The 127500-nt window shown below is 41.1% G+C and overlaps 4 protein-coding genes across 8 annotated transcripts in view; 3 read left to right on the forward strand and 1 right to left on the reverse strand.

Annotated features, from left to right (window-relative positions):
* Positions 1 to 3079: 3079 nt before the first annotated feature.
* Positions 3080 to 19740, reverse strand: crlf1a (cytokine receptor-like factor 1a). Of its 2 annotated transcripts, none has more exons than XM_078278090.1 (9): positions 19319 to 19740; positions 14439 to 14717; positions 13045 to 13174; positions 12049 to 12218; positions 6319 to 6476; positions 5079 to 5153; positions 4860 to 4953; positions 3596 to 3780; positions 3080 to 3467 (listed from the first exon to the last, which is right to left on the reverse strand). In XM_078278090.1, the coding sequence occupies exons 1-9, from the start codon at positions 19389 to 19391 to the stop codon at positions 3444 to 3446; spliced, it is 1188 nt and encodes a 395-aa protein (XP_078134216.1). In that variant the 5' UTR covers positions 19392 to 19740; the 3' UTR covers positions 3080 to 3443. The 2 variants fall into 2 exon arrangements, with proteins under 2 accessions (XP_078134216.1, XP_078134217.1); XM_078278091.1 differs by having other exon boundaries at positions 3592 to 3780.
* An 11508-nt stretch (positions 19741 to 31248) lies between these two features.
* keap1a (kelch-like ECH-associated protein 1a) lies at positions 31249 to 53995 on the forward strand. 3 transcript variants are annotated; one of them, XM_078277223.1, is made up of 12 exons: positions 31249 to 31776; positions 37894 to 38765; positions 39138 to 39337; positions 39526 to 39682; positions 43652 to 43744; positions 44245 to 44391; positions 44522 to 44628; positions 45471 to 45600; positions 46256 to 46452; positions 48508 to 48713; positions 51199 to 51375; positions 52961 to 53995. In XM_078277223.1, exons 2-12 carry the CDS (start codon positions 38553 to 38555, stop codon positions 53134 to 53136), a joined length of 1803 nt encoding a protein of 600 aa, XP_078133349.1. In that variant the 5' UTR covers positions 31249 to 31776; positions 37894 to 38552; the 3' UTR covers positions 53137 to 53995. The 3 variants fall into 3 exon arrangements, with proteins under 3 accessions (XP_078133349.1, XP_078133350.1, XP_078133348.1); XM_078277222.1 differs by having other exon boundaries at positions 31250 to 31776; positions 52958 to 53995; XM_078277224.1 differs by lacking the exon at positions 51199 to 51375 and having other exon boundaries at positions 52958 to 53995.
* Positions 53996 to 74853: 20858 nt separating this feature from the next.
* On the forward strand, positions 74854 to 115151 carry LOC144535197 (single-stranded DNA-binding protein 3). 2 transcript variants are annotated; one of them, XM_078277517.1, is made up of 18 exons: positions 74854 to 75101; positions 84363 to 84435; positions 85100 to 85161; positions 87604 to 87688; positions 105076 to 105165; positions 107559 to 107642; positions 108841 to 108900; positions 109026 to 109092; positions 110187 to 110251; positions 110735 to 110796; positions 110972 to 111017; positions 111934 to 111969; positions 112090 to 112144; positions 112368 to 112438; positions 112840 to 112918; positions 113044 to 113072; positions 113212 to 113313; positions 115075 to 115151. In XM_078277517.1, exons 1-18 carry the CDS (start codon positions 75046 to 75048, stop codon positions 115102 to 115104), a joined length of 1152 nt encoding a protein of 383 aa, XP_078133643.1. In that variant the 5' UTR covers positions 74854 to 75045; the 3' UTR covers positions 115105 to 115151. The 2 variants fall into 2 exon arrangements, with proteins under 2 accessions (XP_078133643.1, XP_078133644.1); XM_078277518.1 differs by having other exon boundaries at positions 112090 to 112141.
* An 11239-nt stretch (positions 115152 to 126390) lies between these two features.
* LOC144535339 (RNA polymerase II elongation factor ELL-like) overlaps positions 126391 to 127500 on the forward strand; it is an 11179-nt gene continuing 10069 nt past the window's right edge. Inside the window, exon 1 of the mRNA XM_078277752.1 lies at positions 126391 to 126672. Coding sequence (XP_078133878.1) covers positions 126538 to 126672 — 135 coding nt within the window. The 5' untranslated portion in view covers positions 126391 to 126537. The remainder of the gene's footprint in view (positions 126673 to 127500) is intronic.

A 127500-nucleotide genomic window follows, 5' to 3' on the forward strand; every position in this document is an offset into this window, starting at 1 on the left:
AGGACAAAAGGTTTTTACCACCAGGGCCAAAACGTTGACTCTCTCAAGGCTAAAAAGAGGAGAAACAGTGATTGTCTAAGACACAGCTTTCAAAGTAAAGAACATATAAATTCAGAGTTAAGGTGCTTTATTTAGTCTTAAAGCACTGCAACAGTAACATATCAGCAACATGTAATGTAGTTAATTTGTCATCCTATTTCGAGGCATTAGGTTACTTAAACTGACCTTCAATGTGTGGGGTGAATCCTCTCAACTGCACTGTGTTTGCTGTAACTAATAGCATCTCAGTGCACATGATATTAAAATTGAAAGGGCCTGCACTAATCTTCTGTTGCAGGTGGTTATTTGACAAGCTCAACATTGCTGTAATGAAAACCACGGACCGGTGAGTATTAAGTTCTGGACAGCATTTTGTTACTCAGTAAATATATTTTAGATCAGTTATGATTGGTTGCCTGCCAACTGGTAAATTTAGTAAGGTGATGTAACAGCGTGCCAAATGACTTCTTCCAGGAAGGAATATAAACAGAAAACACGGTTTTAAATATTGAAAAATCTCCAGGGATGTTTGTGCCTTTTCTCTTTTATTGGCTGGTAAATCAGTCACAGTTTAAAGCCAAAATGGATCTGCACTCAGTAGTGGGAAGGAACTACTATAAGTACTGTCGTTAAGTACAATTTCCAGGCACTTCATGTACTTTCTCTTTAATGCTTTACACTTCTAATCCACTACATTCAGGGGTAAAATCCAGAGGCAGTCACTCAAGACACATATAGAGCTGTCCACTTGTGATTGGATCACTCAGGACGGATGTTAAAACATGACAAAAACACCCTCAAAGAGAGATTTACTCAGATGTTTTCATTTAAACAATTGTTCTAATCATGTAAGGGACTGTAAAAAAATTACTGGGGTGGGGATACGGGGTGAATTTTATATTTAATTCTATAAAAAAGCAAGATCCTCCCCGCCATTACCAATATGTTCTTTGAACCCTCACTTTTTCTTCTATTTAATACAGGAAAAGCTTCATGCATGTCCTTGAAAACTCACATCTTCAAACTACAAAACTTCAATTCAGAAACCTTAATTTCTGGGATTGTGAGGATTTGGGGATCTACAAATGGATTTGCAGCCACAAAAGAAAAAAGGTTGAGGAATCATCAACATATTCCATACTAGGCTACTTTCTGCCATCATAGCGCCCAGACAGGCAGCATCTGAAAAGTGTCAACTGTGTCAGAAAAAAAGCCCTGAGGAGAATTAACTTTTGGCAAATACAGAGATGTTTGCTTTCCAGCGTGAGAAACCTAGGTAGACATTTGCCCTCTTGCTCTCCCATTCCACTAATTCTATCCCTGTAGAGAGATGTAACTAAGGACTTAAGAGCAGAGCCATGACCAAGTTAAAACCCACACTGGTTAAATATTAAGCACCAATGACTCGGAGTGGCCACAGGCTCAGTAATAAGACTCTGCTGTGTCACCAGCAGGAGAGGAAACACAACCACTGTCTTAGGTTTCCCTGATAAACACTGAGACAATGTTGCAAGCATGGTTGTTGTGGGACTGGGTTGGAGATGCAGCCTGCATTCATTAGGGGAGGTATTTGTGAAAGATCAGTTTTGTATGGCCCTCTCCAAAGTTTTCATTCCTGCTTGCCTGTTGTTCCTGTAGTTAGCAGGGAGGCAATCACAGAGGTGAATGAAGATTGTTGGGAAGTTGGTTATGCACCAAGGAAGAACTAATTAGATTTAGAAAAGCAGATAGCCCCACCAAGTGGTCAGCGTTTATACATCTGTGCTCCTAAATGCTAAATTATGAACACCCATTTCTACCACTGAGAATGTTTTGCAAGACACTTTTTTTGCCACTGGAAGAAATTTCAATAACAAACCCTTTTCTATTTTTCTGTGGTTGCTAAAATATCGTAAGCTTGGCTTGGCCATGATTCTTAAACACATTTGGTAACAGTAACCACATTTAGCATGTGCAAGATGAGTGCACTTTGATCAAAATGTTATTAATCTGACTTTTTTCACTTGAAAAGCACAATATATATATTTTGGAATATTAAACCACAAATTTAAGGGTGCCCCTGAGACTTGAGATGCTGACCATGAGAAACGGCGTCCACGGATGTAGAATCTCATATTAACTAGATAAAGAGTTAATAAAACACAGGGAAAGCAAAAAATTACATTCCATCTTTTCTTCTTTTGAGGAGCAGCTGATAGTATCGCTCAGAGTCACACAATTTATTGCATGCATTCTGCTTATTTTGGTGGCAATATGATAAGAAAACCTAATTCTGTATTCATATTATGACGTGTTATTTTTGTCCACAAAAATCACTTATTGGAAATATTTCAGTTCAGACAATCTGACCGAAATCCCTGCAGTAGGAAATGTGTCGACATACTCTATGGAGCAGTGGGAACATATGGATATTAAAGTTATCTATAACACGGCGAGCAGAGGTGTGTTCATCATTGTGTCTGTATTACTGTGCACACAACTCATTCCCAAACCCTGTGTTTCTGACAACATTTTTATAGAACAGCATTAGAGATTGATAACAACTTCAGTCATTGATATTTCTTTACTAACTAAACATAACTTAAGACATAAAACATAACTTTATACAGTTTTAAATATGCTGGTACAATTCAGTACAAAAATAAAGGCAGTGAAACGTCTCCATACACAAACACCATCAGTCACATACTGTCGCTCAGAAACACATGGATGCTGGGTGAACCAGTTTGGCACTTATATAACAAAGCATGACAATTTGTTGCTTTTTCTTTTTACATCAGGATCACAGTGAAAGCTTTGATGTGGAGTATCCATGGACGCTGAACAGCCACAAGATGGTGCTTTGGATCCACAGGAAAAAAACTCAAAAAAAGGTCACAGAATACTTTTAAATGCTCTGGCAAAATTTCTAGTTTGTTTGAATTGGTTTTGATCACCTTTGTGCACATTTAGAGCAGGTACACGGCAAACTTCTTTACTGATGCCCGAGTTATTCATGCTACAACGTCCTTTGAGAAAGCAGAGTAGTCCACATCTTCTCTTGGTCTCTTGCTAATGATGACTCCAGGATGTCCGTGGAAAGTCCACCTTTATCAGTTGCAACTTTTCAGACGAAAAAAGTGCTCATGCCGGCTGGAAAAGATGCAATAAAGAAGAAAATCCCACCGTTTTTCGTTGGATGTCCTCTCACGGCCACGGCTGGTATTCGCAGAAAATGTCCGGAGCACAATGTCTTATAATTCCCATATACGAACACAATGTCTCTTTCCCATACACACACACACACACACACACACACACACACACACACACACACACACACACACACACACACACACATAGACAAAAACACACTCACTCAGTTCTTTTCTTGACTTGTTTTTTGCTTGTAAACGCAGCGTGTGCTAGGATTTATCCCCTTGGAGAACCTAAATTAGAAGACAAAATCTGTTAGCTTTTATAAAAGAAAACTTACTCTGAGTGCATGTCTGCATGCGTGTCTGTGATCAGATTTGAATACAACTGTGTGTCCCCTGCATTAGTGATGCTTACCTACCTGGTTGCGAGTTTTGTGGGATTTCTGCATCAGCACTCTCCACTGGTCATATAGCTTCATGGACATGCTGCTGCAGCCGTAGGCGTGTTTCCGCACCCACCCGAAAAACTGCTTCAGCTCCCTGCGCAGGGTGGAGTTGGAGTCCCCGCTTGACTTTGAGTCACAGGAGCCCGACATCAAGCGCTCTGCATCAAGGGAAGAAAAGGAAGGGAAGAGAGGAAGAATGAGATGGGAGTTAGACTGGCTTTGGCATTCTGTAATGAAACCTCTCACAGAGCAGCAGTGGTGGTATTTCGGTCAGTTATTGCAGGGTTAAAAGTACTTAGTTACCTTCCACCACTGCAGAGCAGAGTTATAGGAAAGGTAAAAAAGACAGATAGGAGCGTCTGGGCAGTATTAAAGGGAAGAAAGCCAAGAACAAGAAGTGAGATATTGCTCAAGATGTGTAGTGTACTGCCTGTGCGTGCCAATGTAACACACACTAAGAGCCATGAAAAGTTCAGGCAATGAATGCAAACAGTAACTGAGAGGAACGTTCTTTCAGTCAGTGGTACTTTTGCCAAAATTCATAGGAAGTTCTGAAAAGCCCTTAAAGGAAAATTTAAGTTTTTAACAACCCATGTTTGGTTTTCATAGTCATGGCCATTGTTCCGCCATCAGTTATGATTATATGTTCATTGTTAAATCTGTGGAGGCAACAACAGTGGCTACCTTCTGACAGTGTTATAGTATCCAGTGGGGAAAACAGAGTTAAATTGTGTTGAGTGTTCCTTTATTTATCTTTTCATCATTTCTTTGAAAAGGCCTTTGTGTTGCAACTAAAACGTTACATAATCAAAGTATGGTTTGGCTTTGTAATATCTGGTTTGGAAATAATATGATTTGGTTTGACTATGATTTGATATGATTTGACCAATGCATCTGTAATAAATATAACTGCCAATACAATACAAAACAGGCTGAAAGGAGTGTAAAACAGCACCATCGTCTTCTTCTATAAGGCTGCCAGTTTCCAGTAGTGGGAGAGAGCTGTTGGACATGCGGTGCACAGTGATATAAAGTAAATTTTCCATATAACTCCATATTCCATATTACTCCATATAAAGTAAATTTTAGTGGCACAAATTGCCTCAACATATTGGCCAAAAGGCCCTTAAAAACAGATCAAGAGCAGTCCTGTGAAAGTGTGTGTGTGTGTGTGTGTGTGTGTGTGTGTGTGTGTGTGTGTGTGTGTGTGTGTGTGTGTGTGTGTGTGTGTGCTCACCACTGTGGGGTGTGGATGCAGCAGTTGGATGGCTCCACTCGCTCCAAATCCCAGCTTTGCGAGAGCCGTAGATGCCCACAGGGTTACAGCGAACCTGGAGAAGATACAACATTATGAACACGGACCAAATCACGTACACAAACATACACTCCAACACATGTACACGCACGCAAACGCACACACACACACACACACACACACACCCAGACCATACTGTACCTGGACGAAATACACTGTTCCAGGCCTCAGTCCAGCCAATCTACAAGATGTCTGATTCCCAACGTCATCCATCACCTATATGAAAAAAAAGACCCAAACACAGAAGAGTTGGAGGTCTGACCGCAGTATTAAATGCCAATGTGCATAAACTAAAACACAGGGCAGAGTCACCATGTAGAAAACACAACCACAAACCATGTACAGACCTAAGCATGCATGCACACCACATTGTTTAGTGACTCCTAATCAGCATGTTTATGAAAATGTTTTAATGTCATCTTGCCTGCTGGGTAAAAATCTGCTCTCTGTTATGTATTACAGAGCTGGATATGCTGAGAAACACACACAGGAGCCAGCACAGGTCCTCAACATATACAGCACAAGATATAGCAAAAATAATGACATGAACATAGATACAGTAGAGAGAAAGAAACTCCTAAATACTGCAGTTATTAATCGTGTCTAATAGTCCCCACTTTCTCTCTGGCATTCAGTCTGTAAACACTTGCTAAGAACGACTACAACAGAAAGCAGAACATGGAAATTGCAGGCATCAGAGGGCTAATGATGTGACGTGGGGAAGCCAAATCGGCAGACGTTAACCGCTGAGCATCTTTACAGCCATATTGAAGGCATTAACAGCTGAGATGTATCCCTCCATTCCTTAGCATGACCTCATGATTAGGGCCGGTTCACTCGGAAAACTGTGTTTTGTTTTCACCACCAAACCCTTAAAGCCACTTGGATTTAAATCTCCTCTCTCCTCCTTCGAACCGGTCTCATCCCTCCGCCGCGTCTCTCCACACCCCTTCTTCTTTTCTTTTTCCACTTTGCGAGCAAAGACTTGCTTATATTACATCGGTGTAATTCCCCCTTAATTACTGGAGAATCTTCCCTCGTACCCAGAGGACTCATAGGAATCCTGGGAAGCACCATCTGCACAGCTGAAGGTTTTACACCATATTTTTAATTCATTAAAAGTTTGAACAGAGGTATAGACAGTGGCTCTGGCCTGTGTTTTTCTCCTGATCAAAACCTGCCTTCTAGATTTATGGCTGATAAATGATGAAAGTTTCTGAACTGTTAACCCATCTGGCAGAGGAGGCCTCAATCAGACTAGATTAGGGGTGATTACAGCACTAGGATGAGAAACAGCTGGGACGGTGCTGCAGAGATATTGTGTGTAAGAGACAAAGAGAACAGATTTATGTCTTTATAACTGTGTGTCTTTGTCCTATACCTTCCAGTCTTGGCTGTCCTCCAGTCTGTAGCGGATCTGGTATTTGGCCTGAAACAGGAAGTCTTTGAGAGCGGGCGGGGCCTCCCAGCGAACACTCAGCTGGTCCTCTAACTGCCCGACACGACTGACAGTCACACCTGATGGAGGGTCCGTGGTCACTGGAGGAAGAGGAGACGGACAAGGTTATTAAGTAAGAAGATCTCATCAAGAGCTGAAATGATGAAAAAAAAAAAAAATTGTATAATATAATATTTATAATAATATTTCAGACCAATTGGGACATACAGAGTGTCACTTCCTGTGGCTATCTTTGTATTCCTTTTAAGGAATACATTGAAACCTTGTGAAACCGTTAACAATCTACTTCATTCCAAAATGGCATATTTTTGCATGCAGAAAGGAAAGAGTGATCTTTAAAGAAGTATAACTTGCTTTTCGGCCACTTGGGGGCAGCAGAACAAGTTGAAAACACAGAAACAATATCATTCATCAGGAGTCGTGTCTCTGGCCAACAGGGTTGTAGTCAAGACCACCTAAACCGAGACCGAGTCATCACCAAGACCAGAGTGTATCGAGACCGAGACAAGACCAAGACCAGACCAGTGCCAGACAGCCAGAGCTTCCTCTCCTGTCCACTTGGGAGTGCGTGTTGAAGGGTCGGGGAGAGGGGGTTAACAGTAACAAATTTTAAATTAGAAGTGAGTGAAGTTATTGGTTGCATTTGAAGCAGGAAGTCGTTTAGTGCTGAGCAGGAGTGTACAGATTTTCAATAGAGATTTTTCACTAAAACAGCTGCACGCTGCTGGAAATTTAGTTGATGAGAGCAGTGAGAGTGGACCAAAACAGTTAAGTTGTTGGCTGAAGAAAGGACAAATGAGCTGAAAAACTAAGACAATGAGCTGAACGACGCTAACGCTCGGTAGAGCTGAGAGGAACTGTTGAGTTGGGTTATAATTCTCTGTTGGTTCTACAAGTGACTCCGTTCACATTACATTTAGTCATTTGATCCATGGTAAATATAGAAATATTGATAAGAGCAGCTTTAAGGATTTAAGAAACGTCTTTAAAAAAGAGTGTGGTGTATATGTTGCCAAACAACCTGTTGGATTTTTGGTTATTTTTTAGAAAAACTGTGACTGTAATGTCATGATCAGTGCAAAATCTCACATGAAGAAACAATGATTTCATGAGAGGCACACAAACTGGGATACTTTTTAATTTATTACATCCATTAACAAGTATATGTCTATCCTAACAACTTAATAATTAACTTCTGGTGAACAGATGGCCCAGATTATCATTTTTAGCCAAAAAACCATAGCTTAGGGGCTTCTTTCTACGTTTTGGGGTTATGTTTGCAGGGTCAAGAAATCCACTTAATTATAAGTGGTAGGAGTGATGTCTTTATGTGTAACAGCTCATTGAAGGATTGTTCAGTGTTGGCAGAGGTTTGTGGTCTCTGAGTGCCTTATAGTTTCTGAAGAGTTGACTTGTGTGAGCTGGAAGAGACTTTTTCATCTGACAACGATTATCTTCTCGACAAACAAACGTGCTGTCAGACCATTATTTTAACTTTCCTCGCGTTTTGTTTTGGGCTTTTGAGATCGTTGCAATATCAACTTTTGTTCCTTTTCATAATGTCATCCCTTACCAATAAACAAACAACATGAACCCAGGGGAAAGAAGAAGATGGAACATATTCAGTGGAGGCGAAAAAGTGGGAGTTGACACGGTAGTATCAGAGGATGTTGTTTCCCCCCAATTTTGTACTCATGGGTGATTTCAAAAGTTGGATGGGTGGGTGGAAGTGTTCCTAAACATATCGTAATTTGTATTTGTGCAACTACAGTAAAAGTGATTTAATTTTTTGAACTTACCAGAATGTTCAAGCTTTTCTATTATTTGCCTTTACCCACTAGTTATTATATACACATTAATGATCTCATTGTGTAAATATTTTTTGTAAGCACCAATTGTCAACCCTACAATATCGCCACAATATCTATATTGAGATATTTGGTCAAAAATATTGTGATATTAGATTTTTTCCATATCGCCCAGCTCTAACCACAATTAATTTAAATAATGGATGTAATGTTAATACAGGGCTGAATATGGTTTTATATTAATTAAACTAGTGAACTAAATTATTTAAAGTAGGATTAGGATTAAGTATAATGTTCTTGTTATCTCGGGATGACAGAGTTGTTTTGTCATAATAACTGGTTAATTATAACCAAGGGCATAATTTCCACTCTTCAGATTTTTGTCCCTCCTACTTTTTCACTTTAGTTTTATTTACTCACTAACTTTAAACTGTCTTTTTTGTTTCTTTCTACAGCCCGACCCTCTGATTGGTGGATGCTTGGATGAAGCCTAAGAGCCGGACTGCCGGCAAAACTCAGGTTTGAAAAAATAAAAAACTTCATACTAGTGCACTTTTTTTCCCGCGTAAAAAAGAAATCACTGAATTAGCGGTGTTCAAAGTTGAGACAGTAAATGACTATGCTAATAAAGATCTAATATACATTATTTCACATAAAGTATGAGATCTCATAGCAAACACAGCATTTCTAATCTTTCTATTTGACTACCATTTAAATGGAAAGACTGATAGCAGGTTTCATAATAATGTTTTGTTTGCTCGATTGATGTAAATATGAATGACATTTGGATATTTCTTTTGAGATGACAAAATAGTCCATACTGCATTCTTGTTTTTTTTTTGACAGGACAGCGAGGTGAGGACATGCAGGAAATTGTCATAGGTCAGATTCGAACCCTGGACCTCTGTGTTGAGGAATATGTGTGCCTGCCTGCATTCTTGTTTTTTTAAGAAAAATTCTGTTATCCCAAGAAAAGCCACAATATCTGAAGATAACAACATACATTATTTAACTTGTGTAAAAATGATTGCAACCTTGGCCATTCTTGTTATTTGTCCACGGATAAGAGGAAATGCGTTGTTCCTATATGTTATGTGCATTTGGCAATAGAGGTCAATGAGACAAGGCAAATTACAGATGAATCATTGTTAGCATATGCTGTGTCATCCCTCAATATATCCTAATTTTAGAGTCAGACACCGATACAAGTTGCCTCTAGTCTCTGAGTTCAGAGGGCATCCCGTGACTTAGGAATGCAGAGAAAACTGTAGGTGTTTCTGCCTCGCCTTCATAACTGATTGGACATGACCGTAGATGTGAGTGACTCACTGCAGTTCCACGCAGGTGTGGTTGCTGTGTTTTATGACTTGCTACTGTTGTGGAAACTGCTTACATGAAAAGAATGGCCAGGGCAACCTGAGCGAAACCAAACCCCCCCCCCACACACACACACATACACACAAATCCAGAAACCGCCTACACTCTGCCTCTCTCTGTTTCTATACCGTTACCAGGCCCTGCCCTGCCCTCAGGGTGTGTAAACAGGTGTGCGTGCGTGCATACATTAGGGAACGGAATAGGGATTACAATATGATGAACGCTTGTTTCCTCACCGGTGATGTGTTCACCTCTGAAACTCTATATGGTTTTCCTCTCGGTACGTTTTCCCCAACACCGTTAGGAGCGTGTTGAACCAGGTGAAGAGCTCCGAGCTAATCAGGTTGTATTATTTCAGGTCCAAGTCTTAAAGTCTCAAAGCTCAAACTCCTCAGGCCTCGGGGGTCTGCAGCCGGCTCGGAGACGGGATTAGGTTTGAGGATCAGTCTGGAACATTCCAACACTACATAAAAGAGGGTTAACGAGTGTTTTCTGTGCGTGTTTCTGTACTTGTGTCCAGTGAGCATGAGTAAAGAGAAAATGAGCTCATCAAAAGAGAGGGTGTTTCCACCACACACCTACGCCTGTCCAGGTGTGTGTGTGTGTGTGTGTGTGTGTGTGTGTGTGTGTGTGTGTGTGTGTGTGTGTGTGTGTGTGTGTGTGTGTGTGTGTGTGAGAATTGGGGATAATGAGAGAAGATAATAATTTTCATCTTATGGTCCATTTGCTTAAACTGCACTAAGCTAAGCAACAGACCACATAACAAAGCTGTAAAAGGAAATACCACTCAGTTCCTATCAGTGTAAAGCTGGATGAGTACTTGTGAACAACTTTCTCCAAAAGCCAGAAAGCCACAGAACCCAAGCCAATGCCCTGTCTGAAATAAAAGAGATGAATTTATAAAGTGATACTCAACATTTCAAGGGCGCCAATTCGAGGCTAAAGCGTAAGTGGTTCCCAACGGTCCGTCACGAGAATTCTGAGGGTTCACGATATGATAAATAGGGAATAAACAACTTAACTTATAGTTGTCCAACTTACTAAGTAGTATTAAGGTTATTAAATCATTTTATTCTATGCATCCTTCGACCACTCTCAGTTACAACTGAGAAGGGTCTGCTGTCAACCAGGCTAGCTAGCTTTGGGATCCCTACTAGAATTAACTGAAAGAAAGCTCTGTAGGTGTTGCTGTGCAGACTTGAAGTCACATAAAAGAAAATGTCTGGCACATAACCCCCTGTACAACCACAAATTATTGTTACTACATCAAAATGAGTCGAGTAATTAAACAAGCAAGATACAACGTGTTGATTAATAAGCTTTAGAGGTGCTGGAAGGTATATTTTATATTATTTTTGTCTAGATCTTTACCCCTGCTTACAGTCTCAATGCTAAGGTAAGCTAATCTCCCCCCTACTCTACATGACCCTACATCCTAGCTAATGCTAGGCTGACACACACTCTCAGGCGGTCCGGCGAAGACACAAGTACTTCCATTCATTTTCAATCAGGGTCGTGCGGTTGCCTGCAGCAAGACGGATTTAACTTTTGGAGAAACGCAACCTGACTTTACCCTGCAATGGCCAATCATGTAGGCCGATCAGACTTGTCAGTCCGTTTTGAGGCGGTGTCAGAGTCCCATACAGGAAACAGTAAACCTCACTGCCTCTATCGCTGCCACAAGAATGTTTTTTTTTTTTAAACTACGAGGGTAAAAAAGACAACACAAGCACTTAACTTCCCAGGCGGCGATTCGCCAGATCGCTTGATCTGGTCTGAATGTACCCTAACACAGAAACATGGCAGTGGTATCAATCCACTCATCTAACTCTGGGCAAAAAAATAAACTATTCTTTTAAATCAACTAATACTATGATGAACAAAGCAGTCCTTCAACTGAGTTTAAAGAGTCAAGTTAAGTTAACATGATCATTTAAGCTGACTACCGCAGACTTCTTTTTTTGTTAAAGATTATTTTTTTGGGGCATTTTAGGCCTTTAATTTGACAGCTGAAGATAGGAAAGGGCAGAGAGACAAGGTATGACAAGCATCAAAGGGCCGCAGGTCAGAATCACCCCCCAATACAGACTTTTAAATCAATGTTTCAATCACTATAAGTTTTACTGTTTTTCTTTCAATTGCAAAATCACCTCAGTTATTTGCTTCGTATTTCCTTTTCCTGTCCAGATTTTGTTTACTTTAATTACTTTTATTATATTACCACTATGAGGGCGGGGAGAGGGGGAAATCACAATTGAACTGCTAAAAAGTCGTGCACATGTGTAACCTGTGATGAGTGGTTGCAGGTAGAAATAGCTCTGTCTTTTTTCATCATTCAACATCACAAGCCTGAAAGCCTAGTATCCACTCTCCTTTATTATAGCCTGAAGGCTCATTGACACTGGGATCTAAGCTCTAAAACCCAGTTAAAGAAAGAGGGTCAAAGTTCACGTTATCTCACACTCACCCACGTCTAGGATGTCGAGGGTGATGACATCGGAGGTAGCCCGGCCCAGCTGGTTGGAGGCCTCCACCCAGATCTCATAGGGCGTGAAGAGGTGCAGGTCCCGAGTGATGCTGCAGGAGTAAGGCTGCGTATGAGTGTAATCCTCACACTCCTTCTCTTTACCATACCACCTGGGAGGAAAACAAAACAAAACTCAAATAACTCTGGACTGCTTCAATATCCATTACTAATGCATTTGATGAATAATTTATTGTATAATGAGTTACCAGTTCAGAGTTTATCTGTCACAAGTGGTGTTATTAAGTCCTTATTTACACTAACGCAACTTCAGAAAGAGATATGCAGTTGCCCCGCCTGCGGGCACTGCATGTCAAGTCATTTCCCTTTTGGTGCTTTTAAATAGTTGATTTAACTTTTAAAAAATGTGAATAGAGCTTAGAACTCATCTGAAACTCATTTTCGTTCCCAGATGAAAACCTGTTTTCCTAATTCTCATGATTCTCATGAGTTTTTTACAGGCAAAGGGCGTATTTTTCTCAAAATAAGTTCTGCCAAAGAGATATGGTATTTTGTCCTGTTTCCAGCTCCACTTTAGCTTGTTTCTGGGGCTACAACATCTTCTGAAATATCATTTGGACTGGGACCATTTGCAATAGGCTCACCAAGTTGGATGTTTAACTCATTTGAACCCAACACTGGTTTTGCATGGTTCTCACCCCCTTCATTTACAGCCATATAGCGTAATCACTTATTAGAAAGAGTATGTTGTCCTATTTAATGCAGGTATGAGTTTTTGATGTCTGTGTGCTCTGATTTGATTGAGTTATGACTCTGAGAAGAAGGGGTGTAATTTATTGGCATCAATGGCTTTCAAAAAGATTTTGAGAATATAGTAAAACAGTGTGTGTGTGTGTGTGTGTGTGTGTGTGTGTGTGTGTGTGTGTGTGTGTGTGTGTGTGTGTGTGTGTGTGTGTGTGTGTGTGTGTGTTTATATACCTGAGTTTGTATTTGAGCATGTACTGTGTGCTAATGTTTGTCTCTCCTTTTCCTCCTGGAGCCCAGCTGCAAGTCAGGTCTTTGGTGTTCCTGGACCAGCAGGTCAGATTGACCGGCTTCTCTGGAGGCACTGGGACAAAAAGGGCGACAGATGGAAAGATGGGGAGAAAGGGGGAAGAAAATAGAGAAGACAAAGGAGAGTAGAGCAGAGAGAAAGAAAGTGGAGATGTAGGGTCATTGAGGGTACAAAGTTACTTCCAGCCATTACTCCAGCCCCATCCTCCTGAGTGTAATTGACTCACTAGTGATGTTCTCTAGAAATTGGTGGTTTTTTTTCTTAATTGGTGTGTGTGTGTGTGTGTGTGTGTGTGTGTGTGTGTGTGTGTGTGTGTGTGTGTGTGTGCGTGCGAGCGTGCGTGCGTTTGTGTGAGATGTTGTCAGACTCTGGATCCCTGCCAACATTCCTCGTCTCTCAGAACACAGGGTGCTCAACACCAGTGTCGCACAGAGATTAGGATCCCGACTACATCTCCTTGTGTGTGTGTGTGTGCGCGTGTGCGCGCACTTGTTACTTCATGAATACGTTTGTGTCATTTTTCATCTCATCACCTTTCATAGTCTTAGATACCATGTACTTTTCTGTGTATGGGAACTGCAAGGAAATGAGTGTGTGTTGTGTGTGTGCTCATGTACTTCTATCTTTGAGAGCACCATTTTTTAGAGTGAGGATACTTCTTACTTCTTCAAAGGGCTGTTTGAGAGTTAAAGGATGTGTCCAGTTTATTACAACTTGCGCAGCTTCAGCCATTGATAATAACAAGTAACTCTCAGCAAGAAAGTGAATAAGCAATAAAATACGGTTGTTTTAAGATTATTAACAGGAACCACATTAACAATATCACACAATAAAGTTCACTGTAAAAAAAATAAAAATAAAACATTTAGGGGCTAGGTAATGCATTATGTAAATGCTGGTCCACATACGTATAGAAATACAAACATGTAAAATGGCCTATGCCCTGTGAGTGATTGTGTAAGTAATGGACCACACAGGTGGTCAAAGCGTCACAGTGACACACTCATAGACGCCTCTCACTGGCCTGAAGGCAGGAAACTTAACATGAAATATAGCCACAGAGACACTAAAAATCTGCCCACTACTTCCTTCTACATTCCCATTTCCTTTTCATTCCTCTCACTCCTTTTCTACCCTTTATTTACCCCTTTTCCTTAACGTTAAACAGTGACGCAGAGACACATGCAGACACAAATTCTTCGGAGAAATGTTGGCCAAATGAGTATACTAATAAAATGACAAAATAAAAAACTATGGACCTCTGCATAAATAAAACCAAGTTGAAAAATGTTATAACCACTAACACACTTCAACTTACTCCCAACGTAGAGGCAGGAGCCAGCCAAGATGTGTCCCTTGTGGTTGTGACAGACCAGGTTGTCACCGGACGTCTGTCTGGAGGCGTTGAGTCCGGCCAGCGTCACGCTGAGGTTGGTCGGGCTCAGCACTCTGTACAGGGAGCTGGGCAGCTGTTGACCGTTGAGCGTCCAAAACAGGGAGCTGGCGTGGACGCCAAGGTCGGGGTGCACCCAGCAGCTGGCGGTCAGGGTGGACCCCATGCGAAGGACGGGGTCCTGGGGGTAGACCACTGCTACATCTGGAAGAGGGCAGGAAGAGATGGATGGTTAGAGGAACCCTGATGATGTCATAAAGCTTAGATCGCGCCCAAAAAAATCAAGCCCGACCCTACACATTAACTGTAATTATGAGCCCGAGCCCGATTTAAACCCAACATTTTTTTAATACGTGGGCCGTTATAACTGACGTTCTCAACTACAATTCCGAGTTGTTTGAACTACAGAAATCTGTTTAGAAGGGGTATGCTTGGAGAAGTAACAAAAGAGGACATTGAAGGATGACTATCATCTTTTCTGCCATGGCGAGTCTGCTTCATGTGTCTGTTCATCGTCCCCGTTTTTTTGCTGTCACAGGCGAGCAGCGTGCCGCACTTAATGCACTCGACAAAGCCAACACATACGTTGTCACTGCCCACGACTTGTTTAAAATGGTTCCATACCTCCGACTTTCTTCCAAACTTGCTCAAAGGTAATTCTCCTGTTTTTATTTTTTTCTTTACATCTTCAAGCTCCATGTGGCACTTAAGCTACAGGCCTGGTGTGATGTGTGCGAGTAGAGGAGACGCTGCGCATAATTATGGCATAGCTTTCTCCCCACCCAATTAGGCTAATAAAGTAATTATTAAAAAAACACAAATGCTTGATCAAGGGCCCGAGGATAGTAGCGGGAAATGTCGGGGTCCAGTTCGGGCTCGGGCTCGGGCAGAGAATCTAAACTCTATGAAGTCATAGTGATGTCATTAGGGTTATGAGTTAGGGTTGAAACTTTAAATATTGGACAGAAAGCCTGCCTTACAAACTGGGGGTGAGGTGTTTGAAGGATGCAGGAGTTTACACTACAAACATATAGAGGGTCTAACAAAATATGCTGTACCGTTGCATTGTGGGATATGTTGGATCCAGTGTTTTTAGAGCTTGCCCCTTCTAAAGACTAAAACTCAGGATATCTCGGCCTCTGCTGCTTTGAGTTTGATCATTCTTTTTTATGTATTCCTTCAACTTTATGGACGTGTCATACTGAATCACTGGAGTATGCCTTTCAGAGACTTTAGACTTTGGAGAAAAGCCAACCTGAGGAGGGCGGATTAGCTGTCAGTTAGCATCCCAATTATTGCATGAATAAGCTAAAATATGTTGTTGTGTTACAGTAAAGATGACTGGCGCCTGACTTTGAAATCTCAGATGGTGCGTGGAACAAAAAAACGGTCCCTGCTTGAAGAAATATTCACTGTGATGCATTACCTATTTGAAGCAAGTGTTATGTTTAAGCAAGTTGATTGTCATGCTGTACTATAGTGAAATGTGTTTAAAAGTGGAAAATACATATAAAAACGTAAGACATGCCTGAGAAAATGGTTGTCAGCAATGTAAAGCAAGCACTATTTTGGGGATAATACATGCGGAAACCTTATTTATTTTTAAACACTAGTTGTTTAAAGTCTGTTTTCAGTGTGTTACTTTTGTAATTTTGTTTTGACTGTTTTAATAGTTTGATAATTACCTCTGCCAATGAGGTTATGTTTTTGGTTCAGTTTGTTGGATTTTTTGTTTGTCAGTAGGGTTACAGAAAAACTACTGGCCCGATTTTCATGAAACTTGGTGGAAAGGTGTAGCATGGGCCAAGTACAAACCCATTAAATTGGGTAGCGGATCCAAATCATGAGGCGCATACATGGATTATTTTTCACTTTCATTAACATTGCGAGATAGGGCATGGCCTTGGCAGAGGTTTGTGCTCTCTGGGTGCCCTTCCTTTCTGCTGTTTTTCACCAGCTCTTGCCTAAGCTCGCTTGGCTTACAGTACTTGGGTACTGCCGTTTGCTTATTGTCTGTGGTGTTGGATTTTTAAACCTGTAAAACAGTTGGTAAACTCTATAGGAAAGTTGCTACATGAATATTATTCCTGCTGCTTTTTTTATCATTTGTTATCATATTTTACAGCTGAATGTTAACATACAAATAAACTGGTAAACTGCAAAGAACATACAGTTAGAGACACTCTTTAACACTCTATAGTACTGAGAGATATTATTTATATATTGCTTAATAATATTTTTGATTCATTTTTTGATGTCTCTCTTGTAACAGCAGCACACAAGAGAAGACAAGATATTAGTTTATTTCTTCAGATTGGAGGATTTAAAAAAACAAGTTGCCCACCTAAGTAGACAGGACTATGAAAACAATGTTTTCTCTGCAGAAATGAGAGCAGTGAGTGAGTGAGTGAGTGAGAGTGTCAACACTTTGTTCAGACCATTACAAATCTGCGCCCGGGGGCCACATCTATTCAGCTGCCAGCCTTCTTACGCTGACAGACATTGTGTGGTCCTTTATAAAGGAGCCGCTTTTGAAGAAGTTAATTCAACTGTAACTCCACACCAATATTAACATCACAAACCCAACTCCAGCTTTGACACAACACTTCCACACATTTATGCAAACACATGGATACAAACAAACACATGATCAGAGGGGTGGTTGTCTTTGTCACCGGATACAGCGGACGTAAAGGGGGCCGTGATTAGCCAACAATGTGCTGATCCAGCTGAATAACAATCAGTGTTTATGTATTCCAGGCGCTAAGGAAGGGACACTGCCCCGGAGCGCGGTGTGAAGCCCCTTTACAGCCCTTTCTTCACAGTTCAAACACTACAACGATAGACACAATTACTACAGTTTATTGTCTCTGCTTGACACACTCAATGGAGGAATTGGCTTGTAAGATAGTATTTGTTTGGAGAGGATGAGGGTGCTTGAAGCACAGCTCTGATCAGGGCAGCGGGATGAGTTTAACCCTGTGATTGCGGCGGTCGGACATAGGCATAGGAGGCCTTCAGTGACATGTATGGCCGATTTTAAGTCTTTAGTGGACTGAACACACTTTCCTTTATGCTGTCAGTCTTCAAAGGGACACGACAGCCTCTCCTCTTTCTAAAGAAATGTTTACTCTCCACTCATCCATGCAACACATCAAAGAAGGCCTTTACTTTCCTGCTGTACAATAGACGTACATGTGGAACATTTTGAGGGGCCAGTGTAGACGAGCCAAGAGGAAGAAGTCACAAAACAGTTAGTGACAATGAGCCGTGCAACACCATCTGAAAAGAGACGGAGAAGACAGCAGCCGGTGTTTTTTTTTTTTTGTTTTTTTTTTACACAGCTAGCATTTTAGGTATTTAACTGATGCTCATATCTGGAGAGAGGAGAGATTATATTGTCAACTCAATTTAAGCCAAATACAGGCAGGATAAATGGGACATGTAGGATTATGAGAAGTTCAATTCAGATTAAAAAGCTGATTTTTCAGGGGGATTTAGTGTGTTTCAGAGTCAAATATTTGGTATTAAATAATCATATCCAACATAAATACTTCTGTATAAGCTAACAAGACATATGAACTCAAACTTTATGGGATTATGAGCTGTACTAAAAACTAATTATATGTTGGTAAGAAAATTCCACATTTAAACTGTTTTATTTCAGTGGCATCTGTAAACCTCATCACACTGAGTGAAAGGGACGCACTCTCCATTATTATAGTGAATAAAACAGTAATGACCAATTAGGCCCTATAATAAACAGCAGGGCAGTTTATGATCAGGGCCCATTGTCTTCTATATGCCTCCGGAACTTTACTTTCTTTTATTAGCGCCTTTCAAACTGGATGAATAACAGGAGATCGTCTCTGAGGAATCGCTCTTTGCCAGTGAGCTCACCATAAAAACTAATCCAGCCACTTAACAGAGGAAGCGGACGTAACTTTGATTTATTTACGTTACTGTGCATTAAGCTGCCGGTTAACATTCTCCAAAACCCGAACAAATGATGTCACTGTTTTGTTGCGGTTCGTAAAGCCCCCATGCTCTCCATGTGTTAAACGAATTATGGCTTGACTTGTTGAGATTCAGCCTCCTGGGAGATGAGTTATCTATGCAGGAGTACAACCGATATACTTCAGCAGGAGCACATCAATAACAGGCGGTGTCAGGTGGACAGAGTGGCATTTGTCTTTTTTAATGTATCACCGGAGTGGATCCAAGCAAGTGAGCCCCTAATATTAAGAAGCTATTGAGTTATTTTTGCATTGGAAACATGTTTTGAATACAGTATTACCCATAAGATCACTGTGAATCTAATGGGATCATATATGGGATATTGTATCCTCCTAATCCTACACATAGTGGTAGTGGAGTTAAAGTGACCTTTTACGGGCTTTATCCTCTTTAATATCACTATAATATTCCTATTGCCTAATGTAATTAAAAGGGCTTGCAGGTTTTTTTTGCAATGTTTACACTGACTTATATCCTTTTAAAATAGTAATTATATACCATATGATATCACTATATTGTAGTGTTTGCATTGACTAACACCCTTCTAAAACAGTATATTTGTGTTGTACTATTGTGCAAATCCATTTTTGCATCTGTTTTGTCTTTAAAACCATGCGTACCAGAGCAGGACAATGTCACACAGAGCTGTTTACAGTAATATCGTTGGGTGACACATGGATTAAACTGTCTTAGTGGACCAAAAAGGGCAGCCTGTACCCAAACCAAAACCTTTCCCCAGCAAGACCGTGACTTTGCGCATCGATGGACATCTGTGTGCAACAACTTACGTGTGGACAAGGACAGCACGCCGGGAGTGTGCAGCATGAGGAACATCAAGCAGATATCCAAGACGACTTTCATTTTCCCCCAGTTGGTTTTATCTCTGTCTTGATCCCTCGTCCTCGTGTTGTTGAGATGTCGCCTTTTCTCTCTCGATCCTGGATAGAAATTACGCACGGTGTGGAGAGCAAAAACAGCACGGGTTCAAAAAGCTGAACGCTCCGGATTTTTATTAACAAGCCAACTCTCAGGAGTGAAGGAGCGCACTAGAGAAAGTGTGACCCGGTGGGAAAAGTCACCCTCTGAGAAGCCATAAGACAACACGTCCTCAGTAAAGGCTAAAGGAGTGAGTATACCGCGTCCTGTGTGGAGTATTTTCCCTTCTTAATGCTTCCTGCAGCTGAATCATACACAAGTTCATACTTTTTAAGCCCCTCCTCTCTCTCTCTTCCCACACAGTCGCCAGTCATTTCCCCCCTCTTTCCGTCCATTCCCTGCTCTTTTTCTTTTTTTTTCAACCTCTCCCTCTTCAGTGATGGGTAGGAGAGTCAGAGCCATTCACTTTCACTGAATCACTCTGTCCCTGTTACTTTCCATGCCTCAGGTCTCTGCTTCACAGGTTTCACCATAGGAGGCTGTTGAGTCACTGAGAGTTACAGGAAAGAAAATCCTAAAGTGTCTTTTCCTCCTTTTTTTTAATTTTAATTTTTTTATAATTATCTTTGTCCATGACACAAAAAGCCTCTTTGTACCCACTTGAACTATGATGTTTTCTCTTTCAATGGTCAGTTTTGACTCAGACATGATATACTTATGATGTGTTGAATAACATGGGAAATTGTAGGCTACTGTTATACGGTTAAGATTTCTCTATGTGCAATATTTATGTGTTGGATCTAAATAATTTGGCCCTCTGTTGGCGCTACATGTCACTTTTCTCCTCAGTTACCTGTGAGGATGGAAATAGCTTTTTTAAACAAATGAAATAATCAGCAAGTGCCTTTTAATATCTTTTCTGACCTTTTGGATTTTTACAAATCACCAAGGTGGGATTCACTTCATAGTAAGATTTACAAACATTTAAAAAAAGACAATGTGACATTTCAAAGATGAAATAACACATTCCTTCTCTTATAAATAAAAAGGTGAATGCATGGGTAATTTATATGCATTCTTGCTCTATTCAGTACACTGGAGCTTTGCAGCTACAGCCTCACTTGGTCTGGTATGACCAGTAGGTCATGGTGGCTATTGTTTGCTAATGTTTGTTCTGTACAGCTGTTTTGCAACCCAAGGGTCTTAGTTATTTTAATTCCCCTGAACTATTTTAAGCAACTAGAAGGCTCCCTCTGACCAGGGACTTTTTTGGGGGTAAAAAATGTCCTTAGCAATAAATTTAGACCCTGGTCCCTGTGTTCGAAATACCATGAGGTCCTCAGAAGGTTTCTAGTTCCAGGGGAAAGTCCCTTAGTCCAACCTTGTGCTGCTAATTACGCCACTTTTTAGCATTATTTTGTAATTGTGACTTTAACTATGTCTAACCAATAGTCAGACTTCAGATAGACGTCTACATTCATATATTGAACAAAGCTGATCTGGACTATCCTAAGTAGGACTAATTTGCCATAAATTCTGGGTAAATTAAGACTTTTTTCAAACTAAAAAACATTGTTAACCTAGCAACAGCTTCAAACTGCTCATCTCCTAGTCCAGCAGAAAATGTTTGCCTTCTGGAAGAATATAACAGCTACAAGGACATTTCCTCACTGCTGTGTATTTCCAACTGTGTATTTCCAACAGGTTACTGCCCTCTCCTTTCTTCTTACTCGCAAAGCACAAATTATGGGACATGTTTTCCTCTTTTTTTGTCTTTTGGTGCAACTAGTCAATGACTGTTACCATGGAAACATGGCTCTTAGTTCAGCCTGGGGGTCGGTTGGCCAACTTTGGTAAGTCTGTCTTTATTTTTGTGAAACTAACTTGCATTAGACTACTCTAAAAGCAAAATGAAGACTGGCCCTATCACTACAGATCACTCTAAAACTTCTTTGTCAAACCGACATTTGGACACATAGCCACTGTTCAACACTCATAGCCACTGTTAGCTCCTTTACTGTAATATTTCCCATCAAACATGACCCGGTGGTTTATTGTAAGGGGGTGTATTTTCAGGAAATAAGAAACATTGGTTCCTCTTTCTTTTCATGGTTGCCTTAACGTAAACATTTGTGTCCGAATTGCGGTGCTATTGTAGAGAAAATGGCACTGTTGCTAAACAGACACTGACTAAGCATGAGTCCAAATAAGAGAACCCCAAAACACCCACAAACTGGCTCACTTGCTGTTGATTTATTTCATATGTATTTACCATGACCTTTCAGTCTAGATGACCTTCATCAAATATGTAAACAAGAATCCCAACAGTCCCATTTATACACAAAGATGCTGGAGAGATTACCCAACCGGAGAACCACAAAGTCAGCTCAATAGGCCATTTTCACAGCAGACATTTTGACTTGTCATAGCAGGAAAAGTACTGGTGTTACTAATAACATTAATGAGGACTCCATTCTATTCTAGTGTCCCAGTAAGCCATGACAGTGGGACAGTGAGAGCCAGCATGCACACCCATGACACTGGATCTGAAGCAACTAAATGGAACATTATTACTTTTATTATTTATACAAGTCAAAATGTCTTCCATGCAAAAAGAGCTATTGGAGGATGAAACATATTGAGGAAACTTGCAAATATTTGACCAGGTAGTTTGGACAAAAAGGCATCTTTTCCTTTAATCATCTATAAAACATCGCACTTCCAAAAGTTTTGAAAGAGAAAAGTGCTGTCCGGATCAATTAAATTGGGAAAAACCTTCCATGTTTTACAGTAAGCCTCTAGATTGATTGCGGAGTGACATGATTACATGTGAAACAACCACCTTTTCCTCCGAAATATAAAAGATCAGATAATCTGTCAGCCAATCAGCATTGAGCATCCAGTAAATCTTAAAAAGATGACGGCATCTCTTTTTAAGACGAAGAGTTGCCCTCGGGCGTCAGCTGAATGGAAGCCAGTCAGCATCTCAGTGGGAGTGCTCTGACGCAGGAAGTCTGTCACTATAGCATCTTTAACAGATTCTGGAGACAAGCGAAGAACAGGGAGACAAAGCTGGAAGGGGAAATACAATCACATCAGGTCACATTGGGATTGAGAAATCCACATTTGGGCCAAAGACTGTCTGGAGAACAGAAACTCTCTTCATGTCCATCACCTAAATGGGCGCTGTGACTAACATTTGACTAATGGTGGCCCAAGACATATGCAGATTAGTCCCGGTTGTCCTCCTCCTGGTTGGACCAGCGGTGAGTCAGCAGGAGTCCAGGCAGAGCGTGAGCCTAACAGCCATGATGACCTTTGGGTCCCCGGCCTACAATGTCCCCCTTTTCTCCTCACTCAGAGGGGACTCTTGTTCGAGGGGCCGTTCCCGCTCGTGCCCTGCAGTTACTGTCCAGGAAATGTGAAAAGAATTTTGTGACACTGTTGCGGCTGTTGTGTACTTTCCGGTCGTCTGGTATTCAGTGTCATAGTTAGAATAGTTGAGTCATGACGGACAATGTCTTCGCCCCGTCTGCAAAAATGTTATGTCACTGTTTCAGCTTGTGTGTTTTATGCTGCTATTCTCCTCCATTTTTATGCGCACACACACACACACACACACACACACACACACACACACACACACACACACACACACACACACACACACACACATGTCATCTCTCACACATGCATAAAAAGACCAACACATAGACTTGCACAAATGTGTGCCATACAGTCAAATACATCCCCCCCACACACACACAAACACATATGCATGCATGCACACACACACATGCACGCACACACACACACACACACACACACACACACACACACACACACGCACACAGTGCCATTTAAATACCACATCTTCCAACCAGATAGTCCTTAATCCAAAACACCACAGACAGAGAGCAGAAGACAACGTGTTGAGAGGCAGTGAAACACAATGAAGATGATGACAAAGGGTGAGACGGGGAAAGTCAGAAAGATCAAGCGAGCCGTTACAGCGATGCTGAAGTTAGATGAGGAAGCCTGCTCTGTAATAATGCCAGTCATGTGAGGACAATAGGCTTTATATCGCTAGCTGGAACCACAACATGAGAACACAGGCTCGATGTAAACCAATGGCACATGTTGGAGAATGGAGCAGCGCGGCTCCATGGTGGGGAATGTCATTCACTCAATCGATCCACCGCCTTGATCCACCCTGAAATTTCTCAATAACTATCAGATGGATCACCCTTTAAATTCTGTACAGACATTAATGGTTCCCAGATTATAATTGCTAATGTCTTTGGTGATCATTGGACTTTTCCTTGAGCACCACCATGAGGTTCATGGCTTTAAGTGAAATGTCTCAGCAACTACTGAGTGGATTGCTGTGACATTTTGTTCACACATTCATGTTCCCCGTAGGATGAATTGTAATTATTTTGGTGATCCCTTGACTTTTCATCAAGTTGCACCATCAGGTCCAATATTGTTGGTAAATAACCATATACTGTACCTCTCATCAACCTCAGCTGTGCTTTACGTTTATTGCTTTTTTAGAAAATGTTAGCATGCTTAAACACTAAACTAAAATGAACTTTGTGAACAGCTGCTATCATGGCTGTAAATGTGCTACAACATAAATCTAAATGAAGGAAGCGTCAATCTGATCCAGTGTGCCAACCACGCTTGAACCATTTTATGCAAGATCATGTCACTTTTTTAATAGCCATGTAGAAACTATACTTTGGATGAAAAAGAAAAGTCGTATTCAGAAAAGTAGGGATTGCTAAAGTCTTATTAATTTGACTCCACAGTTAAAGAACGTGCTCTTAAAATATTAAAAATTCACACACACAAAATTTGGAAACACCCTTACAGACTTCTCCTAGACAACTACAATGTTTTAAGAGGTTTTCCTTCACTTGAATACTATTTTAAATTACTATAATGATGAATTTGTTTCCTGTAATATATGTCGTTCTTCGTCTTCTAATGTAATCTGTAGAATAATTAGAATTGAAACGAAAGGTCTCATAAACATAAGAAATACATCTTATCGTCATATTTGGGGCCCATACAGTTTTTGGAACACGTGTATTGGTTAATAACAGTAAAGAATGAGATTGCTGTTATTAACATCTACTTGAAAAATATGAGTCATTTGACACACTTTGTTTTCTGCATATTTCCTCTGCTAAACAAGATGTAAAAGAGGAAAGGAAAATACAGCGAAAAATTCAAAACAAAAACCTCTTGACAATGTTGTTCCTGACAGTCAGTCCCTATGTAACTTTACCTTAATAATCATATGGAGTTTTGAAGAGTTATGTTACCCCTATCACACATGTCAATAAGGCCATTTGTGAAACATGAACACACATACAGTGCAATTGAGTATTCCAATAGTCTCCTTAAAGTCTTGATTGAAAGGATTTGTTGAATTTCTGCTAACAAAGTGGATAAACGGCTTGTCATCAGGAGGCTGGAAAGCTCTGAACAGCAAACTGGAGAATAATCAGAGGGATGGATGCAGACGAGACTAGAAAGAAAATACAGTGAGTAGACAGACAGAGACGGGAAAGAAAAGTTCGAGATTGGGTTAGAGACAACAGGAGAGCCAGAAGCCACTGAGACAGAGATATTTGGAGAGAGAGAGAGAGTGGGGGCAGAAGGAGGGGGATACTGAGAGAGAGAGTTAGAGAAAGAGAGAGAGAGCGAGAGAGCGAGTAATCAAGGAGAATCAGGACGTTTCCTCTGTAATACCCACAGGCCTCGACTGAGCCCCAGTTCCACAATCCTCCCTGATTGGAGGGAAGAGTTTGTTTGAAGAGGAGGTCAAGACCATCAGTACCTTGTTAAGGAAAAGTTATGTCCAGAGGAATGAAGAAGGCTGACTCCTTCCTGAGGAATTCATAGGGGGATAGTGTGTGTGTGTGTGTGTGTGTGTGTGTGTGTGTGTGTGTGTGTGCGCGTGTGTGTGCGTGTGTGCGCGTGTGCGCGCATGTGTGCGTGTGTGTGCGTGTGTGTGTGTGTGTGAGGAAGAAAGAGAGAAAGCACCCGATGTTTAAGAAAGACAATGTTTGTGTGTGTGTGTGTGTGTGTGTGTGTGTGTGTGTGTGTGTGTGTGTGTGTGTGTGTGTGTGTGTGTGCTGATATAGTCACTAAAAAGGAGCGGCGGAGAAAAGGAGGAGGAATCATATTGTGATTTAAGGACGACCCCATCAACCCCCTCCTCACATAGTTTCTAAAGCCAGGATAGCAGCGCTGGCATTCGCTGCAATAATGCGTGACAGATGTACATCAACCATGCTCTCTCTCTCTATCTCTGTGTCTGTCTGTCTGTCTCCGTCTCTCTCTCTCTCTCTCTCTCGCTCTCTCTCTTTCTCTTTCTGCCTCCTCCCATCTGGACCCAATGTGTTGTTGGTGATGGGCATCACGCATCAAGGCATAAACCACTATAAAACTGAGAAAGAGAGGATTACGGTCTCCTCTGAGGAATCCTCCTGTTCTGGTGGTTGAATAGTGACCCTACAGGCAATGAATATTTATTAGAGTTAGCATGGTGTTGTTGTGGACTCCAACACTGTTTTCATGTTTTTTTTACTTACTGTGGATCATGACAATTTACAGGCATTGCCACCTGTACTGTATTTGACAGAGGCATAAACATTTACATTCGATTGCTGCAACATTTTTAAAATTAATGGAAATTTATTTAGTTTATTATATTTATTATATATTATATATTATATTTTATTTATAAAATATATTTTCGCGGATTATCGTTTCTCTGCATCTTGTCATATTGTAACATTTTAAATGATCTATTTAGCCATGTTTTTTGTATTTAGATTTCCCTTGAAAATTTGATCTAAGTCCAACAGAACCTCTCTTTCTTTGTGCATTCAATGTTTAAAAAAACATTTAATGTAAAAAAGGCCTCAGCATATACATATATGTATATTACTCAAAGTAAGTAAGTTTTTGTAAAAATCAGCCTGTATGCACTAGTGTAAATTTTTTTTAAAGGATACTCAGTCTTAATGATGAATGATTCAATTCATTAAAATATATTATGCATCCTCCTGTTCCTATGGTTGAGTTATATTAACGGAATTATTGAAGTCCAAGATGCTATATTTCATTTTTGCATCATTTAAAAGGAAAATTCTGCAAGTCTTTTGCATTCTTGGCTAGAATTTGAAATCTATTTCTTTATGTCTGAGTAGTGCTTGTCTTCTTGTCTGTTCCTGGTAAAAATGTCAAGTCTCAAGTCCAAGCTGAGACATTTTTTTTTAACTTTGGACATCTCCTTTCAGACCCCCCATAAGATATTATACTATACTACTACTATAACTATTTTCACCGGCTGTGTTGTACTCGGAGTATCCCTTTAACTACAGCTTTTTTTTCACATTTACGTGTGTTTCTATGTTCAAACAGCAGAGGGCAGCACATTCACAGTGCATGACGTCAGCTTTACTCCCCTCTCATTATCACAGTAACACAAAGGTCCATAAAACCCTGCGGTTCTTCCACCAAACACAACCAGCCTTGATTGAAACCGAGCAGCATTTTCACATCTTTCCCTTACTAATTTAAAAAGTGTGTTCTTAAACAAACTAGGGCTTTGTGTTGGAGTTAGACGAGCATGAGTCCATAAACTATTGCACTGAGTCCTGCCACCTTCAGAGGTTTTCTGATGACTCAGCAATAGTTGGCTGCATAGAAAAGGGTGATGAGAATGAATACAGGACTGTTGTGGGCAACTTTGTCACTTGGAGTGAGCTGAACCACCTGCAGCTCAATGTGACAAAAACGAAGGAGCTCGTAGTGGATCTGAGGAGGGTGAAATCATCTGGGACCCCTGTTTCCATCCAGGGGGTCCCTGTGGACACTGTTAAGGAGTACCAGTACCTGGGGGTGTACTTAAACAATAAGCTGGACTGGACTAGACACGCCGAGGCTGTCTACAAAAAGGGCCAACGTTGACTCTTTTTCCTCAGGAGGCTGAGGTCCTTTAACATCTGTCGGACGATGCTGAGGATGTCCTATCAGTCTGTTGTGGCCAGTGCTATCTTCTTCGCTGTCACGTGCTGGGGCAGTGGGATGAAGGTTGCAGACACCAACAGACTGAACAAACTGATCAGGAGGGCTGGTGATGTCGTGGGGGAGGAGGTGGACACATTGACGACCGTGGTTCACACCCTCTCTACGACACACTGGCCCAGCAGAGGAGCACCTTCAGCAGAAGACTCCTCTCACCCACATGCACCACAGAGCGCCACAGGAAATCTTTCCTGCCTGTGGTCATTAAACTTTACAACGCCTCCCTCAGAGAGTCACACACCCCCTCTCTGTAATCATCTCATCTCAAACATAGACAATCACTTCTCTTTTTTATTGCACTATAATCATCTTAACATAGACAATCATTTCTCTTTTTTATTACACTATTTGCACATTAACATTGTACATTTCATATTTTATATATTATTACTGTAGATATTATATATGTTAAAAGTCTGGATAATATACGTTGTTTGTATACCTGGAGTGGTAACAAAAATAATTTCCCCCTGGGATTATTAAAGTATTTCTGATTTCTGATTCTGATTCTGAAGAGTTGTTTTATGTGGTTTAGACATTACTACTCTTGTGCTGTGTAAAGAGAGAAATAAGGGAATGAAGAAATGAAGCAGAGGTTTGGTTGGAGTTGAGGAAAGGGGAAAGCAGCGGAGGTGGATGTAAGGAAAGAGGAGTGATCACTCTGACAGAACCGAAATGTGGCCTGCATTGTGCTGTGTCACCGTGCTGTTGTACATTGTTGTATTACTTCCTTGTAGCAATGCACAATGCCTAGTGCATGAGGTACACACACACACACACACACACACACACACACACACACACACACACACACAGGTGCTCATTTTGAAAAAAGAAAACGAAAATCTAGCTGAAAAAAGCATTTCATTACATCTTTTAAAACCATATCAAAATAAAAGTCATCACTTTTAATTAAAGAATTGCTGCTTTTAAATCAAAGCTACTCAATTCTTCACTGTAGAAGCTTTTAGTCACAAAGATGTGTCTCTGTGTTTTGAGTTTGTAAACGTTTGTACATGTAACCAAGTGCATTTACTGATTAGTACTGATTAAGTATTTGCACTTTCTGTTTCCATTTTGTGCCATAGAATCTGAATACTTCATTCGTAACTGCATTTATTATAATTATTTCCATTTCATGCCACTTTATACTTGTTCTCCAGTACAGTTCAGAGAAAAGATGTTTTCTCTGAACTTTTTACAGACAAAACATATAACCAGTTCATCGAAGCTGACGCATTGTTAATGATTAAACTACCTAACCGTATAGAACATTTGTATAAGAGAATACAACAGTAAAATAGTACAGTACACATATATTAACCCCTGAAAAGTATTTCTCTGTAACATCAAATATTCCTGATTAAATAAACAGCAGTCAAAATGATGTTCAGTGAAAACATCTTTCATCAGGACTGGTTTCATTTAGTTTAAGCAAACAGTAACAATAGCACAAAAAATACATAAACCTTTACAGTATGGGCACACACATGTACATGTACTTACCACACCTTTAACTGCATGTTCTGTATAACAATGAATCATCAGATGTGAATGTCCTTCCATGATATGTTTATTGGCAACAAAAGCATCTCCCTATGTAAATAAGTGGTTTATATGTTTATTGCGCCAGGAATAAGCTGAGGTTTGTATTAGTTGAACAAGTATTTGCAGATATGATAACTTATAGAAAAAGAGACTAAATAAATGCCTTAGACATCTGACCCCAAAAAATAAAAGATAAAAAAGTAAAAATGACAAATATATCTAAAAGAGAGTCCGATGTTTATTTATAACACAGTGAAATAGCAGCTTTATTCATGGTTTTACACTGACCATCATCTACAGTATAACTACCAACATCTTTAACAACATCATGGATTTGTTGTTGTGGTATCTTTGAAAAAACAGGTAATCTGCTGTGCGCACACCCATCTGTACTGAAACTGCCAGAGGGCTGATGACGAATGCTATAATTACAGGATGTGCAGATGAGAATTTTAATAAAGTTTGAAAGCAATCATGTCCTGAAATAATTTAGCCCACTATATATGTATGGAAAATATTCACAAAAGATCAGGATTTCTGGCACTACAAAATAAAAGTTTAGTGAAGGATAAAGTGAAGTTTCCACCTGACATGCAAACTAGATAAAGACTCTTATCATCTGTGCACTTTAATATTCATCATTAAAACTTGTTAAAATGGCTTTATGTGTCTGTGGTTATGATGAACAAGTCTACATGAGAAGTGGGGAAAGCTTGTGATTGTTGTTTCATGAGGTATTGTGGAGGAGGACCAGTTGAGTCATTCATTCCCAGGATGTACAGATCCGGAGCTGTGTTTGTTTTCTTCAGAGTTAGTTGGCCACCTGCCAAGGGTGTGACTTGTCAGCTCTCCTGTTGTTTGAGATGTCCATGGACAGGATATCAAGGTATATCTGAGGTCTGGCTGTGTACGATGTGGTCAGGATGAGCACTTACATGTCTGAGATTGTGGTCCCAAACTGAAAAAAAAGATACCAGGTGAGGGGGGAGAGGGCAGTCACTCCAAGTGGAGGAGTTTATGTATTGTAGGGACAAACAAATCATACAGCGAGCACAATGGATATAAGCCCTTAAGCTTTTTTCTTGTTCAGAATAATCTTTTGAAAATTCATGTTTTTTTCAAGGGAGTTCTGTCTGTATGTTGACTCTCAGGCTGTCAAACAAGTTCATTCACTTAATAAGACAAGTCAAGAGTTAGGGGATTATGGATTTAGAGTTTGCTGTAGACCATGGTAATAAGATATTTATCTTGACGTCAATGTCCCGTGAAAACTTTGTATCTTCAAAACACAAACTTTTCATGCGCTAGTTTACTCTGTTTTCAACTGTGTGGCACTTTTTTCAGATAAAAAAAAAAAAGTTTAAAAAAGTGTATTTATCTTAAACGAGCAGGATGATTTTCCAGAACCATAAATGGACACAAGGCAAACACAGAATGTATTTTGACACACAAATTTTAAGCCAACGTGAACAACAGGTACAAGCAGCCAACTGCATGACTAAGCAAAAACAACCCGAGACCAGAAAAAGAAAGTAAGAGGACCTTGAGTAAATATTTACTTTTACCTTATAGAGTTTTTGAGAGATGCCTCTGGGAGGTGATTTTGCCATCTAGTCTGCCCCCCTGGCCCACTCCCTTTGGGGGTCTAATTTGTTTTTCTGTCTTATTTTATCTGTAGGCAATACATTTATGTGTGTTATATTTTCTGTTTCCAATGATGTACTGTATTATCTTGTGTTACATTATGGTCTTTATGTTTGAAATGTTAATAAAATAATAAAAGAGCAAATAGCCTACTGCTTGTTGTTGTGCCACTCCAAAAACTGGCACTGAAAAGTAGGCTAATTCAACTGTGACTATATTATACTCAATATTGTTGCTTGTTGTTTAATTTTCCTACATGGGTCTAATGTCACAACTTTAACATGGGATATAGTTTAAGCAGTTGATAAAGTTCCCATTACATAAATCCCTACATGTTATTATAGGATTTACTATTTGTTGTATTGACATATGACCATCAGCCAAGAGGTGATTCAACCAGGGCAGAAATGAAATGGGCAGATCCAGTTTTATTTTTCTTCATGAATCATCATTCAAATGAACTGGTGTGAATTTCCTGTGTGTGTGTGTGTGTGTGTGTGTGTGTGTGTGTGTGAGAGAGAGAGAGAGTGAGAGAGAGAGAGAGAGAGAGAGAGAGAGAGAGAGAGAGAGATAAAGATCCTGTTGTAGCAGTGTTTCAGCAGTGTAACGGTTATATAATAATTCTTGCATTTCTGGCCATGGTTCAGTTTCCGTTTGAGGAATGCTGCCCCTGACTTGTTGCCATGTAGGTCTCTGTAACCTACTGCCCGACCGGTCGCAGTGTACTCCAGAGTTGCAAAGTCATGTTGATGCATATACATTCCTCCACTGCAGCCTTTGGAAGTGTGCCCGCGACGGCGACGCAGAGCAGCAGCAACAACAGCAGCAACAACAGCAGCAACAGCAGCAGCAACAGCAGCAGCAGCGACGCTCACAGCTCCGCTGGTTTTGCCTTTTAATGTGAAGAGTGGCAGATCTGCTGCTTTCCTGACGGGACGGAAAGCTTCAGCCAGCGACCGGGGAAGACCTCCTGCGGTCGGACAAGTCGTGCGGAAACTCCCCGAAGTGATTTCTGTGTTGTTCTCATGTGATATGGCGTTTAACGGCTGCCATTGACGTGTTGCTTTAGGTGAGTACATCTGCAGCTGTTTCAAAGTTACAAGTGTCGGTTTCATGTGCTGGGTGGACGCGCCCTTTGTAAAAATAATTTAAACGTTGTTGTCGCACGCGCGCGCGTGTGTGTGTGTGTGTGTGTGTGTGTGTGTGTGTGTGCGTGCGTGCGTGCGTGCGTGTGTGTGTGTGTGTGTGTGCGTGCGTGCGTGCGAGTGAGTGAGTGAGTGAGTGAGTGAGTGAGTATATGTATGTGTGTATGTGTGTGTGAGACAATTGGTGTTCATGCTGCTCCTAACTCCTTACAACGGTCGCATTAACAGCAAAGATATCCGGTAGTTTATACTGTTGTTGCCGACCATTCAGTTTGTTTGCTCAGTAGTGCGCAGACTCGTAAAGGGGAATTGAAACTTCAGCTCAGTCATTCATGTAGAGTCAAATAAACATCCTCGTGAAAAACTAACGCTTTAAAGAGCTGAAACAACTAGTCAAACTAGTCGATCACAGAAAATGAATCGCTGACAATTACAATAATCGATTAAAAGTTAAATACTTATCTGGCCGGGTTTGTTTAGTTGGTAGAGCAGGAAGTGCAGGTTTACTCCTCGACGCAGCGGCCGTGGGTTCGACCCCGACCTGTATGTCATTCTTCCTCTCTCATCACTTTAATGTATTCATGTGTCCTGTGGATATAAAGGCCTAAAAATACCCAAAAAATAATCTTAATTTTTTTTAAACTTTTTTTATTTGTTACATAATTATCTTGTTTCATGCAGCTTGCTGCAGTTTTCCCCTTATAACATTGCAAATTACGTTTTGGGCTTTTTTTAAATGTTGGAAACAAAACGAGCAACTTTTGCTTTGGGAAACTGAAACTGCAAAATGAAAAGCAAATAATCACTCTCGTGTCACTAAGCAAGTGCTGCCACAATGCTTAGTGTGCAGCACTTGGCTGAAGTTTCTGACCATCAGATGTTTTCACAGGAGGCTTTTAAACTCTTTAATTCCCCAGATATCAACAGCTATATTATTTAATATTCCTAAAATATGAAATACTAAAAAACACTTCTGTCATCAGAAAGCTTTGACCCCAGTCAGCTGTTAGGGCAGCTGAAAGATGACAAGGCAGAAGAGCTTGTGTCGCTGCACCCTACGATGTTGCAAAAGACGTGTGGTCATTACAGATCAGCAGTTTTAGACAACATTTTGTTAGGTTAGGTTAAGCAGGAGTGTCTTCACTCCTTATACAAAGTCCTGTATGTGATATGTTCAGGTCAAAGATGACTACACAGGCTACCGCGTTCCCAAACGGCTGTGCTCTTCTGTCTACCATCTGCCAACAGAAACAGTCTGTAAATGGTTAACTCTCCCTCTCGCTGCCTCTCTTGTTTCTTCTTATAAATTATGGGTCATGTTAGTCAATGATTTTCTTCTATAATTCAGTTTTTCTGTTATTTGAAGTATTGTGGTGGAAGTATTTCGGTGCAGCAGGTGTAGGATTTTTGGAAAATAGAAAAGTGAAACAAAATAAAGACAGTTGAAGACTAAACTAGGTTTTTGTATTTTATGAAATATATTTGCAAATATAGGAGTAACGATTTCACAAAAGGCACAGAGGCCTCGTGTGGAAAAGTGTATTCAATGAGTGAACAGAAACACTGAGCTTATATACACAACAAGGTAATGGGAGTGATAACCATACATGTTCTGGTCTAAATATGACTTGGCATTTCTTACAGCCATATCTGGACACAAGAGACAAACTAAATCATAATAGACACCTTGGAGCCACTGAGTCTCTTCCCTCTTGCCCTACTTTCACCCTGGGGTCACATACCCACGAACTAGCAAGGGAACACTGGATCTTCACAGAAATATAGTTTACTGTGACCTTGTACCTTTATCGGTTCAAACAAGGCCTGTACGCATTCGTCGCCAGACTTTGTGCACGCAATCTATATGTGGGAATGAGATAAACCCCCTTCCAGCATTGTGAGAGAAACACAAAAAGAAATTATACGAATAATATAGAGAATCATGCTTTTTGCCAATTACAGTATCTCAAAAGCTGAATCGAATCAGATGCATTTTTTTTATTACTATTAATGAAGTCCTATTAGTCTGCATGGTCTTACTCGTCTCACTTCCAAACAGCCATTTGAAAAATAAATTAGACAAAACCAAACAGTCCCACCACCTGCGGTGCCAACAGTCAGGACCTTGGTCAAACAAGCATTGATAGCTGAAATCAATAAACTGGTCAGAACTTGTGTCACAGTGTTCTCACAGTGTTCCTGCAGGCTTGAGCAATGCTTTATATAGTAGCCAAGCTCTGCACACTGTGTTTACACAGTCATTCACTGTTAACCCCATTAAAGCCTGATCAGGAGAGTAGGACAGGCTGATATATCCAAGCACAATGGCCCTTTATGGAAAACTGAGCTTTACTGTAGTAATGACTCTCGCTACCTTTCTCTCCTTTCCTCCCTCCCTTTTAAAATCTTCCTTCAGTTAAATCTAAGATAATTTCACTCCTGCCCTCTCCCACTTTGTTTCTCCTCTTCCTTGCTCACTGTACATGTTGCCCTAATCTCCCTCCCTCTGCGTCACTCTCCCGCTCATTCCGTCTTACACTTTTGGTCTTATGACCAGCAAACAGGCCAACTGACTATAGATCAAGAGGTGATGGAACAGATTTGATTGTGCAACTCTGCAAAGCTGCACTCCCTCAGGCCAAACCAGCAATAACGTTCTTGTGTTCTGCTCAGTAAAACGTCTGATAGATGCTAGTACAGAAAAGAAAACAATGGTTATAAAAAGTATAACTGTTTCTTTCTCAAAGGGTCCGAGTATAGCTTTGTCTCTAGTAGGATCAGGGTTTGTCTCTCTACTGCTGGAAAAGGGTCTGCTATTATTGATTCGAATGCACTGCTAACAGGCTGCGTAGCAGAAGCCTTTTCTTGTCTCCAACTCAGGAGCTGATTTGTTCTGCCTCGAGCCATAGCAGCGAGTGACACTCTGGAATGCAGATATGTAATGCTTGCTGGACAAACTCTGGGTTGGCTGTGTTGTGCAAAGAGACAGTTTAAATGTGTTTAAACATCCTATATTTCCAGGAATTTTGTAGGTCAAGCATTGCAAATGTTAATTCAGAAATAGGTGTAAGAGAATTGAGGCTATTTGTTAATCTTGAACACCCTAATCAGGAACCTGTAACAAAAAACATACTGTGCTTTTTTTTCATTTACAAATGATGCTAGCAACTGCATGCTTTTAACATATGATATTGTGTCTGACCACATTTCTAGATGCCTTTCGATCATGTGAGGCATAGTGCTTAAAGATATAGTCCTCCTCAAAGTAACAGCATGCCATTTTCTTTCAATAGTAGAGTAGGTATTGATTTGTGGCTAAATGAAGTTGCAGTACAGAATTGACAAAGATACAGAATGGTTGTGTAACGTCTCTATTACAGCGCACTGACAAGTACATTTGTGAACATGCTGTCACATTTGTTCTAACCAATTTAGGCATCTTTATCAATAATGTTTATCTCATGTGTTTCTGTTAAAGGAATAGTTCAGCATTTTGGGTAAACATACGTCTTCGCTTTCTTTCTGAGAGTTAGATCGATAACACTATCATGTCTGTCCATTAAATATGAAGCTACATCATGGGGATGGTTAGCTTAGCTTAGCATAAAGGCTGAAATCAGGGGGGAAACGGCTATCCTAGTTGTAGCTGCCCCCAGCCAGTGTGGAACCTCTGCGATCTACGGTTACCCACAACACCTTTCTCTGCATAGATTCAAAGAGACATTTTATGTGTATCTTCGGAATACCAAAATTCCAGCTGCAGTTGTTTCGCCCTGCTTCTAGTCTTTATGCTAAGCTAAGCTAACCTTTCCTAACTGTGACTTTAATGTACACACATGAGAGTGGTGTTAATCTTCCATCTAACTCTCAGCAAGAAAGTGAATAAGCATGTTTCCCAAATTGTCTTAAAAGGTCAGCTGATATAGTGATAACTATGCCATTTTTTTTCATAAAATCTATTCATACCGATTTCTAAAATCCAGTATCAGTCATTATCTCTGGTAATTAGTTGACACTTGCACTTAGTACTTCTTTAATTGGCAAGAATCCAGTGAGACTCTTAATGCGTGCTTTGTTAGAGACAAGTTTTAAAAATTTAAACCCACACAGTAATTACATCATGTCTTCTACAGATACCTGAGTGGAAGATCTTTCAATGACACTGTCAAAAACATATCTCAACTCAGATACACCTGTTTTTTATTTACATTTTCTACTTTTAGGTAGCCTGACAAGCCAGACCCACATCAAGATGTTGGGTCTGGGAACTCATCATTGGCAGGGCTCAATCCGAGGGGCGGGATAAACGGTTGTCTTTCAAATTCCCTCTGCACGCAATAGGATAGCGCTACAACCAACCAGAGCAACGCTAGTTGATAGATTAAATGAGATTAATTGAACTTTTGCCGTATCCGGTCGGCAAAACTCTGAACACATCTTCCTTTTTTAAGAATGACTTCAGTGCCGTTCTTTGTTCTTTTCTCAAAGAAAAGCTTAACTCCAAGTCTTCCAGAGTCGCGGCCAAAGCCGATTCGAAAGACCGCTGTTCGCCAGCAGCAGCAGCAGCCATCTTATTTGTTTTCAAGTAGCAGGGAATTCACGTGGAACCGTCGCAACTCTGCCGTCATTATGTTAAGCCCGCCCACCGACTCTATACACGATGTTACTGGCCTGACTAGAGTTTGGTTTCTCCAGCTCACAAGCCAACGTTGCTAGACTGACCCTGGCTGGTCTAGATTTCTAGGCTAACTTTTAGGATTATCAACAATGAATGTAGAAATACGCCAGAGGCAGATCATTGTTATTTGTGTGTTCTTTTCTTGACACTTACTAAGTTGAGATAGACGGTCAAACAGGATCCTGTCAGCACGGATATGACACAGCATGCTCTGACATAGGGGAGTGGTTTTGTTTCTTTACTTCTTTTCTTCAGAAAATAGAAGTGTGTGTGATTCAGGCAAACAGTGGTTTGTCAGCGACAGCTTCTGGTGTCTGATAGGAATTCATTCATACTTTGTGTTGCTTTAAATAGCGTGAATGTGTGTTCTGGATATGGTTATCAGCCGGCTGCTGTCTGCGGAGTCTCAGTCACTCCTCTGTGACTCACACACTCTGACTGTGACTATTAACAGTCTTCTGTTTGGCATAGCTCTTTGAAGAAGTAAGGAGAGAAAAGAGAGTTTGAACTGGTCCTGGTCCAAATTATCAATTTGAATGTTTAAAGGGCTGAACCAGCTCTTTGAGGTCCTGTGATCTAAAGCTGTAAATATAGATTTCTTTCTTTATCGATGTATCTGCAGACTGCAGGTTTTCTTGATTAACCAATTTACCCGTTTGGTCTTTAGATTAATGAAAATTGGCCATCCCATTGTCCTAGAGCAAAAGGTGACCTCATAGAATGTCTTGGTTTGTCCGACTAATGATTCCAAACCCCCAAATTATTCAATTTATAACGCAAAAAAAGGAGGCAATTCTCACATTTGAGAGCCTGATACTATCAAATGTTTGGTGTTTTTGCTTAAAGATGACTTAAATGGTTATTTCGATTATCAAAATAGTTGTGATTTTCTTTCAATCGATTGACTAATTGCGGCAGCTCTACTGTGATCATGTATTGATAAAGAGTTTTTGGTTTATCAGAATAAGTGCTATAAAGATGCCCTGTCAAATGAGCATGTTAAAAATGGCATTCAATATTGTAAAGTGTACTGTAACATGAAAATGGCAGGGCATTCATTCCAGATTGCCCATTAACAGATTGTATATGAGAATATTATACTAAATATTTTCCCCATTAAACCAAACTAAAAACATAGAGACCATTTCTTCGGGGGAAGCTGTGGCATGAAGCAGTTCAATGGTATACGTCTTGTCTGTTTCAGTTGCAAGGAAGTGAAACCCTGAGTTTGTGACACCCACACATTCATACATGAGGGAAAAAACTCATACACGAGTTTTTGATTCCATTAGCTTCTTTTTAAACCACTAAAAGTCTCTCATCTGTCTTAACTTAATCTGTTTTTTTGTGTGTGTTTTTGCAGGGTAAGCATCACACGGAGTTATAAAGAAATCCCTGCCAGGATACATCCAATTGCCATCCACTTCCCCTTTTTTTCTGTGGAACACTAAATTGCGGAGGACTGTGTGAAATGTCAGAGTGGATCACTTTCAAAACTCTGAAACCTGTAAAATCTGGACCAACAGCGATTTAATGATCATGGTTTGACTCGTGCTTTGTCTGATTCTGATTCAAAGGCTGTCAGTCATGTTGGAGCCTGGATCTATGGACGAGGGAGTGCTATGTGGTTCACCATCAGTCTGCAAGTTTGTTTACCCGCCATATTTGTGCAGAGAAACCTATGAGCTGAACGTATTTTATGTGGCAACTGGCTTTATCACTGGACTGCTTGCACTGCCTGCTGGCTGTGGCCGGGATCACCAATGGATAGTACCATTATGCTGTTCACATTCCTAATTTCTTGGGAAATGTGTACTTACTGAATAGACGTGTGTGTTTTGAATTTGAGGCAAAATGGAGGAACTAAGGGCATCTGCTCACTGGACCCTTTGCAAAGACCAAATGCATTTCCTCTGTTGAAAGTCTGACCCCAATGGGATAAGAACTAAAAACTCTGAACTTTGTAAGACTGAACAGGTAGTTACTGTACTCAAAGAAAATCTGGACTACCTCTCTCCCAGAATGAATTGCCCTTCAAGGAAGAAACGTCCCACACGCGACTCTGATTTCTCAGCTATCGCGGTTCCCTCGATGCATGGGTCCGGCTATCTCGACTACTCGGTCGAGACTCACGCTTCCAGATCCCTGGAGGTTATGGAGGAATTCAGACGGCAGGAGATGTTGTGTGACTTGGTGCTACATGTCACATACAAGGAAAGGACAGTGGACTTCAAGGTAAGACACCCTCAAAATTAGAGCCCGACCGATATATATATACCCTTCAATCATGTTCTGAGTGTTGGGGTTGCATGGTTGGTTTGTCAACTCATAAATAACTACAAATAACTAATGTTAGGGAAATCTGTTTATGTTTTGTTACTGTTTCTGGATATGTATTTTTTTAAATATTTATCGGCCGATGTATCGGAATATCGGATTTTTAAATCACCAAATATTTGTATCGATATCGGCCTTAAAAATCCTATATCGGTCAGACTCTACTCAAAATGAACTGCAGTATGTACCATTTTGTGGGATGTTTTTCCACATTTTTAAAACTGAGTGCAGTGTTTCTGTATAACCAAATGCATGTTTTTTTTTTTTCAGGTGCACAAGGTGGTGTTGGCCTCCTGTAGCCCCTACTTCAGAGCCATGTTCACCAGCAGTTTCAAAGAGTGCAGCGCCTCGGAGGTCACCCTGCGCGATGTCTGCCCCCAGGTGGTGGGAAGACTTATTGACTTTGCCTACACTTCCCACATCACAGTGGGAGAGAAGTGTGTGTTGCACGTTCTTATGGCTGCTATGAGGTACACAGACAGTATTTAAACAGCAACACACAGACTTGATTTATTTATTCTGACACTTTCTTTTTTTTTTTACCTTTTAAGGATTTATCAGTTAAATGCATCAAAATCACATTCAAATAATACTTTAAGGTGGAGAATATACAAGATTTAATTCATTTTTTCCTCCTTTTTCTGTTCTCCTCTACAAGGTATCAGATGGAGGACGTGGCCAAGGCATGCTGCGATTTCCTCACTAAGCACCTGGAGCCTGCTAATGTCATCGGCATCGCCCGCTTCGCCGAGGAGATCGGCTGCACAGAGCTGCACCAGCGCAGTCGAGAGTATATCAATACACACTTCAGTGAGGTGAGGTGCAAACACAGGAAACGCAGACAGAAGTTATCCTTTTGAAATATAGTCAAGTCAGGTTTTTATAGAAGCTTATATTATTGTCATTTGAGCTTTACTTATGTTACGCAAACATGTGACATGCAGTATTTTTTTTTTTGGAGCGAAACTGAGGTGCTTTTCATTGAGCAACATGCAACCTCTAACACACTCCTGCCATGTTCTCACATGGGAAAAAGAAGGAAACCGCTGAAAATGTTGAAGTGATGTTCACCAAAATCAGTGACACTGTACCATGCAGGAAGACGCATGTGCACTACATCACCCTGAGAGAGCTCCAGGACTACTCCGTTGGAAACATGCTCATTGTCCTCCCAGTGATTCCAGGCATTATTTAGAAGAACTCTTTGGTTGTTCTTGTGCAACGCTGCGCCCATGGCACTACCTTTCCAACTATCCATAGCATTAAACCTGAAGAAGTAGACGCCGCTGATGGGGGCTGTAAAGAAACCTGCATTGTGGTGCAAAGAAACAAACACAGAGCTTAGTTATAATTTGCCAGCTATCATAGTCTCATAGTAATCAAAATAATCTCTTTTTCTCTTTTCTCTCCTTCATGTCTGATACCCCATTCACACCCAGGGATCAACCAGGGTTATACCCAGGTCGATTGTGTGTTTGAACGGGTTAACCCTCGTCGATCGACTTGGCTTCGTGACCCAGGTCGCGAGGTGGGTTAGATCAGGGTAGGAGAAGGGTCAATTTAAATGTGAATTACACACTACCTGGGTCGCTGACAGCCGGGGCGGGGCGAATTATGTGATTGGTCGGAAATGAGAGCGGGGCAGTCATCACAGGTCGCCTCACACTTTGAAAAAACAAAAACAACAAGATAGATTTAGTCTCACTGTGCTTATGCTGGGTTTTCACAGGCAGCTTCAACAACAGCAGAGCGATTCAATTCATTCCCTATGGAGAACAGTCCACTGACAGTGTGCCCGGATGGCTGCCCATCCCAAAAGTTAACTCCGCGAGTCAACTTTTGCAGAGCAGTAGTGGAGTGTTTAACGTGGGGTATACTCGCCGCAGCCGAGCTGTCGAGCGTCACTATGACATCATGGGAGCGCCGTAACTGTTTATACTCGGGTGCGGTGGTCCCTACACTAGTTGCAGTCTTCTCCTGAACAGAGGTGGCGCTAATGAGGAAAGGCTACCGACTTTGCTATTTCTACGGACTACAAGAAGAAGAAGAAAAAGGTAAACAACGGCAGAACTGGCAGCAGCATTGACGTCAATGCTTCGATTTGATTTCTATGACCTACTTCTTTGGATCAAGCCTTTCATTCGCCATAAAAGAACTCATCTTCACCCAGTAAGTTTACAAGAGAGTCCTGGCATCCGGTTGCTCTCAAGCTCGTTCATGCTTCCTGTTTCCGCTTTGTCGCGCGCCGCTGAAAAAAATAGAGTGGTGCGCTCCCTCTGGTCGCACACTCAAAATCCTGGCGCGCCAGCGAGATCTCATCATTTTGACGTCACATTGGCGCGCGCAAGCTTGGCTACGGCGACTGTAAAACGGCCTTTACAGGCAGTTATGCCTGTAAAATCCCAGCGTTAGAACATAAACGTATGAAAATAAGTTTTAATCGCTCAGCAACACCCCTCTCACTCCCCTCTCTCGCTCAAGACACGGGTATCCAGCCTGCAGTTCAGTGCGGCTGCTGGGTAGCGCAAATCTCTCCCTTTTTTCGTCAAGCTGACAGCAAAGCCTGACTTTACTTTTAATGATATCAAACAAAGAGAAATGTTCCCCCCTCGTCTTGAAATGGTCGGACATCGATAGTAAAGCAGCCTACTTCCTTGTCCAGCTGTTGCTGAAACTGGAAAAATCAGTCTGCACAAAATCATCTGATCAGTGTTAAAATGGTTATTTATATGTGTATTTAGAACATACTTACTGTGAAACAAACAATAAGCTTTATTTATCTCTCTACTGTACAATGACGGATTTAAGTAGCTACAAAAACATTAGCTCTTGTGGTATGCAGCTGGACTGGAGTTTGTGATGTTCACTGAATATGATGTGTAAAGCCCTGCCCATTTCTAGCATATAAGGTAATTGTGCATTATGCATTGCTCCCTGGTTGTGACCCAGGTCGTACCTGAATTGTCATGACCAGGGATATATGCCCATGTTGACTGGCTTGGTTTGAATTTCCAAAAGAAGGGTTGAAACCTGATCAGATAACCAGGGCCCAACCCTGGCCATTGGTGGGAAAGAGGTAATAGAGAAATAATATTGCATTAAATAATACACATTCTAACAAACACATACCTGTGTGGGCGTTGTAAGCATTGCCGATGTTCGTGATGATGTTTGGGTAGATTATTGTAGTTTCAACCCTGAAGGGTCCCACTGCTTCAGTCAAAGCCACAGAGAAGGCCACTTTGGCTCCATCTGTGAAAATAGGACATGGAAAGTACATGTTCTTTGTTTATAATTTGTTCAAGTTGGCTCACACCAGGTGATAGTTGTAGATTGTTTGGTCAGGCGAAGGACAATCAACTGCAACTTTATGACCCCGAAAGAATAAAATGTTCAACCATTCAAGTCAAAAATGACCTGATGTTGCTAGCGACCCATTTTTCCTCCAAGATCAGTGATCGTTTTTGTCATCGTGTATTTTCATATTATATTTACCAAGCTTTTTTTCCATCTTCTTTGCCTGCTCTTTGTAGTGAAGTAACTCCATCTTAGTCACATCCAGCTCTGCTCTAAGTTCCTTCACTGTGTTCTCCTGAGCTTGCACATTGCTTTCGCTTGCGGCCAGTCTGTTCTCCATCAACCTCAGCTCCTCCACCGAGGCTCTCAGTGCTCCCAGCTCAGCACTGATGTCAGACTGTGAGGCTGTCTCTGCCTGAACCAAAGCCCCTGACAGGCATAGGGTCAGCAGCAAAGCTGTAGCACTTTTCATTCTGTCTTTAGATGTTGATTGACTTTACTTAGACTGCAGATAGCAGGCAGTAAATCACCAAAGAAGCACAAACACTTACAGTTTAAATGCATAGCTATTTAGACATCGCCTTAGCATCAGCACATCCCATTGGTGCTTCATATCTTGCTGTGCTTATGATAACTGTGGGAACAGTACAGCTACAGTCAACAATAGTTACCTGAACCAAGGTCAGGTAATTTGGCACCTTCGTTGCGAAGCAGCACCAGTACTTTATGCCTACTTTTTGCCAGTGCATTGCCCATGTTCTCTCTTAGCTATCTTTCTGTCTCTTTTTTTTTTAAATGACGGGAACTACCCTGTAAGCATGTGAATGCTCCCTGTGTCTGTGTGTCTTATCTGTAGTTACTGGCACCTACCTAGCAGCTCACATTTATCACTAAATAAGGGGTTTTCATTGTTTTTTAAGCCAAGGACCCCTTAACTGAAAGAGAGATGGAGCAGGGACCCCCTACTACAAATATTGTCTAAAATGAAATTGCATAATAAACTGGGCCTACAATAACGTGTAGTGTGGCCCAAAGCCTTTATACATACCTCTTTTTTTGGCATAGAATACTAAGCTATTACAGTAAAATAGCCTAATAATTGTTGGCATTATTTTATAAATCATGTTTCAATGATACACATACATGTGGCACAGTGAATCCTTAGGATTAACTGTATCTGTGGATGGCTATCTTAGTGACTACCTTACCTATAGTCCAGTAAGCAGTGGGGATTTGTATTTGCTAATGATATGTTGGATTGATGTTAAGATTTTTTTTATTTTTGAAAAAACTTTCAAAAATTAACAATTATATGGAGGACCCCCTGCATTGACTCTGAGGACCCCCTAGGGGTCCCGGACCTCCTGTTGAAGATCCCTGCACTAAATAATACTCCTCATAAGAAAACAAAATTTGAAAAAAGCACTAAAATGTGCATATTGAATAGTCAGAAGCCTTGTATCTGACCATCCTGCTCTCCGTCTTAGGTGACTAAAGAAGAAGAGTTCTTCAGCCTCTCGCACTGCCAGCTGCTGGAGCTCATCAGTCAGGACAGTCTCAAGGTGCTCTGTGAGTCTGAGGTGTGTGGCATTAAAATAACTAATAAAAGAATTGACTGACAGGCATGGAAGGAACATATTATAATCATGGTATGTTCCAACTGTTCTTGTTTTGTTTTTTTTGTAATTGGTTGTTGAATTGCATTAGTAAATTGCAAGCTTGATTTGGGTCAAAGTGCAAGAGTGTAAGATGTTTTTTTTTATTGTGCATGCCTGTTGGAACGACCAACAGTTAAACCATTAATTTATTAGAGACACAAGTCTTGTTTTGTTTTACCAACCTGAAGTTTTACTACAGACAGAAAAGGTAGAAGTAAACATACAGTAATTGACATTCATGGTCTGTAAAGTCAAGAGTCTTGATTTTTTTGTGTGTGTAATTATTTTGACACAACATCAGCACATGCTAAAAAGGTTAGACATAGCACAAATGCCATTAGTCAATGCTCTGACAAAAGTCTATCTAGATGTACAGTACATAACAAACCCCATATTAACATGTCTAAATAAATCCATGTCAGGTGTATAAAGCCTGCACAGACTGGGTCCGCTGGGATATGGAGGGTAGAGCCCCATACCTGCATGCCCTCCTGAATGCGGTTCATATCTACGCCCTGCCTCCTAAGTTCCTAAAGAACCAGCTCCAGTCCTGCCCCATCCTCAGCAAGGTAAACTACTGCCTTGCTTTATGTTTTCTTGTTATGGAAATGAATGCATAGATGAGAAAGACATGTCTGTTTTCCAGTAGTTACCTTTGCCTTACTTCATTTAATTGTCCACACTTTCTTTTAACTCCAGGCCAATTCCTGTAAGGACTTCCTGTCTAAAATCTTCCAGGATATGACTTTAAGGAAGCTGGCTCCTGCACCTAACCGTGGAACTCAACTCATCTATGTGGCTGGCGGGTACTTATCTCATGTAGTTCTGTCAACAGCAAGAATTTGTTCTGCAATGCATTACCAGTTCAACTTACATATTTCAAGACACTGTGGGACATAACAAAACATTTTGGGACATATTCCTCTTATATTGATCATCAGAAACTGCACTTGTGCTAGTGACTTCAATGCTCACATACGTTCTGTAAATGAGTGAGCTGCGTTCACAGCATACATGTCCACATAAAAGCACCTCATGGAGGCAGAAAGTGTCTCAGTCTGCCACCCAGAGGCTGTTAGGGGTCACATCCACTCTATCTTCTTCACAGAGAGCCCTGCTTTCTGGGTTCTGGGTTCAGGTATGCACCCTTTATTTATAGTGGCATACTGCATGTTGACCTATATGTCTATCATAAAGCAGGTGGGTTAGCAAACTTCAAACTACAATTAGGATTTTTTCCTCCAATTTATACACTTCTTTGAGTGCAATCCTTTGACTACCGAACATTTGGATTGTGCTGCTTAAGCTATTTTGAGTTTCTAGATTGTAAGGTTATTCAGTTTTTGTTTTAGGTTTTTGGGGGGGGTAATTTGTTATATGGCTGGTATAAAAGCACAGATACAAACAGGGTGTGAAATTTGTTTTTGACTGGCATAGGGAAAGAGTACTTACTTTTCACATGAACCAAATTGCACCACTATATTTCCAACCCCACCAAGCATGCATACATGTATTAGCATATTAAGCCATTGGCCTTTTCTTGTGGGTCTTTCTGTACTGTTTACTTGTATGTACTTTTTTTCAAAGAATGCATCTAAAATCAAGAGAACATTTAGAGTAAACTTAACATTTCCTTGTCTCTATTCAGATACCGGCAGCATTCCCTGGCCTCCATGGAGGCTTATGATCCCAGGAGGAATGTGTGGCTAAAGCTGGCTGACATGGGCTCCGCATGCAGTGGTCTGGGGGCCTGTGCGCTGTTTGGATTGCTCTACACTGTAAGTTGCACCAGTTGTGTCATACCACCAATTAAATGTAATTATAAAAAGATCACAGAGAGTTTGAAATTCTAAATGACACTTTATGATACAATATAATATAAGAGATCCAAAACTGGGAGACAAAATTCAAACACTGGTTTAGTTTTTTTGCCACACATTTGAACATTTAATACTGTAATTATTTTACTTTTCCTTTCCTTTCCTCGCTCTTCTTCTTCCACCTGTCAGTCCTAAAGGGTAAGTGTTTGTTCTGACAAGTTTAAAGCTTTAGTGCGTAACTTTTTGATATTAATGATCGTCCGTTACATTCAAGCCATTGCCAAATGAGTTGCTACAAAGCTAATTAAGACTATCAGCTCCATACAACTCTCTGTATTTCTCAGTATGGCTATGTTCAGAAGATTTTGTCGTCCAGCTACTTTCGCACACAGAAACTCGAGTGAAGATAATGACCTCTTCTGACCTCTTTCTTCTTTTTAATCCTCCGTGTCCTCCTTGGCTACTAGCAACTGCATGGAGGAGGTGCGCAATCACTTAATGCTTGTATCATGTGGACGCGCCGACAGTGTTGTTGTCATTACTTAGAATTCCTCATGGGGGCGACTGAAACTATGCACTATAGCTTTAACAGATCAACATAATCTCTGTTCAGGTTGGCGGCAGGAACTTGTCGCTTCAAAACAACACAGAGTCCAGCGCCCTCTGCTGCTACAACCCGATGACCAACCAGTGGAGCCAGCGAGCCTCTCTCAACATCCCCAGGAACAGGGTCGGGGTGGGCGTGGTGGACGGCTGCATCTATGCTGTCGGAGGCTCCCAGGGCTCCACGCATCACAACACGGTGGAGAGGTGAGACGTGTGTGAGGATTTATTTATACAACTAGGCCCTCGAGAAGTAATTTGATTTTAATGACATCTTATTTACTAGAATGGATGTAATGAGCCTGGATTTCCTCCCCTTATGCACACATCCTAGATTAAGTGCATTTACCTCAGTCTAAGTATGGATAATGGCATGAGAGAGGAAATGAATAGCTGCGATTCAACCTAAAGAGCAGTCAAAAAGTTTGCAGGTATTCCTCTCTTAGCCTAATTAGACAACAACACGGGCTCTTTCAAAACATGTTGAGACACACTTTTCAGGAATGTCGATCTGGCCAGGAATGCTTTACATCTTTGTTACCGCCACCGCCGAGCAGGGAGGAGTTTCAATGCTGTTATAAATCAGTTTCAATCAATTGAGAACAAAAGAAAACTCAAGACAAGCCAAATGATGATGATCCTTTTGAAACTATTAGCTTTTCTGAAGCGTCTTTCAAACAAAACCTCAATCCCTTTTTATATTGAATTGTATAGATTTCTAAAAGATGCTGGCCACAGGAGAATTGAGAACTCATCAGACGCCACTTGGAAGTCGTTTCATGAGAAGAAGCTGTTAAATATAATAAAAGCTGATGAAACTGAATTGAAATGAAAATTCAGTGTGAAACACATCAAAGGAGATTAGAGCATTTATAGTAACAATGGTTGGCAACTAAAGGCTCTGCTCTCGAGGATGCCTCCCAAATGAATCCAAGCAACATGTAAGAGATTCAACAGGGAGCCATACCGACTTGTTCAAGTGTGCTAAACTGATATGTATTTGTTGTTTTTATTTTATTCTTTATTTTTATTTATATTTTTTTGCTGCTTTTAAATGTCTTATGTATACCTGTACGGTGTCCTTGAGTGCCGAGAAAGGCGCCTTTAAATAAAATGTTTTATTATTATTATTTCTCATTGAAATTTGCCTTGCTGCATGTAGTAATTTCAGGGTTTAGAGCACAGGGTCAGTGTCAGCACATTGACTTAAGAAGTGACTTGCATTTAGTGCTTTTCAAGGGCACTTGGCCAATGTTTGAGGACAGGTGATGTAATATCAGCCACCCTCCTATCAGCACTTTCCAGCTGAAATACACCCAGTGCCGAGAACTGATTCAATCATTAACCAGTGAGCATGCAGTCCAACCGGCCTCATCATGATGTCTTTGTTGTTGTTATACCTCGCATTATTTGCATTCATGTTTCCAGGATTACAGTAATGGTTTGAACAAGATTACAGGAACAGTTTGGGAGACACCCTTATTTGCTTTCTTGCCAATAAATTAGATAAGAGAATTAATATAACTGTGTCTGTATCCTATATCTGTCCATTAAATATGAAGCTAAGAGGGGGTTAGTTTATCCTAGCATAAAGACAAAACAGCTAGCCTGGCTCTGTCCAAATGTAACAAAAATGCCCCTGCCAGCACTTTATAGTTTGTTTATTTAATCTGCATTAAAAAAAAAAAAAACATTTTAGTTTTTGTAGGGATTAAACAAACAACATACATGCATTATATGCTGGTAGGCAGATTTCTTTGTACCTTTGTACAGAGCAAAGCTAGCTGTTTCCCCCTACCTCCAGTGAGTCTTTATGCTAAGCTAACCATCTCCTGACTGTATTGTATAACGGACAGATATGAGTGTTCTATTGTGACCTTTTAAACCCCCTTTTTTTCCATAACACCATGGACATGAAAACGTGACAAGTATTTAGAGACGTCTGTTGGACTACAGAATCATGTGGACCTTCTTGTCTCTGTGTGCTCTCAGTGGTGTCACAACCTCTTTAGCTTCAAATAAAGCTTGTCAATAGTTACCAAACATGGTTGCCAGTTTAATCTAATCCACTTAAAGTTGACTGGCTCGTGTACCTTAAGAAGGTTGCCTCACACAGCCACTGAGCTCTCAGTCATTCAAAGTTTTGCAGCACTAATACCCTTATTTGATTATTTTAATTGACTAATGTGTAACGACATTAGGAAGTGTCAACAGATTATCACACTGACTGCATGCACTACACAACTGCTGTTTGGTTTGCAGGTGGGATCCAGAGTCTAATCGCTGGTCCTTAGTTTGCCCGATGTCGGTGGCTCGTCTGGGTGCTGGAGTGGCGGCGTGTGGGGGGGCTCTGTATGTGGTCGGGGGATATGATGGGCAGAACCGCTGGAACACTGCTGAGAAATACCAGTCTGACACCAACACTTGGCACCAGCTGGCACCCATGAGCACTATACGCAGTGGACTGGGTGAGTGTGAGTGTGTGTGTACTCCTGTCATAATGAGAGTGTGACGGGGTGCATAGCTGCCGTCACGGTAGCAATGCGCTACCTATTTCATTTCTCAAAGACTGAGTTCAAAGGTTACCTGTATATGTTTGTTTAGCGTGCCAACGTGTTCTGTTAATTATCACACTGTTTTCAAATCATGTGTTAACCTAGCCATTCATCAAATCCCCCACTGTAATCCCTTAGCTTTCTTGTGCACATATTTAACATACAATACTGCGGTGATTTATATGCAATTGCTACAACCATCAATACATCATTCTCTTATTGTTTAAAACCATGCCATTTACTTCACAAACATGAACAGTTATAACCACACAACACGTCTTTGTTAATTACGTGTCTATTTATTGAGCTTAAAAGGTAGCATAGTGTAACATATCTTTGTGTCTTACTGGCGTCTCCTCTTTGTGTGTATACAAAGGGGTAAGTCTCTCTCCACAACACGCACCTCCTATGGCGTCATTTCAGTGCTCACAAGCACTCACCCGCCGTTCATTCCATTGACTGTCATTCATTTTGACATCACTTTGACAGCGAATAACTTTACATCTGAAGCATTTTGTTAGGTTCAGGGAAGTTGAGGACCCAAAAGCAGAGCAGGCAGGCAGGCAGGAGAAAGTTTGAGATGGAACATTTATTAGTCCATAAAACAAAGTACAAATAAACAAAGGGAGTCCTGAAAGCGGCAGGCAAAAACTAATCCAGAGTGACGAAAACAAAAACAGGGAATCCAAAAAACAAGAGCAGAAAACAAACCAGAAACTTGAGAACAAAGAAAATCCAGGGAGCAAAAAAACCAGACACGAACTGACACGACAGGCACAAGGAAACACAAAAACACACAATGCTCTGACACAGGACAAAGGGAACACAAAGACTAAATACACAGGGTAACGAGGGAACACAAGACAGGTGACACAAGGGCTGGGAAACAGGTGAAACACATTAGGGCTGGGCAGACCAATCAAAAAACAGAAAACACATAAATACATACAGTAAAATACATACATAGATAAAGTGAAACCAGACTAGACAAGACAGAAAACCAAACTATCAAAATAAAAACAGGAAACTGAGCAAAATACAGAACAGAAACAGACTACCAAAATAAGATAAAACACACCAACCCATAACACGTTTAAAGACTCTATTTGTCCATTATTTCTTTCTAAAGAAACACGACAATGTATAAAAGGCTCCATTACCTTGTATCTCACGTTATAGAAGAGGAATTACCGTATAGTACAGGAGATACTTGCAAGCAGTTTCGACTTACATTAGCTGTTTAAGTTTAATTACTAATGTTAACTAGCATTTTAGTTAGCAATAATTAGCCTGTGCCTATGTTATCTCCTTACATATACCTACGCTCTCCGTCTCTGCAAGATTCGGAATGATTGAGATTTCTCTTGGCACAGCTACCAGAAGACTTACAACTTTCAGACAGGTCGCTCACGTCACATCTACGTCTTCAAGCTCAGTTGGAGGCTGCGCAGTAACGCTCAGCCATCACCGGAAAAGTGCTTTTAATATACTTCACTTGTCTCCGTCCTGTTGGTCCATTTCTTTCACTGTCTATGTGTGTATAAAGGAATGTTTGCCGCGGTTGTCGGGTTTAAATGACGCTATGACTTCCGGGGCTATAGGAAGTAACCCGGAGTTTGAGTAATTAATTTATTAGCCGTCAATATATCTTGGGGCTTTGTCAAAAGTTAGTTTGAATCCTATAAATAATATTCTGTAAATTTCTAGCTTTATAGTTATAAAGCTTGTATTGTCTACTCACCTGAGCCACCCATGTATTGTACTGTTGTGTTGGTATGTTCCAATTCCAGTGGCGCGCTTCAGGCCTATATAGACTAGTAACCACAGTTGCTCGGGAGAGCTGGAGGCAGGAGGACGTAAGTCTGTTGTATGCCCTCAGAGTAGTGACAAATAGTGACTGGTTCAAAGGTCAATATGTAAACAGCTGTATGTTTGTATAATTTGACCGTTTTTGACTCTCATGTCAATTTACTTGAAAGTATTTTTTTTTCTTCTTTTTGTTTTTCTTTAATTTTGTTAATTTTTATATTATTATTCTTGCTTTGTTGGCCTTAATTGGGGTAAATAAAAAAAATCCCATCTTTTCAACCTCATCTCCGACTTACCTGCTCACGACTTCTAATCCACATCTTACCTTCAACAGAGAGCCAATCTGATTAAACTAATGAGATACTATGTATTGATTATAGAGCTTTAGATGTCCTGGTAGGCAGATTATGTTACCTTCAGACAGAGCAAGGCTAGCTGTTCCCCCTTACCTACAGTCTTTATGCTAAGCTAACATCTCCTGATTGTAGCTGTCAATCTTCTCATCTAACTCTCAGGAAGAAAGCAAATAAGAAATGTTGCCTAAATGTCAAACTACTCCTTTAAGTTCCCTCTCTGTCTGTCTGTGCAGGATTGGTGTGTGTGAACTCTCACCTGTACGCAATAGGGGGGTATGATGGACGGAGCCAGCTGTGTTCTGTGGAGCGTTACAATATAGCCAGGAACCAATGGGAGCCCAGGGCCCCCATGCAGTACTGCCGCAGTGCACACGGAGTGACAGTCCACCAGGGACGCATCTTTGTCCTCGGTCAGTTACATCACTAATCGAAATATAAGACAATTCATACATGAGTGAACATGCTCATATTATGCTTTTTGGCTTTTCCCCTTTCCTTTATTGTGTTATATATCTTTTACTGCATGTTATAGGTTTACAAAGTGAAAAAAGCCCAAAGTCCACCCCAAAGGGTCTTACCATCTCCAACAGAAAACACTGTTCACAAACTGCTCCAAACAGCTCTATTGTAGTCCAGCCTTTACTTCTGTGACGAACGTGCGTCACTTTGTAACACTCCCTCATGCTCTGCAACTGACTAGCTAGCAGTACATACTGAGCATGTGCGACTCCCAACAAAGATGGAACAGAAGTGAGATGTCTCACTCTGTAGCTAAAACAGAGAGCTCAACACACAGGGTGAAAAGAGGAGCTGCAGCAATGTGCAGTACAACAAATATATGGTGTTTCCTGAAAATTAAACTACATAAACCTATTCTGGTACAACATCTAAATACAATTATAAACCTGAAAATGAGCATAATATGAGCACTTTAAATGAAAAAGAGGGGGAGGGTTTGCAAACAGCATGTATTGCAAAGCTAGATGTGCTCACAACTGTAAGACAATGAAAAGAAAGGGTGGTAGTGATTGCACACTAACATAAATATATGGTCAATGATCTTTTATTAACGCTAATAGGGTCAATGTGTTTCGCTTCATTGGGCTCATCATGCGCGGTTTTTCAATGAATTTTTTTGTATATTTATATATTTTTTATTATTTTTCAGATTTGTTTTCTTTTTCCTTTTTTATCAGATTTAATTGTATCATATTTCTTCATTTATTTAACTTTTTTATCTGTTTTTCCTATTTATTTCTCGTGTGTGTTGCTCCCGGGTATTTTAGTATGGCGTTTTTGATGAAGCTTGTATTGATTACTATTGATTGCCTGAAGTTTGGCCTGTTTTAAGTGCCATCCCTAATTAGTGCATGTTTCATGTCTCTAAGCTCATTGTACCTTCTCATTGAGTGTGCAGTCACTACCACAAACACTTTAATTCTTATGAGTTAAAAGAAGATCATTTGGTAATCAGTCTCTACTAGATAAACCTTTAATATCTCTGGTATATGTTTTGAGACTTGCAATTCTGATGCTGGTGAGCTCAAGAAGAAATGTCCTTTTATACGAAATGTATGCGTGTAGAAGCAATAATAATACACTCTTGTTAAGTAATTAGATAATTCCCATTAATTGGTAGACAGTTAGGTCAGCAGGCTCAATGTGGCTCAATGTCTCAGTGTTGTTTAATTAAATAGAGTAAAGCATGGTTCAAATGTTAAGACTAAACAGATCAGCAGCAGGTAAAAGAAATGTCGATCAGGAAGAAATAACAAACCGCATTAAAATCAATTGAAAATTGAAAAATGAAACCATGCCTTTTTAAAAATCATGTACTAAATTCATAAATTGAAAAATCAATTGCTTAACAACAGACTCAATTGAACAGTTCCCTAATTGGTTTATGAATGGCTCAATAATTAAAAGTGTGTGTGTGTGTGTGTGTGTGTGTGTGTGTGTGTGTGTGTGTGTGTGTGTGTGTGTTCCATCCAGGAGGCTTCAACCAGCTCGGCTTCCTGGCCAGTGTAGAGTGTTACTGTCCAGAGAGAAATGAATGGATGTGTGTCACCGACATGCCCGTTGGACGCAGCGGCATGGGCGTCGCTGTTACCATGGAGCCCTGTCCCGGCAGCCTGCCAGAACAAGAGGAGGATGAGGATGGAGCCACATGAGGATGAGGACCAGATCTGTTGTAGTCTCAAGTGTTGCATACGGATCTAAGTGGTGCTACTTTTCAAGACAGGGTTAAGTGCATTCAATAAAAAAAAACATTCCAATATGAATACTCTTCATACATGGATCCATTTGTATTGCCCATGCAGTACTGCAGGAATAGTTTGTATGGAAACTTTGAAGAAGAAGAATATTTCTACATCTACTAGGGGGAGTAGTGATACAGAAAAACAGGTAGCATGACAGTGAGGTCACAATGAACAAGGTGCCACAGGACAGCTGTGGCTCAGCAGGTCGTCCTTTAATCACTGTCGGTTTGATCCCTGGCTCCTCCTGTCCACATGTCGAAGTGCAACACACTGAACATCAAGTTGCTCTTGTTGGACAAGCCAGCGCCTTGCATTGGCAGCTCCACCACCATCGGTGTATGAATGTGTGTGTGAATGGGTGAATGAAAGGCAAAATGTAAAGTGCTTTGTTCAGTAAGGTAGAAAGGCGCTATATAAATGCATTCCATTCACCAATTTACCATTAACGGATGTAAGTAATCTCAAATTACGGTACTATTTAATTAAGTAGTGTTATTCCTCAAATGAGTTTAATCTTTAAGTGTTACATTTTATTTGTAAATTCATAAAGTGAAGTTATAATTTCTAATTCCTCACTCTGTGTTGTATCTCTACCTCTGTCTGTGTCTAAATGAGTACTTTTCTTGCGTGTTTTCTTTATTTTGTGCCAATATAGTTTCACACAAAACTGCCATTTTTGTATTATATTTTATTGATTGTGTGTGTGTGTGTGTGTGTGTGTTCACTGTCTTTTGTTTTGTGTTTCTGAAAATAAAGCAATTCAAATGTGTATTTCTGCACCATATGTTCATCATTGTAATATACATTTTCTCATATGCTCTGATGTTAGTGAAGACAAATGGGTTTTTACTGACCTCTTGTGATCTCAATTATTAGGACGCATCTACACAAGTGTGTAGCCCCAATATGTAACAGCACATGCACTACCACTAGATGGTGGGATGAGTCCAAAAACAGCTGCACACTGCAACATAAAAATGTTTTCTGTTTTGCCATGTAAAAGCGCCCTAAGAGAGCTCCCATCTTAAAAATAACAAAGCAATAGAATAAGGAACATAAATCTATTCACATCTTGACAATAACACATTATTATTATTATTAAGTATGGAAATTTGAACACTGAGCAGTGATGTCCTGTTTGGATAAAGAATACTTGTCTATGTTTTATGGCTCAGAGAGAATATTTAGAGCTTCACAGAAACCTTTATTCCAGCAGACTATGAAGCAAGACAGAGGGTACTGGAGTCACTACAGTGTTAGTCATCAACCACAGACGTCACTTGTGTGTTTTTACTCATTTTTTTCTGAACTGCTGCTCTCTATCTCCTCCATGTCTCACCTGCAATTATCCCAGCAGGCCACCAAAATATGGCAATTCTGGACAGAGCAATTATTCAAATACATGTTGAGATTACTGACAGAAGAGTGAAAGAGAAGGGGAAAACATGTTAATGTACGTTTTATTGCTTTACTGGAATAATAGATAGGCAGGTGTTTGTGGTCATGTTTGTCTCCATTTGAATGCATCTCCGATTTCAAACGCGTGGACATACAGTGCACTGTGAGCATCCATTATTGATAGAGCAACCTGTTGGGCGACGAGCAGAGATGAAGTAGTGGCAGAGGAGGAAGCAGCAGCGGCAGAGCTCTGGTTGTGTGTTCGGGGCCCCGGAGAGTGAGAGCGGAGACAGACGAGGGAGTAGAAGGCTCTTACTCACTACTTAATGCCCTACACAAGAGCAAGTGACTCACATGGCGAACGCATGACGCAGGCATCTCACACACATGCACACATGGATACACAAATAGGTCCGTACACAAACACATTTTGTTCTCTATCTGTCACACACGCATATGTGTGTGTGTAAAACAAAGCTGGCTGTCTCTTATTCACAGGCTGTGGAAACAGATTTGCCTCAATGCTTTCTTTGTCTCGTGAGGGGAGAGGAATACAGAAAGAGATGAAGCACTGTACAGCAGGGAGGTTTGCTTTCCGCAGAGAATCAGCGGAGGAAAATTAGTACACATACAGATGTAGCTGTTGTACGAGTCCATCTTTTGCATGCTCGCTGCACTAATGCTGAGCAGTTGCACAACCCCAAAAGGAACTGTTGGAAAAGAGAATCCTTCTCTCATAGAGCATAAGAGATGCAGGGACTGAGAAAGGCTGATGCCAATCTAAAAGAACTGAAGTAACTATTTTGGCCTAATCCCTCATGTTTATTATGTGAACAAAGTCATTACTTTGGTGCATACAGCACAGTTACGCCAGCTGATTGACAGATACAAAATGTGGGGAGACCTGAAAGTGCTTTATGAGCTCAGCCTCTTCTTGCATACTTTATTTCTTGGATGCCATATTCAAATATATGAACACAGGAAGTGATAGAATCTAATAGATCTGATCATCAATCATTGCATAACGCAGCATGCTGAAATGTGCGTGTAGGGATTAAAAAGTCTGTAGGAGCTTAGAAATACTAGTGACGTACAGTATGTTGTCACGTAGTGCTGTCCGGACGTTTTTAAGTCTTCTCAGGGTGAAGGAAGCCTGAAGGGGCCGAAGCAGCCCGAGTATTACAATAAGGCTTATCCTGTTAGATATAGCTTCTTCTGCCTTATTTAGATCTGCACGGAGGCAGGAGGTAGAGTCGAGCCTCTATAGGATCTGAAGAGGTGTGTGTGTGTGTGTGTGTGTGTGTGTGTGTGTGTGTGTGTGTGTGTGTGTGTGTGTGTGTGTGTGTATCTATAGCTGGGTTTGTGTAGGTGTGACCTTGGGAAGTGATGACCTCATCAACATCCCTGGCTGCAAAGCTAATCTGTTACATTCTGAAGGATGCTCCTACGATGGAGCCACCCATGAAGGTGACATTGGCGAGTGGGGCTGGTGGCGTGGAAACACAGCCCTCGGCGACGAGGCACGCACAAACACATTCAAATGAGGATGCATGTGAGTACTGTACGCATATTAGTCGTTTGACACAAAGATTCATGCACACTGTCATGATGAAGCACTGTACATGACACTTTATGTAAAACCCCTTTTTGGTTTACATCAGCTGATCACCAGGATGCCAGCAACAGGTGTTGCAGCATGATGGTGGTGAAAAGGTCAGACTGCTTTCTCTAATCTGACCCTAAATAATGCCGGATTTCTGCTCTGTAGCCAACACATGAAACACATGTTCTACCTTTATTTTTCCAGGAAATGTTGGACTTAACTTTTCATTCATATACAGTTGTTTTACTCATACATGCTGCACAGCAGCCAGCAGGTAAGGGGTATAGGCCTTAAGAGTAAAGAGTTTTTCCACCCTCAGAGCTGTTGCTGCCCTGGATCAACTGTGAGTTACCAGTGGAGCTGATCAGTGAAGAGCAACAGAAGACAGACGGGTGAGCAAAATGAGTGGGAAGCAGAGCATACGTGCTCAGCCCATGTCCCATTGCATGAGTTTTAGAAGCAGTGGTACACACACGACAAACAGTTACGTGACATTGGTTGAGTTTAGACCATTGATCCTGATTTATTCAATTATCTGTTTTGTTCTATATGTTTACATGCTAAATGAAAAAGACTAAAGTTCAATTTGAATATGGGACCTTTATGGCGAATGCACGCACACAGGTACACGTCCACGCGCTTACGCACTGGTCCTACCCTGATCTTGAGCATCACATTATGAGTCTGACAACCATGAGTCTGCCTGATGAAGGTTGAAGTATCATCTGCCTTCATAACATCTGCATTCTGCAAGAGCTAAAACAGTATATGGAATCGACAAATAACAAACCCTGACAAATAAATGATTCATAATTATGGATCATTTAAAATGGCATACGTTGGGGATATTCGAGGACAGCACAAACGCAGAAACTAGTTATAAAAATGTATTTTGATATGTTTATTTGGCCATTAACAATGTATCTGTGGCACTCTATAGTGAGTTCATAGTGACCTTATACTTTTAAAGATTAGTATCGTTGTGAAATTCCTCCACCATTCCTAAAGTGTCATATTTTGTCTCAGATCTTTGCATTGTGTTTCGTCGTTTATTACCATAATTATATGCAGAGACTGCTGTTGTTTTGCGTTAGTGATCGGAGCCTGCCTGTTGTGAGCATGTAGTGCGGCCGACTGGTCTGTGTGTTCACTTCAACTGTGTTTCTCTCAGACTCGGAGGAAAGCATGAGTGGACAGTTTCAAGCTCCCCTCTCGCTGAATTGATTCTACTATGGGTCCTCCAGAAACACGGCGCTGAAACACGGGTGAGCTGAACTTTTAACTATTTCTTAAGTGTACCCTTTTTGACACTTCAATCAAAACACTTTCAAAGAATGTGAGTTTAAAATGTTAGAATACAATTGGTGATGCCGCTACAACGTACCCATTTGCTGGTAACACCTACTTTTCCGGAAATGCACGTTTCTAGCTCCCCTCTGTACCCAAAGATGGTATATTCCACAATTTATTCCAGGGAAAGACTGACAGTTTTTTGGGTCATGAAGCAGCTGTTCAAGTCAGTGGTTCGCCCTCCCTCCGCAAGAATAAGGAATTAGTACATTTCAAATTAGATAACGGCAAACGCTGGTGCAAGAAGAGAAAAAAAAGTATGACATTGTGTCCGTGGCACAAAATAAAGCATTTAAACATGACCAAAAAATATTTTCTAATGCTAAACAAAAACCTTAAATGATCACAGTTCATTTTCAACACATTAATATGAACAATGTTATGTGTGTTGTTTATATATTTTTGCAGTTGTAAACAAGTAGAGCAAATTCCTTTTAAAATTCTTGTGATATTAACGATTGAGAGCTTAGATCACCCTCACGCACGCACACACACACACACACACACACACACACACACACACACACACACACACACACACACACACGTACACACACTGTGGCAGACCTACAGTAGAAAGTGGAGTTGAACAATGGCGGAATTACAGTTGACCCCTCTTCAATAAATCCAGTCAACGTTAGGCTGTGCCTCGGCAATCCATCAGCCTCCTATATAGGTTTAAATTAGAGTTTTCATTTTGGCTCTGTAATAAAGGAAGACAATTCAAAGATCTATCCGGACTTCGCTACTCAACCTGGTTGTTATACATTTCATGATCGATTTACATATCACACCGCCTTTTAGATTTGTGCATAGATTAATGTAAACGCATGCGTCCATTTGTGCATTCACCTTAATACTGCCGTGTGTTTATGAGGAGTGACTGAATTTGTACATAGTGCTTCATGCTTGTACTCCTGATTGTTTTTGTGCATGTGTGTGCGCATGCAACGTGGGTCAAGCCCCTTGGAAACAGCAGCAGAGGTCCTCTGCTTTTAAGTGGATTAAAACTCCAGCACAATCCCCAGGGCCAGCAGGCATTGGACAGACTGGGTGTAGTTTAGATGAGGATTTAAGACTGATTATCTCTCATGCTGCCTTTGTTTTTGCTGCTACTGTTGCGTATATATGGGTAATACTGTACAGTGTATGGACATTTCTATCATGTACATACAGTATTAGCACTTATTAGACAGGTATTAGTAGTTTTGAATCTTTTGCTTAGTATCAGCCCAGCTCCACTTTGAACATCAGATGTTACCAACTTTGTCGTGCTGCCGCAGTGGAAAGATTCCTCAGCTCTGAATGTATACCTGCAGAGTGTTTATGTTTAGTCTGCTGTCATGCAGCCTGTCTTATCTACGCTATAATATGTGAGCTCCTGTTATGGTTTCCCCAAACCCTAGTGTGTTACTCCCATACTTCTTGCAATGTGTCAGCACCAATTAACCAGGTCAATATTTCTGTGCTCCAGTTGTTGCAACTCTGACTCTGACACTGATTCCACTTGTGATTTTGATCTCTCATTTTACAAAGATCTTTTGGTGCCTAACTGTATATGAGCCAGTGTGCTTCTGTCTTTAACTGCCTATTGTCTTGTATAAATAAAAAGGTTTTACAAATTCATTTTCTGATTTAAAGCCAAGAGATCAGAGATCATTATTTAATATCTTAAATATATGGGTTAACATACCATAATGAGGATTAATGGTCACTTTTCCAAAATGTAATACTGTATATCTCACATTTAATGTTTGTGTTGAGCAATATTTAGTTGTGAATTCAGTGGTTGTTTTTCTTTTTGTGACCCCACATGATCTTCATAACCTCTATAATCTTCTTAGGATTTATGAGGCTTGGAATCAATGAAACAAATTAAATTAAACTTTTTTTTCCTTCCACACATGTCGGGACAGAGGGATAGCTGTTGTTATATTAAGTGAGCATCACTAGGTTTTCAAAGGTAATGACAATAACAGTATATAAGTGAAGTCACATACTCTATAGACTTAATGCTTTGGGTGTGGCTCTGGCTTCTGAAAAGACATTATCTGCTCTCTCTCACCCTCCCTCCCTGTCACTGCCCACTGTATACAACCCAATGAAGCAGATATGCTATACAATTAATGTCTAAGGAAGTAATGACAGTCAAACAGTGGTGCTCCCAGCCAACAAGATATGTATTTGGCATACAGAAGGTGTTGTCTCTATACTTTGTTTTCCACTGAATTTTGTTTTAGACACTAATGCATTGTTTGTTTCTTTCTAGCATAAAAAAACCCCAGTCTGCAACTAAAGTGAATTAGTTTGGCCATACTCTATGTTTTAATTTGGTTCAAATATTGTTGTGCATATTACAAAAAAATATATATTCTATATGTGTTGCTAAATGCTAGTTTGCACTGATGTGTGTCTGTCGATATTTTTTTCAAGAAAACGTAACATAAAAAACAAGACAATCAAGTATAAAGACTAAATATAACAATCATTTATAAAATTCCAAACAGTAAGGGCAGAGACATGGTTCACGCAAGTACTTCAGACAGTCCTCAAAGACTCAGGGCCCATTCAGGCAAAAATAAGCAATCAGGCCATTTGCCGCAGGGTTGTGCGGTGGTGTGGGAGTGTCATTAAACAGCCCATTTGTGTGACATCCTGTTGTGTTCTTTAACCCCCCCCCAAATGTAACACAAGTAGTCTTTCTATTTCACAACTACTGGATTCCGCCATCTCGACATTTCCGACCGCACATGAAGGCAGCTTCATTTCACGGAGAAAGAGATAAAAGAAAAGAGACGAGCGAGACAGATTGACTGTGCTTTGTTGTTTGGCAAACATTCAGCTGTTACGCAAACTCCTGGATAGTTCAGTGCGTGTGTTTCATGTTTTAAAACTTTCTTGTGGCAGAGATAGAGGCAGTGATGTTTCCTGTTTCCTGTACGGGACTCTAACACCGCCTCAAAAAACACTGACGAGTCTGATCGACGGTTAAATGATTGGCCACCGCAGCGTGACATCGGGTTGCGTTTCTCCAAAAGTTGAGTCGGTCTAAATTTTTCGTCGCAGGCCGCTGTGTTTTTATGCGTGTCCCCCCTGCGGAAAACCCCACTGCAGCCTAAACGCACTACCCCCATTCAAAATGAATGGAAAGACCTGCATGCGTTTTTGCTGTGCCGTCTGACGGCAGATGCAAGCTGTGTGAATGCCGACGTCAGGCACTGCCAAGTGGCAACTGCCGGAGCCATTGGGAGATGCTTACTTTGAGTTTTATTTTGGCTCTTCAGAAACCTTTGGGTGATGTCATGGAGACTGTGTCTATATTTTATACAGTCTATGGGAGGAACGTGTACTTTCAAAATAAAACATAGATGGTGGAATGTGTGTTTGCATGAAGATTTTGCCAGTTAGCTTGACTAGCTGCTGCCAACTTGTATAGAAAGAAAGCACCTTAAGCATCAATTGCGACAAATGTTGGATAAGTTTAGTCAGGTTTTGGATAAGCTTTAGTTTTCTCTTCAGATTGGGATAAAAAGTAAGATGTTTTCCAGTTGTTGTTGACCGTATTGTAGTGGAGTGTAGAATTATAATCGTTGCACAATGCAGCTTATGTACAAAATACAATTATAATTGCAGCAATCCATAAAGCCATTTTCCCCCACACTTACAGTCTGATAAAGCATCACTTTATGACGCCCCCAAAGAAGCTGATTGGACAGACCCTAAACCTGACCCTCACCCCAAATATGACGATTAATTTCTCTTTCAGCTATTGTCACACCGCAACCATTCAAGTGAAATCAACGCCATTTACTTGTTGGACCCATATTATTTCTCTGGTTGGATAAAAAACTAATTACAGTTGTTATATTGTAACCTAAATAACATGTTCCAACAATGTGTACCATTTATCTGAGGTAGTTGGTGGCAACATTGTCTCAAACATGACTGCTGCTACTTTCAGTCACTTTGTCTGCTAGTCTATGTCTGACCAAAGAATTGAGCAAATAGAAATTCCCTCCATTGTTATTTCTGTGGCCACTTGTTGAGTTTTTTGTAGTCCTTTGTGAATGATTTATTCCATTGTTCTAGATTTGTCCATCTTCCACATTTTGGCTTGGCACATCAAGCTTGTCTTTGCAAACTTTTCAGCCTTTTCAAGAATTATGTTGCCAGTAAAGCATCGTCCTCCTCAGACGATCATTTTGACCAAACTCTCCTTCTTGCTCACGACACATCTGGTTTCTTAGGACACTTGTGGTTGCCTAGGAATGATGTTGGTTTTTACATGGTGATGACATCACCCTACCCCCGATCCTCAGGGCTGCCACGGCTCTAGAAAAGCAGGTTTAAGTGGCCGGAACAGGGTCAATTTAAATGTCTGACTGCGAACCAGTTTTCTGCAATGAAAATGTTAAAAATTTTGTTCAGAAACCTTTTCCAACGCCGGTCCCTAGTCAGTGGAAAAGCCTCAGGGGTGAAATGGGATCAGGCCCCACAGAACCCCACTGTCAGAACCCCACTGTCTGTGTGTGTGTGTGTGTGTGTGTGTGTGTGTGTGTGTGTGTGTGTGTGTGTGTGTGTGTGTGTGTGGTAGATGCATGTATACTTGCATGTACATGTGTGCATGTCTGCATGAGAGTGTGTATGTCAGTATATGTGTATGACTTTGTGTGTGGGTGTGGATGAAAGTGCATCTGCAGTGCGTGTGCAGTGTGTGTGTGTGTGTGTGTGTGTGTGTGTGTGTGTGTGTGTGTGTGTGTGTGTGTGTATGTGTATGTGTGTCTACTCCCGCCAGCCTTTAATGGGGATCATGTGTGGAGTCAGCACCGCAGACACACAAAAACATGCTAACCCCCACCCCCCATGCACGGTCCGCATTAACACGCATGTGCACGCACGCACACACACACACACACACACACACACACAGACACACACGCACACTGCACATGCACTTTCATCCACACCCACACACAAATTCATGCACACAAACATGCACACAAATACACACACAGAGTGTGCCTCAGTCAGCGAGTTAAGAACAACTCTTAGGGGAGGTAAAGCACCATTTTGTGTGTGTGTGTGTGTATGTGTTTGTGTGTGTGTGCGCAGCAGAACACACACTCTGTTTCAGAAGGATGGGGGTTTGGGGTGGGGGGGGGGTGTAAGGAAGGCGGAGGGGGGGGGGAGGGAACGAGAAGAAGGAGGGGGGGTGAAGAGAGAAAGGAGAAAGATATGGGCAGTGAGCACAGGCAAAAGGATGGAAGGTGTGTGTGTGTGTGTGTGTGTGTGTGTGTGTGTGTGTGTGTGTGTGTGTGTGTGTGTGTGCCTACGCAGACAAGCGGGGAAAGAGAAGGAAAGCGAGAAGAGAGGGAGAGAAAGCAGAAGATCGACATGGAGGATAGAGTGAATGGCTGAGAATAAGAGAAAGAAAGAAAGAAGTTGAGGGGCCCTGCACAGGGGGGAGAGGAGGCCCTGTAGTTTTAGCCGAGGGGCGAGACAGTCAACAACACATGTATCCAAACGTTCAGATAAACCTCTTCATCCAGGACAATAGGAAAGAGCTACAGCAGTGAAGCTCACAAACCTGCTCTGCATGTTTGTAACTGCCACAGCTTTATCCTTTGTCATTACTGTTCATTTCTGATGTTGTGAATGTGTTACGTGTTGACCCCTGGAAGAATCAGTGTTGCCCTTGTGATACCTGATGGGGATCTAAATCAGGGGTTTGTTCAATGCACACTTTCTGAAGACAGAAAATGATAGTGGTCCAGATAAAATCAATGTTCAAAACAGTGTAGAAAGACAGAAGAACAATCTCTAAGTATTGATCAAGCAGGTATGAACATTGAACTGCAAACACAGCTTTATTAATCAAAAACTCTCGAACACTTCACTTTTTCTGTTGACTTTATTATTATCTCTACATCATCAGTTTGGTGAGCTCCCTAATAATCTAGTTACCTAATAGTATGTTACCATTTAGATTTTAGCCTTAGATTTGAGTTCATTGATTTAAAAGATTACTGCACTAATTTAGCATTGCATTTCTATTGTCTTACAATGGACAGTTTTTTTTAAATTATTAAAATCGATCTAGCAGAACCAGAGATATTTTTTTATGCCATGCATTGTTCTTCCTTGTCAAAACCTACATTGCCTAAATTACCCACAATGCAACTCCACTGACAGTACAGTCTGGTAAGCTCACTTCTTTCTAACTCCCCACCATCAGAATCTTTTCATTTTCAGGCTTGTAGTCTCCATCCCCAACCGACACTGCCTCAAGTGACATCAGTTGAGGCAATTTATCAGATTTCGGAGGAACAAAAGGATTCATACAACTTTTTTTCACATAGGCAGTAGTACTCCCCAACACCTGTAAACAGGCTTTGTGTAAAATTGGTGGAGTCTCTCTAAGCTTTACATTTAGCAGCACTAATCTGTTTTTGTCCACAACAAGCTGATCTTCGCATACATGCATTTTACATAACGGCCTTGTAAAGCTGAAACAGTTGCCTATCTACACATCTAGCAGACATGGAGCTAAATTATTAGCATGTAGCATCAGCATGTAGCATTAATTTAGAGTAGTGTTCCTGTCCACCGGACTAATGTAAGCCCAACATTCAATCTCATTTTAGCTCTGCTTTGGTCTCCACCAACTCTTGAGGAAAATATCAGGCTTTTTAGTGGCTAAATCTTCCATTATGTTCACCTGCTAGTCACTGACTTTGTCTGCAGTTTGGTGCTGGGCAGGTAGCATAGGCTATCAGAACAGTTTATCAGAACGTTTTTGCTGAAAACAGCTGCCTGCTGCTGCTGTAAAAAAACACTGATGCCGTGAGTATGAACCAAAACTGTAAAAACAAAACAATGAGGTAAAAAAACGCTTCATCTAGCTAAGGGGAACTGCAGTGTCAGGTGATAAGAAACATTGAAACTTGATAAAAATATTCAGTTGGTTCATTTTCAGATTCTGGGTCCATTTTTGGCTAATTCTACGACTAGGTGTGGTGTGTGTTCTCAAATCCAATCAAGGACGCATTTTGAATTACAACTCTGATTCATTTCCTCTCATAGGAACAGCAGCTGAGGCTCATGGGTATTGTAGTGTTTAGAGCTATAATAAACATGACTTCTTCGAACTGATGGCCATAACATAAACCTACTGTCAAGTCTTTCGAACATGGAGGATGTCATGTTGCAGATGGAAACGTTGCAGTGAGGAAAAATACTTCCATAGCCAACAGCACTTCCCAATTTGTAACTTTGTTATTGTTTATTAGGTGAATAGATATAAGTTATAGATATAAGTTATGACATTCACAAGGCATTCACAAAATAGCACCAAATCCATCAACACACGTTTACAGTAGCAGTTGTTCAAATACTAAGAGCTGTTACTGGACTGTGAACAGCAACATGGCCATGGTCACTTGAGAACACACCGTTCTCCATCTCAGAAGGTGACAGAAAAACAGCATCTGAAATTACTCTACTAGTTGAAAGAAAATAACATCTGTAGACTGTCTGCGCAGCCAATTATACCACCGCACAGTCATGTTTGTGTCTCTGATAAAAAAAAAAAATAGAAAAAAAGGTCTTGTAACTGTTCAAACGTTTCCAAGAGGACACGCAATCTGGATCCAATTTGACATCCAAGTCAACATATGTTTCTGTCGCAAGCTTTCAGGTCAAATGTAAATAAAAGACTGTGAGCACTTTATATTGTGAATTCTTCACACAAAAGTTGTATATGTAGTCAGAGAAAACACTAGCTTTGTTTTCAACCAAATTTTCATCTGCAATATAGAAATAAGCTACATTTAAAAGAATATAAAAATCCCCATGTCAACACTGTTACTGTTAGAAATTCCAGTCCTTTGTTGGTATAAAGTAGCTAAACATGATCTGATTACGATAAACACTTTATTTTGGCATGTAAACATTCCAGTCCTTTCACTTTTCGTTTTGGTCGTTTCAGTTGGACACTGACACTTTTTTTCATTTGGACAGCTACGGGATAAATTGAGCAGAGATTGTATTGAAATTTGAACGGTTGAAGTGAATAGGGGAGAGTTCACAGGAAACAACAGAATCAGGAAAATAAAAGGCACAAACAATAGTTACATACATGTCAAAAGCAGTTTTTCCAATTGAACTTTATAACTTTTTATTCAGCGCAGCAGGGTACATAAGGTGCATGTTAACAACTTAACTCCCCATTTATGAGGTACGGGCGCAAGATCAAGATTACATTATTCCTGGTGGTGTCAGCACACCGTCACTACAGTTGGTGATATGAGGACATTATTATGTCCCATTTCAGAAGCCAATCGCTTTTACATTTCGATCAAACAAGGTACAACATTTTATTGTTAGTGAGCTTACGAGATGCAGGTAGGCAAGCCAGGATAGCTGTGTCCCCCTGCTTCCTCTCTTTATGTTAAGCTAAGCTAATTGCCTGCAGGCTCTAGCTCCATACTTGACACACAGACATGAGAGGGGTAACAATCTTTCAATCTTCTCTTGTAACACTCTTCAAGAGTGCGAATAAGCATATTTCCCGAAACGTTGAATTACTCCTTTAATTCCAGAGGAAGTAAACATAAACAGAGGTAAATGGCCTTGGTTTTCCGAACTCAGATGAGTTTAAAAAAAGGCCCTGAACAAGGTGTAAGGTCATGAACTCACATATTACTATGTCAGAGGCTTACTGTGTGTGTGTGTGTGTGTGTGTGTGTGTGTGTGTGTGTGTGTGTGTGTGTGTGTGTGTGTTTATATGTCAGTCCCTAAAGGCATGTCGCTGTCAACCCTGGGAACTTATGTGTCTGACTGTAAGTCCACAGTCCTGCCCTGTCAGAAATAGGCCGTGTTAGGTTAGAAAATGTTTCATAAGCTCAGACTGACCTCTTTCTTCTCTGCTTCTCCCTCTCTGACCCCCCCCCCCTCCCCCCCCCCCCCCCTTTCTCCTGGTACCGCTGTCTCCCTCTCACTTAAACATTAAAACAGTCGATACACAAATAGTATCCTATACTTTTACCTGAAAAGTCTACTTTTCATACTATTTTCTCTATGCTGCGCCATATCCCAACCTCTTCTACAACTCCCTCTTTTTTCATGTTTAATCTCTCAGAAAAGTCTCCGTTCTCATTAATATTTCCTGCATTCTGCTTTCTGATAGCTTTGTGTTCCAAGAGTAATATCCTCCCTGCTAAACTGACTGAGGGAGGTGACTGAAATACTTGAACGTATATGACACCACTGTGTGTATTTGTAAAAAATGAATGTGCACATCTGTATGTGCAGGTGTGTGCACAAAAGTGTGTGAGTCTCTGTCCATGCGTGCAGTTGCCGGTCTGCATGTGCTTGCGCGTGTGTGAGCATGTAATTGCATGCATGTGTCTCCGTGTTTGTCTCCTTCTACCATTTGACTGCCATCTGAATCTGTGGCACGTACAGCAGGGCTAGGAAACAGCAGATCGACAGACAGGAGGGAGAAAAAAAGGAACAGGAGCGGTGAGAAGGAGTGAAGAAGTAGAGAAGAGAACAAGTGAGGTTGTGGAGGAGGAAGAGGAGGAAGAGGAAGAGGGAGCGGGGGGGGGGAGTGATGAGGACAGAGAGCAGAGGAAGAAAGACCGGCAGAGAGAGAGACGGTGAGCATGAGAGAGTTAGACAAATAGAGATACAGAAAGAGGGAGACAGGCTAGGAGAAGGGAGGGGGGCATCAGCATACAGAGGCAGTCTGTGGTCTTCCAAGCAGCAGCAGCAGCAGCAGCAGCAGCAGTAAAAATAGGGGAGAAGAAAAACAACGATGGCTTGAGAGATTAAATTCCTGTTGGAATAGGAAGTGCAGAGAGAGGGAAGGGCACAGACTAGGGGAGGCAATGGGAGCACTGGGTGCTGCCTGGGTAAAGGTGCTGGGTTTAGTACTTATTGTTTAAAGGGAAAATCCATACTAAAATACTCTGACACCGTCAAGAAGAACAGTTGGTGATGATGGACAGTAGCTTGGGTATCAAAGCTACTATGGACCTTGGAAACATAAGAAAGATATACTTAAAGGGTCAGTTCACCCAAACTCTAAAAAAGAAACAACATGTTTCTCTCTATATTTGGATGACTCTAGCTATGAGTCATCCAAATGTTGTACCACCACCAATAGTTAGCTTCTGTCAGTGATCAATGTTTTGCACCAATATTCAAGACGTCCATTGTAGAAGATGCAGGAATATTTTTTTTTATAGTTTTCCCATAGACTGTATATAAAGATGGACAACACATCTCCACTTCCTCCCTCTGTACAAAAATTAAGCCAAAATATCCTGGATACGGGTGCTGCCATTTGGAGCCGGTGACGTCATTTGGAGCTAGAGTCGGCACAGTAGCAATCGGGGTTGGAGCCGCGGTATCGAGGTCCCGCCCATACACCCGCTGGACTCATTCGCGAGTCAATCACAGCTGTCAATCATGACGTTATGTATAGCATAAAAACTAATAAAACTAATTAAAACCAAACTTATCTGAAAAATGAACACTTGAACATACATCAGTGTAAGAAGAGCCTACAATGGTTGGGATAAATGTATTTGACGTGTACTTTCACATTACACACTAACATGGAGGGGGCGGGGTTTATGCGATTGAGAATTTTTGGCTTCACTTTTGGGAAGTTGTCATGTCGTCCATCTTTATAAACAGTATTTTTTTTTTCTCATCTGAGGGTCAAAGGACAGAGGGTGTTGTATGCTGCACAGATTGTAAAACCCCTTGAGGCAAATTTATGATTTGTGATGCGGGGCTATATAAATAAAACTGACTTGACTCGAGTACAGTCAGAGAAAATCAACATAAACTTCCTATCCAAGCCCTCAGCATTATCTTGTGACCATGTTTTGACCTCCAGGTTGGGCAACTCTGAAATACCTTATCTATTGACACTTAACACACTAATAACAAAAAACTGTCAAAAGTTTCTGGATGGATTTCAAATGTGCCTCGCTACATGGAGAATATTCATTTTAATTTACTTTGAGCTGGTTAGATAATGATTCCCCCAAATGTCCACACTGTTCTTACATCTTCTCATTTTCCGTAACAATGGTTTGGAATTTTGATTTACATTGATATGACACAAAGAAAATCTTTATACTTTAATTTATTAACCCCTAACTTACAAGAAGAAAGACTTTTCTTTTTTCTTTTTTTTTTTTTTACAAAAGAATACAGATGGGGAGAAGGAAGGAAGGAAGTGCTGGAACAGGTCCCACATCTCTCTTAGAAGCCAATGATCTCTGATAGAGAAATTCCGACAAACTGACTGATTGGCGCTGCAAAAGATGCCATTCAATTAGAGATGAACATGTGAATGGAATACTTCTGAGAGGGATCTGGAGTGATGAAAAATACAGGTTTGGCATGATTGAGCTCAAACCTGTTTGGGGATTGCTCATGTGTGCCTTTGTGTAAATGTGTATATATATATATATATGTGTGTGTGTGTGTGTGTGTGTGTGTGTGTGTGTGTGTGTGTGTGTGTGTGTGTGTGTGTGTGCACTCTCCCTGATAGGATAGGGGCTTCGTTATGGTAATTACAGCTTTGCTATGTAAATAAGCCTGTCATAGAGGAGAGAGACACACCCACCTCTTTTTCAGACCCAATTAACCTAACTCCCCTGGAATTTACATACCTAACAATCTACAGCACACACACACACACACACACACACACACTATTGCATGCACACTTGTATACACTTTATTAAAGTGCAAATATGCCTTTCCATGCATTCATACATGCCCCAAACTTTCTCTTTCTAAACACTAGGCAGCGCAGTGTGGATGTGTGTGAAACTTGAGTCCTTTTGTGCGTATTCAATCCAGGTTAAGATGGTAGATACAGCTAGCCAGGTGATATCTGAATGCATAAGGCATCTCCCCGGGCTAACTGGCTGCTGGAGCTGTGGTGAGCAGCATCTATCATCTGAGGCCGCTGATGAATGTCTGTCCTGAGTGGCTCTGTGGCATAGTGAGGGGAAATGAGTCATGGTGGAAGGAGAAGGGAGGAGGAGTAGGGGGGGAAGATGAAGGAGAGGGGCACACGGGAAAGGATAAAGTAAAGAGGTAGAGGATGAGAGAGAAGAGAAAGGAGTGGGAGAGAGGCTGATAGAACATGAATTCAGAATAGTCAATAAGACCGTGTAAGAATGGAAGGATGGAGATCCATTTGGAAGAAAAGTAGAGGAAAAGTGAAGGTGCAGAAGGAGAGGAGGAGAAAGGTAAGAAGAAGAAGAAGAAGAAGAAGAAGAAGAAGAAGAAGAAGAAGAAGAAGAAGAAGAAGAAGAAGAAGAAGAAAGAACAGAGAGAGGAGTGTGAGGGTGGAGAAGCATGAACATAATTCAGGAGACAAGAAGAAGGAGAACGAAAATGGAAGAAGAAGTGAAAAGGGGGAGGAGAACGAGAGAAAGAGACAGAGTCAAAGATGAAGGATGTGGGTGCATGGGGAAGAACAGAGGGAGATAGTGGCGAGAAGGCAGGAAAGTGGGTCAGAGGAGAGGACGACGATGTGGAAGAGAAGGAAGAAGAGAGTGATGAGGCGAGATGGAGAGAGAGATACCAGAGGGAGACGCAAGAGAAGGGTCATAATGGAAGTTTGGAGGGCAGCGTTGCCAGGTTGCTGATAACCAAATAATAAACCAAATAAATCTCCAGAGTTAGCAAAGAATATGGATCTGTGCCAAAGGTTTGCTCCATGGTTCAGGACACACTATAGAATTGTATTATAAACCATAGCTAAGAAAACAGTTTGACACCTAAACCACATGGAAGTTGTTGAGGTTGTGAGTATCTCAGCAGAAATGTGATTGCATTATTTAGGGCAGATCCAGGCTCAGTTAATATAACTGTAATACATTATTGACAGAGGACAATGTCCATAGAATAATCAGGCTACTTCTAAATCAGTTTCATGCAATTTCACTATTATGGGGGGAAAACTGAAACTATAACCAGGTTGTCATGATGCAAATTTTAACCAAATTTCCAGACAATTGGCAAAAGAATATGCAAACAAATGTGTGTTTATATATTAGGAATTGGTTCATTGAGACAAACAGCTTGTGTCTCTTCAGTTGGGTGCCATTAAACCATTGCAGAGCAAGAGGGCACAACGAGATTGGTGACAAACCTCAAATGGTGGAAAACATGATGGCTATATGGCATTTATGTTTGTTTTAATGTAGGCCTATTCATTTCTTTCAGGTTTTTTCATGCGTAAATTGAAGATACAAATAAAAAGAGGCAGATTGGGTGTCGCGGTGGCTCAGTGGTTAGCACTGTTACCTCACAGAAAATCCGCCTGGAACGGTGATCTTACCAGGTTTGATCCCTGGTCTGGGTGGGTCATTTCTGTGTGGATTTTGCATGTTCTCCCCTTGTCCGTGTGCAAAACATGTATGTTAGGACCAACTCCAGTCTTTTAGGGTTAGGGTAGACGTTCCACTTCCAGGATTACTCTGTTGCCGCCGGAAATTCTGCCAGATGTCAGTCTTTTCAGCCAGATGTCCGTTACCTTCCGCTTCATTTGTGTTGGAATTTTAAACTCTGGTTGATTTATGAGGACTATGGTTAACTGCTCCTCAGATCTCTGCAGGGTAAATCCAGACAGCTAGCTAGACTATCTGTCCAATCTGAGTTTTCTGTTGCACGACTACGACAACTTTTGAACGTACACGTTCCACCAAAACAAGTTCCTTCCTGGGGCTATTTTGCAGCGGCACCGTGGCTCTGTCCGGCGCTTAGCGCCGCCCATGACAATTGTGATTGGTTTACAGAAATGCCAATAGTGGCCGATTAGCTCAGTTGGTAGAGCAAGCGCACATATGTAGAGGTTTATTCCTCGATGCAGAAGGTCCAGGATTTGAATCCGACCTGTGATGGTTTTCCTGCATGTCTTCCCCCCTCTCTCTCCTCTTTCACATCTTAGCTTTCCTATCCAATAAAGGCAGAAATGCCCCCCCCCCAAAAAAAAATAGAAATGCCAATAAACCACAGCACGTTTTTAAACTCCGGTGGATTTATGAGGACTATGGTTAACTGCTCCTCAGATCTCTGCAGGGTAAATCCAGACAGCTAGCTAGACTATCTGTCCAATCAGAGTTTTCTACTAAAACAACTTTTGAACGTACACGTTCCACCAAAACAAGTTCCTTCCCGGGGCTATTTTGCAGCGGCACCGTGGCTCTGTTGATTCCATCCTGGAATGCTGTGTGGACTAGCCAGACCCTCCTCCGCTGTGGAGGAGGGTCTGGCAAAGTGAGACTGGAGTTGGTTCCCATGCTGCTCCTTGCTCCTATGTAGGCCTATAGCATGGGTTAAATGCAGATGATGAATTTGGTTTCTCTGTGAATGACAATAAAGGCACATTTAACATTGTACATTTACAATTTTTTTGAATTATCTATCGTACATAGTACAATGGGTTATCGTACAAATACAGTAATTACGTGCAACTGACAATAACACTGTTAGAAGGTGGTGTGCTTAGATGAAGGTAGGATGGAAACATGGATGGACAGGAATGAAGCACAATACAAAATACTAACAACCTTATCTGCTCATTTGCATTTGATAAAACAGAGAGAAGGAGAAAGTACACAGTGATGCTGCTTGTGTTTATTCTGTGCAAAGGAGGAAGAGCAGTGTTCCCGGGATCATTGGGTTCTTGGATCAATACTGGTGCTATGATGAGACAGTGATAGAGTTTGTGGTCTAGAGCTCAAAAGATACCTACACCATCACTTTCTTCCATTCTCCTTCTCTCTGGGAGTACGTCCACACTACTCTGTTCACACTATGCCGACATTTTTACACCCAAAAATGTAACTTGTTTGAAAGTAGTCTCCAGAGTGGGTTCATTTGAAAATGCCAGCATCAAATTTTAGAGTGTATAGGGAAAACAGAACTTTTGGGAAATGATGGCATAAGCCTATTCTAACCCTCTAGCCCTCTCTGGGATCACTCGTTTTGAATGTACATATTTTGTCAGACAACTTTGCCATCATTAAATTGTCATTTGATCAACAGCCAGAGGCACAAAATGTACTTTTCACCTGGTTAACAGGTGGCTTTTATTAGCCGCAATCAATTACTATTGTATGCACATTCAGTTTTCTAAAAAAAAATACGTTTTATTCAGACAAAGAAGAGGAAGTTTAACAATTTACATTTATTGTTTTGGCATTTCAGTGGGGACATTAAAACATTAATTATGAAAATGGACGCGTGTTGTTTTCGCATGTAAAGAACAGTCTAAATGTAGCCGGTTTAGTGTGGACGTAGTCTAAAACACAAATATTAAAAGATTAAAAAGCAATGCACAGCCAGACCAGTCATTGCTGATTATTCTCTATTATATGTGTGTGCATAAGCATGTAATTCTACAAGTAATTCCACATGCAATAGCTATGACTGGAACAAAGAAAATGCCAGAAGGAAGAGAACATTTTAAGGCGTTTTTTTTTTTTGTGTCTTGCTTTGCATTTGTGTGAGATTAAGAGTTTAAGTACAATTCAATGTTATAAACATATACAGTATCACTTGTAAAACAACATTAGTCTAACTCTTTTGTATCTTTCAGTACATATTTGTTGCTATCCATTATTAGTTCACCAAGGTACATTCTTGCCATTTACTATATTACTCCTCTATTCTTTTATATCATGTTGGCTCATCATGTTTGTATTCTCATGTTAAAAAAACAAGCCCTACCACACACATTAAGAAATGTATTTCTCTCTCTCTCTCTCTCTCTCTCTCTCTCTCTCTCTCTCACACACACACACACACACACAAATATACATGCGCTTGTCTCCACACATACACACACCAGCGTGTGCACAAACACACATGCACACAGACAGTCAGCTGTGCCCTTCCCACAGCTATAGCACGAAAACGGAACACACTGCCTGTCCCTGCCTTACACACATATACACACACACGTGCACACACAAACTCTGCAACTGCCCTCTACACTACACACTCTTAAAGGGACAGGACACAGACTTATACATCACTACCAAGAGCCAACCGCATACCTGAACACTAAATAAACATTTACAATAGCTTGATTAAAATGTTGTGTGACTGTGAACATAACGCTAGAAAACTATTTGAAAGGTAAACTAGAGCAAAGTGTCGTTTGTTGGAATAGTTTGGGAGTGGCTGACATATTGTGTTCATTTTTTAACACTGAGGTAACAAAGCAAGAACCTAAAATGTGATTGTATAAAAATGTAAGAGTTTACTACAAGAAACGTTTAACTAATAGCAACAATTTGTGTATGATGATTTCTAAGTGTTACATATTGTATGCCTTCATCGTTATGTTTATCAAATGGTCAGTTTGGGTGCTTACAGTTTGATTGAAATAAGTATACTGATGTACTACATTTTGAGAGTGACTTACACATGACCATAAAGATACTGTAATGTAACTGACCAACAGTCTGAATGAAATGTTCACATTTAAATTAGGTAAATGGTAGGACCTTAAAATTGAGACAATGAATGCTGCTCTAAATCTGCTTTTCGGTAAAGACGGAAAATTTTGGAGCCACAAAGGAAACTATAAAAACTGGATGTGGCAGCCTTAACAGAAGTTCCAAATGATTACAAGTCAATAAGGATGAACAATATGGACAAACATAGAAGTATTTTTGTATTGCATTAAAAAAAATGGTTTCCTATTTGCAGTAATATAATCAGGTAACTTGATAACCTCAGTCAGTGCTGTGCATGATCTGTAGGAGGGTCAGGGGTGAAAGAGGCACCTTTTATGTGTGTTGAGTAGGGGAAATGTTCAAATATGTCCTGAGGTCCTACTGTTGGACAGGTACTTGAGTTGAACACAGGGGCACTTCAGGGGGAATTTAGGCCAACCCAGGTGGGCATTTGGGCCAATCAAGTGCCTTTCTGGTGTGACATTAGGACAAATCATGGTATATACATATCATGGTTAAATAAAAGTTTCAAAATAGTAATAGCAATTAGTATTAGCATTTTGGTATTGTACGTGAACACAATGCAATGTAAGGCCTGAACTTAAAGGCCTTCAGAAGAGACCTTGAACTTGAGCGAAGTCGACAAAAACTGAGACACTGTGGCTTTAAGAAGCCCCCACCCTCTCACAACAGGGGGGGCGTGAGCTGAATCCAGGAACAGCGATTGAAAAAAAAAAAAGCTCCACCAGTGGACTGTTTCAAGTTACCCCCCGGCTGAAACCCTGCCTGATTTGTGGGCAATGTTGGGGATGTAGAAAAAAAGGAAACCGGAGCAAAGAGAGCGCAAGGGAGAGATAGGGAGACAACACTAACTGGGTAGCTATGGAGATAGTAGGTTTTCCTGGTAGCTTTCTTTGACAGGTGTCGAGTGGGATAAAATAAAGTATCAGAACATCCTCCAAGATGTACGGCAAGGGTAAAGGAGCTGTGGTCCCCTCCGATAGCCAAGCAAGAGAAAAGTAAGTAAATTATTGCACTGTCACAACAGAGATCCAGCCAAGAAGAGTGTGCTAGGTAGCTAAACTTGCTAACAGATGTGAGGCAGCTCAGTCACTTCAGCAGGAGCACGCCTGTTCAGCAAGCTCTTTTTATTAACATACAAGCTATAAAAGTGATGCTGTGATAGTTTGTTCGTTGTGTTTTCCACTTTTTGTGTCGTGGTGCCTCTTGCATCTTCCAACTACACAGGCATGGCTGCTAAGTTAGCCCATGCAGCTAGCTACACTGCCAGTTTCACTCGTGTCTTTTTTTTTGTTTCTTTCAAATTCAAAACAAAGACTGGCTGTTTTAGCGACCAAAGTTGCACCACTTCTACAAGGAGGGAGTGTTGCTGCACATGTTTCCAGTAATAATGCATAATGTGCACTCGGGGCTGAATTGCCTATGAGGAACATTGATGGGGATCCCACTTTAGTACCATCTCTTCCCTCGCCTCAGTGTGAGGAACAATGCATTTGGAGTGACGCTATGCATTGTAGCTAGCTGGCTTTTGTGTCGCCCCACGGAAGCAGTAGGTAAAAATAGAATACAGCTGTTTGGGGCTTTGTCACAAAATAGCACAGGAACGTGTTCTAGAATTGTTCCACAATGATACTCTGTCTCCGAACGCTGGCTACACTGTATCCATGTGTGTGTGCGCTCAGCGGAGACCCACTGCTACGATCTCCGAGCAAGGAGAGCTGCGCCTCATAACTTTTGTGGCCCGTACAGATTTTCTTCAGTCACCCCGAGTTGTGCGAATGAGTGCTGGAGATAAACTGCTTGTGATTTGCCGCCACCGCCTGCTGTAGGAGACCCAAATACAGGCTTTTCAGTGGCTGTTTTGTCAGGAAGCTTAGGTGGCGTTAGCTTGGGGAGCTCTAGCCCTCCAATCCCTTTGTCTGCACGCCACCGTCTCGATGTCTGTTGTTCGCTCAGGAGATGCATACCTCACGTTTACCAACAACTAAACGATCTGCAGGCGCTTCAAAATACTCTGGAATATGAATTCAACAAACTTCTATGTATCAATTCTGAAATAGAAGCCAGTATCTGCAGCGAACTTTCTTTGCTTAATAGTCACCGCAAACAAAGCCAACTAAGACCTGTACATGCTTTCATTAAACTTTGTTAGATGCAATTGTTTTAGAGCCATGTGCTGTGTTAATGGGCAATGGTAGTTCATATTGCACTACAGCTGAATAACCTAGAGGTGAATAAGTGGTAGGAGCCCACAGGTGAATGCTTATGGCTTTATTCCTCACAGCGGATGGGTTGAACACTACAAATGACTCTCTCACTCTCTGACTGGCTGGACCAGTCAGCAGATAAGGGAACTCGAGTGGGACAGAGTTGTCAGACTTGTGTATGTTTGGGTGAATATCTGCCAGCAGGCATCCCATTACCTTTAAACTCACAACTTAATTCGCTGTGTTGTGAACCCAAATTCTTTATTCTTTCTTTATGCATCGCTCTTCTAATGTCTTTCTTCATCTGCCTCCCAACTCTCACTTCCCATCTTTTGCTGCTCCTCAAAGTCCTCATCCCTCGCTTCAGCGTTGAATTATTGAGACAGACTGAAGCAGCTGCTCTCAGCTTTGCGTCAGAGTTGAGAGAGACAGAAGAGAAAGAAAGAGACAGAAGAGAGGGAGATATGGTGGGCAGACTCATCCATGTTTAAAGAGGGGGTTTTGTCGTGAGCCTCAGGCAGGATGTCAGGTGTGCCGATGGTGTACATCAGGGAGTTTTCTCACTTTATGGGAGTAAGCGTATGCACGCACTGATGTCCCATCTCAGGATGTAAGTGGGAATGGCGGGGAGGGAGGTCAGGAGTTCACCTCGCGTAGTGTAATGGTGGAAGAAAATCTAGTTTCAGCTTGAGAGAGGATGGGGAAAATGCAGAAATCAAAAGCCAGTAGAGTGTGATTCCAGCTATATGGTGTAAAACGTTGGTGTCACCAGGTCATATAACCTTAAAAACTAGGGTGTAAGGGTTTCTGGAGCTACCATTCAGATTTTTTTACCTTGCCTTTTGAATATAATTTCCCATTCTGGCTGTCAAAAAACGACTACTGCTTTTCTTCTATTTTCCTCTCCATCCCAACTTGACTATTCCTCTGATCCCTGTACCACCTATTATTTCTTCTTCTATAGAAATGGGTCATGCCCCCTCTTATATTCCAGTCAAAACTTCTTTCTCCTCTGCCTTTACTCCACTATCCTACAGCTGCTCCCTCTTCTTACTCCCCCCCTCCTCCTCAAACTTCTCTTCCTTTTCTATGAGCTGGCTTCTGATCTTTAATAATGCAGTAGGCCAGGTGCACGCACACGCAGCCCCTTTTGCAACCCACACAAAAACACACACACATACACACACACACACACACACACACACACACACACACACACACACACACCACACATAAAAATTTCATAGAAGGCCTCTTGGGGGGGGGATCTACAGTGTGATCCTCGTATCCCCAGACGTAAGACCAATTCCTTAACCATTCCCTTCTCGTCAAACTCTTTTAGAAAGCCGCACATGTGTTAAGCAAGCCAGTAAACCTGCAGTGAACAGGGAGATGCAAACAGTATCAATATTTGAAGCACGTGCTGTGTCTTAACGCATCCTGTGAGCTTTTGCCAGGCATTTCAGAACTGTCAAAATCAGTATAGATGCTGGGATTAACATGTGTTAAAGTGTGATCAGTAGACCGCAAAGTGCAGAGTTAAAATATTTTGTGTGTGTGGCTCAATACTAGACTGACTTGCAAGTGGCAGTGCCTTACACTCTACACCAGCGGTCACAGAGAGCTTTGTGACCTACAAATTGCTAGGAGCCTCAGAAAGTGGTCAGATTCCCTTGGCTAAAGTGGTGGTGTATGTGTGTTTAGCCTCGTAAGAGCATTGGCCATTTGTACAACAACCAATCTGTCCCACTGTCTGTGTTGAATAAGTAAGGCGGTGCAGCCAGGATATTATTGCTGTTAGATATTTGTGCAGTATTGTAGATGCAATACATTGAATAATATTAACCAGTGTGAAGCACTCCGGGAAGTTTAGAATTCAAGGCCACTTTTGCTTTGTTTGTTCATCTGGATGTCTGCCTGCTCATGTATGTTTTCTTATCTTGGTGACAATCTGCAGGAGGGGAAGCTCAGCCATTTATTACCTTCCGTGCAGGATGGCCTGCTGTACACACACACACATGCAGTGCCCATTGAAACTACTATCACTTTATACAGGAGGGGTCACTAAACGCATGTTCAACCTGCAGTTGACCCGTTCATAGTACAACACGTCACACTTTAAAATGTGGTCAGCATCATTTGGCGAGACTCATGGCTGCGACTGTGGTCCTACGTATGTTACAGATAAACTATAGAATTACAAAGTATTGAATTACATAAGTGCCAAGCAGAGTTTCAGTTTCTGTTCTCTCTGGCTGCTCTGTCTCTCTTGCACTCTTTCCAACAAGTGGTGGTATCACTTGAATGACATTCAAATGTCAATAACTTTAAAGGAAATTCCTATGCTATCCATAATGTAAAGCCATTTTAACAAGGGCTGTCCAACCTATGCTCAGTAGGGTTGGGTTTCGTTTGGTTTTTTTCCGATACCGGTGCTAAAACGATACTTAAAACGGTGCCGATACTTTAAAAGAGCACAAAATTACAGTCTGCGACATTAAAGAATGGCTTGTTTATTGCTAAGACCATGTGGTCAAAATGTAATGATTTATTAAAAATGTAATAACAATAACTTTGTTACTTCACCAGTACATTGCTGTTAAAATGACAAAAACAACCACTGAATGGGAAAAGGGTATGTTCCAATAACTTTGAATGCACCACGAGGCTTACTAGTTTCAAGAAAATGCACCGTCTGTGTTTTTCCGACAACTGCAGCTGCGCACTGTTACGTCCCGATGTTGGAATCCTCTACAGTGAAATACAGTCTCCCCTTACGCCGTTTAGCAGTTTAGCATTTTAACTGTATTTAAGCCAGTTACTAGCTAACGGTAGGCAAACGTAAACGTTTCCTGCCACATGTAGTGTTAATGAGCGTCCCGTGCAGCGATGCTTCTGTTGCCTCTGACGTCCATTTCGGAGCATCAGAGAGAAGCGCAGGCATTTAAGTGGCACCGAAAATGAGGCACCGAAATTCGTGTTGCTATTCAGTCCGGTAGATACAGGTCGTTTTGGCACCAATGCCATATTAGCACCGGGTTTAAGTACCCAACCCTAATGCTCAGCCCAGGTCCCGAGGACCCGATCAACCACTGAGTCAGTAGAGTCAGAAAAGGGGTTTACTGTATATGGACTGCTGACGAGCACTCATAATGACCATGTAGTGTATGTAGTCCAGGCATGGCTGTTTCAATGTCCGTGTTATATAGACAAGGTTGGTGAGAAAGTAGGGAAAAAAAATATAATCACGATTATTTCGGTCAATATTGAAATCACGATAATTTTAACAAGATTACTCGTTGACTTCTGGAAAGATGTTGCAATTATTGAACTTAAACAGTGGAAAAAGTTATAAATTGTGAAATTTGCCTTATTACTTTTCCTTTTTAGACTTTATTTTTTCATTCAGAACACGAGAAAATAAGAGTTTACTTGCAAAACATAATGCGCTAAATAATTGTTTTTCTCAATTATTCTGTTTTTGTGATCATTGGGAGCCAAAATCATAATCACAATTAAATTTTGATTAATCGCACAGCCCTATGAGAAAGTAGAGGTAGGCTGATGTAAACACTTCCATCTATAGTTGTCTGAATTATTAGCATTGTCCTACTTTATCATACCAAATGCCATTTATTGTGTGTGCTCATTAGTATGTGGAGTGCAGATTGCTTTGACATCCAAGCAGAACACGCTTGAATAATAACTTTGTTTCTTTCGGATTTAGATCTTTTGCCATGTTAAGAAAACACATTTAATTATACAATTCTTAAGAAGCAAGCATTTAAATCTGCCAGCTGCCACCCCTCCTCCTGTGATGACATTTAGAAAATGTTGCGTTGTTTCTATATGAAGGGCATGGTGTGATCATTGGTGACAATTGGCTCCATACTAAAGTTATTATATATTTGCCTATTCATATATTTAAGGGATTACATATTTTGCATACTAACAATGCATGTTTTACACATTTGCATACCATAGTAAGAACTGATCGGGAACAGATTGTATCTCCATTATAACACACTACAGCAATTGTTGCCATTTCTTTTGCTCCAATGCTCCCATGTGCTCACCTTGATTCAAGACATTTAGCAAAATGAATAACTAAATGAGTTAATTCTCGCCTTTACCCATACACAAAAATGTGCAGGGCTTTACTATCCCCCATGTGGACATTTACTTTGTTTATGGTTATTTTCATAGGGACACACTTAAGTGTAGACTATTAACTAAATAGACTAATGCCAATGCCATATATTATAGCATTTATAGCCTAAGATCATTTGCAACACTTGTTCCTAAATGGATATTCATAAAAAAATAAGCAATAAAGGTGCGTGTGAAAACATAAAACAATAAATAGAGAATACAAACTATAATAGAAGAACCATAAAAGTAGAGAAAATCCTCCAGGAAAGACATCTGATCGATAATGCCTAGTTATTCTTCAGAGACTTTAAAATGATCCAAGCTGTGATAGCGTTTATTTTCATTATCGATTAATCTGCCAATTTTATTTTCTGTTTTAATCTTTTGGTCAATGAAACATCAGAAAACTGTGAAAAATGTCTATCACAATATCCTCGAGCACAAGGTGACATCATTGAATGTCTTGCAGCAGTCCAAACCCCAAATTATTTACTAGTTTGGTATATTGTAAGACCAAGAAAAATTCTCACACTTGTGATCCTGCAGTCGTCATTTGTTTTGGCACATTTTCTTGAAACATTAAGTGATTAATCGGTTACCAAAGTAGTGAGACTGATTAATCGACCAATCCAGTTTGATTTCTGTGGTGTCACAAGTTCCTCTCATTCACTCCAAAGCGGTCTGTTCAAAGGAGACTTTTAGCAAAGAGGGTTTCGCCTTATAGTCCGTTTCGTTTGTACTTGGAAGTCGGAAAAGTTCGAAACACGCTCCCTGAACTCGGATTTCCGAGTTGGGAAGTCGGGACAACCTCCTAGTACCTCAAGCTCAAAATCCAACATGGCTGCCCCGTGCATCAACAGCAGTGAAAGCTGCTGTAACATACAGTTATTAGCAGTTCTGTCTTATTTGTGTCTCACAAATGACGCTTACCCACTGCTAGTACCAGCTCGACTCGACTCGGCCGGGGTGCCGTCCTACTTTTTCCATAGCAGATTTTGTACCGCCTCATGCGTGAGGCGAGCGTGGCTGGTCGTCATAGCGCCGCCGCAGGAAACTGCCGTGACCTAACGCAACACAGACACAGAACGTCGAAGGTGTGTTGTTTTTGATTCTCGGCACGTGACTGTTGCCGCAGCCAGAAGACACATTTTGTTTCAAAAGAAGCTGGAGGCAGCTAAAAAAAACACCGCTGGCTAAACTATTTTAAAATGGCGGGTTTGTTCAGGACACCCCCGCCTGTCCAGGCAATGATGACGCAGTGTTTGGTGAGGATTCTCTCCTACCAATCAGTGGTCTGCAGGTTTTCACGTCACCTTTTGGTATCAACTCAGCTCGCTTGGAACCTCGACGGAGGTGATACTAAAAACAATACCTGTTAGCTAGTACCAGGTACTTTTTTTTTTCCTAATGGAAAAACAAAAAGGCGAGTAGAGGTGAGTCGAGCAGGTACTATGTAATGGATAAACGCCATGAATCAGTCGTACACACAGTCCTGACCAACTTCTATCTGTGGACGTGTTAAGCTGTTTGTATGCACACAAAAACAGCGTAATGCGTTGTTATCAACTGGTATTGCTAATGGTGGCTAACCTGGCTAAAGCTACCCCACAATGAAAAATCAGACTTGTAAATGGAACGCATTTAACTCGGGTGTGACGTCATTCCCAGCTCCGAGTTCCGAGGTAAATGGAACGCACAATTATCACTGAGTATCATAGGAGCATGATGATGCAGAAATGTATAGATAAATTCTGATGTGGCGTATTCAGTACAGTTATTAAAATATACCCTATGTATTGTCTTTAGAACACGGTGATAACAGTGATACCTATCAGCTTCCTATCCAAAACTTTTCTTGTCCCACTACATATCATGTTACAAGACTTAATAGCACTAAATGTGCTGAAATAAACATAATCTTCATCCCACCATTTAACAACAAAAGCAAATGGGCTGTCAGTGGTTAAAAATGAACTGCACAACAGCCGTATTATCTCAAAACCATGTTTCATTGATCAGCTCGTTGACTAATGATGGGGACTATGACATTGAGCTACTGTCCTTCTCATTAGGACCTTATTGGCCTGTCGGAGGACTGTCTGCTCTGGCCACACAGGGCACTGTCATATCCACGCTGCTGGTCGATTGATAGTCCATTAACAGCCTATTAAACACGACTAAGTGAAGGCGTTAGGAGTACAATGTTGGGCCAATGGGGTTTCTCACTCCACAGCATGATTCTGGTGTCCGTTAATAGACCCTGGTGGATGGCTGTTATCAAGTGTGGCTGGCCTGTTTTATAATAATGATTACAACAAATTCCAGGCAAGAGCTTTTAAAATATAGTTGGAATTAGTGGGAATGCTCGTCGTGTGCAGCTATTTTTTCAGTATTTGGTGTTTTCGTTCAGATCATAATATTTTTATATATTATTACAGGTCAGCAGGTTTTTTTCAGCTTCTGCTATGATTTGACAACTGGATGCTTAGGGTTGGTAAGATGCCCATGGGCGGTAGTGGCTGCTGAGAAGATGTGGCCCTGTTTTCGATCGCAAGACGTTTTCCAGCAACCAAGGAACCTTTTGGGGAGGTACTCGAAGACTCTAGAAATTCACCTGCACCACAGGAACCTAGAGACATTTTTAATTATGGGGTCGTGGTTTCTACCCTCCCAAAAGTCCCTGCTCCTAAAGCAGTACTTTACGGCCGACCAGCAACTATCAAAGTGAAGGCAACAGTACTTAAGGTTGCTGACTGGTCAAACATAGGCTTCGAGGCAGCAACGACTTGTGTACAGCATTCATTTATACTGCAAGCAAACACCGGCTGTAGGGCTGGGTGATATGGAGAACATCAAATATCACGATATTTTTGACCATATACCTCGATATCGATACCGCAACGATATTGTAGTGTTGACTATTGGTGCTTTCACAAAATATTTACACAATGTGATTTTTGATAAATAATCATCAGTAATGTGGATATAATGACCGAGTGGGTAAAGGCAAATAATAGAACAGTTACAACAGTCTGGTAAGTTCAGAAAAGTACATCACTTTACTGTAATGCAGCCTTTAAAACCAGGAAAAGACAACACTTACGCCATATTACGATATCCAAAATATATATCCAGACGATATCTAGTCTCATATCACGATATCGATATAATATTGATGTATTGCCCAGCTCTAACCGGATGTTGCTAGTGTTAATATTAGGGAAGCTCTTAATGTCATTGACGTTTAAATTGCAGTTATGCAGCCGACGATATTGGACGATTTCTATATATTGAGCAACAAACCAGATAAAAGAAGTTAACAAGCGAGAAAAACAAAATGTAACCTTCCCTTGTATCTGCTAATAGTTTGAATAGGTTATGTGCTTAACCAGAAAAGAACTCCCTCATCCTGCCTACTGGAAACGGGCATCTTGACTTGTCACTCCTGCCCCCTCTGCATGTCTCTTTTCCAGCATCCATTCAAACATCATTGTCACACAACAGTAAATTTACAAGAACTGCGTGACTCTGTGTTATTTGAAGCAAAAACCACGAAGCCACTTTGTTTTTGTTTTTTTGTTGTTTTTTTTAAATCCAAAGTTGTTCTGTTAATACCTAGTCCTTGTTTTTTTTCAGATGTGGTAAAGATGCAAACACAAAAAAACTGAAATAACGTTTAGTCCCCGGAATAGTTCTCGACTATTAGCTCAAGGGGCTTAGAGTTAATGGGACAGTTTGGTTGAAAATAGTTTTTGTTGCTCTGCTTTTGGTTGTGAATAAAGTGGGCCGCCCGAATAAATCAAGTCTTTGTTGCAAGATAGGAAGGAAGGGTATGAGGCTGTCTTGCAAATAAAGGAGGCTGAATTTGGTCACTAACATTTTTTTTCCTTTGCATTTCAGGTTAGCATTATATGTGTACGAATACCTGCTACATGTGGGAGCACAGAAGTCCGCACAGACCTTCCTGTCTGAGGTAAGATGACATGCATGACTGTAACTAGTTTATGCCTTTTTGTGAAAATTGCTTATCTAGAGCTTGCGAGATGAGATAAAGAATTGATGAAAAATCTCCAGCCAGGAAATCAAACGCACGTCACATGGGCCTTGATGACTAATGAATGTGAAACAGCTTTCCTCATTATTCAAACTGTACATACCATAACCCAGCCATAGTGGACTTGTTTTGCCAGTGCAAACATGCTAAACATGATTACAGAGCATGAGGTGTTGCATCAATTTTCCAAAAGGAAATCCTGTAAAGTTACACCAGATCATGCTCCCTGTCATGGATAATCTTAGTGTAAGAACAACTGATGCAGTTGTCTGTGGACATTGTGTTTGTATACATTTCCTCCTAACAGCCCTTTTGGGTGTATACAGGCTAGTGGTGAATAGGTTTACGTCTTCCCTGGATCCAAAACACATTTCACATGTAAAAAAGGAACACAGAACAGAGCTATAACCGAAGGACGAGAGTCGAGAAGATGGAGATCGACGGAGCCAGAAAGATGCCTATGTTCACGTCCGAGGCCATTGACAGTTTGAGACTAACTGATTATATGTTCTTAACCCCTGGACCTGCAGACATAATCCTCCTCTCTAGTGGCCGCAAGTGACTCTTCTCTCCTCTCCTCTAGATTCGATGGGAGAAGAATATTACATTAGGGGAGCCTCCCGGATTCCTCCATTCATGGTGGTGGTAAGTGTCACTTTCAGTTTTTTTTTTCTTCCTTGTTTGATTTGATACAGTTAGCCTTTCCGTGTTATTTGCTTGACTGTGTAAACAGTTTTCATAGTACATGTCCTAAGCTGCCCCACACATACACACTCATTGATATTTAGGTTTGGGAACCAAAACTCAAATTAGACAAATGAATAATAATCCATTTTTTTTCTGTGTAATAAGCATGTGACCTGTTTTCACTCTGCCACTCAAAGATTCGGAGAAGAATCGTTAATAACCGGAATCTATAAGCAGAATCAAAATCTTTAAAATCCAAACGATGCCCAACCCTATTGATGGGGCTCTGCTGTCCATCCCGACCCTACGTAATTCATTACTGCCATGCGCACAAACACTAGCTTCATTTGAGCTTCCACGGTCTGAAGGGTCAGACCAGGGCCATAATTACATTTTGACTATATTAAACTTTTTATATAAACATACAGATATTCATGTACTTGATTTAATTGATGGTACTTGTCCCCAGTCATGATTTAAAAATGACTTCCATAGGTGGGAGGTCTAGCAGAGTCTCAGCCTTGGGGTTGACCAGACCCATCGAGGGCGTGACCCCTCCCTCCCCGTTTTCTCCCCTCTTCTCTCCTCCAGTTCTCTGTCCTTCACCTCCCATTCCTGAAACAATGGATCCAGATGGTTGGGAATGGACCCCCCCCATACTCCCTTCCCCCTCCTCACCCTCTCGTCACCCTTTGTGTGCCCCCAACCTCCCACTTTTCTCCTTTGTTCATGTGGGAGAGGGATTCTTAGCAGATTAACCCTTTGCATTCCATCTTCCTTTGTGTCATCTCTCCCTCCGCTGTCCCTCCCCCCTCCTGTCATTTCTGCCCCTGGCTAAGATTTGACCCCAAGGGCTCATGTCACCCATGGTTCACAGTCACTCAGTTTACAAGGAATCAGGATGAGAAAGTGAATCGCACCACACGTTTACAGGCAATACAATATGTTTTTTTTTACTGTAAAACCCACGTTTACATGCAGCAGTCTTTTCACTTGCTCCTTCCTCAGGAAGATTAAAGCACAGCTACAAAAACGGTGCCACTGGATTCAGAATAGATTCACTGTGTTGCTGAAGGACACTGTACTGAAATTAGAACTGTACATATTACAAAGGAACCAATATTTAAGAACCTATGGATTTAGAATTACAGACTTGTAAATATATTCTTAAATGGTCTTTTAAAAAGTTCAGTATCTAGTGTAACTTTTCACCTCAGGCGGTGGCTCTGCTGAGTCAGAAGAATGAACGGCAAGCTTATAGAGCACCATCAGCAATATGAGACCAAGGACATGTTTTAATAAAAAGAAAACGAAGGAACAGAATAATAATTTTGAAAGCATACAAGTCTGGATAAATCCATAGAATAGGTTTGTTTTCTTGTTCAATGAAGGACTTCAATCTAGGTGTAGGTTATTTCTTTACAAACAAATTATAATAAAATAAGTATAAAATTGTGTTGTCTTTTATCTGTGGGCAAACCATTCTCCTCCTCTTCTTCCTATCTCCTTGTTTAGGCTTGTAGTGAAAAAGGAGATACTTTTTTCGACTGGTTTCGAAGGATTAAGTCCAGTAGCCTCTAAGCATTTCTCCCTGTTGTGTCCTTGAGCAACACACTGACATCCTTATCATCTGTAGCTCAACCCATGCACTCTGTCCTCCTTGTGGAAGGAGGAAGTTCCAGGATACAACTTTTTTTTTTTTAGATAAAAATATTCCATAAATTCCAATTTATATGCTCAAACAACTCTCACTGGAGCTCAAGATGAGTACTGTAGTAAGCCTCCCAAATATGAAATATGAAGTGCAGAGGTGTAGGAAAAAAATCCAGGGTGTGGGATTCAACATATCTGTGTGCATCGCAGATTGTCAGGACGTGAAGTGGCTGCCTGATTAGTCCTTTTGTTAGCCATGCCGCTGTTTCACTCTGTTTATAGCACACTAAATCAATGCGCAAAGACTGATTCAATTAAGGCCTCTTAGACAGGTAGCACACGCGCAGTTAGCGTTGTTAGGAGCGTGCGTTTATTTTCCACTTACAGTGTTCTAATAGACTGAAATAAAAGCTGTTTATGTATATGTGTCAGCTCACAATGACGCCATATACCAGTCGCTGCTGGTAAAATAGGGTATTTTAGTGATTGAGTTTATCTGTACATTTATCCTTACTGTAACAGTTAAAGTTTAGGGTAATTACATTGTGTGTGTGTTTTGAGTGAGTGAGAGGTTGATTGAGGGGGCAACACTGGCATCATGTCCCTCTTATGCTCAAGTGTTTAAGAGGCAGTTTAAGAGCGCTAGGGAGATAGTGAGAGTGTGTGAATGGGTTATGAATAGCCGTTACACATTTGTTTGTATTGCTCTGTATGGTAACCTTTGACCCCCCCCCCTTCCCATTTCAGTGTATTCTGGGATTTGTATTGTGCGGCTCCAGACCGGAGGGAGACATGTGAGCACTCCAGTGAGGCAAAGGCCTTCCATGACTATGTAAGTGAAAAACTTTTTTTTTCTTCTCACTGAAAAACACTCACTCACTTGAGACACACATGCAAACACTGTAAATGTTTCTATAGTGACATCAAGTGTGTAAGGGGAATCTTGAAGTGGCACCTACAACAGCAGGTAGAGGATAGTGTGCACCTTAGGACATTTGGACAGGAGATATAATCATTAGCTGTCCTGGAGATGTTTCTCTAACGACTAAGAAATACTAAGGGCTGCAACTGATGATTGTTTGTCTTTTTGATCATTATTTTTTGTCTCTAAATTATAAGTAAGAAGTGAAAAATGCCAATCACAGTTTTCTAATACTGTATTCACACCATCATGTGAATTTGGTTTGTGTTACTCGCGCAAGTTTGATCGCTCGAGAAATATTTGAACTCGCGTAGATAAGAAAATGAAGCAAATGTTGCGCGTTTGCATTGTTTACCTGAAGGTAAAGAGTTGAAAGCAGTAATTCCTTATTTAAAAACTGAAACGGGAATATTTCGTGGTGTTTTTTTGTTTTGTTATACTAGAGTTCAGGTTTTTTTACATATAAATGAACATGTATACATGTCCGTTACATTTCAGCCCGTGTCAAACAAGTTCACACAATGCTGATTAAGCCTACCGCTGCCAGGGAAAGCTCACTGTACTTCTCAGTAGACGGGAGTTGTGTGACAACATTCCCGTGCTGGCACACCAGAAGAGTTGCTTTTTAGATCAACCAGCCGGAGTTGAAGGGGGAAGGAAGGGGGGGGGGGGGGGAGATCTGAATGTACAAAGTACAAAAGAGCTGTTAAACCTAGGGCTGTCAATCGATTAAAAAATGTAATCTAATTAATTACATACTCTGTGATTAATTAATCAAAATTATCGCATACATAATTAACGGTGCCTGAACCGATACTTTTTAAGAAGGTAAAAAAAGAAGAAAAAAAAGGGTACTAAACAACAGTTGGTGACATTAAAGAACGGCTTGTTTATTGCTAAGGCCATATGGTCAAAATTAAATGACTTAATAATAATGTGTAACAATAACTTATTTCACTAGTAAATTGCTGTAAACAACCACCAGATGGGAAAAGGACATTTACAATAACTTCAAATGCACCACGAGGCTGTAGTTTACCAGTTTCATTGAACGCATCGTCTGTGTTGTTTCTCCGACGGGAGCTGCAGATTGTTACATCCCGGTGTTGAATCCTCTACAGTAAAACACAGTCACACTTTACACCGTTTAGCATTAGCTGTCAGCATTGTAACCGTGTTTAATCCAGCTACTAGCTAGCGGTAGGCTAACGTTAGCTGCTGTTGAGTATAGTGTTAACTAGCGTCATGTGCAGCGGGGTTGGTGTTGCCGGTATCGTCTGTTTCAGAGCATCAGAGAGAAGCGCAGACATATCAGTGGCACCAGATTTCGGTAGCCAGGGTTGGCAGGAAGAAGATTTTTAGTAAGTTTAGTAAGTAAATGTTCCAATTAATGATCAAGGCAGAACATTCTTGTCTCCCTCTTTCATTTTACAGTCGAATGGTGGCTAGAACGGCGCCGGGTCAAACGTCAATATGGAATGGAATAATCTGCGTTATTTTTTTTCTCAGATTAATTAATCGAAATGAACGCGTTATTTTGACAGCCCTAGTTAAAACGTATAACCAGTGTAAGCTTTTCACAAGATATTTATTCAACTTTTCATTTATCTTTCCTTCTTTTTTATTACAACCTTTAGTCCCCCTGGCATGTTTATAATTCTAGATGCAAGTTGTAAGGTGTTGTAAACTTGTATAATTGTCTCTAATAAATAGGGAAAGATCTGAGAGACCATAGCGACAGAGAACCAGCTAGGAGTATGGCGGAAAATCCTAAGAGTAAGAAAAGCTACTGGATGCTCCGGATAAAAAAGAACCTCGAAGTTCAGAGGAAGGAGAGAAAAAAGAAAGAAAGAGAAAGAGAAAGAAAGTAATCGACTGCGAGATGCTGAGAAATCACCCTGCAGGCATGCGTCATCAGCACGCATCGACAGTGTTTGTGTAATTACTCTCACTGCTAGAGGGGGGGGGAGACAAAAGTTCGCACTCCAGCTTTAAAAAAATAACTGGCGATTAATCGACGAATTGTTTCAGTTATAGCAGGGAGATGTGTTGCATCAAACCAGGCGCTCCTTGTTTCAGAAGTTGCATCAATAAATGACAAGACAGAGTTACAAATCGAACGGTGAGAGAGATGGAAGTAAAGTGAAAGTAAAAACGTTGGACGATCGGCAAAAACAAAGGACAAAATGGCCCAATCCCAAAGTGCGGACTCACAGACACACTCACGGACTTCGGTGCGCGTTCTCGCGAAATTCGTAAGGGCTTAGGGTTGTCCCAGTGTCGAATTTCAAAGGGCGTGAGGGTTTGAGTACACACTTACCTTTCCGTGAGTCTGCATCGATGTAGACTTCACCCAAGGGAATTACGCACAGTTCAAAGCGTTGTGACCTTTACCGCGGAGACCATAGGGAAATACGGAAATTACAAAGGTAAACAACACCCTAGACGACAGCACGACACACGACCACGGAACACGGACCAACCTGTTGTCCAGCTTGTAAAACAAGAGTTTGAATTCCCAAACCGGCAAGTGTCAGCAACATCTTTTGTTATTAAACGTCGCCAAGGTAACATGTGATCTCGTGAAGTGCTGTCCCAATCCCATTTATACCTATCTGAGCCCATGTGGCCTCACACACTTAGCACCTGAGATCACTTAAGTCTGTGAGTCTTTAGTCCTTAGTCCTCAGGACTCACTCTGGGATTGGGCCATTGAGTCTGAATTAAGGAAGAGGAAATAAAATGTGTCGAACCCGGCTGATGGATTTCTTGAGTTTTGTATCATCAAATCACATTCTGTTGTGTGGAAGTTGTGCTGATTCAGAGACGATGAGGACATCGAAAAGGACATATCGTAGCTCCTTTGCATGCTTTTCTTTTCTCTTGTTGCACTGAACAGTATCACCTCAACTTTATCCAACCTCCTGAAACGTTATCACAAAGTACAATATGATGAAGCTATCAAGCCCACATAAGCCTCTGTAATGAGAGACTTCTACAGTTAATCATCATACCTGACAAGCTCTTATAGATGCAAGGGGATTAGAAATAGTTATGAAGTGGGAGGAGCCACTGGGGGTTTTCTCCACTCTGTATTCCCTTTTCTTGATAGTTCTTTTATTGGTGTCTTTCATGTTAATTTACTGAGAATCACAAGACTCTCCTGGATGACGTAACAAACAATTAGGTTTTATATTGTGCTGTGCACAAGTATAAAACTTGTTTAAGTTTTTGGAAATTATGTTTTAATCATCTGTTTGACATGGAGGACAGGCCTAAATACAACAATGCCCATGATCATTGGCCCCCACAAATTCAATAACGCTTTGGTGTTCCAGTTGGAAACAGAAAGTGGTGCCATATTTGCTGAATTTGTCCAGGAAAGACCCCATATCTAAAAGTAAACCAATTTAAGCTGCAGATTGTGTTTTCAGTTTTCTCAACAACAGAATCTTCAGCTTCCACCTGTGGTAAGGGGCTCACGTAACAGAATTGGATGTTTCTTACCAAAATATCATAGTAGAAATAGTCATAGTTACCTACTCTCTTTTATGTTCACAGGCTTGTACCTTTCGATTTATTATCAAAGGACCAGATATTTCTAAGCTTCGGAAGTGCTCTATTCAAAATTGTATAGAAAGGTAATGAATGGGACTCTTGCTTCCAGAACAAGGGGTGCCCAAAATGGCACCCACCACTTTGTATCTACATAGTTTCTCTAGGAATCTTGAAAAAAAAAAAAATCATAAACTCAATTCCTAGACCCAGTGTCTAAGGACTGAGGGTGTGATGTAAAGCCCCTTTAGGGACATTTGTGATTGAAATGACTTGAGTGTGAAAATCATAATTCTTGTATTGTTTATTCATAATTGTAGCCTTAATAATAGCCTTAAGTTCTCGTCGCACAGTTTTTTTTAGTTTTTTTTTTGCATGCGTGTCCTTGAGATTGAGATTATTTGATGCCTTTGGGTGCTTGAAAGAGGAATTTGTCTTCCCCCGTGTTTCTCTGCTTTTTGGGGTCAGAAGTCAGAGGTCCGGGTCAGCTATAAAATAGCCTTTCTGGAGTTTGTAGGGATTCAGTGTCTTGCCCAAGGACACTTCAGCGGGGTGTTGCTTTCTATCACAGATGCTCAGGTCCACGTATCTTGCAGGACTGGAGTCCCACTAATATCTGCTCCACCATGCTGCCTAATAGGGATGCAATGATTATAGATTTTGTTGGTACGATTATAGTCTGAAAAATAATCAGTTTCACGATTATTATGCATTAATAATTTCACTGCTAATGTATGAAATTACATGAACACTCTAGATTTTAATGTGTTATTTATTGCTGCCTTTTGAAACAGAAATAAGACAGTAACAGTTTTAAAAAAGGTTATATGATCAATCATCAACCTTTTTATTTAAATTAATTTGAAAAGATTAGAGACTAGAGGTGATTCAGTCACACCACAAACAAAGGCCAAGTTGGCAACAACAGCGCTGTCCTTAGGAAGAAGTTAGTCCTTTTTGGGCTAGAAACAGCCCTGCTAGCTGGTGTGCCTAAAAGTTGGAGGAGCTGCTAGACAAGATGCACCTGTCAAAGGGCGATGCACAGCATGTTGCCAAGGAATAAATGTGATGGAGAGATCTCTTTGCAGCCTTATGTCCCACAGGGGATGAAGAGGAGTAAGTAACGTTAAGTGGTAACGTCAGTGACATGTTTGAGCTGTTGTGGAGTTTTGCCTCATACGAATGTAATGCTATCGTCAGCTCGCTCCCTGTAAATGCAAACGTCGGCTTCTGACTCGTTAGCTGTTAACTGTAACGTTACCGTTAACATTGAACAGGCTAATGTTAGCTAACTGGTAACATTAACAAGCTTAACAACAATGTTAAAGCTATAGTGCGTAGTTTCTGTCGCCTCCATGAGGAATTCTAAGTAATGACAACAAAACTGCCGGCCATGATACAAGCCTTCAGTAATCGCGCAACCCCCCCACCCCTCCTCCAGTTGCTAGTAGCCAAGGACGGCACAGATTTTCTGCGTGCGAAAGTCGCCAGACAAAACTAGTTTCTGAACATTAGTTCTAACTTTGTAGTTGGCTAACTTTGTGTAACGTTAAAAAATTGCAGCAGGAAGTTATCCCAGCACGGAGAGTCACGGTCACTCTGACAGTCAGTACTCGCTGTGACCGGGCCGGCGTCTGATGTGCCGTGTGTGCGCAAACGCGAGCGTTTATGTTGTCAAGGAAGTTTAATAAGAACTGCTGCGCATAACTTCCAGTCAGTTAACACTCGGTGTAGCAGAGCCTTTACTATTAATTAACCGTGACGTTTTAAAGCGCGGTAATAGTGAAATCGGTCAACCGCTGCATCCCTACACCTAATAATAATGTAAATAAGTGTGTGGGGGGGGGTGGGGGAGAACTGTAACTGTATCCACTTGTGTGTAAATGTCACGTGTCGTGATTGACACAGTGCGTCTGTCTACAGCCTGTCCTCTCTGGTCAAGACAGTGTGGCATTTTGTGTGTGTGTGTGTGCGCTGTATAGTGTGGAGAGATAATGGAATAGAGTTCTAATCCGGTAATCCCAGCACTGGGCTGAGGCTAAGCCAGGGATTTATGTGTGTGTGCGTTTGGGTGGGTGGGTGTGTATTTTTGGACGGGGGGGGATCTTTGGCAACCACCCCATAGATGGGAGGGTGGAGGGGCTCACACACCCAGTGCCAGTTGTGTGTATGTGTGTAGCAGGGTGTGCTACATGGTTGCTCCCTGTCTGCTCCTAACAGTGATAAAGCGAAGGAGACGGGACCGGTTTAATTTTGGCTCCAGCCCCCTGAGGCTAGTCTCTGAGCAAGGGTCCTTTCTACTGGTTTCAAAAGAATGAGCCAGTTAGAGCCATCGGAAGAAAAAATATATATTTCGCCTTACCTCAAAAGAGTTATAGTCTTTTTGAGAATGTCTAGATTGCAAGCCAGCATTTAAGAGGTATTATCACAGTTCTCTCTGCTGGGTGCAAAGGTTTATGGTTACAGTCAAAGCTACTTTTCCCACAAGTCCTGACACTGGTTATAAAAGTAATGCAGTGTCTGTTGGACTGTTATCTAATAGAGTGACTTGGTAGCATGTTTACGGCAAGTGTGGGGTTTATGATTGCTTATAAGTACCTAGTTGCTTTAAGCATCTGATTCACCAAAGAGATATACAGGGTTTAGCATTTGAAAAGCAGATAGAGGGGCGCCTGGATAGCGGGCCCGGGTTCGGCTCCGACCTGCGGCCCTTTGCTGCATGTGGTTCCCCCTTTATTGTCTTCCTCTGTCCTGTCAAAAATGGAGGCCAAAAATGGCCAAAAAAAAAAAGAAAAGCAGATAGAGGCATGTTTTCCTTCATATACAGATTTTTAATTGATCTATTTATACAGGCTTTTAGTTGAGGCTTAAATAGCTTTAAAACATCTTAAATACAGAATCTATAAGTTTTTTTTCTGACAATTTCTTTGTGAGAGAGATATATATATATATATTGGTAGAAGTGATATTTCTACATGGCAAATAATTTACTAGTAAGTGTAGTAGAGTCATAGAAAACCAACAGTCATGACATGCATGCTGCTCATTCTGTGTAACTGAATCTGTAATTGAAATGGGCATGTTCAAAATAATAGCAGTGTTGTGTTCAATTAGTGAGGTGATTGATTTTGTGAAGAAACAGGTGTCAATTATGGCCCATATTTAAGGAAGGAAGGAAGTAAATGTTGTGCATGCTGGTTATAGTGCATTTCAGACTGAAATACTCAGCAAAATGGGTCATTCCAGACATTGCTCTGAGGAACAGCAGACTTTGATTAAAAAGTTGATTGGAGAGGGGAAAACATATAAAAAAAAGTGCAGAAAATTATAGGCTGCTCAGCCAAAATGATTTCAAATGCCTTGAAATGGCATCCAAAGTCTGAACGACGTGGGAAAAAACGGTCAACTACCATTCGAATGGATCGAAGAATAGCCAAAATGGCAAAGGCTCAACCAATGATCAGCTCCAGGAAAATCAAAGAAGACTTAAAGTCACCTGTGAGTACTGTTACGATCAGAAGAAGGCTATGTGAAGCAAAGCTATCAGCTAGAAGCCCCCGCAAAGTTCCATTGCTGAAAAAAAGACATGTACTGAATAGGTTGAAATTTGCCAAAGGACACATTGACTGGCCAAAGGAGAAATGGTACAACATTCTGTGGACTGATGAGAGCAAAATAGTTCTTTTTGGGTCTAGGGGCCGAAGACAGTTTGTCCGACGACCCCCATGCACTGAATTCAAGCCACAGTACACTGTGAAGACAGTAAAGCATGGTGGTGCAAAATTCATGTTATGGGATGTTTCTCATACTGTGGTGTTGGGCCTATTTATCGCGTACCAGGGATCATGGATCAGTTTCAATACATCAAAAAACTTGAAGAGGTCATGTTGCCTTATGCTGAAAAGGAAATGCCTTTTGAAATGGGTCTTTCAACAAGACAATGACCCAAAACACACCAGTAAGCGAGCAAAAATTGATGTTATGGAGTGGCCAGCCCAATCCCCAGACCTCAATCCCATAGAAAACTTGTGGGGTGACATCAAAAATGCTGTTTCTGAGGCAAAACCCAGTAACGCAGAGGAATTGTGGAATGTAGTTCAATCGTCCTGGGCTGGAATACCTGTTCACAGGTGCCAGAAGTTTGTCGACTCCCTGCAACACAGATGTGAAGCAGTTCTCAGAAATAATGGTTATGTAACTAAATATCCATATAGGATATTTAATTCATAGCTTTTCAAACTTCAAAAACAAAACATTCTGCAGTGCTCTAATACTAAATAAATTGGATACATAAAACTACAGCACTGAGCACATGGCACTTCCTGAATGTGCAAAACATAACAGAATATGTAAACAGAAATGTTGTTAGGCCTACATTAAATTGTAAACCAGAATAATCGATTCTGGCCCGGCCGATTATCGATGCAGCATCGTCCATGTCCACGATTCGATGCATCGATTATTTGATTAATTTCAGCACCTCTAATGAATATGCATCACTTCGCTATAAAGAGTCACAAGATACATTGTAAAGATACAGGTGTGTATGCAGTATTAAATCAGCACTGTCAACCTTCAGTTATGTTGTTGATACTTATTACTTGCTTCATTGTAGTCTACCTCTCTTTTTTTTATTTGCACTGTTGCTTTTCTTCTTTGGCTTTACACATCTGCCCATGTTTGTCACTTCTCTCTAGAGCTTAGATCGGGCCCAAAAAATCAAGCCCGACCCTACTCAAGCCCTTGCACGTTGTGTCCGAGCCCGGCCCGGCCCGACACATTAACTGTAAATATGAGCCTGATTTAAACCCAAACATTTTTTAATACGTGGGCCGTTATAACCGACGTTCTCAACTACAATTGCGAGTTGTTTGAACTACAGAAATCGGTTTTAGAATTATCTTAATGAATAATGTAACAAGGACGAAGCATGTAAACTGCGCTGTTTGTTTATTCAGAATGGAATGGATCCGAATGAAGAAACGTAAAAAAAAAAAAAAGAAAACTCGACCCTAGCTCCCTCAGCTGAAAAGTGTGGGTAACGGATCAAGGCAGCAACATAATCAAAGCCCTGGAACCATATAGGAGACTTTCTTGTCTCAATCACCTAATTAATACTGTCCTTCGCCATGGTCTGCATGCTGATGCACTGGCCGACAACAGTGCTGCAGATGGGGGAGACACAGTTTAGGATGTAGCACAGTTTACCTCACACTCAAGTCAGTGCAGGACATACACCCAGAGCTGTGCGAGAAGCTGGAGAGGCATAGCTTTCTCCCCACCGAATTAGGCTAATAAAGTAATGATTAAAAAAATACACAAATGATTGCTTTGCTGTTGGCTTCTCGACTCATTTTTAAGAAAAGACAAAAAAAAAAAAAAGAGAAATTAACGCTACCATAAAACTTATATTCATACGTTTACGTTCTAACTAGGGATGTCATGAGAACCGATACTACTGATACCTTCCGGTTATAAAATTACAAAACACAGACGATGCCCCTTTTCTTTTCTTTTTTTTTTAAGCACCGTAGGCACCGTTAGTGACGATGCCAGTGTTGGCAGCATCGGTGCGCTGCGCATCTTCCGGAACTGATGGGGCCAGTATACGCTTCAGAGTGTTCCAGTCGATACATTCAGAAGGAGGTCACGAAGAAGTGGCCGAAGTCACGTATTTCTACTTCCGGTACATGCAAGAGCCAATTCTACCCAACCTAAAAAACGGCATGGCCCTCTCTTTCCAATTTAGCTACAGCCCCCCTCTAATGGCTTCAAATAACTCACTGTTGTCGGCTACGGCCGCTGAACAGGCTACACGTTGTAAACCGCAGTTTGCCTGCTCCTCCGGTAACGTTAGCTGTTAGCAGGCTTAGCATGGCGGCATTAGCCACGGTTAGCCAGGACCAGTGTCAGGACTGGCAGTGTCTCAATTGTTTTTGCGCGTAACTAACTCGGGTACTCTAGCTATATCATTCAATGTGAGTACACTCATTTTGAAATTGGAATCTTAGAAGAAGAAAAAAAGATTTACCGTGGTATCGAAATCGGCATCGAGAATCGTGTTATTTTACTAGTATTGGCACCGACTACTGGATTTTTGGTATCGTGACACCCCTAGTTTTAACGCTGGGTTTTTACAGGCAGTTTTGCCACTCTTCTTCTAACTCTCCTTTCTCTCATTTGCATTTATGCAACTCCAGCCTGTTCACATCATGTTTCCTGCTGCTTGAGGACCCCCCCCCCCCCACACACACACACACACACACACACACACATCTGCATCTTTCCTCCCTCCCCCTCTTTCCCCACCTTTTTCCTCCCACCCTCTTTACTATATCTCTTACACTCTCTTTCGCTCAACACACCAGTCCGCCCCCTCTCGTCTCACTCGCCTTATCGCTCACTCCCTCTCTCCGACTCTCCTCCTTTTTTCCTATCTCTTTGCTGACCCCCCTCCTCCCTCCCTCCTTCACCACCACTACTACCTCTGTTCCTGAGAGAAGATTGATAGGCTAATCTAGCTGTTTACCCACAATGCCTAGTAGAGAGAGAGAGAGAGAGAGAGAGAGAGAGAGAGAGAGAGAGAGAGAGAGAGGGAGAGAGAGAGAGAGAGAGAGAGAGAGAGAGAGAGAGATGTAATTTTTAATTGGTATATTGGATTGGTCGGCATGATAACTGGTTCTGTCAAGGCATGTTTATTGTTTAATTGTTATCACTTTTTGTTGTTTGATTATTTTATTGTTATTGGTTTGTATTGTTAGTTTTGTGTTGTCTACAGATGCGTCTCATTTTAATTTTGTAATCAATGGCTGACAGGTGCAGCCTGAGCTAATTTGTCCAAGATGCTTCTGTCATATGTTGGGGGAATAAATAAAAAAAGACAGGGAGAGAATAGGCCTAGTTTTCTTTTATTTTAAAACTGTTGTCGTAAAATAATTATTCTTACATTTATTCAAACTTCACATTTCTTCCAACAAGACAATGCTTAATGACAGTGCAATATGTTAATTGTCGTTTATTTAAAGATCTTATCTGCTTTTCTAAATCTTTAGTACAAACAGTAGTACAAAGCACTGGAAACATCATTTTTAGTTTACCAGCTGTCTGTTATGCTGCAGATTTGGTTTACCAACCAGTCAGCTTTTTTAAATGTATCCTCAAAAAGCCATTAAAACCAACCCACATATTATCCAGCATTTTAAACAACCTGTGATGCATTTTCCCTAACATTACTTTAGGGCCGAAATGATATTCATTGCAGTTGAATTAAAAAAAAAAAAAAAATGTTTTCCCTAAAGACAGTTGCTTCTGCCTTAACCTCTGTTTCGCCTCTGCTCTGCCACCAGCAGAATCCGTAATGGAAAAAGTGAAAAGAGCTCCATTAGACTTAATAATTAGCTGTGTGATAAAGTTCGGAAACACTGCATTACACATGCTGTACAGCCTGATGTGTTACACATGTGAAGGCAGCTGTTTGTCCCTTTTGTGTTATTTTTAATATTTTTTTGGGGGGAACAGTGTGAGCCTGGGAGGTAATGTGAAACTGCAGTGGAAAGACAACACTACTCTTTAAAAAAACCACGCTGATACAACACATTGGATGATACTGACAGATATTAGTATTTTTGTAAATCTTGATTTTTGTTACTTAAACAACATAGTAACTTAAAAGCACTTGAATTGTTATTGAACAATTGCTATTGCTACCGAATGATGGCTGAGAAGTTCAATGCATTTGGCTCAGTGTGTGACTAACGTTCAGTGGACAGGGGAAATTGTGTACATGGTTCTATTCTTTCACTAAAAACCTGCAGTGGTAGTTTAAAGTATACTCTTATTTGGCACTCACACTTCCAGTTAGGGGTAGTGGAGCACCAGTGCAGATTTCTTTTTGCCACTTCACCTCCACACTAGGTAATTTGGACAGCTTTTAACATGACTAACCCCCAACGTGAACACAGAAACGGAGGTGGAGTGGACAGGGCGATGGTTTATGGTCCTGATGGGATTAAAGCGACACCAAAGCACTTTTCCTCTTCGGTCCCCCTACAGGTTGGAAGTGGAATTGTCCATTACCGCTGTCATTTGAACTACAGATCCACTACCCGATCTGGCAAACTTGCATAGTGCGGTTATAGCCGATAGAGGGCCGCAAAGCGAATGCAGAAGTGCCGTTCACCCTGTTACGAGTTGATGAACCACTGAAACGATTTTGGAAACATTATTTTAAGGTACATAAGTCTTTGGTGTTGCTTTAAGTGATAGTCTCCACATCACAAGATGATGCCGTCCAGGCAGCTGGCCTTGAAGTGAAAGTTTCATATGTATACAAATGGACTACCATTTTGTTTTATTAATGTGTTTATTAGAAGAAATGTATTATCAGCATATTGGCCAAAGTGTTGAAAATCTCTTATTGTAAGTTTAGTTGAAGCTATATTGTGGTTTCACAGTTCTCATTCTCCATATTCTTGTCTTTCGCCCTCTCTGCCTTCTCTCTGGAGTGTTGGCTAAGTGGATGTTGGGTCTGCAGCATGTATTAGTGCTGTCATCCGGCGTGTGTGCGCATGTGTATTTGTGTGTGTGTGCACGAGTCCCCCTGTCTGGTTCAGTACTGATGCTTTGGCAGCCGCTTTTAGGAAAGCACGTGTGTGTGTGTGTGTGTGTGTGTGTGTTTTGAGGACCAGCTGGGGTGTGTGTGTGTGTGTGTGTGTGAGCCGTATCCTGTTGCTCCAGAGCAAAACGCACTGTTTTGACTAGGCTGATAAATAAGCTACATCACCACAGTCAGCTATTTTTCCTTTTGTCTCCACACTCTCACTACTTCACCTCCCCCTCCTCCCTCTTTCTTTCCCTCTCTCTGTGCGCTAAGGACAGCAGGTCAAGGAGACAGTGATGAGGTACATATCAGTGTGAACCAGAATGTAGATTAGTACCCTCTCCAGGCAGGGACACAAATACACACACACACACACACACACACACACACACACACACACACACACACACACACACACACACACACACACACACACACACACACACACACACACACACACTGTCTCTTCCTACCTCTACCCTCTTTCCATCCAGTGTTTATGTCTCTGTCTTTATCCCTGTGAAAGGTATCAGGCGGAGGTCAATAATGTGTTGAGCACTATTGATCTGTCCGGTAGGTCCTATGGGTCTAAGAGAGGGAGAGGGAAATGGAGAGGGAGGGATCAATGCTATTCTGTATAGCCATCTACATACTGTACCAGCCAATCAGATCATTAGTCTTTTGTTCTCTGATAGATTGTTCGTCAACATTGTGGGTTTGTACCAAGGAGGAAAAGCAAACGCAACATGGTGTCCTCGCAGGGAGCCACAACTGTGGATTAACACGTCCAGAGTTAAAAATATTTTTGCCACAAACACACCAACGTGGCGCCACAGGGAGGTGGATAAAGTTCATTACACGGTGCTTTGGGTTGTCCAATTGAAGCTGAGTGAATGTTTACAGTATTTGTTTCTCAATTACTGGTTTGGTTATAAAATGTCACAAGTTCCCAGTCCAAGGTGACATCGTCAGGTGACTCTTGTTACGTCCGACCAAAAGATATTCCATTTACTAGCACTTTGCTGGTGTAGCTTTTCTTAAAGTCTTTTCACAAGTCTGTAGATCCCTAAATATTTTTTTTTTTTTTTAAAAGTGCTAAAGTTAGCAGTTCTCTATCCAACGATGAGCTATAGTTCAGGTCTGTAGTCCAGATATTGTATTATTGATAGCCAGGTAACATAAAAACTTACCTAATATTATTTTTGTGCAGCCGTGGCTCCGGGATGCTTTGACACCATGTTTGTACAGCGCTGCAACGGAAGGCCATTAAAATATAGTTTACAGTTTTAACAGTGTAAATATTCCTAGACATTTGAGAATATGTCCCATGGGTTTTGTTGAACTTTCCGCCAGCTTCAGTGAAAGAAACTTATTCTTCTACTTCCTGCTGCATGTCGGGCATTAAAGCCCTTTCAAGTTGTGCTGCCACCCGGCGCTTCCTCTGCACAGTCCTTAACATTTACAGACTCCTCTCCATACATTCAGCCTGAAAATGTAATTCACCTCAACTACAAAAATCTATGTTCATTATATCAACTAGTTAGTGCAGCACTGATGTTGGCTGTGGATTGTCTTTAAGAACTTGTTTCTTGAAGACGTTTCTTGCATGAAGGGACGCTCTACCTGTATGCTGTGCCTGCATCAGAAGCCATTGTTTACCGGCACCAATGTGAATAAGACAAATTCCGGTTGATTTATTTTCTTGGTGAATCAAGTTCTTCTGATTCAAGGAGGCAGTCTTGTCACAAGGTTTTCCGGCAGTCTGCCACTTCGGATTGTCGAGTTGAAATTGAAAGGTAGATATAGACAGTACTGTGGGTGCCACCACAAAAGCTAAAAAAAACACTGTTGGATCTTTTTTTGTATTTCCTCAGGCCAGTTGGTTTTAATAAAGACCGACTGCATACTAAATCTACCTCTGCTGGTGGCAACTGCGCTGTCTGAGGGCTTCCAGCTTGCTTTCAATCTGCAAATTGGGGAATGCACAAGCAGATAGTCATTCATTAATAGTCTACAACAATAATGTGACCAAGTGATTGATTGTGAACAGAACTCTCTACTTGTTAAAAAAAAAAAAGTCTTTCTTTTCCCCTATCTTTTTTTTTTTACTCACTATCTTCTCCATCTCTCTCTCTCTCTCTCTCTCTCTCTCTCTCTCTCTCTCTGTCTCTGTCTCTCTCTCTCTCTCTCTCTCTCTCTCTCTCGTCTCTGCTCTCTCTCTCTCTCTCTCTCTCTCTCTCTCTCTCTCCCTCCCCTGCATCTTCTTATTCTCTCTCTCTGCGCTCCTCGAGCGGGGGATGCCAGGGGGACAGAGTGCAGATAGGACCTGTCTCCATAGCAACAGCTTCTGCAAGCTGCTGACACCCTACTAGGGGGGCTGAGAAGAGGAGAGGTTGTGATGGGGAGGAATGGTACAAGGGTTGAGGCACAGGAAAGGTGTGTGTCTTGTTGTGCGCCAGTGCTGGGAAAATAAGTGATGGGGGTCACAGAGAGGAGAAAAGATGGAGAGAAAAGTGTGCAGAAGAAGAGATGAGAGGGAGGGTGGAGGAGAGAAAGAGGCAGCCGACCCGGCTTCTTCCCCAGGGACTCAGTGGCCTGCTCATGTTCACTAGCAGAATTAGCATAAAGATGGGGGGAGGTGTGTGTGTGTGTGTGTGTGTGTGTGTGTGTGTGTTTTTTTTGTTATGTGTGTGGGTTTTAGATAGTCAGGAGAAGAAGGGCAGTGAGTGTATTTGTGTACATGCGTGTAATTGGTAATATGTGTTTTTGTTCAAGCATACAGTGTATGCCACATAAATGTAGTGTGTTCGTTAGGTGTGTGCACTGGTGGAACTGTGTGTGTTTTTGTGAGAGCAACTCCCTCCCCTGGGTCTTAAACCCCCTCCCTGTTCTGGTCCTGTAGCCTGTCGTTCTCCCCTGTCTGCCTCTCTGTACTGAAGCGCTGCACATTATGAGCCTGTAATGCAACTCTTTGTGTGTGTGTGTCTCTTTGCGCGTTCATGTGCTTGCGTGCATTTGTGTTTGTTCCGGCGTGCTTATGTAAGCACTCTGAACACGCATCTCCATCTATGTGTGTTGACAAGAATACAGTTATATCATATTTAACTCCCAGGCTGAATCATTCACCCCTTTTCCTCTATCCTAGATTTTAATTTTCCATATTGTTTGGCTGATATGAAGGAGATTGAAAACCATAGTATCGTTGTTAGATGTGGTAACATGATTGGTAATAGTTGCTCTCATCAGGTTTAAGTGTAGTTGTTTTGCTTTTAAACATATTTTGCTCTCCAGACTTAAAACTAGGGATGTCCTGATGAAGTGTTTTTGGCCCTGATCCTGAGACAAGTCCTTACCGAACCTAATACGATATTTATATTAACCTAAATGTTTTTTAAATATGTATCCGACACATTGAAATAAAAGTAAGAGCCTTCCAAATTCCACCCACCTTATTTTTGGCCAGCTAAATCCAAACGCTGGTTAAAGCCCTGATTTAAAAAAAGCCAATCATCTTAAATTGTTGCTGCAAGTAGAAGAATGTGACTCTTGATTTTGATCACGTAGAGGGAAAAGGTAGGATTTGTGGAAACTTCAGAAAAACTTTATTTTAGCCGATACTGATCTATTTTAACAGCCATATACAATTCCTACAATCCTTAGCATCTAATTCTCCTTCATTTCAGAATCTGCATACACTTTGACTGAATAGTGATGTTGTTTGATCTAATAACTGTATTGTGTATTATGAATTCAAAGTTGAATCTATTTTAAACATGTCAGATGTATAGTTTTAAGTCATAAAATAGTCAATTTGATTTCTTTACTTTGAAAATGTTTTCAGTTATCGCTAAGCAGAAGTGAAGAAAAGAAACCTGAGCTCCAAACAGGAGCCCCCTATGTATTACCCCTATATAGCTGAGAAACACTACAAACTCAACTTATTTGCTGATGACTTGTTACTATATTTTTAAGTAGTGTAAATCCTTTGATCATATGCAACATTTAAACAATGATAATTTTAGATATGAGTATATAGATTAAATGTGTTCAAATGTAATCATACCAGAAATAAATATGCATAGATATTGTCTCTTTTTATTGAGAGAATGTTTCAGGAGAGGAAGACATGCAATTACTTACATATTACATTGTTACATTTATTGTTAATAAGTAATCTACAAAATACCTTAATAACATACCTTAAACAATGTACATTATAAGCTCACAAAAGCAGTAGAAAATAATGTATGTTGAAACTAAGCTAAATACATTTTGGATTACTTCAAAGTGAAACTAACCTAAATAAAATGAACCATAATTACCAACCAAAAACACCACCTACAGCCTCCAAAATGACATTTGTCTGTTTTGTTTGCATTTGATGCACTCGGCTGTACCTTTTTTTTATTTTTATTTTTTTTATTTTTATTTTTTTATAAACTGGCAAAACTGGTTAATATGTTTCCACAGTCCATGCCAAGGTGTCACTGTTCCATTAATTTGCATACAACAAAATGTTATATAAGTTATGTGGAAACGTGACATCTGAGTGGTTCTACTTCTGCTCTTTGTTAAATAACCAAATAATCAAACAGATTGTAGACCAGTCGTTTTTATATGAGATGGATCATAATAAATACTACATATAATGATACGACTCATTGCATACCTTGTAGATGAATAGGTTTTGACTTCAAGCAACAGCTCATGTTGGTCAGTAATGCAATACCCCCCAATACATAGTAGTGTGTATGATGGCATGGATCTCTTTACATCTTTGTGTCACTGAAACTTTATGAATGTTGGTGAGAATTCTCCTCGAAACGTTTGTCTTCACTTCTACCCTAGATCTCAGGAAGAGATGAGCTTCTCTTCTCCTCTCTACTGCAGAGATGAGGGAACAGTTTAAAGGTTTCAATAGAAGACACTTTTCTGAATTAACCATTAAACTTTAGATAAGAGAAGTGTGTGTGTGTGTGTGTGTGTGTGTGTGTGGGGGGGGTTGTTCTGATTGCAGGTGCAGACACTGCCCCCTTTAGTAATTTGGTGGCCAATGCATCGTGTACATAAATATTACTGTACAGCAGTTGGAGACAGACACACACTTAACACCACATTTAATCAGCGGGTTTGTGTGTTTCAGAGCGCAGCGGCAGCGCCCAGCCCCGTGATGGGCAACATGCCCCCGAACGACGCCATGCCAGGTGGTCCCATGCCCCCAGGCTTCTTCCAGGTATGACTTACCCTTTCTTGTCACTGTCCTGTTTACTCCTCAATCACCTCCAATAACACACATCTCTGTTGCTCTACCATTTATCCACCTGTCTCTCCCGAAACAAATTGTGTAAAGTAAAGACAATATTTGCATATTCTTTGAATTCCTTCTCCAGCACTACGTCCCTGTATCAAAGTACAGTATATTTCTTTAATTCAGTCATGTTTTTAAAAAAGTTTTTAAGAGCAATCTTTTTTTCAGTTTGTCCTGTAAAAACCGCTCTTTCTTCCCCAAAGCTATGCAGGGCATTTCAGACTTATTAAGTTATCTATTTACCTTTTTTAAACATACCCAAACATTTCCAAACCTACAGTTTAGCTGGAAAAATTTGATACATGGTCTTCAAGTTTGGATTTTGATCATCTCAAGTATCAATATAGGCCTCAAAAATCCAGTATCAGGCGGGGTCTAGTAATTAAGTCCTCGGCACTAAAATCAACATTCGAGTTTGATCAGATGACACCACGATTCCAACTCTCAATTCCCACATTTTTCGAAACATTGTTTATTCCACTCTCGATATTTACACCCACCAGAGTCTCTGATGCTCACACCGTTCATTTGTCTGTGGCTCGCTCTCGCTGGGCTGATGTTTGACCGATTCGTGATTCAACCATCCCGTATTCATCCACTCTCCACTCCTTCCATCTCCGTCTCTTGTCTCTGACCTGTCTCACCTCTGTGAAGGGAAAGGTTTTAGTGTGGGAGATGGCTGTCTGAATAGAATGAGACACCCATACATATATACTAATGCATACAGGCCTACGTGCACACATTTACAAACAAACAAACGCATACACACACATCCTCCTTGAGGTAGCGGTGTGATGGACAGCACTGGCATTTGGCAGGAGGCACAATAAGGTGGTGGAGAAGAGATCGGAGAGAAAGCGAGTGACACGATGGAGAGAGGGAAGGGGGAGATAGAGGGAGATGAAGAAGGGTGAGAAGACGAAGAGAGGGAAATGTGAAAGATCAGTGCCACCAGGATTGTAGCCCAGTGTTTGTTTCTGTGGCTACCTACCACTCCATTGTTTGCTTGCTGAGAGCAAGGCAATGTGCTGAGAGGATGGTGGTGGTGGTGAGGGGGGGGATTAGTGAGAGTCAACTGTGAATAAGCAAGTGAAGGGTGGGGAGGGGAGAGAGGGTGAGGAGAGACGCATGGAAGTGCTATTTATAACATTTGTGTGTGTCCTTACTGTAACGGAAAGCTTTGGTTGTTTGCTGCAAATATGGTTCATGCTCATAGTTGGGGAAGGGTATCATTTAAAATCTTTTCAATACTTCTGTTACAAAACAGAGTTATAGACCTAAACAATACCTTTTATTTTTTTTTTTTAAATACTCTGAGAAATATAAACATGTTGTTCTTTTCATTTAACAAAGAGGCTGCATGATCAAATGTTTAATGCTGTTGAAACACAAGCACCTGTACAGGAAGTTCTTCTGAATTTAAAGAAAAAAGTGTAAAAGTGGCTAAAACAGTTGTTTAAATCAAAATTGGTCTGATCAAACTGAGAGTGAAAAAGATTTTTGCTGCATTGTCTATTTGCATGATCAATTAATGTCCCCATGACCACTTACCAGAGCCCAAGGCGACGTCTTCAAACGTTCCGATCAAAAGTAAAACAAGTCAAGTAAAATAAAAAGCAATGAAGAGATGAAGGCGCTGACCGTGATAGGAGCGGAAATAAGACTGTTGCATAATGAGTTATTTATTAGGGGTCGTTAACCCCTTGTCTTTGGGTGAAAAGTCAGCAATATCACAGCAGTGTGTCAAAGACGCTCTGGGGTTGCTTTTGTCGATACCTTGTCATTCTGAAGTAGGCTCGCAATAAGTAGCCAAACAACTTTAACTTGTTTTTGACAGTATTGTCTTTGTGGTTTGAAGTTGCCACTAGTGGCTGTTCAGCTGCTTCCTGTCCTGTTGCAGTGAGCCTTTGGCAACACTGCCCCCATGTGGTTGAGAGGAAACCTGCACGTAGTCCTCTGACCTGAGGGCCCCAAGAATCATCTCGTTCACTGAGCCCCACATGTTGAAGCAATCCAGTGAAACAATTATTCTTGATACCGATTTTCTGTTCGCTTGTTTGGACTCAAAGGCAAATTAAAACTGTTTTCTTGTTGGGCTTTGACTTTTAATTCTGTGTTTTTTGTTAAGGAGTGCATTATCTAACTGAGAGCTTTAGCCATCTTGTTGCTCCCCTTCTTTCTCCTCAACCTGAAGACTCCTCGCTGAATCCCCCCCCTCTCGTCCTCTTCTTTCTTATGATTTTGGTCGGGTAATTCCTCCAGGTGTAAAGCCCACTTTTGGGCCCTCCCCTATCTGATATCGCTCTTCTTTCTTAAAGGGACCACCCGGCTCTCAGCAGTCCCCCCATGCACAGCCCCCCCCACACAACCCCAGCAACCCCATGATGGGACCCCATGGCCAGGTAAGATGCAAACTCTTTCTCTCAAACACCCCTCTCTCTTTCATTCCCTCTAAATCCCCCCCACCCCCCTCCTCGCCCACACACAAGCTCTTTTTCTTTCCATTCACGACTCGCACAATTTCTTCTTCCTCTCCTAACCTCGAGCCCCGTTAGTTTTAGTTTTGTTCTGGCTAACTCCTCGTAGATATCGGCCCCTCCGGTCCCCCTCAGCTCCTTTTTTTTTAATGAAAGCCAAGCATCCAAAGGCACCAGGGCCCGCTCCTCTCCAAGGCCCAGAACCGGCTGTCCCTGTGTGGGATGAATAATTCACTCCTTGCCCCACCCCCGGAGCAGCTTGTGGGGGGTTGCACACTTATCTGCTCTTCCACTCTTAACACACATACACAAACGCACACAGCATACTCCCCTCCGGTCTGCTTACTTGTTCTTGCACATGAATAAAACAGGGGACAGGCACTATGGAAGGGTCACATAAACACATGGGTACACATTGGTACCCCCACTTTCCACACATGTAGAGAGAGTTTTTAGTTACTCGAGCTTCCAACCAGATAAGAGCGTATTCAAAATATTCAGCCATAATAAACTTTCATTCTCAGTCAGCGTGGGTTTCAACACTTGTCCAGAACAGTAGCTACCGATGCCACTGTGAAGGTAAAGCTAGCCTTTGCCCATTAACTGTGGCAGCCCGGCTCTTCATTCTTGTGGTTTCTGGTTTCTTTCTTGTGTGCGAGAGTGTGGACATGCTTCCTCTAAGGCTTTTGGACGGTTTTGTTGGCCTGAGGTGTCTCTTAACTATACCGGCAGACCACAGGCCGACTCATCTTACACCACAGTGAGAGCAGGCAGGCTGTGCAGGGAGCTGTGTGAGCGCTGTCTTTGCACACACACACACACACACACACACACACACACACACACACACACACACATGCTTCGGATGTGTGTATAAGCAGGCATTGTTAAAAATCCTAAAACACTGACTCGCTTATGTTTCTAGGCGGATGTGTTGATGATCGTCATCCACACATCTCCAACCACACTGTGTCCATCTGTGTGTCCTCAGTGCTACGCCTGTTTGAGTGCTGTTGGATTTATCAATAATGAAAATGTTGTTTTCTCTGTGTTCCCTCTTTTCCCTACTTTTCCCACCCTCAACCCCCCTTTTTTCCCCTCTTTCCTCCATTTCTCACCGCAGCCCTTCATGTCACCACGGTATCCAGGTGGGCCGCGTCCCGCACTCCGAATGCCAAATCAGGTAGCAGTTTTTTTTTTTAGTCATTCTTTTTAGTCGCCTTTTCTTTTTTGGAAGTTGGAATATGTGTTGCCAATGTGAATGTAAGTCAGTATTTTAATCAGTTTCCATGTCTGGTCTTTCTTCAGCCTCCGGGGGGAATCCCTGGATCTCAGCCTCTCTTGCCAAACAGTTTGGACCCGACAAGACCGCAAGGTAATGATGGGAACGTTGTCATAGTTGAAATTCTGAGAAGGGGTTCCATATTCCATATGAAATGTGTTTATTTTGTGTAGTAGATGTAGTCTATGATAGATTATGACTCTGCTATGGATGTAACTTATGATTATTTGCATTATTGATTAATCCTGAAACTATACAATTACTTGACATTACATTACATGTCATTTAGCGGCCGCTTTTATCCAAAGCGACTTACAATTGCTATACATGTCAGAGGACGTCTCTGGAGCAACTAGGGGTTAAGTGTTGATGTATTGCAGTGGGAACCCAGGTCTCCCACACCAAAGGCATGTGTCATATCCACTGCGCCATCACCACCCCTAATTACGCCATAAGATGTCAGAAAATAACGGGTAACAGCAGGTCTTGAAAAGCATTCATTCCAGTTTCCTTCAAAACAGACAGTACGGACAATAATGTGATTATGAATGCACTTGGCAAATCATTCTAGGCCTCATTCCTACTGGGTTTTAAAATGTACATGTATATATTTTTCATACTTTAGGTGATTTGTGACTGACTGTGAAACGGCTATTAATTTGCATTGTCTGCGATATTAAAAATGTCTTAAAGTCTTAGTTATAACTTGGTCAATCCCGTAGAAACCCCAAATAGGGGTAAAGTGTCAACAATTTAGTTTTTTAAATCCAAGGATTCAGTTTGTAATAATAAAAGATAAAGAAAAGATGCAAATCCTCGTTGTACAAATATTTGGCATTTTTGTTTGACACATTATATAAACATAATTATAGTTGATACCAGCCAAAAAAATTTTGTTATCTTTTTAGATTTTTGTAGAAATTCAGTGCTTCGCCCCCCCCCCCCCCCTCGTGTGGATTGAGTACTTTGTCTGGCTCAGTGAGGGGTCCGTGGTGATTTTAGCTGCAGATTACAGCTTCAGGGGCCAGCGGGTTACAACTAATGAGATTAGGATGAAGACATTGTCTGTGGCACGTCTTCATTCCTGATTTTAAAACGAGCCATATGTGGATTTACACCAGCACTAGTGTGTTATGTGATTAGGTGCGTCACAGTCAGTGTGTGACTCTGTGGGTGTGTTCTTGCAGGACATCCTAACATGGGTGGACCTATGAGAATGAACCCTCCTCGAGGAATGGCCATGGGCCCACAGGTATGAACACACACACACACACACACACACACACACACACAAAGGTATTATTGCATGTCAATTGGACTCTTGTGAAGATTAGACCCTTTGAGGTATCAGCAGCTCTGTTGCTGTTATTGTTAAGAGTTCTATTAATGTAACTTAACTCTTATCACATTGACACTTAGATATATTCTTATAAAATATGTATTACTGTTTATATAGGTGTGGTTGCTATTACAAACTGAAATTGTATCTTTTATTGAATAGTAGTTTCTTCCGTATACTCATCTGAACAGTCCAGGCTGCTTTGTTTGTTTGAAGATGTCACAGCTGCTCTCAGTCCAGTAATGTAAGTGTGATACTAGAGCATGTAGCACAAAAGGCCAAATCCGAAACAGTTTAAGAATTAGAATGACCAACAACAATAGGAATATTGTTGAGAATCAATAATGACTTCTTGTTGAATGTTCTTACAATGTTTATTACTGATTTGTCTTACAGAATTATGGAGGTATGAGGCCTCCTCCCAACTCCATGGGCGGTCCCATGCCAGGAATGAACATGTAAGTTAAAACATCTCATACAGCTAGTAAAATGATGTCTCAATGCAGGTAAATAAAAGGTCTTCAAGTTATTTATGTTGCCTTTTCTTTTCACACCATTTTTCATCTTTTCCCTGTTTGTCATTGTCTCTCTTGCCTTTATTCTTCTCTTCCTTCTTTCATTGTTTTGCCTCAGGGGTCCCGGAGGAAGAGGGCCTTGGCCAGGACCTAATGCCAACTCTGTGAGTCAGAAAGCCTTGCCCTTTCCACATGCCCACATAAAGGTGTTGGGCAAATAAAGAGGAAATAACTTTCAGTGCCCTGCAATCCTGTACAACAGCCCAGCAAAATACAAACGTTACCCTTATGACTTTCACCTATGGTTCAGCAGCGTGTTGATTTTTGCTCTGTAAAGCGTGATTTATGCTTCTGCGTTAAATCTACGCTGTGGCTACGTACATAAGTACGTGGAGAAACGGCCCCTACGCCGTAGCCTGACGTGCACCTCTCGAAAGATTTAACTACACGTCTCCATGAACAATATGAAATCAAGCAGATGGTTGACTTCCTGCTACAGATTTCCCACCTTTGTCAGAAAGCACAGAGGAGACACTTTGTTTCTCTCACTATGACTCTACTCGCCGTCACTCTTATCACTCGCTCTACCACACACTCCCCACACACACACACACACACACACACACACACACATATGCCGGCCCTGCTAAGAGATCGACGCACACACCAACGCGCAAGTATAAACTTCAGGCCACTTACGTAGGCTGCGGCGAAAGCTCTGCGTGGAGCCTCCGCAGAACCATAAATTACACTTAATTTGTTGTGTCCATCAGTCAGTTTAATCGAAGGATACTTGTGACCACTGTTCCTCTTTTCCTAGGCAGTTTCCCTGGAGGACATTTAAAGGCATAGTTAGGTGACAACAGTACAAACTGTGGCCTCAAAAACCTACTATAGAGTTGAAACACGTCCTTGCTGCAGTCTGAACATTTATAAGCTTTACAAAAATAATGTGTATTGCAGGTCTGTTGTATTAGATTCTAAAGGGTTCCTCTTATTTTGTCCACCCTGTATAGATTCACATTCAGTATCGTCTGACCCTCAGATCTGATTATCTGTTTCCTCTCTCTCTCTCTGCAGATAGCCTACTCCTCCTCATCTCCAGGAAACTATGTGGTGAGTTCAAATCAGTCCAAAACCAGCGCAGCTCTCCTAGATACAGTTAGAATTGAATTGTACTGATACGTCATGTTCTTATGAGTGCCATTTTAACCTCTATCACTGATTGTTCCCCAGGGTCCTCCAGGCGGAGGAGGTCCACCTGGAACTCCCATCATGCCCAGCCCAGGTGGTGCGTCAACCTAACTATGTCCCCAGCACTAACACTTGTGTCAGAAATAGATGTCCCTCCTCATTTTTTCCTCACTAAACAAGCATGAACCGCCAACCAAGCACCATCAGTGTTTCTATTTTTCTTTTCAGTGTTTCATTTGTTAGGTAACACATTTGTTAATAATGATTAACATCATCCCTCTATCATGTAACTGAAGTTTTTTTTGTTTTTTTCCCCTTAGATTCGACTAACTCCAGTGAAAACATCTATACAATGATGAATCCTATCGGACCGGGAGGCAACAGACCCAATGTGAGTCTCACACATGATTTAAGTTAACAAAAAGCTCTGTAATGTTGTTTGAAAGGTTTAACTTTCCAGGCTTGTAACAGTTTTAGACAGTGCAGATTGATTTTTTTTTTTTTTTGTTAGAATTGTGGATGTTGCAATAATTAAAATGACACAACCTTGCCGCCAAAAATGAATCCAGCTCAAATGGGGTTTATAACCACATTACTGGGCACCAGTACAATTCCGCATTAGAGAAACATAACGCTGCCACACTAAGCTCAATAAGAATCGACTGGAAATGAACCAGGAAGAATACATTTCATAATCTCTACCCCACCCTGAGCTGAAAAGACCATATAGGTCAAACATGAAAACTAAATCTTGCAGTGATTTATAAGGCTTGCTCTACATCTTTTCACTAGTTCCCTATGGGACCTGGGCCTGACGGGCCAATGGGAGCTATGGGAGCCATGGAGCCGCACCACATGAACGGATCACTAGGTGGGTTTAAACACAGTGTTGCTTTACAAATCCCTGACAGCTGATATGTGTACAACTAAAACAGTGCTTTAGTTTGGGACAAGTTTACCTTGAAAAATAATCCAACTATTGTTTCACTTCCTCAGGGTCTGGGGATATGGACGGGTTGCCAAAGGTGAGTAAAATTCAGATTTTCAATAACCACCTCCTGTTTCCTTCGAATCTTTACTTTCCACACTTAAAGGATGCTATTGATAAGATGCAATCTCAACGCAGTCTTTTTTTTCTTCTTTTTTTCCCCTCTCTTCTTCCAGAGCTCCCCTAATAACATGGGGGGCATGAACAACCCTCCTGGAACGCCGAGAGATGACGGCGAAATGGGCGGGAACTTCTTGAACCCATTCCAAAGCGAAAGTGTGAGTAGAGCGAGTGAATGGCATCTCACGACCCTTAACAGTTATCCTTGACTTCATGACAAACCAGTGCAAGAATGCAAGCAGAGGGTTCGCCTGATTTATTTATTTATTTTTTTAAAATATAGATCTCAGACTATTGATGATGTTCTGGGAAAGTTTGTGTCTTGTCCCTATTTATTTTTTAGCTATATTGATTAGTCTAACACTCCATATTATTTGAGCAGAGAGCTAGCATTGTTTCTTTTTAACTGGCACCTCCTCTTAGAGGCCCTGCTTTGTTCGTCAGTAGTTAAAGTGATGCTTATAAGAAGCGCAATTAGTTGAAAAGAAGTGTTTGAAGTAGACGTCTTCACTGGTCCAAAATGCTGTACCCGATTCGTCACCAACATGTGGACAACATACCCAAACCCAACATGGTTTAAAAAGGTGACGGAGCGAGAGAGACGATCAGAACCCATCCAACTAGACCCGTAAATAAGAAGGCCTGATCCAGAATGCGGTTTGAACAGGCCCAAATAGAGAGAGACCAGCAATTACTGAGCACCCACAGTCAGAAACAACACCTATACGTGCCATTTTTCCTGCAACAAAAAGGTTTATTGATATGACGCACCACATGATCAGAGCTGATCGCAAGTCCACTCAGATCCAATTGGGTATTACACATACTGCCACACACAAAAGGGAGACCCATGGCAACACAGCAGCAACCTGCCGAACCCAAATAGACCAAATCTAATTTTGACCAGATTCAACTCGATATCTGGGTCACGTCTCTGTTAAAAGAAACCAAGCAGACCTGTCAAGACCTCTACTTTTAAGTGCTGCACTCTTGCTTAAAGTCTTTTCTACTCCATTACTTGGGACACAGCACTATACATTTGAAATGCAAAACATGCTAAGCTGTTTCTGAAGCTCACAACTGCGTGTTCATTATACAAAATAATAATAAAATAGGGCTATAAAGAATATCTGATGTTCTGCTTGCATTGTAGCCGCATACTTATCACTTAGAAATTCATTGTATACCCTCTGTATCAGTGATCAGTTGGTGGTGACAAATGTCTAGTCTGTTTCATTTATTTGTTGTATCTAAAGATCACATTTTTTCAGCTTTAAGAACAAAGTAGTTGCTAAAGTTTTCTGTGCAGGTGGAGGGGCATACTGTGTCCCTTGCATTGTGTAAGATTGTGACGGTCTCTTACCCTTGGCCTGGAGAGAGCCACGGGGTGCACAGGCTGGATTTATAGTTGAGCTCTAATACCCGGAGTCAACCAATCAGCAGTAGGACTGGGACTCATTAGACATATTTCAAAATAAGAGCCATCATTAGTGCATTTTAATACAACACCAAAGTGATACTTTTTTTAATTCTTACTTTGAGGAACATTCTGTATGTTTGGAAATAAACTCAATTCCCACTAAAGGTTAAACAAATATAAACCGCTGTACACAATCGTCATATAATTAAAAGTAAATCTCTAATTAAAGAATAGGTAAACGAGGCTATGAGTTTCTGATGCTCTGTGTTATTTACAAATTCTGGCTACTAAAAAAGGTATTGAGGTTCAATATCCAGCTCTAATCTAAGCAGTATTGATTACCTGAATCAGGTGTACTTGAGCCCAGCTGGAACCTTTTTAGTCTGTGCCTCCTCCAGCTTTGCAGGGCTGGGTCTGAGCGCCCTCTGGTGTTTACATGTTGTCAGTGACATATCCACTCATCTGTGCCCTCCTCCCCCTTCCCTCTCTCTCTTTTCAGTATTCACCCAACATGACGATGAGTGTGTGATTTTATTTTTTTCTCCTTTTTTTTTTGTATTTTTCTTTATTTCCCCCCCTTGGTACCCCCGCACCTGATTTTTATTTTTATTTTTCTTCAATTCAATCCTTACTTCACCTCGGATTGGACACCTCCCCTCCTCACACACATCCTCTGCCCCCCCCCCACATTGGATCCGCTACAACCCCCCCCACCCCCCCCCCCCGTCCGATTTACCTTCTCACTTGGGAACTCTATGGCCACGCAGCCTTCTGGGACAGCCCTTGAGCATGCTGGAACTCTAATTAAGACGGGCCCTCCTGGAGCATGCAAGATGGCCGCCGGTCTGAATAGGAAGCAGTCACAGAGCAACAGGAAGAGCCTCCTCTCTGACTCCGGCCCCCGCCTCCCTGGCTTCCTGTCAGGTTCTAGACAATGAGCGAGGGAAGGAGGACAAACGGAGAGAAAGAGGAAGAGAGGAGACTGGATAACACACCCTCCCGTGAGGACACAGTGTCAGGTCTTTAAGCAGCTGCCTGGAAGCTTCTCAACCGCGACTTTGGACATTTTGTTTAGTTGCTGTTCCTCGCTGTTCAGTTGAGGGTCAGATGAAACTATCCCCTTTGCCCCCCCCCCCCCCCACATTGTTGCTCTCTGTGTGTACATTTTTAACAGAGGTGGTGTGATGATCAGTGAACTCTCTCCCCCCCCACCCCCATTTCTTTGTGTATGTATTGTATCATTGCTATTTTTATTATTGTAATATTGTTATCAATGATATTGGTATGCTCATTTTAAGATTAGGTTCTAATTTCTGTTGTTTCTAAGGGCACATTATTATGATGAAGACAGCACATGTGCACACAAATCAGACATTATTTGCTGTGTAGCATGTGGCTAAATGTGAGCACACTGCCCCCGCAGGTAAGATGTTATCCATCACGGTACTGATTGGCCCTTTTTTATTTTCTTCTTCTTTTTTTGAGTTTCAGCAGCCATCTAAATTTTGTAACTGCTTGTTCAATAATCCAAACCAGAAGAAGAAGCGGCTCCTGTTTTAGTAGCTTCCATGCAGTGAAATGCACCGCTCTATTTATTTATATACTTTAAATTTGTCTTATGAATCTTTTTTTTTTTGTTTTTTTTGTGTTATCCCTGGTTTTTTGTTCATTGCAGAACTAGTAGCAACTGTGTAAATATGCACATCCAGTCATCAGCGTCTCCTCATCTCCGTCTGACATCATTAGACCCCACTCTTTCCGAGCCCTGAAGGTGCCGACGTCCCCCACTCAGGCTGCTTCCACTAACGCTGCCCACTTAGGTCACTGTTCACTCCAACATGTGCGTAGGCTGTGGTATCGTCTCTGCTGAACAGTGGTGAACACTTGGATTGTTTTTGTTTGCAGATGAGTCCTCAACACACTGTGATGTATGTCTGTGCTTCATGGAATTTTTGCTTTTCCCACACCAGTCAGTTCAGCTTGCAGACATGTTGTCACACATGCAGTGCTCCCTCTGAAAGGACTTCAGGCTCTCTGCTCATCGGATCCTTGGCATTTTTTATGTCGGAGCAAAGCAGAAAGAGGAAAGGCGTTGCTCTGTTTGACTGTAACGGGTGGCCTCCCCTCCCTTTGCTCATCTTGAAGAAAAAGACCTCCGTCCTTTTCCAGCAGACCAGCATCGACACACAGCCACACACACCACCCCTCTCTGATTTTTTTTTTTTTTTGTACAACTCCCTCCATCTTTTGATTTCAATTTTTTTTGTAAATACTGTAAAATGCATTTTGATATCATTGACATGTTTTGATATTTTCAAATCACAACAACAGTTGATCAGAAACGTGCTGATTCGGGGCAACTGTGTGTGTTTGTTCAGAGATGGTGTTTCTTTGATGATGAGAAACAGAAACTGGAGCTGCTATAGACTATTATGCTATTTCACCTCATCACAGACAGACATGGCGCTTTACTGAGCATCAGAGCTGTAGCGTCAAGGGGTCTAAGAGGACTATTTTGTAGTGAGTGTGTTTGAACGCCTTTTTAGCTAACTCACTGTCACACGCATTTCCTTAACAAATCCTTAAATTAAACATGATTCTTGTCCAGAAGCCTCCTATGTTCTTGGAAAATTTGAAGCGAGGTGGCCAAAAAGCCACAAAACGGGCAAATGTTTTTCACTGTGTTTCACAAGGAAGTTGCAAGAACAGAGCAAAAGAGGCCAGTTTTTCATAATAAAACTCGTCCCTTCCGCGTCTTCCTCCGATACACTGCATTAAACTACCCTCTTGATAGAACTGAAGCCGAAAGAAGGCCACACAGGACACTGGCTCTCAATCTGACACACCAGGGACCAGAGTACAGACTTTACTATGAAGGATTTTTTTTTTTTTTATCTATTTAAAATGGGGCGGGGAGAAATGTTTTGGGAAAGTAAAGAGAGAGGGGAAAAAAAATAAAATAACGGACAGATTTGTTCCTATTGCTATGAAGAGGTAGAGAGAGTGAACAGGCGTTTCCTCCCCTGTACTTTGAAAAACGGTTGTATAAAATGCAGTCAAACTTCTCTCTATCTTTCTGTCCTGTAAGTAAAGCTGTCACAACGTTGATCATTTCTGTATTTCTATTGTGCTGATGTATAATACTGTAACATTCAGGGGTAGGGAGGGTTAAGAGAGGAATTTTTGAGGGGAGTAAAGATTTTTCTGTTCAGTTCCTCATTTTTTCCTCTTGATGACAAAGCAGTATTGAATATGAGGCAGTCTGTCCTTGGGGAGTTGCTTTGTATCTCATGTTAGGGTAGTTTCAGATCCTAAATGTCTCGTGTAGTAAAATGAGAGGTTCCTTCTTCGTATGTTTCTTTATATTGTAAAGTTTCTTTAGACAAAATGTTGCTTATTGGAGAAAAAAAAAGGTGGGAAAAATGCATTGATAATAAATGTAATTTTTTTTTTTTTTTTTTTTTGGGTTTTGTTTTACTTTTCATCAAGTTGTCAGTCGTTTTTGCCTGTGTCCCCCTTGTTGTAGATACATATTAAAAACAAATAAAATGACTTCACTCCTTTTGCCATGAACATGCACTTCTTTCACTGGACTTGTACAGTTATGATTTGCCTCTACACAATGTTTAATTTCCCAGTTTTTCTGTGGCCTAACTGATGTCTTGTGATGAGGATAATAAAATCCATTCCTCATTACATTTCACAAACTTTAGAGTCCACGCAGGGACAAACTTTTTTTTTTTATTGTATATTATTTTTATATTTTACGGTTTCATTTTGCACTTTTGTCACAAAACTGCAACTGTAATCGCAGTGATTTGGGGATCTTTAAAATGATTTGTTCAGACGTGAGGCTTTGCGGGTAGTTTGTCCACTCCAGCTCCATACTCCGGTTGCTGCTTGAACTTTCTCATGTCAGAGAAGCACACTATGGAGGGATGAAGCCCTAAATGGTTCCTCCTCTTCCTCCCATCTGTTTAAGCTGTACCGAGTGGTGACGCTGTGGCCTCCTGCTCCTCTCGCTGCAGCAGGACGCAGGAGGAGCAACCAGTGATGTTAGAGAGGAGGCAGGCGACAGCCGAGGGAGTAACCGCGCTCTTACAGGTGCTCTGGAGGAAGAGGAGGGTGGAGAGGAGCTGGGTGGGTGAGGCAGAAACACCATGCTTCTGCTTTTGGAAGTGGAAGCCTGGGATGGAACCTGGAGCAGTGGTGGAAGAAGTATTCAGATCCTTTACTCAAGTAAAAGTAGTAATACCACACTGTAAAAAAAAAAAAAAACTCTGTTACAAGTCAAAGTCCTGCATTGAAAATGTTACGTAAGTAAAGTATGTAGGCTAAGTATCATCAGGAAAATGTAAAGTATTACAAGTAAAAGTACTCAATGCAGTAAAAATCCTCACATTTTAGAAACGGGAAACAGTTCAGTCATTCAACTAAGTGTTTAATGATGTAATCATTTCAGCTGGACTTGTAGGCTGTTATATTGTTGGGTAATTTATAATAACGTATTTTATAAACTACATATGCTTTTTTTTGTAAAAATCTGTAAAGTAACTAAACTAACTAAAGCTGTCAGACTAATGAAGTGGAGTAAAAAGTTCAACATTTCTCTCTGAGATGTAGTCATGGGCGTTTTTTCAAGTTTGTGTTCCTTTTTATGTTTTTGTTGCATTTTCAATGTTTTTTTCACTTTTTCCATCATATTTGCCGTTTCTTCAACATTTTTGTTTCTTTTCTCGAGAGAAAAAGTACAAAATATTTGACGTTTTTGTCGCGTTTTTGTTTTCCAAGGTTTTTTTCTCCGATTATTTATTCAAGGTTTTTGTCACTTTTGTTAACGCGCAATCCCAACCCAACATTGTTGAACCCAAAGTTACACCCTTGGATGTAGTGGAGTAGAAGTAGAAAGTAGCATGAAAAGAAAAGACTCAAGTAAAGTACAATTACCTCAAATTTGTACTTAAGTACAGTACTTGAGTAAATGTACTTAGTTACATTCCACCACTGACCTGGAGGTGGGAGTCTGATTGGTGGACCAAGGGCGGGAGGTGAAGCAGAGGAGGCACCACCTTGACGGAGGGGAGGGTGTTCCTGCGGAGTTGGGAGTGAGGAGACAAACAGGCAGGAAGCTTATCAACACAGCTTTTCAGGGTCATGTTGTCTGATGTTGAACCTCCAAGTGTCAAACACCTCTTAGGTAACAGTCTGCTGGCAGTTGTCTGAGATGGGCTCATCTCTGTGAGGGAGAGGACAGACTGAGAAAGCCTCGGAAGAAAATCATCACAGCAGCTGTTGTAATTCTCTCCTCCACATCTGTTATCCCTCCTTTGAACCACACTCTCCTTCCTCTCTTCCATCCCGGACTGATGAAAATGTGGCTCCTCATCTCCCCTCCCTCCTCTCTCCCTCCTTGAATCCTCTCTGTCCCCATCCTCCCACAGGCTCCTCTCCCTCATGCCCTCCTCGTAAGCCCGGTTCAGACAGGCCAGGTTGTGAATGGCCAGCCATGGTTCCGATAACATTCTCTGTCTGGGCGGTGGAGTGCTACTCTGGCTCAACGGACTCAGCTCACAGGAGGGATGTGCTGCTGCTGCTGCTGCTGCTTCCTCTTTTGCCTGATAGAAGTGAATAAGACAAAGACAATGAGTGAAAATATGGAAGTGGTTGAGAAGAACTGTGTCCCCTTTTGCATTTGGCATATCTGTCCATACTCTTCCTGATGGTTCTTCCATTTTCCCCCAGTTGTTTGGGAGAGTTTTTCCTTATCTATTTTCCTGCTCCTAATTTTGGGCTATATAAACATAATTGGCTTGATTCTGATTATTCTTCAAAGCAGGTTTTGATTACTGTGGCCTATACAGTATAGTGTGTACAGTATGTGTTCACACTGGGACTAATAGACTACTGTCAAAAAAGTAATCCTAAAACATTATTTCTAAAAAAACAAAAAAAGGCACCGATTTATGAGTGTGTTGTTGATGTACACCATTCTCCCACAATGCAATGCACAAAGGAAATGGAGGAGCTATGGATGATGGTAAAGCAGCTAGGCCGACAGGAAGACCTGTTCTCTTTTTAGTTTAATTTGGCTAAAGCCTTTATCTTGCACACATTATGCATAATTTACTCTTAGTATAAGACAGTAAAGTATGTTAATTTATTGTAACTGCAACAAAAAACATTAACATTAAAGATTATTATTGAGTTTATGCTGTAGGCTATACAATCACTAGTTTGTGGTATGTAATTAAGACACAGCTGCCACACTAGCTGCTTAGGCACAGGTTTATTTTAAGTTAAATGCTAAAGTCAGCATACTAACATTCTCTCAGTGATAATACTAACATGCTTGTCGCTGCCCGATCCGTACTGGAAATGTTATTCCGCTTACTTTCTTGGCAAGACCCGCCATACGTAGCATTCGAGCGCTAGGATTGGCCAGGCGTCCATGCTTGCGCGATGTTCCGGAACCCGATTTTTTCAGGTTCACTGCCCTGACCAGTGGGCTATCCCAATCAAGTGGGAATCATAACAATGCTTACTGGAATCCCAATTTGTTTTACACATAAACAAAGATGGTGGAGGTTAGGCACTGAGCTTGAATAGGTAGGGTCAGGATAGCCCATTGGTCAGGGGTTAGGACCTGAACAAATCGGGTTTCCAGTACGGATTGGGTAGTGACAATGCTGATAGTCAGCAGGCATAATGTCTATCATGTTCATTGTACACAAAGCCAGAAATGTTCCCCTTGGCACTGAAACAGTTGTGCTGGAGAAAAGAGTCAGCAGATCACCAAAGTCATGCAGATTTATCCTCCAGGGAATGTGAATGTCTGCACAAACTTTCATGGCCATTTATCTAATGGTTGTTGAGATATTTCAGTCTGAAACAAAGTACCATCCTTAGCCTGACTTAAAACACATTCCTATACATTTGTTGAGCACAGCTTGTTAAGTTAATCTTCTTATATAATCAGATGTTTTCCTTGTCCGTAACTTCATCCCCGCATCTGTCCTCTATCGCCCTAATCTAACTTTATTTAAAGCCACTCTTCTTAGTTTCTACGGTATGAATTAATTGGCATTTCCTCTGTGGCAGAAGAAATGTTGCATCTTTCATAGTAATGCACCACCAGAGTTAACTTCACCTGACCCTGACAACACATTTTCATCTTGTCTCCTAAGGAATGAGCACTCACCTAATTATTTCAACCACAAGAAATTGGGTCTAATCTGTCTAGACTTGCCTTTGGTAAACATTGCTCTATATCTAAGAGGGGCACAGTGTCAGCATACAGAGTACTGTTGATGGTACTGAAAGTGGTACTGGAAGACTTGTTTGCATGTTTGTATCTCTGCACTTTATGGACTTTCTCATCTTTGTTGCCATCTATGTTGTGAGATTTTTGCGGTTTTGCATGTTTTAGTCTATTTACCAGAAATTACACATACTACTGATGGTTTTAGATTTTCAAGGTTTTTAGTATTTGTTCTTTTCTCACCTTCTTGGTAGCTAGGGTTTGAATTCATTTAAGTACAGGGTGGCATTTAACTAATTTTACCTTAATTAAAAGAAATGGGTAATCAATCAACCACAGAGAACATCACGTCTGCTACTCTTAGTGGAATTTACCATGCAACGAGAATGTGACTTGCACACAAATAAATGTGGACATAGCGTTCATTGTGATCAATTACGAGTTTCAAACCCCTGCAGGGTTATGTGAAGGGTACTGGAACTGAACTAAGCCATGCAAAACAGTAGCATGTTCCTTAAATTTGCAGATTAAACAATCAGCATTACTCACTAGTTCCTCTGAAGTTGAAGATGTTTTCTCCCTCGGATGAGTTTGGTGAGCCCGTCTTGAGGATGATGTCAGACGGGGACATGCAGGACACCGGCGAGGTGTCAGGAGATGGAAGAACATTCAGGTAACGCCTAGTCACCGGGCTTCCATTCCCACCCATCTCCGTGGCAATGATGATGATGTCACGACCCCTGGCCTGGCAGGCATCCATCAACACCTGAAGAACACAGTGCTGCTGAGGTATTGATTGGATTTGGGGTTTGATGGTGCTCAATACTGAAGTTTGTTTGGAGTGTTATTAAGTACCTACACATCATTTACACATAATCATTTAAAAGGATTCAGTGTTTACTCCTTATCTGTAGGGAGGACACGCTTTTGAAACACCACGTGGCACTAAAACCTTCCACTGAAAAAGTTGAGGTACTTCTATACCTTAATTGAGTATTTCCATTTTATGCCACTTTATACTTTAGATACATCTTTATACGTCATGATAAATAAGATACCTTTAATGTCGGCTGGTGCTGTGCATTGATGGCGTACACCAGTGCTGAGGCTCCGGAGTAGTCCTCCATGCTGGGGTCGGCTCCTGCAGCCAGCAGGGTGGACGCCACCTGAGCTCCTGCTCGCTCCATACAGGCGTACATCAGAGCGCTGCGTCCAGCCCGGTCCTGTGCATTTGGATATGCCTGATTGGTACAGAGAAGGACAGTCACATAGCAGATGACAACTCAAGAAGTTTGTATACCATGAAGCCTTAAGAATGGCCCAGTGTGAATTAGGTGTCTGTCAATTTTGCTTGTTAGGAAATCAAAAGCTAAACTTTATTAAATTGACTTATGAGGGTACCCGGATAGCTTAGCTGGTAGAGCAGACACCCATATATAGAGGTTTACTCCTCGATGCAGCAGGCCAGGGTTCGACTCCGACCTGTGACCCTTTGCTGCACACAAAATAAAGGCTGAAAATATTCAAAATATAATCTAAAAAAAAAGACTTCTGATAACACTTTAATCTCACATCCTAATAACATCTGATTTGGCATTGTTACTTGTGTGTTCTGGCTCTCGAGTGAAAACTTTTTAAGACACTTTAATGCACAAGCCTCCATGTAATTAGTAATTATTTTTGCCTCAGAGTACACTGTCTTGTGTTCTACAGTGCCAAAAACTTCAGGAACATTTTGGTAGGTGGATGGAGGACACAAGCAGAGCTGGAAATACCAGGAACCTCTTTACTATGCATTGAACGTCCTGTATACCTCTCTTACTGCAGGTACACATTTATTATGCATTAGAAATACATCTAAATCAATATACTGTTATACTTCTTGGAAAACCTGCATATTGCAGATTGCATTTAAGCACATGCATTCTGAGTTGAAATGGGAAATATTACTCACTGCAGACTGACCTTGTTTTGGAGCAGGTAGGTGAGGAGTTTCACCGTCTCAGGCCCAGCAGGCTCCCCTCTCAGAGCCTTACAGGCAGCCAGGAGAGGGGTCTCTCCTCTCGGGTTGCGCCCGTTGACCTGAGCCCCACCCTCCACCAGCAGGCGGACCAGACGAAGCTTACAGGAGGCTGCTGCACTGATGAGGGGGCTGGAGTCCAACAGGGGGTCCCCCATGGCCTGGTGGGTAAAGGAAAGTCAGACTATATTTTCACAAACAAAGATTCACTATGTTATGTTAATATTCGAATTTCAACAGCAAAACACCTTTACTGCCAACCCTGGACATCTTTTACCTGTTATCTTTACTGGAAATCTAGTCCGAATGGCAATGCTAATAATATTCTCCTGATAATATTATTTTATCAGTGTTTGAAAATTTAAACAAAGTAAAATACACTTAAGAAAGCATATTTTCAAATGCGTTAAGTTTAAGTTGTCCATATCTATCTGTTTTCTTGTTCAAACATGCACTACAAATGTTTATTACATAAAAAACCAGGACAAGCTGGACACAGTTTATTGTGAACCTCAATTCAAGTTATTTTAAAAGATGGATACAACTGTAAAAGCTGCTTATGTTATTGCAAATGCTTACAATATGGACATGTACACGACATACGACATACAGTATCCACAAGGTAATACATGCATACACATCCACAGTATAATAGTGGAACATTTAACTCACCTTAACGCTCCCTCTTCAGTGCTTATTTACCTGTTCCCCTTCAACAAACAGGGAGAAAGCAGTTATCCTGAGTTTATTCCGTTGGTGCTATTATTTCATCTTATCCTTAAAGGTTTACATTGGCTCTTGGATGACGCGTCCTCATGTCGCTGGCCTGCAGCAAACAGCAAACAGCAAACTGCAGAACATAAAGTGAGAGGATACTAGCTTTCATCTTCTCCCTCTGTCTCTGTGTCCCTCTGTAACTCGTCTGTCCTGATGTGTCCCCTCCGTACCTGCTGGGTTGAAGGGGAAGTTCGGTCACACAGTGAGTGTTCAAAGTTATAAATGGTTTTGAGCTCAGAATGTCACCTGTTGCAAACACTGCACTACAAAGACCCAGAGGCCCTTTGATATGTGAGCTTTGAACAGTCCTCACCTGCCTTGTGACCACCGTCTGCGTTTAAACATTGGCAGAGAGAGACAGATGAGACACACGCTGAATTTCAAATGCACAGACACACATGCATCAGGTGATCTGTATCTAAAAAAATGGATGTCTTTTGTGTGTCTCACTTTTCATGTCTTTTGTTCTCCGTGAAGCACTAAGCAACTGCTCTATTAAATACATAAATCTTAAATGATTTTCTGACTCCGGGCAACACTTCAGCAAACCCTCAAATACCAGATGTGCAACTACGTCAAACAGCAATTAGTTGGAGCTAACATAATTAGCAGCGTGCAAAAGCAACAGGAAAGCATATTAATCTAATTTACCCTACATCATTAACATGCAAACATGTCATGAATGGGCATGATACAATGACGATGCAAAATGTGAAATTGACTTTTTTTTGGAGTGAAAGATTGCATTTCACTTGGCTTTTTCTGTATAGGACAGAATAAACAGGGTAAGAGAATCAGTACAGTCACAGTGCAATGCAAGATATGAATTAATAGTCCCAAATTTCATTCAATAAAAGGCAGCGACAAACGTTTTAAAGGACTTGAGAGTTGGAGCAGGCCTCAAGTTTTCTGGGAGTTTGTCTTGTAAATCTTGTTCTTTAAACACCACTGCAAGTATTCTGAAGCTTTAGTCACAGATTATGAATGCAAAATATAATCAACGCATAAATGTTGAATTATATAATATTCTAAATTAAACTACACATCAGTAGGCTACATTAATTAAAATGAGCTCCAACTAAACCAGCTGCAACATTAAAGTGATATGTACATTAATGCGTCAATCATTTTAATTCAATGATATAATATAGTGTATATTTTTGTGAAATAAGCCATTTTGCATAATGACAACTTTTACACATGGTACTTTAAATAGGCCTATATTTTAATGCTTATACTTTTCTACTTTTACTCAAGTAACATTTTAAATGAGTGACTTGTACTTGTAACAGTGTACTTCTACACTGTGGTATTGTTGCTTATACTTAATAAGTTAAAGATCTGATTCCACCAGTGTACAAGTCTTATAGTAGTATAGTAGTATAGTAGTAGTAGATAGTGTTTGAGGGGTGCAATGTGGGTACTCATGTCGACCTCAATATGTCTAAATCCTGGTTACGGCCCTGGATGAGTAGCTACATAACCAAAGACTCTTTTACGCAGCCAGAAAAATCTGAATTTTTTTTTTTTTTTTTATTATAGTTTTATTAGTTTTTTTTATATTTTATTCAAACCTAAGAAAAGTTGAATGGCCTGCTCTTTCACAGTTACAGGGAAGAAATCCCCCATATGAAAGAAAGAAAGAACATTAGCATAGTGAGAGGGGAAGCAGAAAAAGTAGAAGTGGATACGTAAGCACTACGTAAAGGTTTATTTATGTCTCTTGGCCAATAAAATCTGCTCAGCCGTCATGACGTAACGCGATCTACTCCAGAATAGCGCGCGGCGGAGGACCAGCCACACTGAACCGTTTAGCCTCTCTCTCTGGATCATCTCGCCAATGTTTGTTTGTTTATGTGAGATTTGTTCGGTCCGGAGCAAGCCTGGCAGGGGGGATTTGCGGCAGGATGTCGGTGTTAAAAGAGAACCAGTGTTACGGACTGTCCAGCGGTAAACTGAACCGTAGCGGTAACATGTCTGTTTTTCATGTTAAACTCACTGACAGCGCGGCAAGAGCCATTTGCTCCTTTCAAAACGTCAAGGTAGGTTATTTTTCTCCTCGAAAAATGATCTTAAACGTACAGTAACCGTTGATATTGTTGTACCACTTCGTCAAGGGGACCCTTACTTAACAACAAAGTGGGAAGAAAGGGCGAGGAAGGCGGTTGTTTGCATTTCAGCCGAAGTTCATCCCGGTTGTTGTCTCATACAAGCCTTCCTTAAGCTATGAAATGGAAATACATGTTGCATAATACAGTGCAGAACTGATTCCCTGTGTGGTGATGCTTGTAACAAGCTGCTGGCCAAGTCGTTACAAGCTGCTGGCAAGTATTATGAATGTTAGTCGAGAAGAGAAGAAAGGAAACTGTGTGTGTGTGTGTGTGTGTATGTGTGTGTGTGTGTGTGTGTGTGTGTATGTATGTATGTATGTATGTATGTATGTATGTGTGTGGGAGCTATTAGGAGGGCATTTTGGTTTGCATTTGACCCAGTTATTCACAAATGAATCAGACACTGCAGGAAGTCTGAGCAGAGGACGTTAATGTACACTTCCTCTGTTGAGTAATTCCTAGTAACACGGATAGGAAACTCCTCTCCAAAGAAAATAGCCACCTGTTTTCTGACAAAAGGTGAAAACCGCACAGCTCCTGTCATACCTCTAGATTTCGCATAATAGCCTACTGTTATGAGATAGACAGGAAGGAGGGGAAAACACCTCATCACACAACCTTAACATGCACACAAGACTGTTGCTGTGCATATATCTAGTTTCTTTATTTAGCTTTAAGTGTGTCTATTCATAACCTACTTGGTCTGATCACAGAGACAAAAAAAAACACATCTATATGTAGCCGGGCCAAACTAAGTAC

The sequence above is a fragment of the Sander vitreus genome, chromosome 20 (assembly GCF_031162955.1).
Source record: "Sander vitreus isolate 19-12246 chromosome 20, sanVit1, whole genome shotgun sequence".
In the NCBI taxonomy this organism is placed as follows: domain Eukaryota; kingdom Metazoa; phylum Chordata; class Actinopteri; order Perciformes; family Percidae; genus Sander; species Sander vitreus.

What these genes read in the sequence shown, in the direction of transcription:
- crlf1a (XM_078278090.1), bottom strand. Translation starts at nt 19,391, where the DNA reads ATGAAAGTCGTCTTGGATATCTGCTTGATGTTCCTCATGCTGCACACT. An exon ending in CTCCTGCCTCTACGTTGGGA is followed by an intron (nt 13,175 to 14,438) that starts GTAAGTTGAAGT and finishes TTTTTGTCCCAG; the next exon opens with TGCCTCCAGAGAAGCCGGTC. An exon ending in CCTCGACATCCTAGACGTGG is followed by an intron (nt 6,477 to 12,048) that starts GTGAGTGTGAGA and finishes CTCTTCCTCCAG; the next exon opens with TGACCACGGACCCTCCATCA.
- keap1a (XM_078277222.1), top strand. Translation starts at nt 38,553, where the DNA reads ATGAATTGCCCTTCAAGGAAGAAACGTCCCACACGCGACTCTGATTTC. An exon ending in TCAATACACACTTCAGTGAG is followed by an intron (nt 39,683 to 43,651) that starts GTGAGGTGCAAA and finishes TCTCCGTCTTAG; the next exon opens with GTGACTAAAGAAGAAGAGTT. An exon ending in CCTGCCCCATCCTCAGCAAG is followed by an intron (nt 44,392 to 44,521) that starts GTAAACTACTGC and finishes TTTTAACTCCAG; the next exon opens with GCCAATTCCTGTAAGGACTT.
- LOC144535197 (XM_078277517.1), top strand. Translation starts at nt 75,046, where the DNA reads ATGTACGGCAAGGGTAAAGGAGCTGTGGTCCCCTCCGATAGCCAAGCA. An exon ending in TGATGGGACCCCATGGCCAG is followed by an intron (nt 107,643 to 108,840) that starts GTAAGATGCAAA and finishes TTCTCACCGCAG; the next exon opens with CCCTTCATGTCACCACGGTA. An exon ending in ACCCATTCCAAAGCGAAAGT is followed by an intron (nt 113,314 to 115,074) that starts GTGAGTAGAGCG and finishes CTCTCTTTTCAG; the next exon opens with TATTCACCCAACATGACGAT.